At 39.4% G+C, this 137,824-nt stretch overlaps 3 protein-coding genes and 1 pseudogene across 4 annotated transcripts; 1 reads left to right on the top strand and 3 right to left on the bottom strand.

The window, feature by feature from the left end:
* Window positions 1-32,450: 32,450 nt before the first annotated feature.
* On the bottom strand, window positions 32,451-32,550 carry LOC131970890 (U2 spliceosomal RNA; annotated as a pseudogene).
* A 15,082-nt stretch (window positions 32,551-47,632) lies between these two features.
* Window positions 47,633-65,266, bottom strand: zbtb44 (zinc finger and BTB domain containing 44). Of its 2 annotated transcripts, none has more exons than XM_059330948.1 (6): window positions 64,994-65,266; window positions 61,817-62,918; window positions 60,554-60,638; window positions 59,876-60,027; window positions 56,840-57,140; window positions 47,633-52,673 (listed from the first exon to the last, which is right to left on the bottom strand). In XM_059330948.1, the coding sequence occupies exons 2-6, from the start codon at window positions 62,880-62,882 to the stop codon at window positions 52,274-52,276; spliced, it is 2,004 nt and encodes a 667-aa protein (XP_059186931.1). In that variant the 5' UTR covers window positions 62,883-62,918; window positions 64,994-65,266; the 3' UTR covers window positions 47,633-52,273. The 2 variants fall into 2 exon arrangements, with proteins under 2 accessions (XP_059186931.1, XP_059186932.1); XM_059330949.1 differs by having other exon boundaries at window positions 52,512-52,673; window positions 57,057-57,140.
* A 1,171-nt stretch (window positions 65,267-66,437) lies between these two features.
* Window positions 66,438-84,550, bottom strand: LOC131970777 (A disintegrin and metalloproteinase with thrombospondin motifs 8-like). The gene is made up of 9 exons (XM_059332222.1): window positions 83,624-84,550; window positions 81,471-81,710; window positions 77,073-77,205; window positions 76,760-76,927; window positions 75,615-75,907; window positions 72,535-72,721; window positions 71,631-71,803; window positions 70,708-70,883; window positions 66,438-69,033 (listed from the first exon to the last, which is right to left on the bottom strand). Exons 1-9 carry the CDS (start codon window positions 84,356-84,358, stop codon window positions 68,301-68,303), a joined length of 2,838 nt encoding a protein of 945 aa, XP_059188205.1. The 5' UTR covers window positions 84,359-84,550; the 3' UTR covers window positions 66,438-68,300.
* A 1,684-nt stretch (window positions 84,551-86,234) lies between these two features.
* On the top strand, window positions 86,235-103,055 carry LOC131970103 (A disintegrin and metalloproteinase with thrombospondin motifs 15-like). The gene is made up of 8 exons (XM_059331378.1): window positions 86,235-87,225; window positions 90,605-90,737; window positions 92,455-92,622; window positions 96,484-96,767; window positions 96,866-97,043; window positions 97,951-98,126; window positions 98,958-99,133; window positions 100,685-103,055. The coding sequence occupies exons 1-8, from the start codon at window positions 86,257-86,259 to the stop codon at window positions 101,460-101,462; spliced, it is 2,862 nt and encodes a 953-aa protein (XP_059187361.1). The 5' UTR covers window positions 86,235-86,256; the 3' UTR covers window positions 101,463-103,055.
* The last annotated feature ends 34,769 nt before the right edge of the window (window positions 103,056-137,824 follow it).

Consider the following 137,824-nt stretch of genomic DNA (forward strand, 5'->3'; position numbering starts at 1 on the left):
GAGCTCTTCATAGGGGACTCATTGAAATACTTGCAAATCTTTGTCAATTGTAGTAGCTGGGAGAAATCCATGTGGAGGCATGAGGACCCCTTTTCAGATGTCTGCTGAAGTTACCTAATATGGTTCTTTGCCCGATAAAGGGTTAACCTTGTGTTTAGGAGAGCATAGCTGGAGGCATGCTTTGCTAGTTTGTGTCTGTCTTTATTTGTGTTCATTCACTTCATCATAACAAAGCTCCTCTCTCACTTTTAAATAGTTTCCTGACAGTGTTTTGCCTTTAAATGAAGAGTTTCTCACACTGTGATGCTGACATGATAAAGTTTGAACCTTGACACACAGTTATATAAAGAGGGTGACAGAAGCAAGATAAACTAGCTAAACATTAAAGTGACACAATTTATGCCTACTTGGATTTGCATGCAGTTTAATGTGGTCCCTTTAAACAGAGATCCTGGAGGCTGCAGGGGGTCATATATTCGGTGTGTATCTGTCCGAAGATACCTGACCTCTCATGGTTGCAGTGTTTTATGTTGTAGTTGACCCCAAAGCCAAGTGATCAACAAGTGTTTCAGTTACAGAGTAAAATTTATTTCTGGCAATCAGTGAGGCAAAAAACAAGCTTTACCGGGTGAATCATCAAATTTTATTTCCAATTACGATTTTGTCCTTCAACGATAACGAAAGCTAAATGACTCATGTTTTGTCTTGTGTCATAAATCCATCGCACCTGCCAAAACTCATCCTTTGTTCACCAGAGAAAATGGGAGGTAATGATTGCTGATAAGGAGTTAGCTTTGTTTATTTTCTCAACACCACCTGCATGCAGGTTGGTAGTCCCCAGTGTACTCCAGATTGCTGGTCTCCACTTTTTGAGCGTCCCAGTCTAAGACAAACGAGACGATGGATCTAATTTTAAAACCACAACTGCTGGCATACCACTAAATTACCTCATCTTCGCCTCATTTATTTGCATAATTAAATCAACGTTAATGTTGTTTTTTGGAGATGTGAGAGCAGATTTGAGTCTGAGTAAAATGCCTCTGCTTCTATGAAAAAATATTTGTTAAATAAGCTGCTCTGCCTGGCCATAAGCACACGGCACACCTCTAATTTTGAGTTTGAATGCACGGATCAAATATAGAGTGCGAGTGGTGGGATATTGCTGATTTGTTCTTGAAAAACATACACAGGACATTACAGAGTGTTTGAGGCTCGAATAATTTAATACTAAACTGTTAAGCCAGTTTTTGTGGTAAGAGACATGTTGATAGGTAATTAATAATGACCAAACAGTATTAAAGCCAGCTTATGTAAGTCTTTAGAAACGCATTCAAGCACATAGAAAGTATTTTGTTCTGTTGATAAAAGAGTCAGAATTCCATTGACTGAGTAAAAAACAGGTTGGGCATATAATCCAAAACTTCGGCAGCTATAAGAGACATGGAGCACTTTGAATGTTTACATAGTGTCTCCGTAGGTCAGTTGAGGTTTACCTGTACAGGAAGTGCTACAGGCATTCAGTGTGAGGGGGTTTTGTCTTGTGCCTACTGACTTGGAATACTGAGGTGATATCACTCCCTGTAGGCTAATGACATGCTTCCCTCATCGTTATCAGACTTTAGTATCGACGAAATTATGCAGAGCTCCAGTTTCCTTATTTCCTTATTTCCATGGATAAGTGAGTCACAATGTTTCCCATGCAATGTTTACTCTGTTGAATGCAAGAGAAAATACACGTCAGTTGTGTGTACAAAGAGTCGAAATAAGATCCACTCCAAAGCTGAATTGGTCCTGCCTGGGACTACACCACATCCTCTCACCAACTTTAATGAAAATTGTGCCAGTAGTTTGATCCACATTCTGCTGACAAACCAAGTGAGGAAAATTATTTTTAAGCATTAATTTATGATTAAGCAATGCTAGGAAATGATCCTCCAGGATGTGTTTGTTTTTTTGGATGGATGTTGTTGTCCTAGTTTTTTTGCAAAAAATGCATTTTTATTTCAGCCAACAAAACCTTCAGTATGACAGTTGGACTTAATTAGGCTTTTGTGCAAAAGACTTTTGCAAAATTGGATATCACTTTTTGACAGTACTTTTGTCAGTAAACAGTGATGATGACATGCTGGGCTAAATAACTTGCCAATATGTAGGCCTGAACACGTCTAGCTGCAATCAAACACATCTGTTACTAGCAGCTCTGTGAGGTTCTATTAGGCACAGAGGTGCTCCGAACTAAATGATAAAATTTGCATGCCTACAATGTCCTGGCTGACACTTTAACCCTTTATCAGGCAAAGAACTATATTTGGTAACTTCAGGTAATATTTAGAGAAAAAAGTAACAAATTTACTAGATTAAAGTGGCAAATCTGTGCGAAAAAAGTCGCAGATTTACGAGAAAAAAGTGGGAAAAAAGCAACTTTTTTCTCCCAGATTCACCACTTTAATTGGTTTTGTTTGAGTTGGAAGCTCAGAAAACTCAACTTCCATGCTTATTAGTTAGCTAATTAGATGTCATTGAGACAGGGAAGAGTTTGAATGCTGTGCTTACAAACTGCAATGGACAAATCCTGACCATAGGCTGTGTTAAAAACAAGTGGACATAGCCACAGGGTTGTCACCTGTTGGTTTGTGGACTACTCTTTTAAAGCTTTGGTGGTGTTTTGGCCTTCATCATCTTGGGTTTTTGAATCCAGAACTGATTTATTATATACTGACATATTTGGATTGGGTAGATCTGACTGAGAATCAGGTCCCACCTGTAAGGGGGCTCATGGCTACGTAGCTTCACATGCCATGGATGCTATGCTGTCTCCATGGTACCGGTAGGTAGTCATGCCCTAAAGCATACCTTGCTTCATTGTTTATTTTACTCTAAATGGAATCACAAAATGAACATCCTGCTGTATAAAAGAAAACTTTAAAATAGCGATTTAGACCATAAACTCATTCATAAAATATGAACAGAGCTAATATATCAAGTGAAAAGTCGGTCTTTTTCTCATGGACATCTATACAATCAGACATATTTTGGCAACCAGTAGAGTCGCCCCCTGCTGGTCACTAGAAAGAATGCAGGTTTAGGGCACTTCTGCTCTGATTACATCCACTTTTTTTTAATACAGTCTGTGTGCTAACTATGTCATTTGTTTTACATGAGTATTTCTGCCAGACACTTGTCTGAAAATGCCTGTGAATGTCCAAAACATCACATTTGTTCAAATTGTTTTTGCTTAGTTGCTAACAGTGGCCTCCATTTACAGATATAGATGCTGTTTGTCCATGCTTAAAGCCAGGTCTACAGAGTTTGCCTCTGCAAAGCACACACACAATGCATGCTGATACATGTAGGCAGAGAGAGGCAAGAGGACAGATTTTTTTTATCAATGGCAATGCATGATACTGAAGTAATTATATTTGTTTGACAACAAAATAGTAATTTAAATATTAATCAAGCAGAAATTATGCAATTGTAAAAAATGTCTCTTTCTTTGACATTTTACATTTTTTATAATTATAATTATTTCAGAAAAAAAGAAAATAATTGTTGCAGCCCTATACATAGCACACACAACTTAACCTGAACTTTAATATTTTGTGAAATATTTTTATGAAAACAGGTTGTCTAAGCCTCTTTCCATACACAATACATACAAAATATTTTAGGAAAAGGAAATGCATGATGAATGTATGTTTCCTAAAAGAACAATTTAGCTGTCATGTGAGCTCAATGTAGTATACGTATGCATTGTGCAGCTGTATTCTTTTGTGAGAAATAAACACATATAGATTTCCAGATTAAATAACACATTAAATATTCCATTCGACAACAAACTTCAGTTACATTTTACAACACAAAATAGAGGGGATTTTCACTGGAATAAAACAGCTGGGTGTCAGCTTCTGAGTAAGGCCTGGTGTGCAGTGAATTTCGAGAACTAACTTCCTCGTCAAAAGCGGTATTGTGCTTCTGCTACATGTGCTGACTGCTGTGTGGAGTTTTTATCAGTTAATGACTCAGAGATAAGAGGGATGCGCAGCTCTCCTCTGCAACGGACATCTGGGAAAGAAGAGATATGAAAACACCCCACTGTGCTCTACTGTGTCTCATTACTGTGTAAAATGAGGATAATATCTAGTTCTTAATTTTTATCCGAAATATATTTGACCTTATCTCTGGTTTTACTTGACCTATCATCATCAAATAAAAACTGGCATGAAGTGTCAAGACAGTACTTTAGAGGGAAGCTGACGGCAGGAAACACGCTGCTTCGTTTTTACATCATGACGTCATGAAGAAGTAATGTGATTTGATCACGCTGGTGTCATCGGCAACTCCAGAGAGTTAACATACTGTAACACAACAGTGATTCATTCTTAAAACCTAATCCAACTGATGATGTAAAGAAGTTTTAATATTCCTGGGATATTCTGGTGAACAGTCAGTGAATCATGTCCTGTTTGAAGTTTCCACCTCAGGCACAATGATGGACTGTGTTGTTGGCAGTTAATGGAAAATCTGAGTTGAAAGGCCTATAATTATGTGCTGCAAATAGGCTCACTACCCTAGTAGGTTTTAGTTAGGCAGCAGTGTGATATTTACATGCTCTAAGTGGGTTTAAACCCTCTTGCCTTGTGTAATTCCATTTCATTTTGGGACTGATTTAATAGTAGGAAAAGCAGCTATGATAATGTGTGTGAATAAATGGTGGGAAAAGTGTGACGTGGAAAAAACTCAATAGATAGTATTTTGATTGTGCTTTAGCTTTTGTGTATCAACAGTTGAGTTGAGTTTTTTCCTAAAGTATTTTAGTTTTCTACATGTCAGTATGTGATTTGAGAACATTAATTTCTTATTTTGTAAATGTATATGTTTTGATGTTTGTGATGAATTCCTAAAACTAAATGAAAAATAAAAAAAAGAACTAGAAGAGTGCAGATCTCCGCCAGTCACAGAGAATCTCCTGCAGAGCGTAGCTTGGACTGAGCTGAACTCCATTTTTGCAGACATTGGCATCATGTTGGAGTTATTTCGCCGTATGTGTGTGTGTTACATCTGTTACTATTTATTTTGGGTACAAACTGTTGTAGTAGCACCTCACAGGCAGCCATCCAGATGCTGTGTCTTGCCACTTGTTTTTAGCTTCAATAACATAAAACAGTCAATAAAACAGGTTTTTTCATGAATTATGAATCATTGCGACCAGCATTAAGTCATAAATGTGCACAACGTTGATTGGTCAAGTAGTATGAGAGACTAGCTGCAGCCAGACAAACAGAGAGAATGACAGACAGACATGCATGCATCCCAGCGTGTTAAGGAGTAGACACAGGTGTGGTTTAACTACAATCACTGCACACAGGTGATCACTTTTGAACTAATCATGTCTTCTCGAACCACCAGTGATGATTCAGGTGTGTCCTATTAAAACCCTCTGGAGAAGTGTCAGTGAATTACTTCTCTATGTCACAATGTAAAAAAAAAAAAAAACAACATGAAGCCCTGCTGTCAGCTTCAATCTAAAATTCTTCATTGAGCATGATTGTGTTTTGCAAGTTAACAAAACATCATTTGTTGTTGTTTGTTTTATTTTGGGTTCCAAATCCAGTAAGTCAAAATAAAACAATAATTATCAGGTCATATAGGTGAGGTTGTGCTGAAAACAATGATACCAACATGACATGGTAAAAAAAATAGTGTGCAGAATGAAAAGTGTTTAAAAACGGACAAAATAGCTATAAACTGCAAATGTGTATTTATTTATTATTTTTACTTATATTTGTAATAAATTAAGATCTTTGACATTAAAGGGTTGTTTTTTTAAATATTATTTATAGGCACTATAAATAGAACTTTGTCAAATATATGTCAAATATTATTGAATTTTAAGAAATGGAAATTTGAAGATGACCACTTTAAGTGTAAAGATGAGAAAACTCACTGTCTAATGACAAATGTATGCTTGTAAGCTGACCTCCAGCGGAATCTTTGAGTCACAACAGCCGACACACTCTGCAGTTCAGCCACTAGAGGGCAGCAGGAGACAACTCATCACAGGAAAGCGTCTGGCAGCCACACAGCAGTGACAGTCAGGTGAACGGAAGGACTGAAAATAGGAGTAAACACAGGGTGGAAAGATAAAATCAATAACAGAATAGTCAAACACATGGAATGGCAGAAATCCGTCGATATATACAGTGAACATGCATGTCAGATCAGACAGTCAATAGGAAGAGCCTGACATGCAGACAGACAGGAGGAGCACAAATACAGTTTCTCTCATCTCTCTGTCATCTGGGCTTGTTCGAACAGCTTTTGCTTATCATGCTACACCGCTGAGTCATGATTTATCACAGGCTGGCTCTGATCACACATCTCCTCTGCTGCTGTTAGTCTCCACTGTCAACAAAGAACAGACTGTGCTCAGGTCAGGCTGATATATCAGGCCAAGCTTTTTATTGGAGACTGGATATGAGCCAGTCACTGTCTACGGATACAACGGCTGCTTCTACTGCTACTGTCACTATTGTGAGAATCCTACTGCTTTTGCTGCTAATAATACTCTCAATAATGTGGTTTACACATGAGGAATCTTGGTGGGTTTAAGCCAATATATCAATAATTCACTGAACACAACAGTAGTGGAGAGAGACAAAGTACATGTACTCAATTAATGTACTAAAGCATATTTTTGACGTATTTGTACCGTCATTTAAAAATGCAATAACTGATTTATTTTAACCACTTGAGAGCAGTAGAAAGTTGTAAACACAAAAATGTTGCCAGTCATTAGAGAGCAACATTAGCATTAATTTGGAGTTTTATTTGTGGCCACTTGATGACCGTTACTGCAATATTCTCTATTTTAGCTCTGTTTTTGGTCTCCACACATTACTGAGGGAAGTATCAGACTCTTCAGCTTTATGCTCCACCATGTTCACCGGCTCTCAGCTAACTGTAACCGTCTGCTGTTTGGTGCTGAGCAGGTAAAGTGCAGTGTGTTTAAACAGCTTTTTCTCGGATAAAAAAAAGGTGCCTACTTTGACTGAAAACAACATTATGAGGTAGAGAAAAAACGGTGGCAGGGGATGTGGGCTGCAAAAAGAGACCTGTGTTTGTGGTTCATTGGAGACATGTTTTATTTTGTGTCACCAACACAATTGTGCCCAGTAGTTCTGTACATAAGTAGCTATTTTAATCCAAATCCTATTCTTTTTTATTAAGCTGTTTTGTTGCCTAGACTTATCAGAATGTTACCACTGTGTTAAAACACTGACTGTTATTTGAAATCATATAAACTCATTCATGAGAATACATTGTTGCGGGGATTATCTGTTCACCACCCTTCCCAGTAGCTCTGAATGGACTTTGTCATTCTTTACACTCAGTTTCCTCACTTCTTCCTTGCCGTTTGTAGTAATTAATAATAATTAATATTAATAATACAGCCACCAGAGGGCCGCACCAAAAACACAAATAGGACAGTATGAAGGTGAAAGGAGCTAAAACGCTCAGTTGGGTTGAGAGCAACTGCAGACTAATTCTCAAGGGGCATTATGACAAAAAAAATCTTCTATCCCAATAAAGATTATTTCATAACAATATATATCACAATATAGCATTTTATTGTGTTAATCCAATAAATAAATAGTCTCTAATACCACATAGACACACTGTGGGTGGGTTATTGTCAAGTGACCAACAGAGACTGCTCATGCCAATTTGTATGCTTGTATCACCAAATAAACCATTATGTCACTTAACTGCTACACTTAGGTGTCGGCCATCTTGAAAAATGGCTGCCATCTTAAAATTTCAAATGTCTCGGACAATTTTCTTGTTAAGTGACCCATGGAGAGTGTTCATGCCAATTTTCACGCTTGTATCATAAACTGAACGATTCCACCAAAAATGAGCACTTAGCCGCTCCACTAATGGTGAAGCTTATTTTTGTTTACTTAAAACCATATACAATAGTATGAAGTATAGCAAAGCAGCATCTCTAGGTGTCTAGGTTTGTACAGGCAGCAAAATACAAAAACTTTTTTTTTATAATTGCAAACCGTACGTGAATGTATGACTGTACACTCTGTACCGCCAAGCACCCAATGATGTGAACACTGCTGTAACACAGTTCAGTTACTGATTTTTCAAACATCAAAAAAAAAAATGATATAAAAATGTATACCATAGAAATGTTTATAATGTTTTGATGATATATGTTGTTATATCGACCAGCCCTAATACATTTTTTAATATATAAATATTGATGTTAGCTGTTTTAAGTAGTAATTGTGGAATTGCTCCTTACGTTAATGATCTAACAACTTCATCCTTCACTGAAACAAATATATTAACATAATTTTCTATCCAAAAATATCCATCTTTACAAATCCATATCATTTCACTCCTAGACTGTCTACATTCTTTTGTCCCTTGTTAGAAAGAGATGCTCCAAGAGTGTCCTTCCTTTTCCACTGCTGCCTGTTACATAAGATGATGTTGAGGCACAGCAGTGCTGCCTTCTGCCTCCAAAGTCTGACTTTTTTTGAAAAATATTATTTTCCTATTATGCAATCTACCAGTTTGAAAATGTTTAAGTTCAAACTAAAACCACTTTGGAAGGCGGCAGCTGAGCCAAAATCTGACCAAATGAGTTAACATGTCAGTGTCGGTTTGAAATATCTGTCAATAGATAGTCACATTTTATAATCAAAGCCAGCAAAACCACTTATTTTGGGGGTTTCAGCCTCTTAAAAAACCCCAAATTGTTATTTTCTCTGTCACCATCAGGAATAACATGTTTCTTATCACAGGACATGGTCTTGGACCGCCCAGTGGAATTTTCCAGAGGACAGAGTATTCAGTCTTGGATGGAGGAGGAAGCAGTATTGGGAGGATTCTTCATGGGATCCTGTGCGTAGCATGCACATATAGGGATTATTCTCATAAAGCTAAATTCCAGCTTGTAAAGTTTTGGTATGTCTCTGAGCCCTGGCCACTTGCTCTTTCTTGGAAATTATAGTGCTTCGTCACACTCAAGAGAAATGCTTTAAATTCTTCTGAGAGTCTGGGAGATGTGTTTTGCTGAGTGGGGTAATATAAATGTTTATTCAGGCCTTGACTGCACAGATATTCACATCACATGAATCTGTCCCTCGCAGAAACACTTGATATAGGTGCATGTTAGTAATTATACGCAAAATCATTTGGAGAGCAACAACTAGTCCAGTATTTAAACTCATCACTCGCAAAAAAGAAAAAGTAAAAGCATGTAGACATATTGAGCTACTGACCTCCAGAGACATGACATCAGCTGATTACCTGAAGTCACACTTCACAGTCACAGTTTTAACATTACACTAAAAATGTAGTCATGCAACAAAAGCCATGACTAGAAGCAACCAAAGACAGCCGGTGTACTCTTACATAAAAGTAGTGATATATCACAGTACCCAGTTCTTGGACAAGCACATGGAAACATATTAAGTTGAAGGGAATCTAATCCTTTGCTTCAGCACTTTATAAACAATTTCTCTTTCTGAATGTGCAGGAATGAGAGTGAGAAGGACACGTTATTCAAGCAGAGATCTCAGTGGATGAAGCAAGAGATGGAAATATGAGGTAAACCAGACTCAACCTCAACCCATTGTAATACTGACAACACTAATAATGCTGCACAGTGCCATTAGATGAAGACTTGAGTGATGTGAAGATATTTTACTTTAGTTTGCAAAGTTTTAAAGCAAATTACCCCTTTATCAGGTGAAGAACTATATTTGGTAACTTCAGCAGATATATAAAATGAGTAATAAATGAATAATAAATAAAATAATATTTTGAGAAAAAAGTGGCAAATTTACTAGATTAAAGTGGCAAATCTACAAGAAAAAAAATTGCAGATTTAAGAGATCTAAAGTGGAAAATCTGCACAAAAAAAGTTGCAGATTTACAAGAAAAAAAGTGGAAAAAAGCAACTTTTTTCTCGCAGATTCACCACTTTAATCTCATAAACTTTTTCCTCAAAATATTACCCCCCTCCCCCTAGTCCGTATGTTTGTTTTTTTTACACATTCTGTCAGTATGTAATATCGTCCAATATTCTCTACTGTTGAAATTTGGAATTTGCAAGTATTTCAATAAGTGCCCCATTAAGGGTTAATCATAACAGTAAAGCAGGTATCTGAGGCAGTGAGCACAGGTCCATCGAGGCCAAATCTTCTGTGCAGGTGCATCGGCCAGACAAGAAAAATAAATCAGTCAATAAAAAAATTGTCCACGCTTTAGTACGTCAAGAGCAAGAGTCTAGAGCACAAAATAATCAAACTGCATGACATTCAATCTAATATGTTCCACTTTTGCAGCTGTCTTCAGTGTTGATTTAGTTTTACTTTAAAGGTAAAATCCTCTTGTGTTCTTATAGACATGGTTACAGTGGCAGTTTACATCTCTATAAGCCTTGATTCCACTCAGGATACCGGGTCCGAACTCCTGGGTTCAAAACAAGAGAGGATAGCACTGGAGTTGCGCCTATACCAGTGGCGGAATGTAACGCAGTACATTTACTCAAGTACTGTACTTAAATATAATTTTGAGGTACTTGTACTTTACTGGAGTTTTAACAAACAAACAAACAAACAAACAAAATAGCTGGCAGTAGTTATCCCCAGGTAGCAGAAAGTGCTGACACTGGAACAACCAGAAAACTGGGGAAAAAAAATACTGCCCGACAAAAGAAAGAAAGCCCCGTTGAAAAAGAAGGCTAAGCAGCCAACATTGGGATGACAAAAACTTGTTCCTCCTACTGGCCTCCTACTGAACTTGGTGGAACAGTGTGGCATGGGCCAAGGAAGAACCCATTACATTTTGGAGCAGATCTGAATCGCAGGGTGGATACACAAATGGAAACTATCGTTACCATTGCAAGGAAGGACATTTGGCCTTTCGGTAGGTCTGAACAGTCAAAGTGCTGTTCTAGTGTTGATTTAACAAGAGAAAAATATACCTACTGGTTAATGTGATGAATGCATGTCAGGTTAACCTTCCTTCTGATGAAGCACAGATCACAATTGCATATGTCAGCTTTAAAGTGGCCATCTAAACTTGATTTACTAAAATGTAAATCAAACGACAACAAAATGACTAATGTCTGAGTCCTTCACCCTAACCCCAAAAACCATACATCCTGACCTTCTTCCTACATGGACTTTGTCACTCTTTATATGGCGTAACCTGACAGGCCCTAAGGACACTTTCCATAACAACATGAGGACATACTGTGTCTGTTGGCTTGTTTTTGGAGTTCTTCTGCCCCCTAGTGACCAAAATTTAAAAAACAAAAAATGCAATTTGCAGATCCAAAAGCTACTCTTTAAGCCAATCTACTCCTGGTTGTATTTACACCTACTATCATGAAAAAGGACTTCTCATATTCTTTTTATTTTTCCGACACCCTCAGTACATTTCTCACTTGTGTGTTGTGAGGCGTTGCTCATCTCATGAAAATTCCTCTGGCCAGGCAAGATCCTTATATTCTTATACATCCAATTTGGCCTAATTAGGGGATTAAGAGCAGAGGCAAATGTTTACATTCACCCTGTGACTCCTCCAGTCTGGATCACTCTGTACTGTACCAGCTGGGCTCAGCTCACAGACAGAAGCCGCCCTCAGTTCACAGACAGGCCAATTTGCTGCCGGCCCCAGAGGTCTGCACGTGGTTAGGCTAGACGTCAGCAGACGCTGCAGGTTCAGCAGAAAGACACAAGCAGAATTAATATAAGAGCTGTAGGAATGTGTTTAGGGCGAGAGGTTGTGCGTATTGTGTTGGGTGTGTGTGCTCGTGTGCGTCAGAAAGAGGACAAGGATGGGAGGGAAGCAGAGAGGGAGAAGGTGCAGCAAGCTTTGCTCTCACACACCATAAATATTGCCTTTCACTTGATGTGTGAATATGTGCCTCTTTCACCTACTTTCTGTCACAAAGCAGCTTTGACAGCTTCAGTCTCCTTGAATGGAATTACACACCCTTGGCGAATGCCTTTGAAGTTTGGATTCACACACACACACACACACACACACACACACACACACACACACACACACACAGTGATGTAAGGTCTGACAGTAGCATGAACAGTGGGTGCATTAATCCGTCAGGCCACCCAGTGTCCAGTGTTTTAGTAGACCCTGAAAACAAAGCCAACCCTGATCTGTTCGCCAGAGTAAAATTTCCGCTCAGACACTGGAAACAAAAGCAAAGCAACACTGAAGAAGCCGTACAGTACTAATGAGCTGATCACAAGGCTTTTGTCAAACTGGAGTATTCAGTAGCAAAATGTTTATTTCTGACTATAAAGCCCTGAAAAAAGTTTGACTGTGTTTTTGGCTTAAAACTACAACTACAAAACTACGATTAATTGTCTCATTGTTAAAAAACAAAATGTGCTATTGCAGGATAATTATTTTATTATTTATGCATATCACAGTCTATCACGTTTATATCATATGTAGTCTATGGTTTATATGTATGCTTTAGATTGTCCTCCACCGCCCTCTAGTGGCCGTAATAATAATGAATGACGGCAATGTGGCGTTAAATTCATGCTTGGGGTGGATGGGTCAAACAAACCTCAGATTTTTACCCAGGAGAACAGGGTTTGTGTCCCATGTGAAAACAAAAGTCAACTATGTGATTTAAACATGACATGATTGTGATATGCGTAAATAATAAAAATGATTATCCTGCAATAGCACATTTTGTTCTTTAACTCTTCCAGGGGTTATCTGTAGTAATAGTATTAGTCCAAAATGATGAGAAATTGTAGTTTTCCCAGTCAAACGTCCTTCATCACGTTTTTACATAACTATGTCACTTCACTTCAGGTAATCACGTCACCCTCGTAACTACTTCTCTTCTGGCATTTACCTACATTTATTTACTGTTTAAACAGTTTTTTTTATAATGCCTTACAGGATGTTTTTGCCCTAAACCTAGATCAGTGTTTTTTATAGCCTATATTCAACAAAACTGCAGCCTTTCTTTCTCAACCGCTAAAACCTTACATAGATGTATAATCACAGACAGACCGGGAGCAGATCAATCAGTGCAGATATGGTAATGAGTTCAAAGCACATAAACAGCAGGATATTTGTGTGACCTAAAAAGCTCTCTATAGAGATTACGCTTCACTAATTGCGACAAAAATAGACTTGAAGCATAAAAAACATGAGGGGTCACCGTGAGATGGACGTTCATATGGCTTAGGTGCTGCACAAAGGCGCCTATGTATTGTCTAAATGGTATAATACAGTGAAAACCCTGCAGAATAACTGACGGCAAATTGATGGAAACTTTTTCAGCAAGTCATTTTTCATATTAAATATAGAATATATATTAAAATCAGAAAATCTGAAGATTTTCTGATTTTCCTTTGAATAATGTTTCATGTATTTTTAATAATGGGTTGAATTCCCCAAGGCCCAAAGTGAACATGTCACTCTGGGCTTTGGGTAATTGTGAGATCATTTCTTACTATTTTCATATTTTTTACAATCCAAAAATCGTCCAATAAATGGAAAAAAAAACGAATTAATTAATCATGACAATAATCACATTTGCAGTCCAATTAAAAAAAAGAGTGCCAACTTAATCAACTACCACAGTAAAATCCCACTTCTACATAATGCACAAGTAAAAATAGTCTAACCAATTATAGGACATTTATATTTATATATCCACAAGTACTTTTAGTATTTTAAATATTTTTTTCTGATTTTACTTTTACTCAAGAGACATTTTCAATGCCCGACTTTTACTTGTAACAGAGTAATTTACCTGTTTGGTATTAGTACTTTTTCTTTAGTGAATGATCTGAAGAAGCTTCTTACGCTGTCCCCTAGTGGCCAAATAATATTGCAGCTCTCAAGGAATAAATACTTTCACTGCTGCATATTTCTCTGGGCTTGCTTAAATAAAGCATAATGAATTACTTTTGAAAAATGACGGATGTTACATTAGGAACAATTTATGTTTAACACTGTATTGCTTTCAACTTTCACTCAGAGCCTCATGTTTACTTTTATTCACTATTTCCCAAATGTCCGAAGTAATATGGGAAGATGTTTTGATTTCACTCTTTGTGTGTCGTACCGAAGTGCTGGAACACCTGAGGCAATATTAGAGCTAATGGTCTGTCGTCAGCAGCTGTGCGTCTGTCGATGAGGTTTTGTTCATTTGATGCTGTGCAGAGCAGCTGGCCAGGAGAGAAATCAAATACGGAAAGCAGTGACATATGAAGTGAGGCCTGCAAGATTGAAAAAGAATATGTCCAAACTAAAGTGATGTACAACGTGTGGTCCATTTGTGAAAACTTTTGCCATGGGCACTCTGAGGCCTGATGTTGGAGGAGCTGATTTCCAGATGTGTCTTCAGGCCCTGACTTATGTAAGGTAAGGAGTGTGCACAGTAGGGGCAGGCGTTGGCTGTCTGCTCTCTTGATTGAAGAAGTTCAAATGTTGATTCAGTCTCAGTACACTAAGTATTTCTCTTTTCACTGTAGCAGGCATCATTAACCCTCTCCTTATTCATTCCTCTTGTACACACTTTTCAATACGCTGCACATCGTCTGTTTGCTTTCCAAACTGACCTCATGAATGAAAACATATAGGCCCATAATGACTGTATTTCATAACTTTCTGGCTGACAGAAGCAGGCCTGACAACTTCAATTCATTTGTCGTGCAAGAGCACAGAGAGGTGGGCCTGTCAATCCACTTTTCGCTTCGCATGAGCTGACACGAAGGATTAAAAGAAAACAGAACCCAAAGTTTGCTTGAATCACTCCTGTGTGTACAGTGTCATCCCTCAGGGCCCACATATAGATGTGTTTGGTTTATTCACCTGTGTGGACCTGCAAGTGCTCCTCAACAGGTGCTTCTGTGGTCCAGGGTTGGGCTAGTACAGTGTGTACTGAAGATGTTTACTTAAGTACCAGGAGTCTGTGTGTGTGTGTGTGTGTGTGTGTGTGTGTGTGTGTGTGTGTGTGTGTGTGTGTGTGTGTGTGTGTGTGTGCTTAGCAGGTGGGGCTGCTTGGCTGCTCAGCACTCAGAGATGACATCATCGGTGCCCTGATTGAACGACATGCTGCTCAGAATGAAAGATCTGCGACTTTGCTGACATTCTGCTTGAGTAGCAGCTAATTCAATTATCTTAAAAACACTGAAAATTTATTTTTTTCCTATGGTAAGAAAAGAGGAACAAGGTTAGGTTTAAAAAAAGCATTTTGAGAAATACATTCCTAAAATAGACACCAACACCAAACTCCTAACTTAAAGAGGGTCAACTGCCTCATAGGTTGTCTTGTAACCTTACATTTGCTTTGTCTGTGGACAAAATTTCGCGCGATATCTACTTTTCATAGGGAATGTTATAAATAAATCATGACAGCAGCCTCCTATCTTTGTTGTTTGGTTCTGGGCACGTGCTAGACAGTGGGTTTATGGGCATTTACTCTAAAAACAGCTGCTTGCAAGATTTATGAGAGCCATGAGAGTTGAACCCAATCTGAACCTGTTAGCTATCGGTTTGATGATGATTGAGCCTCCGGGGGCTACTGTGAATATTTTGTGGATTCTGTTGTGGCCAGCACATATCCAGATGACAGGCCAAGAGTTCCTCTTCAGTTCGCCAGTCATTATTTACAATCCGATTAGTAACTTCATGAATACTTTTTGTCGATATTTTAAGTCCAGGTAAAATTTGTGCTAATTTCTACAAACAGATATTAGCATATAAATGACACATTTTTTAAAAAAAGCTAACAAAAACCAAAATGATGATAGCCTATGTGTTTGGGATTGCATTTTCTGCCTACGTTGTCTGCCTTTTCAGCCCTCCACATTTTGAGCGATTTTCTGCAGAGTGTGAAGAGGTCGGGATGAGAGTCAGCACCCTTAAGTCCAAGGTTACAGTTCTCTGATGGAAAATGGTGCATGAGGAGAGATTTGCTATCTGAAGCAAAGGAGTTCAAGTATCTCAGGATTTTGTTCATGAGTAAGGGCTCAGCTGGCCTGAGAGCACCTTGCGGCCCTCTAGGAGAAGCTAGAAAATGTTGGCAGGGAAAAGTGGTCCGTACTCAGACTACAAATGGAAACCAGAAGGCTTATAATACCAAATATTGCCTACAGATTCTGAATTCATATGCAGATATTTGTTTAAAAAGATTAGTTTGAACCAAAACCGAAATGTTATGGGCCAGCTGATAGTCTGAGGAGTGAATCCTTCTCTCATGCTTGAGCCACATAATGAAATATTGTATCCTTTGTATGTTTGTTTGGATCACTCAAGGACGTGAGAGTATTACCACTGGAATGAACTACCCATTCACCGTGTGACTGTGTCATTGTAACATTATTCAAAGACTTGTGATCTATTGAAAAGGCATCTTTTCAGTGGAAGACCTTGAGCAACTGAGCATTGCATTTACTTTAGTTAAGAACCTATTTTACTAAACTATCATGCTGCTAAATAACTTTGCTTATTACTCTGTATGTACAGTGTGTGTGTGTTCAGAGTCTTTCTATATATTTTGTACAGTATTTTATTGCAAATTATGTCATACTGCACTACGTGTGTGTGTGTGTGTGTGTGTGTGTGTGTGTGTGTGTGTGTTATTTACTGTCTTTATGTAGCACTGTGGTCCCTGTGTAACGCAATTTTGTTCCCCTGTGTATATCAGTCATGCATATGCAGAAATGACAGTAAAATCAATGATACTGAGCTGCAATGTGTCTTTTTTTTAAAGTCCTGGTTACATAGGATAATCCACAGAAATCATTGTTAACAGTAAGACCTTTTATGCTTATTATTTATAATATTCTTACTGTTAATATTTAAGATTAGCGTGTTGTTTTGGATTATAGAGCAGGTCTATGTGTTAATATATAAATTAACATATCAAAACACACATTCAGAAACCTTTAAATGAGTCAGGACTTCTGTAAAGTTGTGACTATACCGTGTGTAGGTAGAAAATTACATTCCCAGGCTGCAATGAAGGTGTAGAGTCACAGAAAGCTCAAATACAGAAGTGGAAACACTGACCAATCAGAGCAGACTTTCCTTTTTCTAGGAAAGGGTTTTAAAGAGACAAACAGCATTTTAGACAGAAGGTGAATCCAGGTTTATTCAGATACACAGTGTGGGGGAAATGTTTTTTTTTAACATTTAAGCATGTAAACATGTTGTAGTAGAGACCTTAAATACAAGTATGAACCTGAAAATGACCATACTATGCCCCCTTTAAGCCAACATGATGATGTGAAATCATAATAATCTAATACAATAATAATACTAATTATTCCAATAATCTCAAACATTACAAAAATCACAATATAGTTTTACTTTTTAAAAGGCCAAGAAAGACGCAAAATAAACCATAGTGTGCATGTTCATAGTAATAAAGGAACCTATCAGCCAGTCCAACACACAACACACAAATTGTTCTCAATGAAAACTGTTAACTCAGCCCAGCTTGTTCCCTGGAGTCTCGAGGAATTCTGGGAAAGACGACTAGACGGAAAATTGAAGTAAAAGGAAATGACGCCTCTTCAGGGGGTGGAGTGCAGACAAAAGAAGTGATGGCACTTCACATCACTGAAATACTGATTTCAAACAATGCGAATGCACATATTGGTAGTTTTCCAAACTGAGACGTAAATATACGCTTCTCAGTTACAGCAACAACAATAAACGTCATGTATAACAGTGCTCACCTCTACATAACACTGCTATAAAACACACTGACGTATAAAGCGACTGTATAGGCCGTGAAATAAATTAACTAATCATTTAATGCCCCAGTAAAACACTATTAAAGAGACATTTAAATGTTGTTCTCCAACTCGAACATACCTTAGATGAGCTTTTAAGTAATTCAGCCATTCAATACAGCCTATCTGCTCGTCATTTTGTTATAAACTGGCTGTTTTGAATCCAAGGCCACTCCTGACGTCAGCACTTTTGGAGAGGAATCTGCATGCATTCCTGAGATGAGGAGGGATCCAGACGCGGCCTCACCCCCCTCTGCACTTATCAGCCAGGACAACAAGCAGAGCTCTCTGCAGACAGCCTGATTGATAGATCAATTTGAGCAAACTTACAAGTCTTTTTCTCTCAACTCCAGACTGCCAAATAATAACACAGTGGTGCATTCTCTGCAGCTATGTGAGTTTATTGTTCAACAGCCAAGTGAGACTGACCCAAACCTGCCATTAGAAGAAAAAAAAAACTGCAATATTTATGAGGTACATCTGCTAACCCACCAGCTCAGGTACAAACATGCTAAAATGTCAGACCAGTGTGGACAGTGAATTATTCGCTATATGGAAAACTTTCAAAATGTCTCATATTAGGTAAAACATTTACACTGAGCATATTTCAAAGACAGCTGTCTTGGCGAGGATATGCCTTTCTTCCACAGAACTCATCTTTTCATTCTTTTCTAGCAGTTTTTGTTCTTGATATATTGTGGCTGCAGCTAAACCATTTTTACTGTCTTCTGTTTCTTCCACCTTTCTCCCACAAATCATGGGGAGGTTCTGCATTTACAGCAAGGAAAACCACAGCGTTGTTTGCTTAGAAACACAAAATAGCTTACATTAAAATACCTCCCCAGCTCTAAGCAACTGCATCCCTCTTGAACATGTTCCATACTGCTTTTAGGAACATAAACTTTAATTGTGCTCATTACAGGACCTGTAAATCTGCTAGTAAATACTTTTAGACATACCTCCACTATCTGTGAGCTGGGAAACACATGTCTGAAAAGTTGGGCTGCATTAGAAAGGAAAGGCTGTCTGATAATCTGGGTAAATTGTTTTTATAAATTTAAGACATATTATTAATTTTATTATTAATTTTACTATTAATTTTTTACTATAACTACAGTTATGGAACTTATTGACAAAATTTCCACAAACACTGATAATAAAGAATATACAGTTGGATTATTTATTGATCTAAAGAAGGCTTTTGATACCCTCGATCACACATTATTACTGAACAAGCTTGAAAGATATGGTATTAGAGGGGTAGCAAAAACATGGATTAAAAACTACTTGGACAATCGATATCAATATGTCCAGATTGATAACGAAAGGTCTGAGTTGAGGAGAGTCACCTGCGGGGTCCCTCAAGGCTCCGTACTGGGCCCTAAGCTCTTTATACTGTATATAAATGATATCTGTAATGTTTCTTGTAAATTTAAATGTGTTTTATTTGCGGACGACACTAATTTATTTTGTTCCGGCAAACACTTAGAACATCTTCTGAATACAGTGGAAACTGAACTTAAAAAAGATGGTTTGATGTGAACAAGTTATCTCTGAACATAAGCTATTATTTTTGGAAATCGTTCAATTAATCAAAGAGTGCAAATCACCATTGATAATGTGGACGTGGAAAGAGTTTATGATAATAAGTTCCTTGGAGTGGTTATTGACCATAAACTATGCTGGAAGCCACATATCAACCTCTTAAAGAATAAAATATCAAAAACTATGGCAATTCTATATAAATGTAAAAATATCTTAACAACAAACTCATTAAAAATTTTGTATCAATCCCTAATAAAACCATATATAACCTATTGTATAGAAGTGTGGGGACACACATTTAAGTCAATCACCAAACCAATTTTTCTACTTCAAAAAAAAGCAATGAGACTTATAAACAAAGTCAATTATAAGCATCCAACCAATCAATTATTTATTAATTTAAATGAACTCAAATTCAATGAACTGGTGGATTTCAAAACAGCACAGTTTATGTTCAAAATTAACAACAACATGCTGCCTGACTGTATTCAGAAAATGTTCAATCTAAGACAAAGCCATTACAATTTCAGAGGGGAGTGTATATTTAAAAAGTTAAAAACCAGAACCAACACCAAATCACGATGCACCACGGTAACAGCTGTTAATTTATGGAACAAATTGGAGAAAGACTTGAAAACTTGCAATACCATTAACTTATTCAAAAAATTACTTAAAAATAGGATGAATAATTTATATAAGTTAGAGTAATGAGTAATAAGCTTCTTTCTTTTCTCTCTTTTGTGACTGCTTATTTCTTTTGTTGATAAATAACAGATTGTACATTTCTAAATTTTAAATTTACTTGAGTTGTAACAGGGTAGGCGTAATAAGCTATGCTTCAGCCTACGCCTTTTCGGTCCAAATGTCTATTATCAATTTTCTCTTTCTGTTTACATGTTGTTTACTTTGATCAATGTTTTGTTTTTGTTTTTTCTGGTTTGTTTTGATGACATGTATTGACCGAAATAAACAGATACGATACGAAACGAAACGAAACGAAACTATTAATTTAAGATATATTTATAACATATTAAAATGGGGTGGTCTGTAGCGTAGTGGGTTACACAGGCGCCCCATGTGCAGAGGCTACAGTCCTCGCTGCGGCGGAGCCGGGTTCGAATCCGGCCTGAGCTCCCTTTGCCGCATGTCCTCCCCTCTGTCACCCCCTTTCTATCTGTCTCACTATCAATAAAGTCTTGAAAAATGGCCAAAAAAATATCTTTAACATATTAAAATGACCTCTTCTTGTGCCCTACAGTGTTTAAACGCTGTAATCAGATTTGTTTGCATCTGAGATGGTGAATGGGAGAAGCAGTGACTGTGTACATGTACAATAATATTGCACTATTATTCAGAATTAAACAATATTCTGAATTTCATACTGGTCATGGAAACAGCATAGTCTGTTTAGATATTCTGAATTAGGCAATTTTGTTTTAAGCTTAAAAAAGACAGTTAAAACATAAATAAATGGATGTAACTAGCTAAAGTGAGGTAGCATGTTGTAGACCGTGACTATGGACGGGCTAACGGACCTGAACATTGTTCTCCTAGATCACAGTCTGTGTTTGTTTGATGCATCCACCTTGTTATTATATTTTATCCTTGCATCTGCTTCTACACTCCATAATGACCACGTCCACTAGAGGGACGTAAATAAATAAAAAAGGCCAACGTGGGTGGTAATAAGTTATTGGGTGGGGTTGTATTTTGAGGGGAGGAGAGTCTCCACTTTCAAGTAAGGACATATGCCAGTATTGTTCAGGTATCAGGAACATTCCTATGAAGTGGAAACATTGCATTTGGAATAAGCAGCTCAAATGGGGTTTTCACTGCAGTTTGCCTGTTATTGGATGGCTGGTTGCTGTTTTGTTACATTAAACTCTCATTTTTCAGCTACAAAACTACATCTGTAAGTTTATTTAGTTTGTAAAGTTTATGGTTAAGCTTACATAGTGTAAAAAGTAAAATAATTGCATGTAAATGCCCAAAGTGAAATAGTTAAGATAGTTACGTTGCTTACGTAAAAACGTCACGCACTTAAGTTAAGTGATGTGGCTTCAGAAAACAGTTTTTTCTTGGTTTCACTAGACACAAATGCTGGTGTTCTGTTTTATTGTACTAATCCATGTTTAAAGAGATTTAAGAGGAGTTGTCATGGTCCTAAACAAAGTGTTACCACCCATTCATGTCATTGGCAAAAAATACTGAAAAAAATATTGTATTAATGCATGTACAACTGTCTGGCATGTGAAGGTGTGCAGAAGTAGTTGACAGACAAAGAAAGTAAAATATAAGAAATTAAACAACAACAACAAAAAAATAGACCATAATGAGCTAATTAACCACTTGATTATTAAAGCTGATTAAATAAATCAGAATGGGCTTTATTGGCCAAGTATGTTGCAACATACAAGGAATTTGACTCTGGCTTTACAAAAAAATTTACTTAATCAGGATAAGTAACTAAAAAATAAAAAGAATCATCACTTTTCCATCAGGTTTTGTTACACAGCAGCTTCTTATACATTCTTAGCAGGATATCATGATGAAAACTATCCCTCCATGTTCCCTGAAGCTCATATGCAGGTTCTGGCCTCCACAAATTGGCCACATGTGCTGGCTGACACCAGGACTACTGGAAAATGTCACAGGTGTCATAGGCGTTTTACTGTCACTGCTGTCAGGTCGGCTTTTCCATGACTTCCCAGAAATGCAATGGAAAGACTTTGCCATGAAAGAATGGAAAAAACTGCTCCAGACCCTTTTCTGATGGTTGGTTGGTGGGTTGGAAATCACCGCATCGCTTAAAGAAATCCCTCATGTGCTCCAGATATTGGTCCTATTTGTCTGATATAAATTTCAACCTTGTCTCGAAATGAAACACAGCCGTTGCAGACAATGGCTGCGCACTAATGAGGGAAAAAGTGAAAGCATGCTTTTAATATCTCCAGCACGTGCCTAATGTCACGATCTGTCATCTTAAGAGCCTCCTTTCAACACATATGTGAGCAGATTAAATCACTCACAGCTTGTGCAAGTAAACACGTCACAGAATGTGAATGAAATGATGATACTACAGAGTGAAAAAACAGGCCCTCCTTTCGTCATATGCTTTGGATAAACTATCCAGGGAGTACCTTCGAGATCTTGGGGAGGATTATTTGGGAAGATGAGACCATTGTTTGATGTCAGACTCATGTGTCAAGCAGAGATAGTGTCCTTAGCAACGGCAGAAAACAGTGGATCACAAATAGGATTTTGAGAGCAGCGCAGCCAAGAACCTCATCCCAGTATTGTTACAAGAATAACACATTCTTGGAAATTACTTTGAATAGCTCAGTTGTGAGTCATTAATTTCTTCCCTGCTCCCCCCGAGCACTGGAAACCTCTGCTGATCAGAGAAAAATGCTAACAGGTTCCACTCGAGTGAAATAGCCTATTATGTTTTTTTATTATCTTTCTTTGGAAGCTTGTTGTGATGCAATTTACAGTCACTTTAATAAAAGTCAATGACATTCTCTTCTGTTGTTCTCCAGAAAGGGAAATATCCCTAAAATACAGACAGAAGAGACAGATCACCTTCCCGGCACAAACATGACACATACTCTGACCAGCCACTGTATAAGGTACACCAGTGCAATACGATTGTAGTTTTTCAGGTTTTATTGACTGTCACAAAGGTAATAATTCTACTTTATGTTCATTATTGATCTCACAGTGGGTGGTGGTGGTGGTGTACTGGAGTGCAGTTTATTGACAGGTGTCCCTAATATTCTGGTATTACCATGTATGTAAATTGGGAGAACCAGAATATTAGAAGCACCTCTACTGTTCAAAACTACTGCAACCTACAACCTCTATAATGAAGATATAGTTAAATTAATGACTCTCTAGACATTATGGATGGAGATGGTGTAGTGGATCACATTACATTGTACAAGTGTACCTAATAATGTGGCCAGTCGCTGTATGCATTATAGTGATAATCTACTGTATAAAATATAATAATACAAAATATAGTCAATCTATTACAACTTGTATCTTGCGTTTATAGGCTTTGCCATCCTTTTTGTCAGTTAGTACTGCACTCGCCAATATAATTGTTGACATGTGGGAATATGGTGAGATCATTAAAGCTGGGCACCAGTGGCTGAGGTGATAGAGTAGGTTGGCCTCATATTTCTTGCAGTGTTGGTTTTTTACTCCCAAACTCCTCCTGTGTATGTGAGCGACGTGCAGATTCGTGCAGGGTGAAAAATTGAATTGCCTTTGGTAAATAGTGTTTGCCAAATTATTATAATGTATGAAAAGAGGGAAGACACCTCCATACGTGTTGGTCATCCAATTTGGAAGTTGCAAAATGATCTTCTGTCATGCTTCATGTAAAAAAAATGTTTTGAAATCGCATCCAGCTATGTATAGAAACTCTTTTAGTGACAACAGTTGAAAAAATATCTAAAGAATTGCATTATTTGTTGTGATTAATTGTATTTAATCTTGATTTTTTTTTTTTTGGTCATAAGACCTTGTACAATGGATATTTGTCTGTAAAGGGGAGACCACAGAACCCACAGAGGTCAGAGCTTTTCTCATCAAATTTACCTTAACTTTGGAGCACTACTCGACCCCTTCTTGGCTGGTACCAATGGGCTCCTTAGTGTCATATCTTGATCAACATGTAAATGTGGTTCGCTTTTGATTCTTCCAGCTGAGTTGGAAATGGTTATCCATGCTTTCATCTTCTCCCGTCTTGACTATTGCAATTTCCTTTTCACCTGCATTAGGGAGACTTCCCTACATCGCCCAACAAGTAGCACAAAATACTATCAACCTCCTTTCAAGACAAGGAAGAGATTTTAAAGCATGTGCTGTTTGGAGCCATTCATTCACCCTGACCTTTTCCGTACAAGGGTTTGGGTCTTTGCTGTTGACAGACAGAGTCATAACTCAGATGGCTACTTGAGGTTCTTAGCAGGTAAATGAAAAAAACAGGCCTTTTAGGCAATTGAGCAAATGAGAGAACAGTCTGAACTTGAGGTTCTTGCCTTTCTTGCTTCATTGTACTGCAGATTGTAGCATCCAACTTGTAATAAATTTGAATCATCCTTTAAGAGCCAACAGATGTCTTTTAGAGTCCTAATCTAAAGTCCTAACTAAAAGCCAAATTGCGGTTTCCACATCCACTCAAGTCCAGGTGGATCTTTGTGACCCCCTGACAACATTTGTGACTGCACCAAAAATGTAAACTGAATGCTTTTTCTGTGGATTGTATGTGTAATCTATTCCCCAGTTGTTGTTTTTTTGGCTTTTTCATATTGTTCAGCCAAATACAACAAACAAAGGAGCTCTTCTTACTGTCAGAATAACACCATTGTGTTTTCTAGAGCACATGTGTAGACATTAAATCTTGTCATTATAAATATATACACTCACCAGCTGCTCGTTAACACAAATATTTAATCAGCCAATCACATGCCAGCAACTCCAAGCATTTAGGCATGTAGACATGGTGAAAACGAGCAGCTGAAGTTCACCGCGAGCATCAGAATGGGGAAGAAAGGTGATTTAGGTGACTATAGGGTTTACAGAGAATGGTCCCAAAAAGAGAAAATATCCAGAGAGCCTTGATGCTTGTTGATGCCAGAGGTCAGAGGAGAATGGAGACTGGTTCAACAGGAACTCAAATAACCACTGGTTACAACCAAGGTCTGCAGGAGACCATCTCTGAACGCACAACACGTCCATGAGTCTAAATGGACGTTTGTGCCAAGTTTTAAGAAATTACAGAAGCTCCTGGTACATTACATTCACAGGAACAGGACTGAGGTGAGGTCGCATTGACCTTGACATTTAACTTCTGATTATCTAAATTAGTTTACACTTGAGTCTAAGTGGACATTTGTGCCAAATTTGAAGACATTCCCACCACCTGAGATACACTGACCAGTGCCTCCAGACACAGCTGCTGCTGGCGCAGTTGGCATTATGATTGGTTTTTATTTTGATTATACACAAAAGTATGTCTAAATAGAAAATAACAGTTTTTCCCTCAACTGCAAAAAGCTTTAAAAAAGCTTGTTAAGCTGAAAATCACTGTTACTGGTATTGATCAGTAACCCTCCACAGACACAGCAGGTTCTTCACGTTACACAGCAGGAATATCTGACTCATTGCCACTTAAAGAGCATCCCGCAGGGCAAACTCTAATGCATATTCAGGTGTGTTTGGGTTGCATTGTTTGTGTGGCAGTGAGGCTGCTGAAACAGGCCCTATATTCACACCAAGAAGCCTGATCACTGTGATGAGGCAGGAATTTAATGGTGTTTCCACATGAGCAGATGGCTTGAAAGGGCATGAATTGAAACAGTGAAACTTTTATACTTCTCTATAGCCTACAGCCTTTCCTCTTTAGCTTATGTAACTTTATGTTATTTGCTACCTACTCACACCCTTGGAAACGTACGTCTCCTCACCGGTTTAAACAGGATCCAGGATCAGATGAAAACTTATCATTTCCTTTATATTTAACTTTTATTTTAAGGTCCTTGATTTAATTTTGAACCTGGAGACATGGCACCTGGCAAACTAAGAGAAATTATCAATGCCGTCTAGTTACTGAATTAGTGGTTCGAATGCCTGGCATATCCAAAACTTATGATTTTTAGGAGGAAGTTGCCAGAAAGAGAAAATAAAATTTGTTGGCTTTTTCTTTTGCAGAGCAAGGACGTGACTAAATACATGAACACATTTCTGGTCACATGTGGAGACACATGCCAGCTATCATGTGATTCATACTCTCCAAAATAAAGTGTTGCTTTACCTGTTTTAACTTACCATGAATGTTTTTAGCTGTTAAACTCAAATAAGAGTATTGCTTGTGTATGCCTGTCGAAATTCATCTGCTTGTTCTTTATCCAGTAAATCTATTAATACAACATGTATTCTCAACAGGGTTTTGTCAATGCAGTGCTTTTAAATCTACTTCTTTACTGGGGATGTTTTTGATAAACCACTAATATTCTGATTTCTTATTCACACATGACACATGACACTCTTTCTCTCATAAAGTTGGCTATGAATGACTTGTTGTATGTTATCTGTAACTGCTTTCTCAAGAACTTTAGTAGTGGATCATTTACAGGAAGAGAAAAGCCCCGTCCCTCCTCTTCCTCTCTTCTTCCATCAGAAGAAATTAAGATTACAAGTAGTTTTTAGTAGTTTTTGGAACAAGATGATGGGTCACGGGGCAATTACAAGGATAAGAATTATAAATAAAAATAATTTGTGTTATTGTTTCTGTGGCTTGGGTGGTAGAGCAGTTGTCAATCCCCAGACATGGCAGTCTACATGTCGAGGCCTCGTTGGGCAGGGTTCTGAACCCCAAGTTGTTCCCGGTGGCTGAGAGTGAATGCAGTCAAATGCAGTCCTTTTCTTATGAAATAGTGGATATTTTCACATTTCCTGGGCCTCTTAACCTCTAATCAATCTAATAAAAAATAAGGAAAATAAAAAATCACTGTTTGGCATTACTGCTCATGACTTATGTCCCCACGCAATAGTTTTAAGGGGTCACAAGCCCATAAAGTTGAACCACTTTGAAAAGAAACTAATATTTCACATCAGAACTTCATCATCACTGGTGCACATGCAATTGTGTATCTGGAATGACAACACACTCAGTTTTTGTGGGCTCATTGTATCATAAAATATGTGATTCATCAAGCCCCCGTTCCTATGACATCACATGCAGGCTCATGGGAATACATAACCATTCATTTTAGTATGTGCCCACCAGATTTAGCTCAACAGCTAACAAAACTTTTGGACTCAAATAAAAACGTCATGATTTGCAAAGGTCTTCTTCCGAAATAATACATTTTTAATCTCAAATGTATTTAAGTTGGAATGAAACATTATTTGAATGCATTTTTAGCTCTCCAACCTATTCTGTCTGACTGCATAATAAAGACTTTATAGGTTGGGCTCATGAACAGCTCAGTCTAATCAGCACTGTTATGTTGGACAGCGCTGTCCAGCATGGAGCGCCTAAAAGGAGGTGATAAAGGTGCAACGGGTGAAGCCCTACACAAGGCTCTGCAATGACAGTAGCCAATACATTCAGAGGTAGACTGAAGAAAAGGCTCGACAATGTAACAAACATATTCAAGGATGGTTTCATTTTGGTTATGCAAAAGTTACTTTTCTCAGCAAGTAATGCTCTAATGAAACAAGTTACTTTTAAAAATAATGATACCCAACACTGGTCCCAGTCAGGACTAAATTTAGCTTTCGGCTCCTGCTTAGTGTACAGACCTGATTTTAGCCTCTGGAGTCCGCAAAAGCGCAGATGCATTACTTCCATGCCAGTTTTTTGTTTGATAATGATAGGCCAAGTAAAACCAGAGATAAGGTCAAATATATTTAGTATAAAAATATAGAACTAAATGTTCTCCTCATTTTACCTCTTATATGTTATATTTGTAAACAACATTTAAAATTCTTCATTGAGCAAGATTGTGTTTTGAAAGTTTTAAAAAAGCATTATTTAAATCAGATTTTATGTTTTTTTTTTTTTTTTGGTTTTAGGTTCAAAATGTTGATCCAGTGAGTCAAAGTGAAAAAAATAATTATCATGTCAGGTGAGGTTGTGCTAAAAAAAAATGATGCCAACATGGCATGAAGTGGCTGAAATAAGTCCCCACAGTAGCAGAATGAAAAGTATTCAAAAACTGAAAAAAATGCCCAAAACGCCAAAGGTTAAAATAGATGGTAGTCAATGATAAGAGTAAAGGTTTATGGTCCATGCTGTTTTAAAAAAGTGCACATCTTATTTAAGGAACCAGAATAAATGGAGAATCATGATCGAGACTCTTCTAAATACCTCTACTAAGCAAGTGGAAAACAGGCAGCCTTACACTGCTATGCATTACACAAACTATAAAGAGCATTAATGGAAATGTAACCATTCACAGTGAGCAGTGACATCATGCAGTACAGGTCATATATATACTGCTGTTGTGGATTTAGCTCCCTGAGGGCAGGCAAAAAAGACTTAAAATCGATCTCTAGTTAGAGCAACTATTGTCTGTGTGTCACGAAAGGCCATCTGCACTCAACAAGTGCTATTCTACAGTATTCTGTTTCTCAGGGCAAAAAACACACGCTGCCCCCCTTCACCCCCACTTCCAGAGATCCACCTTAAGCGTACCATTCAGTTCTGGAGCATTAGCACTAATGGAATACACTGCTGGGATACAGAGTGCTGGGCCATAAAATGACTCTTTATAAATGTCAACTCTGTTCTTTAATGGAAGTGATACTCCAGAGCAGGTCGGGGTGGTTTTAGTTAAACACAGTAGTAACAGGTACCATACTGGGGCTGCCCTTTCAGTATGCAGTGCAAATGACTGCGCTCAAAGCTGGAGCTCTTTGTTTAATAAACAAGCTCTCGTAGCCTGACTTAAGACTGTCACACAAAATATATCAGGGTAAAGAATAGAAAACCAAAACATAGGAATGACATTTTGAGGTTTACATAGTAACATAAACAACAACTGAATTGCATACACATGTTTTATGTTATGCACTGAGTTGGTTTATTGGGACGTTTCATTAGTTGTAGCACCTGTGCTTTTCCAGGTAGCCCTCTGGAGTCTATGAAAGCACCAGTGCATTACTTTTTTATCACGTCACAACGTAAAAACTTCAGCAGCATGTTTCCCTGCTGTCAGGTTCCCTCTAAAGTATTGGTTTGAAACTCCACACCAGATTTTGTTTGATGATGACAAAACTCCAAAGGGTTGAAGCGTATGCGTCAGCCAATAAGTAAAAATCACAGAACATAAATGCCAGAGAAAAGTTTCTGGCATTTAGAAACAGTTTTCCCACTAAGAAACTCTTACAAGTTTATTAGCCATGTTAGCTGTGGGGCTAACATGGCAGCTGTGGATCAACGTTTCTGGTCTAACTCAAGACATATCTGTAACCAGGATATCGAACTGTTAGCCACAAGTCTCTTTCCATGGTTTACATGTGCTCTGACTGCCATCTTTGTTTACATCCCATTATCACTTTGTGAGTGATGAAATCTCCTCTTTAGTACTGGGATTTCAAGTTTTGTAAATACAAAATTCGTATTTTTTGGAATTGGAGTTCATGTTGGTCAGTCCACCACTTCGGTGGAAGAAAGGTAAACAGCTATTATATGGATTGTACCATGAGATTCTTTACACCTAGTGCCAGCAGCTAGTTTTCATTTGTGATGGTCAAAAAAATATCTGAGCAACCATCGGTGGATTGCTATGGAATTTGTGACATTTATGTCACAAATATAGATATTAGTGTCTACTTTAAATGCTTGTTGAACTGATGAAGCTTTCTGGATGAGTGATCACATGCCTCAAACTTTACAGCTAATTCTTTTCAGCTTGATATCTGGGTGAATGAGATTAATTTACATACTGTTACAAACAATGCTTTCGTTCGCTACTGTTCCTTTTGTGATATACTTTAATTAGATGAGAGTCTGGATATGATGAGAATTCTTGCTTGAACAAATATCGAGTGTGAGACACTGTCGAGTAGAGACACATACAAATACACACAGAAACCCTAGTCAAGCTTCTGCCAAAGTTTACTCATGCCTGCAGATTCATTTCGCCCATCCTTATGAGGAGAAGATCTGGCATATGCCTGGCGACACTTTGCAAATGAACACCCAAAGTCGTCAAAACAGAGCGTCACTTCCAGTTCAGGGCTACTGAGCTGACTCTGTGCAGGCTTCTGGAACAATAACTGACAGATAGTGACGTTATGCTGCAGTATGCAGCCGGTCCAAGTCTTACAGTGCTCTAACGTTGATGCTTTTCACTCCTCTATGTAGAGTGTGAGGTGAATAAGCAGGCAGGCAGACAATGGGCCCGTAACCTGGGGATGAAAGACCATATAAGGCAGCAGTCTAAAGGAATGCACTGCAGTGAAATCCTGCCGTTTAGCCAGGAGAGCCCCGACAAGTCACCCAAACATTCACACATGCCATACACACTTTTCCTATTAAGTTCCACTACTCAGATACATAGGTTTAATTTTAAAGACCAGGTCCAGCAAACCACACTGTACAGTGTGGCAGCAAAACTTTACGCCAACCGAAAGAGTTCTCGAGAGCCAAATACCTCCTTAATAAATCAAGCTTACGTAAGCACCTAGGAGTGCTATTAGACAGCCTCATAAAGCATGTCTTACTCTACGATGCAAGAACATCACTGTAATGTTCCAAAGATATCTGACATTTAAAATGCCTAAATTGCCAAACAGCTGCAGAACAAAGACAAGATGCAGCAGCAGTGAAGCACCATGTATCATCTGGAGCCTCCAGCACCACCGCCATGCTGTCACTGCACTTTAGGAGTCACCAGGCTTGGCGTTTATTATATCATTAATGTCTGTTTCTTGGCAAAGTTTGGCATTACACTAGACAATATTTCAATCAGCCTAAATGACAAAATGGAGCCAAAATGGAAAAGAACACTGTATCCAACTACAAGACGTCATAGATTTTCCTCATTTGTCCAAATTAAATGTGGGAAGTAGAGAGAACGGTGGAGTATTATTTCAACAAACAGGAAGTGACGGGGGGGGGGAAAAAATGGAGGTGGACTCTGGATGCCTGCATTTTGCTTAAAATGCAGGCTTTTTGCTTAAAAAAGATATTCTAATTCTTCTCAGAAGAAGAAGTCTGACCACTGCTCAGCAACTAACTTGGTCAATGATATTATTACCCTTGGTGGAACAAGTATTTAGTGTTATGAACTACGTGAGGTCTGGACCCAAATGCATGACTCAGAAGGCAGGTATCGGTGCAACCACAGTCTTTAGGGGTTTTTCTATTACAGTCGAATACTTGGAATAAGGCGGGTCTCACTCTCCGAAAAGCCCCTAATTTGAACATGAGCCGTCCTGAGCGGTTGGTTGACCATGCGTCTCCCGCGTTTAATCTATTGTGTATGTGATGTCACGGTCAAAACTGTCGCTAAGCGATTACGCAACAATCGGAAACCATACGTCACTTCCGGAGTGCCTGAGACTTTCCCAGCGGCCACTCTTTCCCCTAATAGAAAAACTGCTTTTTATTGATGTTAGCAAGAGTAATGTGCAGGGGGGAGAGGTGGAGAATGGATCTTGCAGTTTAACTCACACGACCGGAGGAGCACATGGTAGCAAGCTACAGGCAGGAACACAGGCAGGCGTGAGACACGATGATACTAAGCAATGAGAACACAGAAATAATTAGCACACAAGCTAATAAACACCAAGTGATTACCGTCGAAGGACTGTCCCAATGTCGAGGATGCTCCGGAGGACAGAGTCCTTCTTCTGACCAAATTCCGAGGTTGCATGTGTGTATCCTCCGTGCGCTCCAACTACCCATAAAGCATTGCGCACACCGGTCTACCAGGAGATTTAAAAATGGCGAGCGTAGAAACAGCGACGCCGGCGGCGCAATATGCATTTAAATAAGTATTTACAGTTTACACTGAATGTTGTCACATAACTTACAAAACGTGTGTTCAAAGTCAAGCAAAAACATATACATAAACAAATGCCAGAATATTTAGCTAAAGATAATAAACGTCATCTTGATACATTGCCGGTTAAGTTAATTAATACCGTCTCAGTCGCTTGTTATTGTTAATTAATTTATATGCGTCAGATGATGATGCACTATGTGCAACTATGCCATTCAGAAAGTTATACATTTCTTTATTGTGTTTACAGGGACCGAAAGTCCGCTATTATCCGTTATTGTAATTTATAAATAACTGTTATTGTACTGTACTGTAAAATAAAAAATCACAGAACATATTTCCATGATGAATTATGCGCCGCTGGTTTTATGAAACTAAGTAGCGGCCAAATTCAGCCAGGATCAGTTAAATATTCAGGTTTAATCCACTTTATGGCTTTTACTTGATATATCGTGGCGATTCAACCTTAAAGCATCTCCTTCCATTTCCACTAATAGCCTATGTGTCAGAGTGCTGATGCCAAAGACACATTCATGTCGTGAACTGATTTTGAAATTGCGGCGCTGAATTTATTTATTTAATTATTTTATATTAAACTGAAAAGAACAGATACTACACTTGATCTTAGCCAAAGGGCCGAGAGCGGCGCTGAACTTAAGCAGGACGTCCAATTACGCAATGACGCACAGCTGCACACTCCGAAGGCTGTCCCATTTGTGCATTACACCAGTGAAAGGAAGGACTCTTGCCTTGCCTTCGGAGGACCCGACTCTGAAGGAAGGATCCTACCAAGGAAGGATCCTTGACATTGGGATACAGCTACAGAGAACACAGACAGGGGAGGAGACACAGGAGGATCAGACAAACAGGGAAAGACAACAACAAACAAAAGGGGAGGGAGGATCTGCCAGGCACAGATCCTGACATTCAGATCCCTTACTATGTATTTGGAATTGTGCCATTTTGGAAAGGCACAATATTTATGATAAATTTCAATCAGGTTTTCGAAAACAACACTCCATTGAAACGGCTCTCCTGAGAATTTCAAATTATATTTTAATGTCCTCTGATGCAGGTAACTGCTCAGTGTTGGTTCTACTTGACCTCAGCTCTGTGTTTGACACAGTAGATCACCATATCCTCCTTAAGAGATTGCAGAACTGTGTGGGCATATCAGGCATAGCGTTGGACTGGTTTACATCTTATTTCACTGACAAAAGCTTCAACGTCTGTTTTGGGGACTTTGTGTCAGATTATTCTCCTCTGTCATATGGGTTACGCAGGGCTCAGTACTGGGGCCCCTGCTATTCTCCTTATACCTACTGCCCCTGGGTCAGGTCATAAAAAGACATAATATTGCATACCATTTATACGCGGATGACATCCAGCTCCACTTCTCTTTTAAACCTAGCAATGCTTTTAAGTTGTCTAGGCTTCTCGACTCTGTAAGGGCTAATAGGAACTGGTTGGCAGAACATTTCCTACAGCTGAATGACAATAAAACTGAGGTTTTGGTTGTTGCTCCAGACACAGTCACCCCCACAATTGTTGAGTCCCCTTTCTTCTGCTGTCTGCTCTAACCTCCGTAACTTAGGGGTGTTTTTTGATCAGTGTACATTGTTTGACAAACATATAAAAGAGTTGACCAGATCTTGCTTTTTCCATCTTAGAAACATCAGTAAACTGAGATCTGTAGTTTTAAAAGCTGAACTTGAGATGCTCATACATACATTTATCTCATCTCGTATTGATTTCTGTAACTCACTTTTCTCCTCACTAAGTATGTCCACTCTTGACCGCCTTCAGTCAATTCAGAATGCCACTGTAAGATTACTCAGCGGTTCAAAGAAACACTCCCATCACCCCTGTCCTGAAGTCTCTTCACTGGCTCCCTGTTGCATACTGGATTCAGTTTAAAATTCTTACTCTCACATATAGAGCATTGCATGGTCAGGCTCCACAATATAATGTTGAACTACTTCACCCATATCTGTCAGCTCGGTCTCTTAGGTCAAACACACTACATCTTCTGTCTGTTCCACGTACCTGTCTGAAAACACGTGGTGACCGATCATTTGAATATGTGGCACCCAAACTTTGGAACTCTCTGCCTCTCCCCCTACGGTCTGCTATTTATGTGGACTCTTTTAAAAATCACCAACTTACTTACTTACTTACTTACTTACTTACTTACATACAACACTGTTAAGTCCTGCATTCAAAACACTGAAGTAAAAGAACAAAAGTATCAGCATTTTCCAAATATATTAACTATTGGATTATTATTATTATTATAGATGCATTCATGTAAGCAGAATTGTACTCTTATGTGAGCAAAACATAAGATACAATATTAAGAGTAAAAAGTACAATATTTGCCTTTAAAATGTGAAAAATATGTGGAAAGTAAATTTACTTAACTACAGCTATGAAAATGCAAGTTATGATAAGTCATAATTAACCCTCATGACCATTTAAACAATGATTAAAGCTGTTCAAATTAATATTTTGATGTTATCATGGATGAAAAAACATCAAGCCAACCATTCAGTTTTCAGTGATGCTTACAACTATAGTATCTGTAGTTATGTCCCAAACACCAAATACCATGAAACTGACTCATAACTTGTTTACCCAACACACATCAAACAGACATTTTTATGCTGGTAACAGCTCTAAATCAATGTTTAAAGCTTGTTAACTTGTTTGGATGACTGGGGAGAGACGCCATGGCCAACATCTGGCGTCAGCTGTAAAAGGGTCAATGGAGTGTTTCAGGCTTTTTTTTTTCTTCAGCAAATTGTTTTGGTATTCTTCCCCAAAACTTTGTTGTTTTGTATTTTCACTCGCAGCAGGCAGCTATTTCCAGTGAAAACGCTATAAACCAACTGTACAGTGCCTGCCAAGTGCCAAATAGCAGAAGGACGAAGTTAGCATCTAGCTAGTGAATATAATGGAGCATTTACTAATTTTCCTGGTGGAAACCAACAGTTAAAAAGAAAGTAAATATTGGACTTTCATTCACCAGAAACACAACTCATTCCCTATTTCAGCTTCATAAGGAGATAATGTGTCAATGTCGAGGTAACAGTTAATTCTGCTGCCCCCAAGTGGCCAAAACATAAATTATTCAATACTAAAATCTTTCATGCAGCTTTCAAGAGCTACTGGTAATGCTGCTGGGCAGATTAAATGTATTAGCGCTTAAAAGTTTGAGTTTGGGGTCACCCAGAAAATTTCTTTTGTTTTCCATGAAAACAAACTTCATCGTTTTATTCATGACATGAGTTATAAAATTATTCATAAATATAGTACAGACATTGACAAGGGGAGAAATAATCATTTCAACCTGTACAAATCTCCAACTTTACCTCTAGATACTCAACTAGCCTGAGGAAGGATCATTTTATATTCTCAAATCAGCACAAAACAGTTTTCAGCTGTGCTGACATAAAGCTCTGGTGTTTAATGATCAATGAGCCTTTGAACACTATAAATGAGGATTAACACAATGTGCCATTGGAACACATGAGTGATGGTTGCTGATAACTTATAATAGATATTTCATAAGAAAATCGGCCATTTCCAGCTTTAATAGTCTTTTACCACATTAACAATGTCCGGACTGTATGTTTGATCAATTTTTAGTTATTTTAATATTTAAAAAGTGTGCTTTTCTTACATCAGAGTACATCAGTGCATATTGACAGTTGGCATCTCTGTACAGTTCACTGATGAGCAAAAACTAAATAAAGGGAAAGGCAAAATGAAATGAGAAGAAAAGATGAAAGAAGACAAAGGGAATGGAAAAACAATGGTCAGTATGAAAGAAGAACAGGCTGTTGTATAATCACTGCAATCATCCAATGACACAAATCTTCTGCTGGGACTTAACACTGCAGGCTTAATGCTACAGACTAACTGCTCCTGTCTGCAAAGACTTATGTAAAACCCTGAGACACATGGAACTATTTTCCTGAACAAACAGTGGTCAGACTCTGAGAGCCACAAAAAGACTTGCAGCCTGGTCGTATGGGTCAATTGCAGCAAAGGGTCCATGCAGAGCAGCTTCAAATTGATTCTTTTTAAAACAATAAATCTGTGTCACATAAGTTCAAGCAGAAATATGCGGTGTCCCCGCAGGGCAGCAGACACTGAATCACACAGCAGGACGTCTGCTTTGACGGCTCTCGCTTCTGTATGTGAGACAGTTCTCCTTTCATAGAAATCATATGAGTCCCGGGGCAGGAAGCCACCTTCCCAGGACTTAAATAGAAGTCAAGGTTACAACCATGCTGTACAAGACATGCATGGTTTTAGTTAAGTAACTGACTGGAAAGCTTGCTGATGTTGTCGAACAATGTATAAAAGGATACACAAGTGGCCGGATAAAGTTTGGAAACAGAATCTTAACTGGATTTTTCGAGTCAAACATTGTTATATAAATAAATATGTTGTACTACTAACTATCACTCAACAGTAATTGAAAGCATTTATACATTGACTGTTGCAAATGCAAGCCATCTTGTCTTTCCTTGCATAAAGAAAGTGTTTTGTCATACAGTATGCTTCTGTTTGGAATAAACAGACGGGGGAGCGGGGTAGTTTGCGTGAGCAGTAATGACAGCTCGCAGAGACAGACTGCAACAAGAATTCATCCAAAAAGCAAAACCCTTACGCCAGACACGAACGCTGGTGTTTGACACGTACACCATAGCACGTATGCCATAGCACGTATGCCATAGCACGTACGCCATAGCTTAGCACACATATATACCGTATGTATATATATTTTATTCATTTTACTATACATTTTATTTTACAATTTTCTATGCAGTATATTTATGATGCTGCTGAAGACTTTACTCAAGTAAAGTACTCACTACTGTATTTTGAGGTATGTGTACTTATTTCATATTTACTATGTACTTTATAATTCTACTCCGCCACATTTTGAGGCAGATTTTGTACTTTTTACTCCACTAAATTTAGCTGACAGCTTTAGTTACTTTCAGGTTGAGATTTAACATAAATAATAATCATGATTAATTTAAAGTGATTAGACTTTTTATTGCAATTAACCTCATAACAGTAAATTTTGCTTTTAGTGGAGTAATTTCACAGTATGGTATTAGTACTTTTACTTAAGTAAATGATCTGATTCTTATACCACCACTGACACTGTCTGACCTGCAGTATTATGTGCATTGTTTAAGTGTATGATTCAACTTTGTCACATAATCTGGTGTTGAAAATTGAAATCAATTGTAACATATTTTGCAATACTTTATAATCACAATACACATTGAATTGTCAGCCAAGTATCATGATAGAATCAGGTGAAAAGCCTTTTGCCCGAGCCGTGTTACTTTCTGTCATGACTGTCTCGTTTCTTCCTGTAACAGCAATGACCGTAAATCCTGAGGTGAAAAAAGACATCACAGAGCTGACATTCTGCTTGATTAATGGGAGATGCCATACAAAAACACCAGAGTAATGACCTAATTGCAGACACATTGGTTCAAAAAACTGTGAAATTATTTGAGATGGCAAAGAGCAGAGTCTGTATGATCCTGATCAGAGACATCGCACAGACGAAGAGCAGTAAGTGGTGTTCTGCAGGGAAAGCATGGTCTTAGTTTGAATTAGGCACATGATCCTCTGAGAATATATTGTTTGACCTTTCTGTCAATGTCATTCTGACTTTTGAGGAGCAGTAATTTATTTAAGACAAAGCAATTAACTTTGATGCAAGGTCCTGTGTAATGAAAATTATATAACACGAGCTTTGGCTTGGCTGGTGTAATGTTAATGTGGGCTCGGGGACAATTTGAACAATCAGATAGCTCTCCTGACAGTGATCACATCCAGAGCTCTTCAGTGTTTATAAGATCACACAGCCTCTGATGTCAGGGGACAAGCTCAGGGCCGTGCAGGTATATATAACAGATTACCTGACCAGCAGGCCACAGTTTGTAGGACTGAGGAACTGCATGTCACAAACTGTGATGAACAACATGAGGGCGCCAAAGGGGACTGTTCCCTCTCCCTTCCTGTTTACTCTGAACATCAGCAAGATGAAGGATCTGATTGTGGACTCACTCCAATAAAGACCTCAGAATGTACCAGGACAGCGTGGGCCGGTAACACAGGGGCCCATTAAGTGAAGGGCCAGAGCCAGCCCTATGTTTTTTGCAGTTGTGTGCTGGTGACAGAGCACGAGATGCTATCAAGATTGGAACCTGGTCTCACAGGAATCCGTGAAATAGCCACGGATTTGCTTAACTCAAAATCCGTGGAATAGCCACGGAATCACTCAAATTTCCGTGAAACTGACACGTATTTCGCCACAATGCAAGTTAATGACAGTCATATCCTGTGGCTATTCCATGGATATTTTTTCCTATTGGTTTGTTCCAAGTCACGTGACTTTCAAGGTCCCGGTGGTCAGAACAAAAAACATGGCGGACAGTTCTCATTTTTAGTGAAAAAATCAATATTTTGACTTAGTTTCTGCATAAAAATGGATTTTGATCACCAGTGGCGGATTTAGCAATTTGGGGGCCCAAGGCGAATTTAGCTAGGGGGCCCTTCAAATCCTTACTTTTAACAAAAAGAGTTTTATGTTATTTAATTCTGTTGACTTTTTTTGCTGTATATATATATTTACAGCATATATACACACACACACTGTAAAAAATGTTTGTAGAAATTACAGTAAAACACTGTAAAATTGCATCTGAAATAGGTCGTAAACATTGTGCATCACCCTAGTAGATACATTTAGTTACTGTAAATCAAAGAATAGTATAAAACTTTAAATTCTACAGCCATAAACTGTAGAAAAGAAAGTAAAGTTGTAAAGTTAATGGAGAAATACCATGATGAACGTGGTTAAAATCCTGCTGCTAGGTGAGAACCATGGTGACACTCACCTGACGCTGTTTACGCACTGTTGGAATGTAACTAACAGTGGTGGAATAAGTATTCAGATCTCTTACTTCAGTAAAAGTACTGATACAACACTGTGAAATTACTCCACTACAAGTAAAAGTCCAGCATTCAAAACTTACTGAGGTAAAAGTAAGAAAGTATCAACATCAAAATGTACTTAAAGTATCAAAAGTAAAAGTACTCATCATGCAGAATGGCTCCACTCAGATTGTTTTTTACATTTTACATATATTATTTGATTATTATTATTATTGATAGATTTAAAGCAGCGTTTCACTGTTGTCAAGATAGGGATCATTTCAACTATACATATGTATACATATAGGCTATATACACTGTAAAAACAAAAATCTGTTTAAATTACGGTAAAATACCAGCTGTGGTTGCCAGAACTTCACCGTAAAAATACAGTGAGCGTATGTAAATGTAAATATCAGCAAAAACTGTAATTTTATACTGAATAATCCCATTACTTTTAGGATAATTGTGTCATCATGGTATTTCTCCATTAACTTTACAACTTTACTTTCTTTTCTACAGTTTATGGCTGTAGAATTTAAAGTTTTATACTATTCTTTGATTTACAGTAACTAAATGTATCTACTAGGGTGATGTACAATGTTTACGACCTATTTCAGATGCAATTTTACAGTGTTTTACTGTAATTTCTACAAACATTTTTTACAGTTAGTTACTAGTTTGCAGTTTACGTTGACAGTCACTGAAAACGTTGGGCCACAACGCCGGATCATCTCCGATGATGACAACACTTTCGTGGTGGTCAACAGAATCAGGACTGCTCCTCACCACCTCCTCATTGTTGACATCTCTTCTGTCAGAGCTCGAGCATGACGCGGTTACTATGGTTACCTCCTCCCCTTCTGAATTAGCCGCTGCCTCCTGCTGCTCCTCGACAACCGGCGGTGTTGTCGAAACATTAAAAAATGTTGTCAACTTCGGGAGTGTGTCATTTTTTGATTTCGCCTCCTCCCGCTTCCCTCTTTTGGTGGCACCACTTGGGTAGTTTCGCTTCATTTTCCAACTGTTGATATCAATTTCACCGCTCATGTAACGTCTTCCAAACTTCCCTCCACTTCCGTCACATAACTTTGGAACTCTCGCGATCATGGCCTGGATGGAATAGTCCATTATAACACGAAATGGGAGGGGGTGTAGACGGATACTTTATTTCTTTGTATTTTAGTTTGTTGTCTTTGTTTCCGATTTAAACATACAAATTTACATTTACATTTAAAAACGCAATGGCTGGGGATCACTGAGGGCCCCGATTCCCAGCTGAATGGAGAGTGGGCAGCTGGTCTGGGGGCCCCTGCAGTTCGGGGAAGTTGGTGGGGCCCCAGGCAGTTGCCTACCTTGCCTCTATTGTAAAACCGCGTCTGTTGATCACATTTCTAGTGAGAAATATATGTTTTATTTTCTAAATATTCACTGAGTGAATGTACATAATCACTTTGTATGTTGGAATAGCCATGGGATATGACATTGTACTGGATGACTGGACATGTCATTAACTTGCATTGTAGCGGAATCCGTGTCAGTTTCACGGAAATTTGAGTGACTCCGTGGCTATATTCCACGGATTTTGAGTTAAGCAAATCCGCGGCTATTTCACGGATTCCTGTGAGACCATGTTGCAAGATTGTTAGAGAAGTGGATGCTGTCCAAGTTGGTCCTGAACAATGTCTCCCAGCCTCTTCGGAGGGCAAATGAGATAATTCCTGTAAGTGGCCATAAGTATACCTTCATAATTATTCACTTTAAAGTACCAATGAAATGAAAAATACATTTTCCCAGTTTTAATCCTGTGTCCGTGTGGTAATTCATCTTTTATCTCTCAGTATAGGCCAAATATATGTCAAAGTCTGTATCAGAGTATTTATTTATATTCAGATCCCAGGTCTTTTCTCTTCCTGTAAAACGGTTTAAAATGTCTAATGGTGTTAACAAAAATGTATCCAATCAAATAAGACTCTGGGCAACAAGCTAGCCACACTGATAAGACTGCTTACCTTATCCAAGCAGCAATCTATAAGCCTGAAAAGTGAAGCCAATGCAGAAGTACACAGTCACCCATAAAGTTGGAATCATTTTGTTTTCAGACACAATCCTCAGTTAACTGTGATTTCATTTTCATTGTGATGTTTGATTGTTTGGAAGATTGATTGATTAATAAAGTTCTTCATTCTTTCTAATAGCCAGCAGGGGGGCGACTCCACTGGTTGCATATAGAAGTCTTTGAGAAAGGACCTTACTTCTCACTTGATTTATTACCTCTATAAACATTATCCATGGTGGTTTCAATCACTAGTTTCAAGTCTTGATGTTTATTTGGTCCCATTTAGAGTAAATAAGAGGATAAATCACGGCATAATTTAGGACGTGGCTACCCTAAGATTGATAGGTCACTGCCACAGCGCACTGTGTGTGTGTTTTTATATAACTATTTCACTTTTAAAGTTTTGTTTTTTGAAAAACAACAACATGGCAACATCCAAAAACCAATATGGCGACAAAAAGTCTGACTGGAGGCTTCAAAAACAGAGTTCACTAACTGAGTCTATTATTTGATATTATATAGTTATATAGATAGTATATTATTTGTGGTTGTAAACATGGTCACTTTCATTACTAAACAAAACAATCATATCCTAAACAATGTGACTCACGTCTGTATCAGACCGACTTTAATAGTAAATGCAAAGGGTTTGATGTACTGTACACTTAATATTCAGTTTCACAGTACAGAAGCTGAAGACGATCTAACTTTAGTTTTACGGGGACTGGTGTGAAGTGTGTGGTTATCACACTCATCAGTCATAAATGCAAGGTTGAGCAGGAGGGCATGGTATGATCTGTTGGTTAATTGCTTCAGGCCCTCTCACATGTTTACCTTCTCATCCGTCCTCCATCCACACACAGCGGGACATCACGTGATTCCAAGGAATTTACAATGGAATGAAGGGTGGATGTTTCTTGTCTGGCTAGTTTGAGGCTTTTCCAACATTAGAGAGCAGATTCAATAGTATGCTGTAGTGGAAAGAATCAAACAGCAAATAAAAGTCTAAGCAGCTCATTAGTAAGAATGGAAATTGACATAAAACTGGGGGTGGAGGAATTGTTTTTTTATTGCTTCTATTAGCAGGTATTCGATACAGTAGAGCTACTGGTGGACAGACATGAGCTGGGCTGTGGAAAAGGGAGAAATCGGCGTGTTCAATACTTTTCAGACGCCTGTCATCGCTGTCCCTGAATCTTGGAAAATAACGGAACAAATGTATTCACTCTTTGCATAACTGCAAGACGTCAGCCACAAGAATGGCCAGCAACATTACCCAGGTCCTGGGGTCACTTCTTGAAATACAGAGCTTCAATGTCTAACTATTATTTTCTGTGGATACAAAAGCCTAATGAATCTGGCAAGGATGTGATTTGTGGAATATTCCATTGAATCCAACCCCTCCATTGATTGGGAATGTATGACATGTGTATTAGTCATGCTGTGTGTTTTATTTTTCCTGGCAGCAAGGCTCACCGCAGCATTATCACTCTCCTCACAAACTGCTGTCTCCAGTTTGTCTAAAATCCCCCTCCGGCCACGCATGTCCAACAGATAAGCCCAAAATGTAAACAAGTCATAAATGCATCCGCAAACACATTTTTGGCTCTGCAGTAAAAGTTTACAAGGAACAAAGTAAGAGGCCAGCGTTACGCAATGGGTTGTAATGGAGGCGATGCATGCATGGGGAAGGTAGGGTGAATGATGGGTTCCATCATCCAGTAATTTATATTCATCCACCTGTCTTTTTGAACCTGAAGCTTTGTTTTAGCCTTTATAATTAATGATCAGCTTTGCAGCTGTTGAAAACACTCTGGAGTGTTTCTATCAACAATACAGACACAGAAAAGACAACAAGGGCTCCAGGAATATTCTAATTTATATTCCCGTATTTCTCTCTTTTTTTTTCTTTTTTTTAGTCTATTCTTTTAATTTGAAGCAATTGGCTTCATCTTTGAAAACACAAGTTGGGGTAGAGAATTGTCTCTGATGGGTCTATGGTCTACCAGAGGCCAAAATCAACAAAAATCTGGCTCTGTAAAATGGAATAGATCAGCTTCAGCTTACCCATCATCAACCCAAAAAACACACTGTCATCCACCAATTTCTGTCTTCTTCTAAGAAGATTTCCAGTAATATATATTTTAAAAAAAGAAGAAAAAAAGAAAAAGATGATTACGAAACAGATTTATATCAGATCCTGACATACTCTTTCAACTAAAGATTCCTTCATAATTCTTCTTGAGATAAATGTTGTTTTAAAAAGCAATATTTTGTTATAATATTAGTACTGATGGACAGGTCTGTAAGTTACTGCAGGAGACTGTTGAAGCAACGTCGATAAATTTTCAGATTTGTTCCTTTTCCACTGAAGGAGGAATGTCGAAACTTAATCTGTGATCAATTCAAGACCAATTAATACTAATAAAGAATTTTGCTCAAACCATCCAAAGGCAATGAGAAGTTCCTCTCAACCTTCAGACAGAGGACAAGCTGGATCCATGCACGTGTTATAGTACTGGATATGCAACTGCTGCTCAGCCTTGTTGATTTTCTTATTGGAAAGATTGGACAGGTGTATGCAGGTGTAAAAATAGATTTATCACATGTGGGGAAACCTTGACCTCCTACATGGCAGTCAGACATGCAATGATGTTGGCAATTATATGATACATTGAATCTCTACATATTTGAAAATATGTTGAATATGAACATTTCTGAACCGCTGCAACCTGTTTTCATTGTGACTCAATATGAGATGATCGCTCTAAAACAATCCAAAAAAAATTAAGTTAAGGTAAGGCATCAAGACCACTTGGTTAAGGTTAGGCAAGTAGGATAGGGTTAGGGTAAACACACAAGAAAGACACTACAATGGGACAAAAGTCGCAACAACACCGGTCTCCAGTTTTAAAGTCTTGGATTTGTTGATCCCATTCACCTCCCTTACTGCCAACCCAACAGCTGCCTTAGTGGCTTTTTACGCCATATTGCTTTGTCAACAGACAAAAAAAAACTGCCTTTACCCTGATGCCTCTGCGGACATCAGGGTAAGGTTCACGGAGAAAGATAAACAAGAAAAGAAGAAGGCTGAATGACAAGACAGCTGAGCTGATATTCTTGCTGTTGGACCAGTAAGTAATATTAGCTGGCATGCTATGTCTTGTGCACTTGCTTGATGTTTGACTGTGTTTGTGATCCAGTAATGTAATCCTAATAAATTCTTGTGTACAGATGCTCATATTTACAACAGTGGTGTAGAGGTGAATTGCATTTTGGAACTGTAGGGAAACTCAATCACAGTTTTAAGTAACAATATCCAGACATAATTATGTAAAATTTATTTTCCACGTTTTACCACTGGTGTATAAATATTTATCACATCAATGCTGCCAGTTCTTGACAGCATTTTCTGTTCTAAATATAAATCTAAATGCTATGCATATGTCTTAGTGAGGATAATCCTCAGCCACACAGTGCCTTCTATGTTTATGGAGACAATAACTGTGGTTTGTTTTTGTTATAATGAAAGAAAAACACAGCAGTTAGCTCTGGCAGCAGTGGTCATCAAATCAGACAAAGACAGAACTCCGATTTCATCAACAACAATTCAGATGAAGAAGAAACAGATGAATGGCTCAAAGGCTGTTCACTGTGACAGCACATGATTAGCGGTAAAAATATTTGTAGCTGTCAATGCTTTTATTTTCCTAGAGAGTCAGCGGTGTTTTCCAACATAATGGCATTTTTAGGTGGAGTTGACCGCTGAGGTTGTTGTGCTTTATTGTGCAAAGGTATTTTACAGGTATTGTCATGTTATAACGATTGATAGGAGCCATGGTTCTGCACACCAGTGTTTCAGAGATGCACAGGAGACTGCTCAAAGTGTCCACTGGTGGACAGCACATGAATGTGGAAAATTACAAACTCCAGCTCCAGAAATAAAGGCTGATCTGGTAGCAGGACTCCTTGTAGGGCTATTGGGGACAACATTATGAACAATTTGAATGTGGAAGTTTGTAACAGTTTATTTAATGAAAGAATCTAAGCTCAAATGTCCAAAGTTGTTTGAATACAAACATTGAACACAACAGATTGTAAAGGTCTCTCTCTCTGGTTCATAAATTGGAAGCCCAGAGAAAACACACACCGTAGAAAAAGTCTGGTCTCAATACAGGCCTATTATTAGGTTACAGGTAAAGTTATGCAGCGCTGGACTCAGACTGACATAGCTCTAGCAGGATCCCAGTCAGAATAAGCCCCAATCTAAGTCATAATTCACATTTTCATTCATCTAAAGGCCAGTTACCTATGACATGGACAGGCCAACAGCTGTTCAAGTCTCTTCGAAGGTTATGATACACGGTGTGTGTGTGTGTGTGTGTGTGTGCGTGTGTGTGTGTGTGTGTGTGTGCGTGTGTGTGTGTGTGTGTGTGTGTGTGTGTGTGTGCGCGCGTGTGTGTGTGTGTGTGTGTGTGTATCTAGCATAAATGGGATCACATATAGTGAGAACACACTTCCCTGTCTCATGCCTGTCTGTGAAAGAAGGACAGAGCTACAGTGAAGAAAAACTCATTGGCAATCTGTCTTCTAATAATTTTCAAATATAATATAATAATATGAAAAGCATGACATACAAATGGAGAATAGAAAACATTTTTTACAATTGTTGATATTGTGCAAAAGGAGTTATTAGGTCCATTTACTAAGGCTAGCCTTTTAAATGCACATCATACAGTTTGTAACACAACAAAGGATAGCAACAAATATATTAAAGCCCCTGCAAATATGGCAATTAAGGATATTCTAGAACGATTCAGCTACAGTAAAAGTTATAATCATATAATCATATCTCCAGCTTTGTTCATTCATAAAACTGGTGTCATACATTATCATGTATCAGTTGACCTGGGCCTTTACCACAAGTCTTCACTCAACTTAGCATGAGAGCAGTCCAGACGGCTCACCACGTGTTGGGGGCTTAAAAAGGAAGACAACCATCTTTGAGCCAAAACATTAGTGTGGGTCTTCCAAGATGACAAACACTCCCAAGATGAGAAAAATGATGAGGACCAATCAAGATGTGACCTCTTTCTACACTCTGTACTCCAAGTGACTTCATGTTGGGCTGCTGCCTGCATGACGTGCAGAACTTTAAAACATTCAACGCTCATAAGCATAACAATGGTGTTTTGACCACTTTAACTCTACTGGAGCCAATACACATCTCCAGAACATGTGTGAGAGCTCCGTTGATTCCAGCTCCAGCAAAAATGTGATGACATTTAAGGATTCTAGGGATTGTAATAGATGCTGACCTTACAATCACTTTAATTTGAAAAAGACTTAGTTTGGAAGATTCCCACACTTATCTTTTTGTACACTTAACTACACTGGTGGACTATGGAGGGGCAACAAGCCCTCTAAGGTGCCCCTTCAGTGGAGAAAACATGTTAAAGTGCCCTGTATTAGGCCTTCCAGTGGAGAAAATGTGATAAATTGCCCTGTAATATGCCCTTAAGTGGAGAAAACATGATAAAGTTCCCTGTATTAGGCCTTTCAGTGGAGAAGACATGATAAATTGCCCTGAATTGTTTCTCTCAGGCCAACACGGAGGTGCTGATGCATGCTTTTATCTCTTGTCGTTTAGACTATTGTAATGCCCTGCTCTCTGGTCTTCACAACTTACAATTATTACAAAACTCAGCCGCACGCGTGCTGACGAGGACCAGAGGACGAGAGCACATTACACCGGTTTTAATTTCACTGCATTAGCTCCCCGTGTGTTTCAGGATTGATTTTAAGGTTCTTTTATTAGTTTTTAAATGGCCCTTTAGTGGGGAAAACATGATAAAGTGCCCTGTAATGGGCTCTTCAGTGGAGAAAACATGATCAAGTACCCTGTAGAGGGCCCTTCAGTGGAGAAAACATGATAATGTGCCTTGTCGAAGGCCCTTCAGTGGAGAAAAGTGCATTTTAGGGTACCTTTCCAGTGAATAAAATGAGATGCAATGCACTAATAAATGCCCTTAACGGGAGAAAGCTTTTTTGTGACTAAACTTGAGGAAACATGATGCAATGGCATACAGGCTGCCCTATATGCTATATGCAAGCTTTTTGCACAGTGATGTCCCACCACATGTGGCTGATTCCCTTTATTTTTTCGCCCCTGTCCCTTAGACAGCCTGAGTCACTACTGTTAATCAATATGTCGGACTGAGAATTTAGCTCATGGCCCCAGAATTCTCCTCTCGGGGCCCTGTAAGCTCCAGGCTTACTGTGCCAGCTGGTTTTTGTATGTTTATTGAAAATTTGAGCAATTAATGCAAAGAAAGAGCCAACATGATAAGGGCCTGTCTTGAGGATGGTCTCCATGTCAAAATGGAGTTTTAAGAAGTTCAATTCAATTACTGGATACTTGGGATTACTTGGATAAAACTGCCAAAAGGCAAATCTGGCTCTCAGTAGCAGCACCACAGAAAAAGTGTAAACAGAAAGTCCTTTTAGTGAGGGTAAAAGGTGCCCAGCAGCTTGTTTCAAATAAAGTACTTACTTACTTAGACTGATGGACAGTTGAAAAACTTAGCCTTTTTTGTGATGTATTCCTAAAGTCGTGCATCACCAAAAAACAATGTGTGATCAAATTAACTTTAAAGTAAACTAAGATTACATTAGTGCCAAGAAAAACAACTTCAGACCAGTTGTAGACTCTTTCTGACATAGGTTTTTTTTATTTACATTTTATACTTTTACAAAAACAACTCTTTTTAATAACAGGACTGCAAAGCCAGAACACTAGCAAAGATTCAGAACAACCATAAACTCTAAAATACAGAGTGGTCTTGTCAGTTTTTAACAGCCAACTGTGGAATATGATCCAGTTAAAACACTCAACACCACAAACGTCAGTTCTCCCTATACAATGTGCAGGTTGCATTACTATCTGGGATGTTTTTGTACAGTTTCTCCAAACTACACTTTAAATACAGTATCAAAGACACAAAATACAACATCTGTCTCAAAGCAGGTTGTAATCAAGTAGCCTACGGTATAAAGAATATGCAACATAGTATGAGTGTATATACTGTATATTTATATATATACACACATTGCAGACAGTCACAAAGTGAAGACTACCAAGGCCCCCCATACTCCCAAACTAAGCTGTTCTATTCACATTTAACAAGAATACCCAAAGATGCCATGAAACAGCAACCATAATACAAAAGTCACCAAAAATATATATGCCATTATGAAGAGCTACCATGTTTTTTTTTCTTATATTTTCCTACTTAAATAAACCATAAGGACTGGAAAACGTATACAACATCAAGTGTACATTGAGAAGGCATGTCCTGTATATAATCAAGATATTTTAAAACATTGCACATAAAAGGGAGAACGTACAGAAAAGAAGAGGGCATGCTGAACAACAGATCAAAGCTACGCTGGATGAAGAGTCAACGACAAATAAGGCCTTGACAGAACACATCGGCAACTGAAGACATGCTCTCCACTTCACAGAACGATATGAACATGCAACTTTCAAACAAACAGAAAGGAGCTGAATAGAACCAGTCGTTTGATGTCAAAGCTTTGTTCCTTGTTTCACAGATCAAATGGGGTCCTTGCCTATTTGATTCACCTTCAGTCACATTTGAGTAAAACAAAATTATACATTCTTTTTTTATATATATTTATATATATATATATATATAATTCACCATTCCAAAGACAAAATGAAATCTTTTAAAACAACACCTGTCCATTTATTGCACACTATTGGTTCACAAAAATATTTTGGGCACTTTTGCGTTTCAACAAACAGCAGCATTTCATTATATAAAAGTTGTTTGAGAACAGACATCGAACACAACAGATGAAAAGCATGACATACAAATGGAGGATAGAAAACATTTCTTTTTAAATTGTGATATTGTGCAACTAGAGTTATTAGGTCCATTTACTAAGGCTAGCCTCTTAAATGCACAACATCATACAGTGTTTTAAGGGGCAAAACAGCAGGACCCCTTTGCTAAATAGCATGGACCACTTAGAATGATTATCTCTCTTTTATTATGTGCAATTACTGATTGCCATGGCAAATCCCCAATGAGATAGAGAACATTTGGTCCTGTAGGAAAAAGCATGATTTGTACCCAGGTAAAAAGGGCAAATGGCACAACTTTGAAAAAGTGACTGATAGGATGGCGCAGGGTGACGCAAGCTCTTATTAAGACAGCTCTCAGTGAATTTCAATGATCAGGACGGGGTCATATTGATTCCCTCATCACAGCAATATTCATCCTTACATTTACAATCAACCCTGTATATGAGGTTTACATCCTGCTGTGATAATTCTTAATGTCAGCCGTTTGTACCATTGCCCCGATTCCAAAACGTTGGGACGCTATGTAAATAAAGTAGCATGGGATAATTTACCAATTCCTATTGACATACATTCAATTGAAAACTGTACAAAGACAATATAGTAAATGGACTCTCCCATCAGCTTGATGGAGTATTTGATGCCAGCATATTTGATGCCAGCAACACATTTAAAAAAAAAGTTGGGACAGTTAAACGCTCAAAAAACACCTGTTGGGACATTCCACAAACAGGTTAATCTGTTACAGGTGGTAGCATCATGATTGGGTATGAAAGAGCATCCTCAAAAGGCTCAGTTGTTCACAAGCAAGAATGGGCCGAGGTTCACCACCAAGTTTAGGGTTGGATGTACAGTATGTAACCTTTGATCCCTAAGACAGCACTGAATTAAACTGACATGACTGAATTAAACTGACATGACTGCATAAAGGACAGTTAAGACTGTTCCATTCCATATATCAACAACATTTAGAAATGTCGCCAACTTCTCTGGGCCAAAGCTCATCTGACATGGACTGACAAAAGTTGACGTAAATGTGCTGTGGTCCAACGCATACACGTCAAATTATTTTGGAAATTAGGGATATTGTGTCCTCTGTGCTAAAACGTGTAACTTGTGCATCTGTGGAGGCACCATCCATTCTGAAAAGTCACAGAACTGTGACACCAATTGTGTTCAGTTCATAAATGCTTACTGAGTAAGTAGTAAACATGCACCTGTCCCATGTTGGGACAAGGGCATTTTTGTTGCTGGCTTAAAATTCATTAAAAGGTTACCAGTTTGAACATTAAATATATTGTCTTTGTACAGTTTTCAATTGAGTACATGTTAAAAAACAATCAGCAAACGATCACACACCGTTTTCAGATAGTGTTCCAACTTTTTTCGGAATCTGTGCTGTACGTTCAGGGGGCGACAGAAAATAAGCAATAAAAAAAACACACCCAGTTACAGTCAGTAGCATTCAACTCATGGAGTATTACCATGTGTGTCATTATCTTCTAAAAATACAGGCACAACAATGTCAATGAAGACAATTAAAACCATGTTGGCACAACACAGGGAACAGGAGTTGGAAGTTTGACCCAAAATCAACATTAAAAGAGTTAATGATGTTAGTAAAATCAACTGCCAAACTGTGCTATCAGTTTAAGGTGAAGGATAAGCTCTTGCCTAACACAATATATTAATCATTTAAAATGATTCAACTCACAGTATTTTCATTCACTCATCAGCATGCTCCTATTGCTTTTAAAGCAATATTATCACATACAACCCAACCTCCTGGTGATCCGTTCTGACGATACACTAGCCATCACAGATAGCAATCTTTGTGTGTTTGCATCACTTCCTGCTTTCCTGGCTGCAGCCGTAATCTTTTTGTTTTTAATTTAGGCAGGGAATTCCTCACAATGTAGTTTTTCCCCCTTTTGCGACAACTTAGGTAAAGAAAAGAAACAGAACGCTGGTGGTTAATCTACACTTCGAATATTCTTGGTATATCACACAAAGTCACACACGGATAAAACTTTAAAAAAGACAATCATGTTGTACCTAAGTGAAAAATCACTCAACAGTCATGCAATATCCTTGAATATCAGCAGTGTACCTGTTGGTAAATTGACCAAAAACTAAAAACCGTGTGAGATATATAAGTTTTTAAAAAACACAAACTGACTTTAAAACATAAAAACAAAAATGCCATTTGAAAAGCAGGCCTAAGTTCAACTGGGATGAAGCTGCTACATTTCCAGATCTGGGGAGCTCATTTGGGAAACAACAATGCTGTGAGAATACCTTGTAACTCCAAATTTGAAATGCGTGTCTTACATACATTTAAATCTTTTTTTGTCATTTATTTGGCTGGATTATGAAACAAAAGATGCATCAGTGCTGATCCAAGTTTTAGTCAACTACTAGCATGTAGTTCTTTTTTTGGAGATGCATGGTTTGATTTAACAAGTGTTCATTAAAAATAAAAAAATAACTTGTAATAGATCAGAAAAATTATACAAATGTCTTAAGGGAATACTCTGTCAATATAATTTCAAGTTTTCAACATTTAAAAATGAAATGTACTGTGTTCATATAGATAAAAAGAAATGCACATACACACACCTGACATATCATACTTCACAACACCCAACATACACAGCATTCAAATAGTAAAACTACAGTACAAGCTATTGCAATATAGATAATATTGACATTTAACAGTTTGCCTATAGCGACGGCACTGAAGGAATAACACAGTCTCTGCCCATACAAACTAGCATTATCACTACAAATAAAATACAATGTTATTTTTTTCATTTAGCTCAGTTTGCAAAGACTTGATTTGTCACTGTTGGCAAAGTCAAGACCTCTTCTTCTCTACACGTTGCTTTGTTAAAATCGGAACTCTCAGGCACTTTCCAAAAGTAGGGCAAGGCTTAGATTTAACAGACCTCAAATTGGCTAAGACAGAAATGACTTTAGCTAGTGCTGCATTCACGTCATATGGGAAAAACACCCTTTCTTAAAAATGACTCTTAGAAAATACTGTTCTTTCACTGAAAATACTACTTTGAAACTCAGGTTTGGTGGCGGCCTGAACTCAGATTTTAGGACCTATCGAAATCTCATGTCACCAACAATGAAATTGCTCTAGTCAGGTTTGGGGGGGAAATCATATCATAAACAAAGAAAAATGATAATTTACTTTGTTGGGTTAGGATTGGAGTGCAACATCAACCTCAAATAAGTGCATCTGTGTTGCAAGTTGGAAAAACTTCATCAAGGCAACTGAAGTCTTCAGAAAACTTCAATCATGGCGTCTTGACGGCTTCACGTGATGACGTTTCAACATCTGCACAGGTCCAAGTTATCCCTTTTAGCTGCCGAGGCTTTTAACAGATATTCCCATATGACATGACTGCAAAATAAGACATGGTGGGCAAGTAGAAGGCTTGAATCACTCTATGGTAATAGAAGCCAGCTCCTTGGCCTGGGCATGCTGCTGCGGGTCTTCTTCAAACACCTCTGGGGAACTGCCTCCTACACTGTTGTCCGTCTTGGTCTCCTCTGTCATGGCGGCCGTCTCGTCGGCGTCCATCTTGAGGGAGGCTGGGGCTTCCAGGGGGTCGAGGGGCTCGGGTGAAAGGAAGCCGGAGGAGTTCTCGCAATTCTGGGTGGAGGAGGAGACCTGGGAGATGACGGGCATCTGGACTGAGGAGGAGGACGAGGCTGCAGTGGTGGTGGAGGTGCTGCCCGGGTACACAGGGTGATGTTCGGACTCCTCTAGCTCATACTGGACTCCCAGCGCCTCCTCCTCCTCTTGTACCTGGCTCAGGTAGTCGGGCACGAGGAAATCACTGCAGAGACGAAGACAATGAGAGGAATTCAATGTCCTTTCATTTGCTACCTTCCCACATTTTCCTATTTAAACTGTACATGTTGTAGCTGCCTGCCCTTCATCCGGAGAATGTACTAATGTATGAAGTCATGAACAAGCAAAGAAGCTACTGAAAATCTTTAAGTTTAGGACTATGAATCAGTCAAAACAAGAAGTTTTAAAGGCGTAAACTTGGTCTTAAAGAATTATTGTTGAGCATTTCTCAAGATTTTACAGACAAAATCGAGAATAGATTACTCGATGATGAAAATAATCATTAGTTGCTGCTCTAGTTGCACTAACAGTCATTTGAGGGTTTTTTTTCATGAATGAGTATTGTTTTCCCTTTTCCCCCCATGTAGTCTCATCTACTCTTTTAGCAGTAAGTGATTTCCGATATTGCCACAACAACCACAAGAAAAAAATTGTAATGTGCTGCAATGTATTTTGGTCTATGAATGGCCACCATCACATCTGCATCTCTATATCTGGAATTGAGATGTGCTAGACAGTCCTTTTTCTCAAACATCATCAACAAAGACAAACAATGCAAAAAATTATTTTCCACTGTTGACAGGCTGACAAGCCCTGCACCAACTGCCTACAAACTTCTTTCCACTGCTAAATGCAACAAGTTTATTTTGTCTTTAGGAATAAAATCCAAAGCATCAGACAAACCAGTAATGCTTTCAAGTCATGCATGAAAATGTTGCCCCCCTTACTGTCAATTCTAGTGTTTCTTGATCTCATTGCTGTGTTCTACACAGCTGATCATGCAATACTGCTTGACAGACTCAAAGAAAACTGGGTTGGCTTGTCTGGCACAGTCCTAGATTGGTTCAAGTCCCATCTACCAGACAGGGAATGCTTTGTTTCCATTGGCAGCTACACATCTCAGCGTTCTAGCATGACATGTGGAGTTCTTTAAGGCTCCATCCTTGGACCTCTACTTTTTAACCTTTACATGTTCCTTTTAGGCAGAATCATATGAAACAATAGCATAATTGATCATAGTAATGAGGATGCTACACGGCTTGATGTGACATTTCACCATCTGACTTTGCTCCAATGATGCATCAGTGCTTTGGCCAAATAAACGTTTGAACTGCTGACCCCAGGGAAACGTTACAGGTCCATCAGAATAGGCACCACAAGATTCATGAACAGTTTCTATCCCATAGCTATCACCATACTCAACTCAGACCTGAAAACAAACCAACTGGTCCGACAGCACTAATCAGGGACATCCACACCTAATGCAATGCTCTGCACTTTATATATTTACACTACGGTTTTAATGCACACAATGGCACTGAGTTGATGGTAAAGTGAATGAATGTCATGACATGAATATACTAAGTGCTGAGATGATGAGAATGTATCTTTTCTATTAACTATTTATTGAGATGAGATGATGAGAATGTATCTTGTTATTTACTATTTATTATGCTCTTTTTTTTAATGAGTCCAGTACGTGAGTGCATTGAATTTCGTTGTATTTCTGTGCAATGACAAATCAATCTAATATAATGAGCCAGACTTTTCTACTTTTAAAAGATGCTCAAGAAGAAGGGCTCAAAGTATTATCTTGACACTCCTATCAAATGAATAATAAAGTAATCCTATTATGACCTTACAATGTAGCCAGGCTTCATGGATACATGTCTAAACCGGATCTAGAAAAACATATTCATGCCGTCATCTCAAGAATGTTGGACAACTGCAGTGTTTTTTTCTCAGGTCTCTCCAAGGAAGACAGAAGGGCTACAGACTAAGAAAGCTGATATAGCACATCACACCAATTCTGAAGCCTCTGCACTGGCTATCAGTCAGTTAAAGAACTGACTTTAAAGTTAGTGCTGGTTGTGTATAAATTATTTAATGGCTTTGGCCCGAAATACATTCCTGACCTACTCCTTCACTATGAACGCTCCAGGAGAGATCAGCTAATATTTTGCAGAGTCAGAACAACATGGTGAAGCTGCTTTAAGTTATTATTCTGTCTACTGTTAAGAGTTAAAGAAGATAAAAGAAGTGGACACAGCCAGCATGACGTGATTTTGAATGTCACCATCTTGGTTTATTGGAGCCATAAGTGGTCATATTTAGATGAGTGGGTGGACCTGACTGAGAACCTGAGTACACCATGCACCCCCACCCATACCGGCAACCTGACTGCACCTGGCTACTTGCCATGCCATGCAAATCGCTGCTAACAAAGTGAGCTTCCATAATTTAGGGTAAACCAAAACAGGCCGATGGCTATTTAAATGTGCATGTATGCTCTTTCCAACACACACATTCTTGACAATTAATGCATACCTATGGGTACTGATTAATTTGTCAAACAACAGAATTACCTAAGGAAAGTGATATTTCAATCTGCTCTGTCTGCACTCTCTCATCAACCACAGCTTTGTTTTACACAAGCACAACGCCTAATGATACTCATCTACCCTAAACAATTACATTTATTTCCTATGACAGATGCCCCTTAATAATGTGCAAGTGCACCGTGTTACCATGGTTGTAAACAAGATTTTTCAGAGTAGAGTACGACAAATATCAAGTACAGTGGGTATTAGAGCTCTGTATCGAGAAAAAATAGTTAAGGGCAAGTCCTTCGAAGCACAGAGGACAGCTGAATCTGGCAAACTCTTCAGCAAATCAGCAACTTAGAAAGAGAATACAGCGTAGTTAACATATCTTTTTATGTGAAGACTGAGGATGGGAGTTAAGAGTCTGACTGGATTGCCAGAGAATTTTCCACACTGTTATGATCTCAAGCGTAGACCTTCTACAATAAAACTTTTGAGAAGTCAATGGCCCGTTTGAGTCCTTCCGACCTGTGAGGGCTTGAGTTGATTAAGAAGTGGAAAAGTCTGGAAAATAAAAACACTCTTCCACTTTATAAAAGACACTGTGTTACTGACATTCATGAGGCTTTGCGGGCTGAGCTGCTAATAAAAACAAACAACACACTATTTGTTGAAGAAAAATCCATTAATATAGACAACAAAAAGATTTTAATTTGTGTTCTGCAGCTATAGTAAGGTCCAATGTTTGAGCACTGATTTTAAAAGGTGCAAGTGTTTCTCCCAGGACCAAAGAGTAGGACTATTACATGAGTGATTTAAACAACACTGAAATTATCTGAGGCGCTTTAGGACACAGTTCAGTTGGGCTCTAAAATTGACAGTTGTTCAATGTATTCAGAAAACTCACTTTACATCTACTTGATAACCCCCTTCATCCTCACATCTCATGGATTTTTTTCCGTAAAGAGAGCCAAACAGACTGGAGGTATATACCATTGGTTTTCATAATAAAGGTATATTTTGTCATTTTGGGAAATGTACTTTCTTTACCAGAGTTAGATTAGGTAGATTAATTATGAAGCTACAGGCAGCCGACAGTTAGCTTAGCTTAGCATTAAGACTGTAAACGGGGAAACAGCTAGCCTGACTCTGTCCAAAGGAAACAAAATCCACCTGTCAGCACCTTCAGGATTTGTACAGACTTTTAAGAGTAACATTTAAGCACTTTCAATGAACCTAAACCAAAAATGTCTAGACTTTTAAAACCTTTACTATCACATATAGATTCTTACGATGAATGCAATTTAATGATATGATCGCTAAACAGCAGCCAGCCACCAGAGGGCGATCGCCATGTTTAGGCTTCACTTATAGAAACGTTTCAGGCCCTCCATATCTATATACATTCTATGGTATAATGTTGCTTTGGACAAAGTCAGGCTAGCCATTTCCCGGTTTCCAGGCTTAATGCTAAGCTAAGCTTAGTGGCTGCTTGCTACATATATTTATAGAATAGATATGAGAGTGGTATCAATCTTCTCATCCAACTCTTGCCAAAAGAATAAGCATATCTTGCAAAATGTCAAACTATTCCTTTAAATAGCTTAAATTAAAACTCCTTAAATAAATACAGTCAAATACTTCAGGTACACTTGATCTGAGCATTCAAATAAATTACAATCATCTCCAAAACAATTCCACACAACCAAAGTCATAAAAGGAAAAAGGATCAAATGAACCTAAGGTATTAGAATCTAAACTGCAGTAATTTTCTGATCCAGGTGAGATCTGAGTAAATGATGGGGGTCAGCGCCCCCAGACTCCTCACCTGCTCTGGAAGTAGTTTGCTAGTTCGGATGCCTCATGGTTCAGACTCCTCAGGTGTACAATTAAATTGCCAGAGTTGGTGAACATGGCCCCGCACGTTTTGCACTCGTAAATCCGCGGCTTGCGGATTATGTGTCGGGAGACCCTCATGTGGTGCTTATATTCACCGAAGGACGTGAATGTGGCGCTACAAATCTGGCACCGGAAACATCGTTTACCTTCGTGCTTCAGCCGATGCATCTTTAGGGAGTAGGCCCGTGTGAACTTTTTCCCACAGCGGTCACACTGGAAAGGCTTAATGCCTGGGGGGTGGGGGAGAAAAAACAAAGTTCAGCTGATCTGTTCATTAGCATCACTCATGTTAGTATCTGTGTGCGGACAAGGTGAGATAATGAGGGGGGTTAATGACTCTACATTTTACCACAAAGTCAGCCTTAACTTATTTCCAAATCACTGTTTCCCAGAACGCCGAGAACAAAAAGCCTCATTCATTCATCACTAAGCTGTATACAAGTTGTAGGAAAGTACAGCAACACACTTTCATTTATCCTTTTATTTAGATTTCCATGACTACTGATAATTGCAACGCTTCTCAACGTAGACTTAGACCAAGGAGTAAAACATGTAGAATGTCCTCTTGCTAAATAGATCTGGTAAAATTTGAGTTTTTAGCTCTTTGTATATCAATCTTTAAATCTTAGCTCCAACAATGTGTTTCTTCCACAAACTACCTAGCAACATAGATTCAAACGAGTCCCCTTTCTCTCCTCTCATGAATGATATGTACGACTTTAACATGCTCCATCGGTAGTAATATCTCAACCATTTAAATGAAAGATCCATTTAAAAACACATATTCCCAAACACACACACTTTGCTCACATTTGTTGTGCTGTAGTTAAATAATCTATCTACCAATTCATCTTGCCTTTCTCTCTGTCCTTTCTTGTCTGATTACGGAGTTTAGCAGCCAAGTCTATGAAAAATTCCACAATGCATAGCAGAACGATCAAACCCCCACATTTACTGGGAACCATAGCATTTTGATCCAATTACTCCTACACCATCCTGAAAAGTTTGCTCAGAGTTACGTAGACTTCTTGGTTTTTGCTTTGGTTTAATGTGCACTTCAAACTGCCAAGACTTGAATTTGTCTTTTACTAAATCACAAGAAATAAGTTACTTTTTCCACAGAAAGACTCCAGTCGAGTCTTAAGACATCCCAAAGAAAGAAAAGGGGGATGTGCCTCCTGATGTATACGCACATTTAACTCATTTAATTTTCATGTGTTCAATCAGACGTCCAAGTGTCTCAGGATCATTTTTTCCTGTAATGGTCAATTGACACTACTTGGTAGAGAAGTAGAGGTTTTGATTTTGTACCCTTCTAGGAGAATTGCTCGGCTACCAAACCTGTTACGCAATCTCATTAACGTCTGATGTAACTAAACATTTTAAATGCAAGAGTAAAGCCAACAGTGTTGTAATATAAGCAAAGAGTGCCAGAATGGTAATTTGTACACTTTCTGCATGACCTAAAAATAAGATGGAACATCTAATATATCTTATAAAGAGAATGCTTTTCAAACTTTCCTCTAAATGTCCTAAAATGTATGATACACAGCTTGTAACTGTTTTTTTACCTCCTTGGAGTTTGTTTCATTTTCCTTTATTGGCTCACAGTGGATATCATTTTTTTTTACACCAATTAACATGAAAAGAAACTTGAACGTGTATATTCTACAAGCCTCATTTAGCAGATGCTTTTATCCAAAGCGGCATACAATTGGGAGCAACTTAATTTAGATACAAACGCTTATGAAGAACCTTAAAAAGGAGAACCCCACAGATCAAAGTGTATTAGCTGCTACTAGCATAATCCACCTGAATCTCCAATTTGAATAATGGCATCAAGTTGCATTGTGGGTAATGTCAGCACCGGGTTGTGACAATAAAAAAATAGTGAAAAATAATCTCTGGAATCAATTTAGACTTTTTGCTATTTGAACTGCCAGTTCAAATAGCAATAAAATAGCAAAACCTAGCAAAAAACTACTGAGTCAGTGTCACAGGTAGCTAGTTGTTTTTCAGAACTTATATTAACTAATAGCTGTCCTACACTGGCCAAATGGATAAAACTTATTTTGATATTTGGTTCTGTTTCTGTTGATCAGTGTCAAAAAAAGTAATTACAACAACTGTGAAAAGTACGTGTATTAATCATAGACAGTATAAAAGAAGTGGATGTATACACCAGGAAGCCCCCCACTCGTTTTTCGACTACTGTTTTGAAACCTCAAGTTGAGCATTTTGGCTATAGACGTCTTGGAGCCAGAAGTGACCATATATGGATGAGGGTTTAAAACTAAGTTATTAACTAGCACTGGCTTGCTTGGTTAGCAGTGCGCAAAAATGAACAGCCAACTTCTTAAAGTGTTTTCAGTACAACCGAATGCTAAGCAAGAATTATTTAGTCAACCAAAACGTTACTATTAACTTTCATGACTTATGAACCACTATGAAAGGATCAAAGCTCTAAGACAAAAACACAAACGAACTGGTCAACACCATGGTAGCAACTTGTCTATCACAAGGTACCCACACTGGAAAGCATATCTTGCTTTATTGTCTATTTAACTCTGTATGGGAATATTATGTACAAAATGAACGCCATATTGTATTGGAGAAGACTTAAAACTAGTGCCTCAAACTCATAAGGAAAAGTTTTACTGATATAACTGAAGTGGCAACTAGGGTCATTTTTTTGGAACCAGTGAAATCGCCACCTGCTGGCCATTACAAAGAATGCCCATTTAAGACACTTCTGAATTGGCTTCAGTTTTCAAGCAAAGTTGTTGCTGCTTGATTGTAATACAATAAAATGTGAAAATGTCCTGGGAAGGGGTGAGTGGTAGTTAATTAATACTTGTTTAGGCTCTGCTTGTTACCGATAGTGTTCCCAACTTAAACTAAAAAACATTATGCTACATTCCAAAGTTTCCCAATCTAAAGTTTTCATTGTCCTGATTTGACGTACCGGAGTGTATGAGCATATGCTGCTTCAGATTTTGAATGCGTGTGAATCTGACGCCGCAGGTTGGACATTGGAAGGGCCTGTCAGGGCCATTTGTGCCGGGCCTGGCTGAGGGGCTGATATAGAGGTGGTACGGATATTGAATGCCTTCTAACCTGAAACACAAAGAGGGGAAACATCAAAGTGATATTCATACACAGACAACTTCATTTTTCAATGCAAGTGAGAGCACATATAAGCTTAAAAACACCTACTCTGAGGTCAATAATGTAACTCTGCTAGTCTCATTGTATGCATAAAATAGAGTTTAGAAACGGTCCCCTATGTGCTATGTTAAGCGACTGGTATGAAAAAAAAAATGTTGCAGGATGTTTTAAAACATCTGTTTAACTGAGTTGTTAGAGATGATGGTGAGGTGTCAAATTGTTTGACGTTAATTTCCAGTAAGATGCCACGTTCACTTCTACATAAAATTCATCACTCGTTTGTGGCCTGAAGCTTTTACAATTTGAAGTCAGTGTTCTTTATTTTATAGTGCATCATGTATTTGACATTTCAACATGACATTTAAATTTATGGTCTACACAGGTGTGGCTCAGACATCCAGTGATGAGGACTCTGTCTATATGTTCTTTACTACTTATGACTTGCCTTGCTGCAAGTTGTAACAAATCATGATACCTTTCGTCATCTTCAGCATGTCCTCCTGTGTTAGAGGTGCTCTGCATTGACGGCAAGCCCTCAGACACTCCCTCATCCATTGACCCTGGAGAGAAGCGGAAGAAATGTTACTCATATGCCACCTGAAAATCTGACTACAGAATGAAGTCTAGCGCATGTTGGATGGAGTAAGACTGAAGGTCTTTGACGGCTAATCCCATATTTAAGAATTGATGATGCTAGATTCCAATTCAGTGTGCTATTTAACAGTTTAGGAAAATATTGCGAATGTTTCCATTTTATTTTCATTTATGGCAGGGCAGAAAGGCTTTTCAAACAGCAGTTGGGCCACTGGACAATAAAACTTTCCACTGAGACCAACACAAATGAAACCCTTGTCGGTGGGTAGGCAGCTGTTAGGGCTGTGTGAGGCAGGTTTGACTGCATGTTTTACAAAGTGATACAGTGTTAACTGGGTCATGATGCAGCCTCTTTTATAGCAATGATAGATACTGAAACACTCCCTTGCTGATAGGAAATGTAACTGTACCTTTACGGTCTTTCATGATGATACAGCTTGCAATAACAGTGGCAGATATACCATCTAAATTTTCAGTTATTTATCTCACAATGAGTCCTTAACTTTACAAAGGCTTAACCAAAAGCAGGTTTCTCATTTTTTAGTTGACAGCTGCTAACGCCAAAACTCCACAAGCTTGGTGAAAATGCCTCTGACTGATTTTCCGACCAGGTTTTAGTCTTAAGATTATGAAATATATGCTTGATGGCTGCATACATGGTTGCGTGCTAAATGACTGAGGTTAAAGCTCAACTTGCATGTAGATTGGTTTTTGGAAGGGGTAAAAAAACACACAAATCCAAAGTACTGCTCTTACAACCCCAATTCTAAAAAGTTGGAACGTTGCCTAAAACAAAAACTATATAAAAATAAATAGAAAACAGAATGCAATAATTTGTGACATAAATTCAATTGAAAACTGTATAAAGACAGTATATTTTATGTACAAACTGATTCGACTTTTTGACTTTTGTTTTTGTGAATATACACTGAATTCTGAATTTGATGCATTCTATTTCATTTTCCATTATATGCATCACTACAACTTTTTGGGAATTTAAAAAGCTGTAGTACAGCTGCATGCACACTGCTTCAACATGTGGGAAAATCAAACCGTCAGACCGGCTGTGTCTTGCTAATGCTGCTATGGTTTATCATTCACTTCTAAATGCTGTGGATCTCTGAGGTAAGGAAAATAGCCTCACCTATAGAGGAGGACTGTGGACTGATGAGAAGCTCCTCCTGGACCTGTTCACTGCCTGGTACTGTCTGCTGGTCACTCAGCGAGCTCTGAGAGGCACTGACTGGCTGCGAGGACGCCTCCTGGACCTCCTCATCACTGAGACGCTCCACCTTCACCCTCACATCTTCCTCTTCTGCCGGCACTGGCGACGCCACCACCTTGGAGCTCTCACATGTTAGGAAGTCACTGAGCCGCCGGGCGACTACCACCTCTGAAGTCCCTGGGGTGCCCTGCTCTAAACAACGAGGGCTCTCCGGGAGCTTTGATTTGTCTGAGTGGAACCTCCGGTCGATACCGAACGGGAACGTCCATGGGAAGGCCAGGGAGGACTCCACAGGCTGGGCTGTGCTGTCTGAGAATGATGGGGATGGGTTGGGGATCTGAGGGGACGTGGTGACCATCTGTGTAGTGCATTTGAGGGGACTCTCTGGCGATGCCATTGTTACAAAACTTTTGCGCTTCCTTCGCGATTCTCGGCATATAGGAACATTTCTCTCCATCACGCTGCAATCAGATGAAACAGGTGACACGCTGCCGTCCAATGGCGTCAGGGCACAGTTTGATGAGGCGCTCTCTGGTGCTGATTCGTGCGGTTTATCTGCCGCAATGTTGTTATTGTTGCTGTTGTTACCAGGGCCCCACAGAATACTAGACTTCATGAACTCTGAACATGTGCTAGCAACAGCAAACATCTGCATGTAACTTGCAGCTGCCAGAACGTCAATGATATTCTCCGTGCTAATGGATAGGGTAGATGTGTATGCATATTCCAACAGAGGAGCGAAGCCACTAACGGTCACATGATGAAGGTCCAACACAAACTTATCCTCCTCCTCTGGCCGGCCCACCAGTTTAGAGCGGAAGAATTCACTGCAGCAAGCCAGGACCACTTTGTGGGCCAGAAAGAGCTTGTCCTGAACCCGAATAGTGACATCACATAAGTGTCCCTCGTTGCGTAAAGCGTTGAGCTTCTCCAGCATCTCCTGGCTGTGGGAGGTCGAACTGTGTGTGAAGGTTTTGACCCCCATGTTGGAGCAAGTTTATGACTGTGCAGGAAATATGTCCTGAGGAGAGATGGGAGAAAAAAAAACACACTTTAGTTTGGAAAAGCAATAACTTATGAAGTGTATCTCAGAAGTCAAAGATTAATTTCTTAAAGGAAAACAAATAGATTAATGGTGATTAAAAAAACTAACCCTAACTAAACAAAATCCAGCCTAGTAGTTAAGAAATCGGGTGTGAAATTACAGATGTTACAGTGGATGTTACTCTCCCTGAACCAATCCATTAGAAATTAATAAGCACAAAAACAAAAAATGTCCAATAACACTCTGCAAAACACCAGTCCCATGTCAAAGACAGGATCAAAGAGGCAAGTGCAATGTGGAAGGCAGTGGGTGTAGGTAGAGAAAAATACTAAGGTCCTCTCCGAGGGGAAGGCAAGGTAAGGGGGGTGAGTGCAGGGTAGGGAGCATGGAGGACAAAACGCCAAGTTATGTAACAACAATCAAAGCAGATGCGCAGCGATGCGAGCCAGACCCATGTGGAGGCCAGTGCACTACAGGATGCTCAGCAGCTGTCTGTGAGACATGTGGATTCTCTGAGGCATGAGATTTTCCATCAAACAAAAGCACAAGTGAAGGGGCTCTCACAGGGAGAGCGCACTTCCCTTTACACACACACAGACCACAGGAAAATACTCTTGGGCTATGTTGGCCCAGTAAAGGCAAAGTGAATTATAGACCTGGGCTGCGGAGGTGCAACAGGAGAGTGTCTAGCCTGTACCAGCAAACAGGGTGAAGAGAAAAGTGCTTAAATTCCACCATAGGGTTTTTGAAAGGCTAAAATGTCTCATCTAGGAGAATAATTTAGCTACATGATCAGCACTAACTTTGTTGAGACAAAAAGTAATGTAGAGTACATGCACTTGAGAAAGCAATGATGCATACAAATAAAACACTACCTGATTGTTAAAAAATATTTATACATACAAATAAAATTATTCCTTTAAGAGAGGATCTGTAAAAATATTCTATGCTTTAATCTTTTGCGTTTTGTTTTGCTTGGTGAGACAAAAAAGCTATTTGAAGATAACACTAGGTCACTTGTTATTAGTTATAAATACCATATATACACATACAGATCAACTGATTTATCAATGATTACGTTACTACTACTACTACTACTACAACAGTTACAAACTATTCCAAATCACCACAAACATATTCATGATGGCGATAGGGCAAAGGAGGCGTAACCTTAAATCTGCTACTTTTCCTGTTTACATCACGTAAGCAAGTGAACAAAAGCGTGGGGCTGAAAGAAATTGCCAGGCGCTGATGGTCAGAGTGCACACAAAAGCAAGGCAGTTTGGACGCAAGGCATGGTGGCCAAGTGTCTCGTGAAAAAGATGCTGAATAAACATGTTTCCAACAACAATCACAGTTTGGCAAACACTAGCTGCCACAGTCAAGTCAGCCAGGAGATGAAAAGTATATCCGATTCTAACTGTCAGAATAAAAGAAAAGTTCCCACAGGGCCCTAATAGTGTTACATCTCTTTCTATTCGTGTACATTTAACAAGCCATATTTATAATTCCCAATACACCCAAAGAGAAAATAATTACTATAAATGAGAAATTGTTTTAACGCAAGCACAAAAAGTAATTTAGTCACTGTTTATCACCAGCATGATAATGTAGCACTGCCCATATGTCACCCCATTGTTTTTTTACTATTCTGTCTATATCTACATCTTATATATTTTGTATTTATTGTCCATACTACAAAACAGAAGCAATGTAAGTACTTTATTAAAATAATGTATGTATGTAATGTCTATTTTAATATTTCCCCACTGCGGGATAAATTAAGTCTCATCTTGATGAGTTTACTCCATTTATTTTGAAGGCGAGCTAGCATCATATCCGGTTTGACCGTAGATAACCCTGGCAACGTCGACGCAGCCGTTGCACATTAGCTAACTAACGTTAGCTACGAAGCTAGCGCTAGCCAACACAACACAGTAGTATTAGTTGGTTCCTCCGCCCTTATCGACACTTAGACAACACGGTAGCCGTATTAAAGTATACACAGCGGGGTTACAGTTATCCGACCAACTGTACGAAGCGACAATTACCTTCTGGGCTAAGGCCCGTGATACCGTCTGGGCCTCGGGATGCAAACAGCTCAGCTGACAAAAAGCAGCGATGGTCGGAGACAGCGGTGCGCCCTGCCGCTTCACTCCGATCACTCACATTCCCTGTGCTTCTCAGGCAGTTGTCAGCCTGCCAGCCGCCAAAACTCACAGTAGAATTAACGCTCACATGAATTCACATCACAACAGGTTGAAGTTAAAAGTTTTCGAGGTGCTGTTTTCATTCCTTTGTGCTCCCCGCTGTCCTTTCTGCGCTGTATTTGTATCCCCACAATGCAACGCGCATCTCTCACGGTACTGTACAGTAAGAGACAGGAAGTCTCACATTTAGCAACATGACCAACAACTCACACACTGCTCACAAATTCTCACTGTTTATATTTATTTACAAGGCCTTCTGTAGACTTGTTAATCAGTTGCTTATAGATGTATTTTTACATTATATTTCAATGTATTCTGAATTTGGAAAATACAATTTACACTTTTAATTATTTGGTACTGTAGAATATCCAATGTGTTCATATTGCCACAAAGCCTTTATTCATTTTTTTTAAATTACTGTATATACCATTTTCCATCTACCATTTGCTGTATAAATACAGTAATATTTCTTGTCTTATATTTATTTTCTTCACATTTCTCTCTCTCTCTTTTTTTTAAATTAAATGCGGGCATCAGAAGTGTTATCTTGATAAAACTTAATAGACTGTGACAACACCAGGGACAGAAATGGAAATAGATATGTGTCCGTTTTATTCCTAATTTATGCCTTTTTTTTTTCAAATGTCAGACATCGAATGTCTTATCTTGATTAAACTTGATAGTTTGAGATAACACCAGGGACAGAATTGGAAATAGATTTAAATCCCTGATATGTTATATTTTATAAATATATTAGAAGGCCAGTAATCCAAAGCAAACCAAATTCTCTATTTGACACTATGGGCCAATTGGTACTTTTAACCCATCATGGATTTCACATCTACTACTAAGCTCAGTCAGCTGTGAATTGAATAAGATTAACATTAAGTAATTCACTCTTGTCGCCTGTTAAATGGCGGTTCTTTCCTAACCACTGCTGCTGAGTAGTTTACATATGGCTGTCTTTATTTCAGAGGTCTGAGCAGAGACGTTATTCCAATGTGGGAGGATTTTACTGAACATCTTAAGGGGTTTCGGTTTGTAAAACCAGCAATGAAATCTACCCCGCCCTGCTTTTAAAAGCTGCCGTCCCACCTACAAGAATTTCAATTAGTCTGACTTTCACTGGTGGGTTTTAGTGGCCCAAATGGATAAAAAGAGTGCTCTGGAAAACATGGAAAACTGAACATTTGTTTGGAATTTATTCGTCATTTTGAAGTATTGTGCATGTGATATCTACCAGGCTGGACAAAAGGATTGAGGAAAGGAAAATGCTTGCACAAAGTTGACATAAATGTGTTTATTTGACCATTTTTATAGACAAAAATCTCAAAGACAGCAGCATCTGCCATGTTAATTACATGTCCAAAGTAAAAATTTTACAAAAATAAATAGCTTAAAAAGGAAGCTGTAATAATAAAATAGTATGGTCCTTCACTGAAGGGATATAGGCCTAATGCTCCATCTCTTTTGTTTTATAACATAATGTAAATTAACAACAGGAATGAAGAAATCAAATATACATACAAGAGTCTAAAAAACAACTGTGAGTGTTTGCATATGATGCCGTAACAAAAAAAAGTCTGGAAATGAATAAAATTAATGTTATTTTTCATATACACGATAGATAGTATGCTTATCGCTTCACTTAGTAATGACATCTCCAAAGAAACATTTGTGGCATTTCAAATTGTTGGTACCACTGTTCACCACAACTGCATTATAATGCACCTGCGAAAAGGCTAAAATAAAATTACAAGGTGGAGGGAAATTCTCTGTCATGCCTTTCTCTGGTCATGAACGACCACTCAGTATCTAGGCTAATTCATGTTACACACCGTGTAAACTCAATCTATTCGTTTTTTTATAAATTATATCCTTCTAGTTCGTCATTTAAACAGTCTGCTCTGATGTAGGCTGTAACTAGCACTTTTTAAAGTCCAAAATATTGACAGAATTAGTGTTTCAGTTCAACAATGCAAATTTTCAGGATAAAAACACACATTTTGTTTGTTTGTTTGTATAGAAGAGAGAAACAATCAAAGAAGAGCACATTTTCCAAAGGCTTAAAATTCCAATGCATAAATCGTGCGTACACACCTCAACAACAGGTCAATGGCTCGATCAAAGCTTTATAGGGGTTTGAGTTCTGTGAAGGACAATTGGAGGTATATATACACTGTGCTGGTGTTTGACAGCAGGTTTCATGCCATTGTTCTAGCCCCGCGTTAAATTATAGCTAACTTAGAAAGACACACTGCAGATTACACCAGACTTCATTCAGAAAGTTAGTTACAGTTTAAAGCGTTACGAGAAAACTTCTCTTTCTGGAGAAAACACACACAGCACCTTCATCTAGCATCTATACATAGCATCACATGTACATCCTGAGGTAGATTTCCATTGTTTCAAATCTCAATAGTGGTTGTCAAATGTCAACAAAAGATGACAAAACAATATTCAGGCAAATGCCCCTGATGTGACTTGATGCGACCAGTTGGTAACATGGATGGATTATGTGACTAGAACCCTGGGCGCAGACATTTAATAGGATGTAAAAGAAATGTTGTTTGCAGTAGTTTTGTCTTTTTGTGGTCAGTTTGAGGTTGTTTTGTGTCTTGCAGTTTGCTCATTGTATCTTTACGATTGGCTTGTGTCTCATTGTGGTCACTTTGTCTCTTTGTGGTTGTTTTCTGCCTCTTTGTAGTCATTTGTTTGTCTTTGTGTCAATGTGTGGTTGTTTTGTGTCTCTTGTGGTCATTTTGTGTCTCCCTGTCATTGTTTTTTTGTCTCTTATTGTTTGGATTTTGTCTCATTGTGGCTTAGTGTCTCTTCATTGTTGTGTTGTTTCTCTTGGTGTTCACTTTGTGTCTCTTTGTGGTTATTTTGTGTGTCTTGGTATTAACTTTTATGTCTATTTGTGGTTGTAAGGAGTCTCTTTGTTATTGTGGTCTTGTGGTCGTTTTGTGGTTTATTTGCATCTTTTGTGGTCATTATGTGTCTCTTTGTGGTTGTGCTGTGTCTCTGCCCCCTGACCCCTTGGGCCCCTGGGCCTGTGCTCAGTGCCCAGTGTGCTCATTCAGTAATCCATCCATGGTCAGTAAGTGCAGTTAGACCAAAAAGGGAAAGTTCATGATACTAATGTTCTTCATAAGCACTCTTGATTGACGCATTCTCCAGAGACTGGCTCTGGCATTTTGTTCAGATCGCACTTTTCTGGCTCAACAGTCTTCCCAGTGTAGTCTATGCAGAAGACACTGCGGCGGCGCTCCCCCTGGCCACAAGTTCGTGAGCAGACGGACCAGGGTCCCATCTGCCATATGGGACATGGCAGATCCCCGCAGGGCCTGATGTCTGTGGGCTTCAGGTCTTTGTCACACTGGCTGGAAAGGAAGCCAGCGTTGTCTCTGCATTCAACGTTCCTCCTGGACCATCCGGAGCCACAGCTCTTGGAGCACTCAGACCACTCACCCAGCACCCAGTCAGGCACACCAAATGGATGGATCACATGCAAAGACTTCCTCTCCTTGGATTTGTTGAAGGTCACATCTCTAGGGATGAAAAAGGTATATTTGACCTTAGGAGGGTTGTCATCTCCCGCAGTGGCGAGGAGTTGGATGGTGATGGCCTCCTTCAGCTGCCTGAAGCTCTGGATCCTCTCCAGCGTGGTGGAGGAGCCGCTGTACTTTAACACAGCACCCAGAACAGGAATGTCCTGCTCCACCGTGGATACAGAGAAGTTGCCGTTGAGGATGTAAGTGCCACTCTCTCTCTTTATAGCCAGATAGTTCCCATCATGTTTGATTCCTCTGTGGCTCCGCTGTTTGATGTCAATGTTAGTAGCACCAATGGGAATTGTGACAATGTCACTGTATCCATAGCTGGAAGGGAAAGCAAAGAACTGGATTTAGATATTTTACACACTTTTTGTGACTTTAAAGACATAGTGGAACAACTACTACTTTATCCAGTAGTTTGCCATTTTGATTAAAACCCTTTCAAACACAGCTAGGCAACCTCTTCCCCATTTTAAGTCTTTGTGCTATTAAAGCTATCTGCTGCTGGTTGTAAGTATATATTTAAGGAAGAAGACCCTGATGAAGGATTGAAGCTCTCAGAAACAAAAAAATATTTTGTTTTTTATCCCTGATTCTTCTTATAATTCTGTTGTTTTCATCTTAGTTCAATGGATCGATAAAGAACTGTTTGTTTGCAGTGAAGGTTTTTTTCCTGGATACAAGATAAAATCGTTAACAAAATACCACCACACAGAAAGTACATGTGTTGTTGTTGTCATTATATTGTAAATTTTAATGTTGGAATTGACCCTTCACTAAGTCCCGTCCCGCGAATCAAGACTGGCTAATCATAGTGTAGCATCAGCCAGGTCTGACCAGCGTCCGACAACTTTACGGCTCTGCTCCATAGACTCTAATGCAATTGTGTCAGATTTTCTCTTTATTTTCAGGCTGGTTTTAACGCATTTAGCAAAAAGATCTGTCTCTGTACGTTGTTAGACAATAACAATCTGAGGCAAAACAAGCACTTTTAGTGGACATACTTTGACGGTCAAAGTTGCCTCAAACTTTAGCATTCATTGCAGCTCAAGGTTGCAGCGATCTTCTGGATCAATACCATTCATTTACACACCAAAGTATGTAAACAGGTTTAGAAATATTGGAGTTCCCCTTTTACATTGTCTTCTGTCTTGTTTGCCAGATGATGTTGTGGTTCACTTTTAAATTGTGAAAAAAGTTACAATTAAGTGACAGTATGAGCTCTGAGCTAGCTCTGACGGGGCTTAGCAAAGGGTCAGCTGAGGTGCGAAAAGGTTTCATTGTCAGTGATAACAAACATTGAGGGTAAATTACAATATTACATCCTCATGTGCACGAACAGTTTTTGCAGAGAAGTCAAAATGATGAAGGCATCATAAATTGCACTTAGTGAAGGAACCTTATTGGTCATGAAATTCTAACTTGTATATAAACAAAATTGCAGCCTTTTGCCTGATTTTCTGTGCTTTTAGTCTGTTCAAAATAACTGCTCTTGTGGAACGCTTTCGTAACTGAATGATTACAGCGCATGCCACGTGTCCGTACTGTCCCCGGCTCAACCCCAGTCATGGGAGCTCTGTTGCATGTCATGCCCCTTTCTCTCCCCACCATTTATATTCTGCTTTGACATGGTCATCAGTCCAATAAAGACATTTATTGTTTTAAATAAAACCGCTCTCAAACCTTTGCCATCAAGATAGGCAAAAAGTTTCCATGCAACAATCTTTCATCCGATTAGAGAATGTTATTAAGAGGCTTAAATATGCCCCTGGACTAGATTTACAGTGGAATTAATTTGTGCTTGCAGATGGGGATGATAGCTAGCTGCTTATGCAATCCTCTCATTCATTTCCCCACAGCATAACTGTCAAAAACCCTCTCTATCCCTTCTTCACTCTGCAACTACAGTGCAAGAAATACATAAATGCACAATGAATCAGAGCTAATACAGTTGTTATTATCATTTTTACTTGTTAGGGATGTTTTAGGAGCACTTACGTCACTCTGTTGTAGGAGCCTGTTATCTTTCTACAGGTGAGTCCACTTCCTCCACACACTCCACACTTATCCACTCTCTTGTTGGAGCCAATCACCTGGTCGCAGCCGGCCTTCACACACTGGCCTTGAACACACACTGATGTGGTGTCAGGGCCACAGGTCGTCCCGTCTATCACCTGCAGGAACACAACAAATTTGTGCTGTTGATTATTTTATCACAACAGTCAGATTCACCTGCATCTTGTAGGTTTTTTGATTGCTCAGTTCTCATCTAGGGTGTACCTTATGTCCTAGATTTAGATTCAGAGACAATTACTTTTGACAGAGACCGATACTGAAAGTCTACTTATAAGCATTTACTGGAGACTGAGACACAGCTGAGAGGTTCACAAAAATGACAGCAGTAGATTTTGAGTTAAAGTGAGTAACAACTGTTTTCACTTGATGCCTCTTCACATATGCTGCATATTTGGCATTCAGTGGTGGGAATACCTCCAGAGTTCTCCTCAACCATGACTCAGCACTTTTAGACAGCTGACTCGATTTCCATAAAAAATGTCTCTATTTCTAACTGATACATTGCTCTCAAGCTGTTTTTTGGGACCTCTGTCTCTACATACTACTATTCAGCTTTATCACCAGTTCTACTCACATATGACACAGCACTTTCCCTACTACTTCAAAATTTTCTTACCCCTATAAGCCACAATTGCAGTGTAGCTTCAGCTATCCAATTAACTTATAAAATATTCCACAATTTGCATACACTATTGGTAATATTCAATTCCCCAGGTGCCATGCAAGATTATAAACTCTGATACTGATGTATGTCACTTTGATTTGATAGCATCAGATCAATATCTGGACATGTTAGCTGAAAGTTGACCATGGTTGTGTATGAGCTGTCAGTGCATATACTCTACCTTGGATTCAAACACCTTGAATTCACTGCTGCCCCTGGCCCTGCAGAACAGCTTACATCTGTCTCTGGGAGAAACACCAGCATACTTTGGGATCCACTGTTTCATGTTCCCATTGAAATCCAGGTAGTTAAGGCTGTTGTACTTCTCACACTGCTCCTCTCTGAAACTCTTTCCTAAGGCCAAAGATGGAGTAAAGCTTAGTGAAAAGTACACTGAAGTCTCTAATCATCCCGAAGTAAAATCACTAAATGAAGCTGCACTACCAAAATACAGTTATATAAAAACTAATATGTTGAATATGCATATTTCTATATTAGTAGAAATTTGAATAACATGTTTTGATGCAATGCACTATATATCAAGACAGCTAAAATGATTAGTCAGTTGTTATATTTGTTAATTTCTGCATGAATTGCATTTTTCGGTGATGGATGGCGAGCACTTCCGTTCTATAAACTGCTGAGAAACCCTCTTATTTTCAACATAGCCGTAGATCTTCTGAATGCTCTAAGTCTCTAGTTTGTGGTTGTAAAGTTTGACTATCCTAGAGGTATGTATCAGGATCAGGAACCATAAGGACTTTTATTTAAAGACAATCATGGACAAAATAGGACTCACAGTCTCAGCTTTCTAGTTAGGGAAAAATTGTACTGCATGAAAAAAACTGAATGGGACTAGCAGAAAGTGGAGACCCCCAAGAGACCCCTTTGAATGTGGCCATGTCTTTCCCTTTGACATTTTATATGATACAAATATATTTACTTGGCTATATATATATATATGATATAGGATATTTTGGTAAGATTCTACACAGTCTTCCTGGTGACATTAGTTAAATGGTCAAGTAATTTCCAACTTCCGACTTCAAAACAGTCTTTTAAACTTTAATCGTGCTGATTCTCACCGTCGTTGTTGTCACAAAGCTGCACGTTGCAGGACTGGTACTGAACCCTCTGTCCCTCACAGTACTTTCCTCCATTCTGAGGCACAGGGTCAGTGCACTCCCTGTAGGAGAACTCCACCCCGCCTCCACATGTTCTGGAGCACTGCTGCCACGGCCCCCACAAGTTCCAGCCGCCGTCCACAACCACCTGTGGTAAAACACAGCAAGAAAAGAGCATTGAGAGTAGTTGGTTAGAGCTCAGTGCCAAAGGCAATCTCAGCTGTGTAGCCTAAACCACAGTCTGGGCTTCTGGGTTTGAGGCCGCACAGTGTGCTGGCGTGCCGCGACTCCAGGCTAAATCTGTGTTGAAGTTCGGCACGCGCCTGCTGTCTGCCTCTACCCACATTCCTGCCACATGTGTCACTCACCACTAGTAGAACCTGCCATGCTGCAGCTTTGCCAGGCACAATTCAAAGTGTGTGTGTGTGTGTGTGTGCATATGTGTGTGTGTCTGCTAGCATGAGTGTCCTTTCCAGAAGTTTTATGAGTTTGGACGAGCTAACATCCCAACTGCCAGCACGTCTGGGTTTATAAACAGATGTGTGATCATAACACAAGGAGAAGATATCAAGGCAAGCGGGCTAAAATGAAACACTGAGATGTATAAATGTTCTTTAAGGAAATATAAACAGGCATCATGAAGCAACTGAATTTAAACTCAACAAATTCCAACAATGCTGTAATCCATACTTTTACAGTAGCCTTTATTTTCATTCATGCATTCCAACTTAAAACTGCTCACAGCTGTGAGACTGGAAAAGTGCCACTGGGACACTGTATTAACTCCATAGAGTTTTCTATTGACGACTTCTCTTCACAGGCTAACCTGGAAGTTTTTGTATTTGGTTGACCTGAACCAAACATCTTATGGCAGCTGTTATGGAGTTCCCATTGTATCTCTTGAACTGGGTTTGCCCACCTTTTTCCCCCACTTAAAGGACTTCTTGTCCACATTAGCTTAAAAATTGAACTTGAAGTTTATTCTTGACCTTAAAAACAGAGGTATTACAAAACAACCTCACTTCCAGGTTCATGCAGGTGCTGCTGTAGAACTTTTGATCAAATCATACCTGCACGGCTATTCCAAAAAGTTGCACTCAAAATGTTTCCAAGCAGGCAAATCAGCACTTTACAGGCACAATTTATAGTTGAAAAGCTTCATTTAGGATTTTTGTTACTGAGTAAATCGTTAAACTCTCTGGCATATTTTTTGCATATATAAAAAGAAAAAAAGAAAAATCTGCTAAGGGAGATCTTCTCAACTTTGCTGACGTACAAGTTTGATGACAACACAATTGATGACTATTTTTATGATTAAATGAGTAATGCACTTTTAAGGAAGTGACTCATAGAAACTTACGAGAAGTTCTTTGACAAAAAAGCATTGTCAGCATAAAAAATGCAATGAAAGTAAATTTAAAACACGTTAACTGACTTTCATATTACATCCTTTCAAAGTTCATGAGTCAGTAGGACACTAAAGTGTGAAATGCCTAAGTGAAGCTTTAATATTGTCTTGTGTTTAAATCTTAAAGCTGCATTCAACAAGCTTAATATCATATTATGGCCTTATAACATTGAGATATAGGTCCAAATGTACTCTCCTTCAAATTCTGTTTTTGTCTCTTTAACTGCTACATGTTTCAGTTGGTCGCTAACTTGAACTGGAAGGGTATTGTACAATGGGTTTATCAAAAAAAATGTTCCCTAAAAATGGCTGCTGAATGTGAGGTTGGTGAGGGTTGTGGAAGTGAAACAAAACAATAACCTGAAAGAAGCAAGAAAATGCTCAGTATTTCTGTGATGAACTGTTAAATCTGATGACAATTCTTTCTAGTTTGTTTCACCACAAGATGTAACTTCCACACACAGTCATTCAACCCACTGTTTATATAAAACTACTGATTAATGCAGTAGTAAAGCAGGACTACAGTGCTATGTTCAGAATGCAGGCAGTGGCCCAAATCTGATGTTTTTAGTGTGATCAGCATAAATGGAAGACTGCAGAGATTTTCAGTTCCTATTTGGACCACTTTCATATTTGGTCATAATTTGAGAGGTCTCATTGTTTGCATGGCAACCTGTTATATTTTGGAATTCATGCAAAATTTAGATGGACAGTTCTATAAATGCACAATTCTCTTTTGGTGGGAGTGACGCTAAATGTAAACATGGAAGACAGCTGCAATTGAGGTTGGCCACAAATTAAAATTATATTATGATCGATCAAATGATAAAATTGGAATCAGAATGTAGCACAGGCTTGCAGTGTGCATTTAACTTTTAATTAATACTATCAATCCACAACCGACAATTGTAGGATAATGCTAAATGCTACAACAAAGCATAACAGTACATTATGGAAAAATTAATTTTATCATTTTCATCAAACTTATTGAACAGATGTTGCATGGACCAAAGGAAGAACCCGTTCAGTTTAGGAATCACCTGAATCACGGGGAGGATTACATTAATTGTTCTTCTCTTTTATTAACGTTGCCAGATAGGCCATTAATACAGTAGTGTTGAAATAATCAGAAAAATGTTTTGCACATCATATTTTGTGGCTCTCCATTTCCTTTGCTCTTCATTGGACCATAAATGCTACAAACAGCTAACAACGTGTTGTTTTGTGTGTTATTGCCCAGCTTAAAGCGTCCTTGTTTTTTTCCACATTTCGACTTTAAGCTTGTGAACAAAACAAAAAAAAAGTCCAAAGAAAGACTTCCAAGCTCTGCAAATGGAATCATTCGAGGAGCACATGAATGCATTATTGTCCAGTGGTCGGCTCTGTTTGTCTCTCAGCAATATTATGGAAAACTACTGGAACAATTTTCCATGTTCCCCCTCTTCTGCTATTGTTTGCAGCTGGGACTCACGACCCCACAGACACATAGCAGCTACACTTAGATGGGGAGATTTGTTGTTTGAATGCACATATCCTAAGAGACTGGACTATTGGCCTTGGTGGAGATCTAGAGTGCACTTCTAGCTGTTAACGAATTCAACTTTTATCTGTAAGAATAAAGAAGTAGTCTTACCAGCGGCTGCATCACCTCCTGAGTGGACATGCACGATCCATGGAGGCAGGTCCCGTTGAGGCTACAGGGAGTGCCGTCGGCCCAGGGCAAGCTGCCGTTCTTGGTGGCGCACTGCTGTGTCCCGTCCTCCTGACACCACAGCTGGCTACAAACATCACTGTCTGAGGAGTTGGGGCATTGGACAAACTCTTCTCCAAAGATCTGCTGGCACTGCTGGTCCAGGCTGTACTTGATGCCCGGCAGCTCTCTGGGTAACGGCATGGTACTCTCTGGGACATCCAGCAGGCAGTCCCCTGCGGTTACAATACAAAGCAACACTGTATGAGACTGATTATATTGCGGTTTACGGAGATTATGGACTTTGTGGCATTGTGACAATTGTAAATGTGTTGCTCTTTTTGTGTGGTATGACAACAGTGGGAAAATATTCAGGGCAAGCTTTGTCCTAACTATAAAAATGAATAATTTAAATGTAAGTAATGGAGTGCACTTTTACAGGCAGCCTGGCTTTCCCAATCTGGACATTTGACAGCTATTGCAATTCAGAATGTATTCATTGTCCGCTAATGATTCTTTATAACATTCAATAAGCTTTTTGTCTGCAGTTGTCAATGACGTCCACAGTTCGGTATGAACGTTCTCAGCCACATGAGTTTTTTTTCTAACTGATAAAGAACATATTTTGCTGACACCAGCTGTTGCTTTTGGCTGCGGAGGTGAAGAACAGGAAGAAGTCCATTGTATGACTCAGTGGAAAAGAAGGTTCACTGATAGGTCTAGTAAGGATACAAACAATACAAGATGCACAACATGAGATGGGGAGAGGGGGGCGAGACAAAGACAGAGGGACAGAAAGAAAGAGCGTGAGGAGAACAGGATGTGGAAAGAGAAGAAATCTAGAGCAAAATAAACTATCCCTGCAACCTATAATTTTAGCCGGACGACATGTTTAAGCAGGAAAGCCATAGTTAGAGCGTGAGAGGAATAACAGTATGTTTTATTCATCTCTGAATCATCAGCCCTAATAACAGAGCCACAGTGTTGTGGCAGACTTCCATGTTGGCAGAATGTCTCCACAGGGCTGCTTGATTTGCTCAGTGTGTAATTTCTAACATGCTGGGGTGACAACCTGAAACATATCCTACCATGTCCATTATCAAAGAACTCTGTGATATAGAGAGCGCTGCAGGGAGACCAAGGCGCAGTCTTGTTGAGGCTAACAAACAGAGGCGCCATCAGGTAATGTCCTCCCAGATCTCCAAACAGCCTCTCGCAGGTCTTTGAGTCATCATGAGGCATACTCAGCACATGACCTGCAGGGAAAGGATGCAATGATAACAATGTGAAACAAGGGTTTGCAGAGAAGTGCTTAAAAATACTTAAAGCTACACATAATTCAACTTGTCTACCCACCCACACCCACACCAGTACACCCTATGACAATAAATGTGAGCTAACCGAGCTCGTGTGCAGCTGTGAACGCAGCTTGAAGGCCGTTATCCTCGATAACCGAGCAGCTTCTCTTGGGATCGCACATCGTCCCGACATCGGCCACACCCAACGTGTCGCAGCTTTTCTGTCCACAGATGTCCTGTAACACAGAGGAAAACGGAAAACACTGAAACTGGAGCCCTGCAGTTATTATGATGATGTAAGATTTTAAAGGCTGATAATAATAAAAAACCCACTGTGATTGTTTTATTATTAAATGCATATTATGCAGAATCTTTCTAAAATGTATAGATCTGGACAAAAGAAATCCCTCTCAATCATTACTTATGGCAGATAATCTTTTTGACATAATTCAATTAAAAACTGTACAAAGACATATATTTATATTTATTTTTATATTTATGTTCACACAAAACTTTTTGTTTGTTAGTATAAAACTCGTTTGTTAGCAAGTATTCTGTTTTTTTACAAAGCATCCCAACTTGTTTGGAATCGGATTTGTAGACTTGTGAGGCAGTGTCTGTATCTGTAAAGACTGCCTGTATTTAACTCACTGCTGATTATGCAGGTTGTCCGCATGAACAATTCATATGTTTAAAACACCAACATATGGTACAACAGCAGTCCTCATATGTGCACAACTTGATGTGGTCACAGTTCAGCAATGTGTTGCAAATAGCGTTCATCACATATCACATTTGTAGGATATTATACCAATCTGTTTCTGTTGTTCAGCCCAACTTTGGGATTTTGCATGCTATGGTGAAGAATTCCCTGATTGAATGTTTAAATGAACACAACCTTAAGTGAGAGAATTCAGTGCCCACCATTATAGTCAAATAAAAGTGAAATTGTCCATAAAACCATGATGCTGGACAGTAGTTTTTTTTAAATGGGTGGTATTCAATCATGATTATAATGAAAATTTAAATTTGAAACAGTAATACTAACTGTAGGCATTTTTTTTGTGGTTTATTAAAACCAGAAACCATCTCATCCCTAACAGGCAACACATCACAGTCACCAGTGGCATACTATATGTCAGTAAGAATCAGTATGTACTGCTGCAGAGTAGTATCTGCCAGTGGAACAGACCATTTATAAGTGCCATAAGCCAGCAGAACCACAGGGGAATACCCAAAAACCAAGAGCCACTTTTTGATTGCAACTGGTGCCAAACAGCTTCAGTGTCATGGAACACTCAAACTCTCCACTGAAACCAAGAAAATGCATTCCTGATTTGGATCCAAATCAACTACTTCATTCAAATCAGTTCAGGTTAAGGTCTTGTCAGTGTAGTATTGAGCAATACTGGCTTGATACACTGTTCTAAACCTCGATAAAGACTGGAACGTAGTGACCATTTGGTTAGAAATGGCTGTCAGAGTGAACCATCAAAGAGTTAAAGACATTATTCTGTCAAAGTAATATTTAGTGTATGGGCAGATCTCAAAGACTGTTATATTAATTACGTAGGATGGCAAACCTTCACTGTCTATTTGTGTCCAGTTGTTTTTCTGCCACTTTTTAAGAAACAAATCAAAAACATGTTGCTCAGTGTTTCCGTCATAAAACAAAGCAAATAAATATCCTCAGCATGAGCTGTGATCTGGGAAAATTAAGTGTGGTATATCAGAAGTCTTTCCCTGCTTGAGAAGACGCCTGACTGTGTAGGACGGAGACGGACGTGTCCATGAGCCTTGCCTCAGCCCCCAAAAAACCACAAGGCAGAACTCTCAGTGATTTAAAACACATCTGGACCTGGAGCTGCTTTTTGAACGCAGCTCAGCATGATTTTTGTCCACCTTGTTCCACAATAGCATCAGTCACTCATGTGTGCAGACAGGCGGACACAAAGTAAGATATATGGGTCAAAGAAATAGTTACAGTATAGCGTTTGCAGATAGTGCAAACAGACAAACACACATACAGTACATGACCACAGAAATGCATGAGAATTTTTTTCCACTACATGCAACAGAGTGTACGTTTTCACAACAGACAGTAGTGGCAGCAGCCTTCTGACGATGGCATACATGGTACACATTTTAGACCCAACCCAGCCATGCACTCAAGCTGACCATTTAAAGTGTCCTGATCATGTCAGGGGCTGATTTGTGGCGGCACTAAAGTTAGCTCATCCACGAGGAGCCTTCCGTCCTCTACATTTCAAAGCATATCTCCGCTGAAATGGAAAAACAAACACAAACTGGCTTCGTGTGAATGATGGTTTCCACGATCGGAAGCCGCTTCAACAAATCCAGCACAAGACTGCAGAAGCCCATATGTTCTATTCATCATTTCACTGATCCAGGGTCAGATTTACGTGCTAACGTCACTGCAGCAGATAAATGCCAAGTCTGTCATCAAATCAAGCTGCAACCAGGACACTCAGCCTTAGAACTTTAATAATAGAGAAGTTACTCGCCTAATGTATTGTCTGCTAACACCTTGTCAGCATGCACATTCCAGATGGAAGAAGGCAGCCAAACACAGCAGAATGAGCCAATCACAACTCAAACCCTAAGGACTTATGAACTTATTTCCTGTCAAAGCATTCATAAAGAACAGTTTGTTTGCTCTCTGTTGACACTCCCCCTCCTTGGAAAAGATTACAACTCTTCCATCTCGACGATCCCTTTTTTAGCATCCTTAATTTCCCCAAAGGGCTAGAAAGGCTTTCCTTTACCTCACCGACTTCTTTTTTCCCCTCTTATCTCACCCACATGCATAACTGTCTCAAAGCAATGCTCCTTTTTCAGTTGGTATCCCACTATAAACACAATAGGCCCTGAAATGCACCTGTGTTACTGTAAGACACTTTGGTTTCAAGTAATTGTTATGTGGTTGAGTCTGCTGCTCAGAAACCACATTATGTACCGCAGCTGGCCTGGGACTGGATTCCACTATGGCTTAATTCGTGACTCATCCTTACTGGGCTGTTGCCTTCTGAATGGAGAAAAAAATATACCAGACTATCATGGCTAAGTACACTATCCATTCTAATAATACACTGTAAAGCACTCACAACATTCTTGGGAGTTGTTTCATACACCATACGCTCCTAACTCTGCTCTAAAAAAAACCTCCACTATCATATTCTGTTGTGATCAGTGTGTGTTCTCATACAACTTTAAGTTGCAAAGCTGCATTGATCACAGAAGGTGTATACTGTGGCCCGACAGTAATTATGGCTAGCTGTTTTTGCTCACCTGAAGAATTTAAAGAAACATCATGTCACTTAATAACACCTTCAAAATAATTTTGATGCGCAACTGATTAGTAGTAGGGTGACTGGTGCTTCTTTCATTCTCAGTCTGTGCCCTGACTACCTTTTTCTACACTACGTAACTTTGGAAAGTGGCTACAATTTGCCGCAAGAAGTGTCTCTGTAGCACTTACATACCTCCAGCTATGTCATTGATTTTGGTGAACCTGGATAATTTTTTGGCAAAAATGTTTTTCTTAGTTTTCCCTCTGATGTTTGCCAGCTGCTCTGCCTCAACTTGCTGTGATTTATGAGTCCTCTAATGGACCGAAGGCTTTACTTGTGGCTGAGAAGAGAAGTGAATCACTAACTTCTGCTAACTTTCGTTGCTGTCCGTTAGATCAGTGTGCCGTGCTGCCAGGACTGAGGAAGTGTTTACACCACTGGCACAGGAGCTTTGGACCGCAGGGAGGAAGGGGTATTTCGGTCTGGGACAAGGGAGAGGGATGCTGACAGGGCAAGTGGGCAACAGAGCCCAGTTCAGCATCCTCCTCATGAAGGAAAATAGGAAAAAGAGAGAGTGACCGAGCAAGAGGCTGCCAGATAAGAGCAAATGTCAGAGAAAATATCTGAGGGGTTTTTTTTTGTTTGTTTTTTTGCTGCTTTGCTTTCCTGCTGCAGCTGGAAGTTAAGTTCAGGAGAGTGGTGAGACTGAAACAAAACACTAACACTGCAGGCCAGAAAATTAAAAAAAAAAAGGAAATAAGCTCAAGACGGTAAACACCTTATACATGGTGCTGAGGAGAACTGCTGATATCTATTAGTGATATATTTTTATATATATAACATTACTAACAATATAAGCCATTGATGATATAAAGATATTAGGAATGTAAATCGATTAAAACAAGTAATTAGAAGTGCAATTGCATGATTGTCAGAAATTAATTGAAAATTAATCACACTGCAGTTGCAGAAGAAAGCTCTGGAAAGCTGGTAAGTGGACAATGAGCTAAGTTTTACATCAAACTACTGCCAACAAGGTGCAGAATTAATTGTCATGCTCAAATTCAGGAAAAATTATATAAAATGTTCAAAACATTTTATGAAGATGTTGGTGTGTTTTTTGCAGAGACCACAAAAACCATGCTGCAGCTGTGTAAAGAATCTAAAGGAGTTGTGTAGTTGGCCCTCACCTCTCTGGTGAATAGTACGGCAGTGTCATAGTGCTCTGGATGCCTCTGGCTCGGTGGGTTGAAGATCTGCTGCCAGGAACAGAAGTTCCTCAGAGCCACACCTCCGTTGCTGGAGACCTGTGGGCCGACCTCTTCATCCTCCACCACCAACATCTTGACCACCACCATGTTTACTGAATTCTTTATGCTGGGGTGCTTGTAAAGCTGGGCCGCCATGGACATCAGGGCCAGAATGTAGTTCTGAGGAGAGGGAGAGACAGGACTTCCATGAGCATGAATGTCTTTGGATAAAGATAGCATGGTTGAAACCAAAAAGGGTGGAGGTCACACAGTGCAGGTATCATTTTTTTGCATGACATCACATGCCATGTCTGCACAGACTAGACCCCAACCAATATTAGATTTTTTTTTTTGAGAGTCACAAAATCTGATGACACATCAAAATTTCAAAACCCCCAAAAAACCATCTTTGTGTATGTGATTTTGTAAGATGTCTCTTAAACATAATGGAACTTGACAGCTCTTGGAAAACTCAACACCAATGTCTCTTAAGCTACAGACCTTGTTCTGAGCTGTTTCATGTCTGAACTATATACTAGAAAGAAAATAGTTGCTTCGTGAAACTGCTTACAAGAAGTTCTGTGGATAATCTTGAGTAACCAGGTATTTGATTTCTGGAAAGAGACATTGCTGTTGAGATTTTCAAATTAATGTTTTTGGCAATTTGAAAAACACAACCGAAGTGCCATATAGAGAAAGCAGACATCTCTACAGCTGATACCTCCAACACTCTGAAACTCACACCAAAACAATCTAGATTGATAAAAAGCACTACAGGTAAAGGGGAAAATGTGGATTTTTTATTCTGATGTGAACTTTTAACAAAAACAAAGATAACATAGTTTGATATACACCGATTTTACCGGACTATATGTGAAACCATCTGTAATTCTCCTGCTAATTATATACAGTATTTGTGCAGTTTGCCATTATTGTGTATGAGCTTTAAAATTGCCAAAAAATGTTGGACACCCACATGTGTTTGCATCTTAAACTTCCAGCCAGTTTCAGGACAACATAAGCATGATTTTACACCACACTATCAGTAAAAAAAAATCCCATTTTGCTATATCAACTGTAAACAGCTATTTTTTGTTCATGATTTATGACTGTGTCTTTGGATGTAGGGATGGGCAGGGTTTTCCACAGTGCTGTCACAGCATTGAGTTTTAGTGGAGAGGTGTGAGTAACTGTGCCATGATGTGTATCACAAAGTCTTCTATCAGCACTCACTTTTCCGAGGGTGGGATGATATTCCCACATTTAAAAAAAAAGTTTTTCCACATGTGCTACATGAGCCACATGTTGATTTTTGCCTGGGGCCTTCAAATCACATAAACTGCCCCCACTCAGAGAAAGTCTTTTTGTCCACTAGATCCTGGTGCCTAGTAGCCTTTACTTACTCACTGAACTTACTTGGTGTGGGATGAGGCAGAGAGTTTGGCAGCTGAGGAGCTTGTTAAGTACAAACAGACTTAAATTTGGCTGCTTCAGATTGTGGCAGGATCACGAATTGCCCTACTTTTGTTTAAATAAATCTTTAGTTAAGCTCCAGACTGAAACAGCACTGACATTTGGTATGAAGCGTGATTTCAGAATCACCATCTGTAAAATGTTGTTGAATTTAAATATTGGATGTTTGACATACAGCAGAAAATGGTCCGTTAAATGAATGTTTAATGAAGACAGAATAGAAGAGTAGTACAATATTGTAAGCCTTGTGAATCTTCCCTGGGTGATGCTGAGGCTCTGCTGCCAAATCGTGACCAAGTCCTAAGGAATGCAGTTCAGCATTGCTTGCATTTCTGTTGCCTGACCTCTTTCTCAGCCTGTGGAAAACAGGGAGCCCACCGATTTCCCAAGCCCCCACATCGCCAAAACATGCTTTATGAAGAAGCACAGAAAAACAAATTCCTGCCACTATAGTTCTAGGCTATGAAACCTTGGTAGCAGGATGGTGGAATCAAGGAAAAAAAGATGACATATTCAGGAGTCTGTTTATGGGACACTATAATCTACGAAATTCAACTAAAGGTTTGTTTAGATTCCTATCAACAATGCATGCAGGAAAGAATGAGTTCATCATGTCTGACCTTTATTTCATCTCCATAGAAGTGGGCCATGGTTGAGTCTGCTACCACCAGGGTCTCTATGAACCGTGGCGCGGAAACAAAGCGTCTACGGCGAGGTTCCCTCCGTGCGTCACTGTCGCCGTGCGTAAAACTTTCCCCGTTGTGCTTCTCCTCTCGGCTCTCCGCCGCCGCGTGATCAAACAGGAGGGGAACACCGGGGCTTTCAGTGAATGTCCTCCTCTTGATGACATGCAGCTGCTCGGCAGAGTCTGGCCCCAGGCCGCCGCGAAGTTTGGGCTCAATTAAATACTCTTTCCCCTCAGTTATGAAGGAGCCAAAGATGCCAGAGCACAAGCTGACAGCCACAACCGAGCTTTGATCGTGATCTACATTCCCCGAGTAAAAGCAGCTCCTGAGCTCTCCTTCACTCTCCTCTGTCTGGTTTATATATTTCTGGAGATCCGCGACAGGCTGGCCACCTGAAGCGCTGCGTAAAGTACCAACATGACTGGCTTTGATGCGCTGGATGGTGAAGGAAGGCGCGATAAAGCTGGTGTCTGGAATAAGATTTAGAGTCAAGTCCTTGCCAAATGCACTGAGGATAAATCTCGGCTGTTCCTCGCTCCTTTTCCAAAAGCGACCGCTGACTCTTCCATTTATCCGAACAGGTACAATATCCTCTGATTCAAATGGTGTAGAAAGTGCCGCGTTCATTACGCACAGAAGTAAAAAGATCAAACACACAGTAGAACACATCTTCTGCAATGGGAATTGCACTCAAGAGTGGCAAGATTTTATTTTTTATATATGTCCTTTATCTCTTGTAAGTGGCGCGTCTTCTCCAGTCCAATAGGTATCTCCTCAAATCAGAGATCTTTTCTAATTAAAAGTGTTTTTTTTCCAGTGCTGTAAAGCCAGTCTTGGTCAAAGTATGTCTGGTATTTAATTTCAGTCTGTCTGAGTTGTCGTTTCTAATTCCCTAACCAAGCTATGTCTCGTTGTACCACTCACCACCACCGCTGCAGTCTGGACATGTCGGGGGTATTTATACTTTCTGCTCTTCCCTGGACACGAGGGGGTTTATTTTTGATATCCTCCGTTGCTGGAAATTCTCCTCCCACTCGCACTTCATGAGATACTCGCGGATAAAACGGATCCAATGAGAATAGGCCGACACTCCCCCCTTCTGAAATAGCTTGACAGCCCTGCTCCTATTATTAACCCAGCGTGCTATATGGCAGCGGCAGGACATCTATACTACGCATAGCTGGAAGTCCGCTACTCGAGTTATTTCGGAGCAGTGTGTGAGCGGCAAGCCCCCCCGCCCCCTCCCCCCCGACGGGCTTTATGCCCGCACAAAAGACCACCGCTGTACGGAGAAAGGCACTGTGTGTGCTTGGAGCTGACCGCCACCTTGAACACTGAGAAATGTTTAATCACATTAGTAAAGCTATAAGAAGATTATTTTCATTTAATTATGTGTTTATGCAGAGAAAATTTAACTGACTATTAAGATTAAGCAAACAAGTTTGCCCAAATAACGATTTAGGCTAATGAAGGCATGGTTCGATGAAAATGAGCAATTACGCAAATAAATGTGTTTTTAAAAAAAAATCAAAATTCTAAAACAAATAACCCAGTTTGTCAAATTTTAAGATTATATTTAGTCCTGCAGATCTTAAGCTTTTCTTTATTCATTATTATGTATTTCTGGCGCCATAAATGCTGCAGGAAGAAACATTTTATTCACGGTCCTGTAGCCTATTACAAGACTTAACACATGTTTTGCCAGGCACCATGTAAATCACTTTATTAAGACATTGTGCCAGGAGAATGCCAGCTCTTTAAACAATTAAATTATCCTGGAGGTGCAGTTTATCACTGTCATCGTCAGGTGGCGCCAAAGTACTACACACTTGTTGAGGTGTTTGGACGAACTGAAGCTCCAGTGGTGCAAACAGGTGTCGCTCTTTGCCTGTATTTTACTTTGCATGTCTTTAAACTTTTTCTTGTGTATCATGGTATACAGGAAAATTAATGTTTTTATATGGTTACTTCTCTGATTAGATTTATTATTTTGTTTATTCATTCAACCCATTTGAAAACACTTTATGGGAAAAAGAAGAAGATATGGGCACAAATCGTAAATTGTTGGAGATTTTTTGGAGGCATTGTGGAGAAATATTTTGCAAAATATGGTTTATAGTTTACGGTTTTTTCTGCAGGTGCATTAGTTTGACATAAATGTCACATTAAGTGAAAACGCCTGTTTGTGTTTGTTCAATGTCTGACCTCTTCGCAGTGGGAGGGGGATGATGCTCCAGCTCCTGTCACACATGCTGTACAGCAACAATAATATTTGGAGAGTAACAAGTGGCTGCGGTCTGCAGCACAAACCGAGACGCATGACCAATGAGCTCTCTCTCTTGCGCACGTACCCAGATGTCAGTGATCATCAGCGCGACTTTAAAGCTCAGCAGCTCAGATAAGTTGGTGGCCAGAGTGGAAACGGTGCAGGATGGGAGAAGAAGCTGGAAAGCAGTACGGATGCTTAGTTTTCTGAGGACGCAAGCGGCGCTCCGTGCCATTGCGCACAACTTCTTTACTGCATGCAAGCCGAATTACTGAGTGGATTTCCCTGAGCAGCAGCAAATATGGCTATACTCATTAATTATCTGATTATTTGTACTAAGTTCCTGCTTTATTTGAAACTAGCATATTGTATGGAAGTAGACTTCTGCATACCTGTTCGTGTGGATCATCAAAAGCATGAAAAGCATCTGCACAGGCGCGCAGAGCAGATAAATGAAAGACAGATGGTTTTTAGACTAAGTGCATTCAAACAGGAATTGTACCTCCACCTCACGCCGGATTCTAGTTTCCTTGCATCGGGCATCTTACCGCCTGAGACAGGCTCCTCAGCATCCAATGCCTCTGCTGCCGCTGACTTACGGGAATGCTTCTTTTCTGGTAATGTCAATGCAGACCCGGACTCCTTCGCCGCGGTCAGCCTGTGTAAAGGTCTCCATGGAGGGTTCTCCTACAACGGCATGGAGTATTTCATCAACCAGAGCAGGACTGAAGACGCAGCACCCGAGTTTGGATATGGAAACTCTTTCGACAGGATGCATGTCATCCGCCGGAGACGCGCTGCGCACTCAGGCAGCAACTTCACCAGCAGGTGTGCAGTTACACCTGACGCCAATTTCAACATTTCCCTGGAGAAATACAAGCATATGGGCCAACTGGAGATTGATGGCTTAACTGAAACTGTGTTGAAAACCTTGGGGAGGTCTAAGAGGTTTGCCTCCATCCCCAGGTTTGTGGAGGTGCTGGTGGTGGCAGATGAATCTATGGCTAAATTTCACGGGGATGACCTGAAGCATTACCTTCTGACCCTGATGTCAGTAGCAGCCAGGCTTTACAAGCACCCCAGCATTCTAAACTCCATAAACATAGTGGTGGTGGGCTTCATGGTGATAAATGAAGCTGACAAGGGACCGAAGGTTTCCAGTAACGCAGCCCTGACTCTGCGCAACTTCTGCTCCTGGCAGAAGAAGTTGAATAAACACAACGACAAGCACGCAGAGTACTGGGACACTGCCATACTGTTCACCAAACAGGTAAGCAGGGGAGGATGAGCTGCACCAGATCCATGTGTTGCATCACATTGGTGGTTCAAAGAAAAGAACAGAAATGATGCACAAAACACAACTTGTGCATAGGTGGATTATGAGGCAATGGGACTCCAGGCACAGGCATTTAAAAGCCCCCTATCTCTTTTATAAAAGAAAAAGACACCCAAACTGTAACTCTCATCCCCCTTTTTCTCCAACATGGAAGCATTCTTCTATCCTAGAAATGTTTATATCATGTTGACATCATCGTTTCACCTAGCCATAGTTGTAATATTGTGATGCATCACTCAACTGTTTTGCAGAGAAAGACATCCAGACAGTAAGAGACACAGAACGACTACTCTTTCAGTCATATTTTGCATGTGAACCAATATATTTTGAACATTTTCAAGCTTTTCCACCAAAAGATGATCATAAATAGTGGATCCATGCTTCTTTTTTTAAAAAAAAAAGAAATATCTGCGGTATAAACCGATTCCAAAAAAGTAGGAGTGTCACAGTGACACTGTGAAAATAGTGTAACAAAAACAGAATTCAATGATTTGCAAATCATTTGCAATCTACATTGCAATACAGTACAAAGAAAGACAAGATATCTAATGCTCAAACTGGGAAGCAAAAGGCTGCAATGAACCAATGCAATCTGCCAGATGTTGTGCACTGTGCAATGCCCTCCGTTTGTTGATGCACCTTTGATAACAATGGTTCCACTCACAATTGGTGGAAACTGGCTAGATAGCACCAATGTTCCAAGTATCTGGTGCATAAACCAGAGCTACATTGGTGAAAAAGGGGTATCTGGGACACAAAAACTACTAAGTTATCCATTTGATTGCTATAAAAACATAAAATATGAACTGTCACTTCATGCAGGCCCATGCCATGTCTGCCAGTTCAGTTATCCATCCATCAGCTTGTGTGTTGGTGCAGCCTGTTAACTGCACAGCCCTGCTGGTCCACTTCATTTACTTCAGTGAGTCACTGGAAAAGAGCAACTGAGCCAGTTGTTTCCATGAACAAACTCACTTCTGTCTGCTTATGTTGAATAAGAACTGGGTCACTATCTGCTCATAAAGGCACCTTCATAATGGCCAGAAGATTTTATAACAATCCAGTTAGATTCCTTCTTCATTTATTCGAGCTAAAGTAAACGGACGCCTTCTACAGCGTTCAGTTTGGTCACAGCTGTCAGATAATCCCATGTGGCCACCAGAGCTGTGATCATTGACTAGTAAATCTTTCTCCATAGTCACTAACTTCCCTCTGATGCCTGGATGTTGGTGCCTGCTTTCCATTAGGTCCAGTTTGGCTCAGGCTCTCCATCTCATACACGTCCTCTCTCCTTCACTGCATAGCAACATGCAAAAACACTTCAAGGTCAAAATGACTTCAAAATCGCCCCGGCTAAAAAATCCCTTATTTACACTGAGGGCAATTATATGTAGGAAAGTCCAGGTCTGGTGTTGCTGTCCTTGTAGGGCACAATGAGTGCAGCTGCTGAGATGGAAAAAGTCTTGTAATAGGTTATGGAGAGCGAGTGGTGTGGAATACACATGGCTGGCAGAGGGTTCTTCTGGCAGCGCCGGGCCTCACTCTAACACCGGGTTAGCAAGTTCATTGTCCACTAGCTTATGTGTTTGTATTTACTCTGAATGCTGTAAAAGCTCAGGGAAGTCATTTTGATGTAACATAATAACTTCATTCCTGCACAGGAATATTGGAACAGGATTTTAGAACAAAAGCATCTCCAGTAAGCCTAGAGGCAACTACCATCCTGATAACCAGCCATTTTCAATAATAATGAACTTATCAAGAGGGGCAATGCTCATAACTTTTTCTTATATTGTTAAATAAAGACTAAGGCTGTGTTTGAAATCGCAACTAACATACTATATACTAAGTTGGCGTAAAAAATAAATAAATAAATGCTCTTCTTCTTTAATGTATAGCACTCCTGTAGCGATTACAATTGCATCTTAAAAGTTATGTACTTGATTCCTCTGGTCTAAGGCTAGTACCTTCAGGTTGAATGCACTTATTGTAAGTCACTTTGGACAAAATTGTCAGCTAAATGACAAGTGATGTAATGTAATGTAAAATGTGTGTAGTGCGCTCACACTGCATAGGGTGTGACATTGGTGTCCAGGAGAAATACTGGAGTAATCTACGTAAGCAAGAATATGCAGCATGAGTTTATTGGTCCTACTCAACCACTCCAGAATGCATTACTGCTTTTCAGAACGTACAATGATCGAGATTTGGAGCCAGGCTAAAAACTGTTAATATATTACTTTATTATGTTTAATTATGGCTGGGCAATACGGCAAAAATCTTGTATCTCAATACAGACCATTTAATGTCATGATAACATTATATACAAAGTTATAGCATGTTTACTGGTAATAAATAAATTATTTCATTCAATAAATAAATGGTAAATTTTAAGTTTTTGTATATTCCCAATGTGCTTCTATAGTTTGCTTCAGCTTTATTCCCATGTGCAAGGATCAGAATGTAAAGAGTCGTCCGAATGAAGTAAAATCTGCCATAACGCAGTTAAATCGTGTTTTTTGTGCATTGTGATAGAAACGAAACATCCATCAGTCAATCACAGCTGTCAACCCTGACGTCACAACCCAGTTTGATAGCACCAAATAATAAATAACTTATCAGAAAAATGAACACTTGAACAAACATCAGTATGACAGAAAAATTAGTGTTTGTACAAAATTTCACAGACAAACATTTCACAAAAAAAGCAAAATATCAACCTCATGCTGGCGCTAAAGGAAACCATTAGCATTCATCCTCTGGGGACAATAACAGAATATAATAAATAAGTATAAAATCTGTCCAATGACTGTCAAATTGGTAGATTGACATAGCCATCCCAAAAAATATAAATGTTGCAAAAACTGGCGGAAATTCTCATTTGGGAAAAGTTGGTTGAAGCCAGATATTGCCAAAAAAGCAAAAATGGAGGCACAACGTAGAGAAGAAAGTGGTAAACATGAAGAAACGACTTGATGGTTTTATTTACCCTGATCCTAGTGCTGCAGGTGGGACTCATCTTGTCCTCCCAAACTCTCGTCTTTCTTCTTTGACTAAACACAAAGAGGAAATCTGTGGTGAGCTATCTCCCCTGACCCTCTGCTTCAATATATTTTAAGAACAGAGCAACAATAAACAAACCCATATGCTTTGTATTAGTGCTCTTCATGGTCTGTTCATTCTGTAGCTCAAGGCACGGCCACACTAAACATGTTCTGAACATGGCTCAAGTCCAATCAGATTTTTCCAGATTTCCATAAGAATTAAATGAAAGGTGTGTCAAAAATGTACCCTTTTTTATCTGTGTCACCAGGATCTTTGTGGGGCCACAACCTGCGATACACTGGGCATGGCTGACGTTGGGACCATGTGTGACCCGAAGAGGAGCTGCTCAGTTATTGAAGATGATGGTTTGCCCTCCGCTTTTACAACTGCCCATGAACTCGGTAAGAAAGTTGTTTGTATTTGGAAACTGAATGCTCACATGATGCATTTCAGATTTATGCTAATCCACATTTGGCCTCAGAGTGAGGTCTGCTCAGGGCACAAGCTGCATATAACCTCAACTTAAAATGTCAAAGTAATTCTGCAGTGGGGTTAGGCAGATCTATATGTGCATAATCAGTGTGGAAACTGGCAACTTTCATGATGATCTATATATCTGTGGTTCTCAGTCCTGGTCCCAGAGCACTACTGGGTTTCAATCCTACAAGCTATTTAATTGCATTCACCTGATATTCTGTTTGCAAATCAGTCCCTCATTGGATTGGCACAATCAGAACCAGCAGGCCTCTCTCTGGGCCGAGGCTGAGTGTGCATGTTCAACGTTACAGATGCACAACATAACTTTGCACGCTGGCAACTGCAAATGGAAAGTGAGAGATAACAGTTAGAAAAAATGGAAGTTCAGTCGCCATCAGCTATTTCACATGATATCATTATACTAACAAATGTTCACTTATCCTGAAGCTGGTCTGTGATGCGCCTGAGAAAAGGAGAATGTATGAATGAAGCAAAGGAAATACCACTGGTGTGTCCAGTTTTCTTTGGACAGAGTTCTCACTTACTGCACAACAATTCATATTAACCATAGACTGTGGGGATTGGGACGTAAATGGCAGTAGAATAGTTACATTTGTACACCGCTTTTTTAGTCAAAGCAATTAATCAAAGCACTTTAACACGACAGGTCAGCTTTCATCCATTCAAACACATATTCATACACTGGAGTCAATTGATGTAAACATAAATAATTTAAAATGATTACACGTTTAATAAATTAAAGCACATAACAGTATATTACGTAGTATAAATTAGCCCTTATATCGGAATTCTGAAGGGAAAAGTTTGATTAATCACTTCCTGTGGGTAAAGTGTTCGGTGAAGTTTGGACAAATATGGTGAATCTATAGCAACACACATTATCTCTGTGATTTAGGCTGATATTACTAGTTTTATCCTAAATAATCAGCTTATTACAACTTTAAATGACCTGCCTGTCAAAGGTGGAAACTGCTTATCCTGCTTTAATGGGTTTAATGGGTGGTATTAAACTATATATACTTTTGTTTGACCCAGTCCTAAAACTGTTGAGTTCAGACAAGTCCTATTAATAATTCAAGTGACATTTTTTTAATCAATAATCAGTGGTAAAAGAAGCCAGACTTATGCCTGAAACCAGATACACAAGTTACTGCTGAGGCCCCGAGAGAGGCATTGGTTTACACTGTCCTCATATGTTAAGTAATTACACAATTTCCTCTTAAAATGGTCCTGTTTCATGATTGCATATGCTAAAACGCTCTTTTTTTTGGAAAGCACTACATGTGCATATTTAGGGAATGAAATGATTTCCTTGGGAACTAAACTCCCCTGTCAGGCCTGCTTTAGAACATGGACGTATGCCACGCTGTATATTCCCATGCATAACTGCATTCCTGTCTGCAATGACATCAGCTTCAGATCAGTCCAAGTCGAGCTTGCTTTGCCTTATACACACATGTGTGTTGTGATGTCTGGTAAAATTTTTGTCGTTGTGTTTCAACACCGCAGAAACATATCTGCCGGGCTTGTTGTGCTATAAATCATGGGAAAAAGGAGCTATTTGACTCTAACAAAGCCTTGACCTTTTGTCTCTCTTCCCACTCTACCCTCATGCCTCAGGCCACGTCTTCAACATGCCCCACGACAATGTGAAGGCATGTGAGGAGGTATTTGGGAAACTAAAGGACAACCACATGATGTCTCCCACACTGATTCAGATCGACAGGAGCAGGCCCTGGTCTGTGTGCAGTGCTGCCATCATTACTGAGTTCCTGGACAGAGGTCATGGTTAGTAAACACTTCCCGTATATGTCTCTGGACTCAGATGGTTCGCTAATTCTGTTCAGGCTTCATGCTCTCAGCTGGTTGTAATCTAATTGTACCCACAAGAAACAGACCTTGGTTGTAATTTGTCATGGTTACATTTGTAATTTCAATATCAGTTTCCACTTGGAAGTGGTCACACATTCACAAATACTTTTTTATTTCTTACTCCTATATAAGCCAAGAGAAATATACCTTTTCCTCATTTCTTTTCTCCTTGTCTGTTTGGATGAAATAGAGGCAGGTGTCTATTCATGTTTTTTTCACAATTTATGCCTCATCCTTAGTCAAAGTAGTTACAGTATTTACAATCAATAACACAATAAAATCGAATAGCAAGAGAGAGAAAAAAATACAACAGCTTAATATTAACAAATCTAACATAAGTTGTAGTAGATGTTTTTTTTTAGCCCAACCCAGATGTTAGCATCTCCATGGGGTCTATTGAGCACTCTCCTATGGGATTTTTGCTCTGTGGTAAACACACGTTTCTAATGCTCAGAGGCGGTTCTACACAGGGGCCTACAGGGGCCACTGCCCCTGTGAAGAAGCCCTTGGCCCCTGCTGTGGCCCCTGTGTCAAATTAATAATGAAATGATCAATTTAAAACGATGAATGACGGAACAATTCTTACCTATTTTTTCTTCAAACAATATCGCATTGTACACAAAAGGAACCCAAAATGTGTACATTGTGTAGTTAAATAAAAGCAATAAAAGCTTGTGTATATTACATTAAAAAAAAGTATTTGTGCACAAAGATGAGAAATATCATTGTCGTACGAAAATAACTGTTCTTGTTGGTAAGTCTCATTGTTTCGATCAATGTATTTGTATCTTCCGAATACACTTAAATTAGATTTTTAAATAAGCTAAAATAAAGGTTTTGAATGCTTAAATATCATCTTTGCAGTTTTTAAACATGCCCCTCTGATTAAACACTGGCCCCTCCTTGGCCCCCACAGTAAAATTGGTCTAGAACCACCACTGCTAATGCTGATGCGTATTTTTCAGCAAGATAATCTTCAAAGATGAACACCACTTTTATGATGTTTAAAACAGCCAACAGAAGTAAAAAGCTAACGTTATGCTATAGGGAACTACACCACGGTCACATGACTGCACTAAACTATATATTTATAAGAAGGATGTGTTAAATCACCATGTGTACAGTAATGTCAAAGCAATAACTTGTAGTGATAAACCTAAAGAGAATTCCCCCCAGACTATGCAGTCCCCCTCTCCTCTGAGAAGCATTTTAGATTCTTTAAACTCTGTTTTGGTGTTCTGGTCCAATCCATCTATGTTTGGGTTCAGTCTCAGCACTTTCACCAACTTCGTCTCTAGCCACAGCACCCACTGTAACTACCTGCGTAGCACGGAACAGGAGGCAGATAAAGTTAGTGATTAGCTGGCGGACGTAGCGGAACATTTAGCAGATTTCCCCCTCGGGAGATGATGAGTACCAAAACAGAAGGTGAACTGGACTTACATTCAACAGGTGGTCAGAAACTTAAGGCAATAGAATTTTTAGACACATCAAGGCCTCAATCTGTCAACCATGTGTTGCCCAAAGTGGCCAGAAAATAAAAAATTAATTAAGACACCTTGTGATTGATGGACACCTGGACAGCAGTTGTCATGACAGACCTGTTGGAAAAAAAAGAACATTTTCTCCATAATATTTAATATTCTATCCCAGAACACATGAAAGAGAATGCTAAATGAATGAAGTGCAGGTCCATAATATTATCTTAATTAAACCTTTTCCCCAAGTGACTTAGGTTTCTGCATGATGGTGTTGCTACATGTATCGTTATCCACACTCCCACTTTGGAGAGGCAGAGTACCGGCACGAAAGCTAAGCAATGTACTGCTGTGAAAGTCGCATTAGTTTGGATCCAGGTGTAACAGTTCAATACTGGACAGGGACTCAGGAGGAAGTAGCTGAGGCTAGAACTGGTGTAAAAATAAATGATTTAGTTGGAAATCCTGGAGGTCACAAATGGGAAAAGCAATCCAAAAACAAAACAGTAAACCACAGAAACAGACTAAAAACAGGCAGGCAAACATGAGGTAAGGGCAGTGTGCTCACAGGGGGGACAAAGGGTGAGAGGAAACACAGAGTTTAACAAGGGGAAGCCTAATTGCAATAAGACTCAGGTGGGGAAAAACAACAGGAAGTAAAACTGGACACAACATACAAGAACCAAAACTACAAAATAAAACAGGAAGTGAACACAAAAGGCAAGCAAACCATTACACTTAGACCCAAAGTTACACAATAACATAAGCAGATCAACGCAGCAACTTCGGAATTTTTTCTGGGTTCTGCAAGGTAAAATTACTGTTGTATTGTCAAATGAGTCTGGTGGCTTTAAAGAGAGCGAGAGAGAAAATGTACTGCCTGGAAGAGGGCTGCAGCAAAATGTTTATAAGCCACCTAAAAACCACCTATATCTGTTATATTTTTAACCCTTAACTTTACCACCAGACAGCCATTTCCAACAGGGAAATTAAGCCTTTTTTTTCCTTCTCGTCAAAGCCACAGAACTCCATTGACGAAAACTGCAATTTTACCTTGTAGAACATCAAAGTTGCTTGTCTCATGTTACTGAAGTCTTGTTCGGTTATGTTTGTGTTACTGTGTGACTTTCGGATCCGGACAAACGTGAGGTCCACAGCAGTACTTTCGTTGTTTAATAACATTGTTTCCTCTATTCAAACAATGGCTTCCTTGTCCGTGTGCTCCATGTTCAGTTTAATATTATTAAAATTTCCATAATATTGGCATAAGAAAATAGATGGTCATCCCTTCAATTGTCAATATATATATACGATTAGATCTCCAATGAGCAAAAATGATCAGATGATATCAGAATTATGGATCCTTGGCTAGAAATTTTGTTTTGACAACAAAGTCAAAGTGACATAGCAGGCAGCTGAGTCCTTAAAGCTTTGCGCAAAGCTTTAGGGAAGCACTTGAGAATGACAAACTGAGTCGTAAATGACAGAAAGGGAGAATTTCGTGCAATGCAGAAGTGTGTCAGACTTTTTGGCACTTGAAACTGGAGTGTGATGAACATTACCAACTGAAGAAACTAAGGGTATCCAAAGTACTTTTCATTGAGATGTAATTTCATATGATGATGATGATGACATACGGTATCCACATTCAATATAACATTCATAAGTGTATTACTATATCACTGGGTCTTTTGTTCTGTCTAGCTGCTATAAGCCAAGTGTAAGTGTAAACTCCTGTAAGTGACTGTGAGTGGATTCTGTGGAATAGACAGAATTAGCACACCGATGTATTACCTCATATTGACCAGGCCACTTACTGTTAACAAGCAAATGAGAATTTACTAAGTTTAACAATCCAAACACTACTGTGAGTCATTTGCTTAATGTAAACATTATCTGGTGCCTGCACTGTCTCATTTGGACAGCTTGCAGTGTCCTTTGTTACATTCATTTATGAGCATTCTTTCAATGCTATAATAGGACATTTTGTAGTCATAGGGCTTTGTACATTGACCTAAAAGAGCAGCCATGCAAACCAAAAATGCAAAAAATCAGGGACATTTGACAGATAGATCAATTTCAATTCAGTTGAGTAATTATGACTTTCTTAACAAGCAGTGCTTTTCAGAACTTGGTTGTTTTTAACAAGAGCTGAGTAAATGATCAGTTCAGCTCCAGCCCAGCATGTCGAACCCCATCGGAAAGAATGCAGTGCTTAAAAAAATGTTTTTAAAGTGAATGTTTCTGAGTTAATGCAGACACATTGATTGTTTGCAATTCTCGTGGTTTATTTCTGTAGGAGACTGCCTGCTGGACCAGCCTCAGAAGCAGCTGTCTCTGTCAGACAACCTGCCTGGTTCCAGCTACAGCCTGCACCGCCAGTGTGAGCTTGCCTTTGGCCCCGGCTCTAAGCCCTGCCCATACATGCAGCCCTGCTCCAAGCTGTGGTGCACCGGGAAGGCCCGCGGCCAGCTGGTCTGCCAAACTCGACACTTCCCCTGGGCCGACGGCACCAGCTGTGGCAACGGCAAGGTCTGCTACCGAGGAGCCTGCACCGATAAGAACAACACCGTGCACATCAAGGTGAATCAAGAGAATCTGGAAAGAGAGTCCTGGACTGCCTTCTCCTTTTTTTAAATTAGAGATTGATGTACCATTGTGCATGTTTCTTTTTGTCCTAGGTGGATGGCCGGTGGGGGAAGTGGGGAGCATTTGGAGGTTGTTCCCGAAGCTGTGGTGGAGGAGTTCAGCTGGCCAAGAGGGAGTGTAACAACCCTGTTCCTGAGAACGGAGGCAAATACTGCTACGGTCTTCGCATCAAATATCGCTCCTGTAACCTCAACTCTTGTCCTGAAACAGGTACACTAGTCTCTGTTTGAGTATGTTCACACACGAAAAATAATCTTAAGGGCTGTAATAGGTCCTGCAAACAGTGATTGTCCAATTATACCTTAGTATCTGTAGCTAGGCATGGCAGGCCTGTCAAGGTTTAGCTTTTCCCAAATGTTGGAGCAGTTGAAGTAACTAAAACATTGAGCAAAGTTGTAAGGAACGTATTAAACAGTTTATCTGACCTAATGTAAGCTGTAACGTTAGCAGGTCTTGCTAACCCACCTACAGTACAAGAGTTAAATGTAGTTTTAAGATATCAGGGATGTCCCGATCTAAGTCATTCAGTATTCTATGCATCCTCATGAGTGGTCCAGTACAATTTGTAAGATATCTTACACATTTCTGACATTCTCTTGATAACATTTTTTGCTGTACATTAATATTACAATTGCTGTTTTAAACATGTTAATGCTGTAAAATGGTTAAGGTTAGGCACTAAAACCCCTCCTGGTTGAAAGACTCGAGGGAATTTCTCGCTCCTTTTAAAAGTGTCTTCAGGTGTTTGGAAACCACATGATATCAGATATCAGTTACGTATTGGCCGCTGTTCCCTGCTCTTTACTGGTTTTGGGAATGTTAACACTCCTCAGCCAAAGTTGCCCAAGAGTGCTACATTAACCAAACACATTGGTTGGGTCACATTTCTGTCTCTATTTAAGTGAAACACACTGTTCCAAACTTAAGCCAGCAAGTGTGTGATAAAGAGCCCTTATATGTATGAGTAAAGTAAGTAAAATGTACATGTGCTGTACTGTAATGAAAAGCCTTTTAAGGCGAAATAGCGTTTGGCAAACAGGCAAAACTACAATCACATTCTAAAATGTCAACATTATTAGGTAGTTGTCAATCTAATCTGAAGGTTTTTTTATACCAGGTAAGAGTTTCCGTGAGGAGCAGTGTGAGGCATTCAACGGCTTAAACCTGAACACCAACAGACTGGGATCCTCTGTGGTTTGGGTTCCTAAATATTCAGGCATCTCTCCCAAAGACAAATGCAAGCTTATCTGCCGCGCCAACGGGACTGGGTACTTCTACGTCCTCGCCCCAAAGGTATGTAGCTGATTTGGTTTGTTCACTTTGCCATTCCTCAAAGCAAACACACTTCTAATGGACTGAAAAAAAATGAGAAAGTTCAAATTGCTTTATTAGACAACCCTTTGGGCACACTGCTAATAAAGTGGAGAAATGACTTCTAGCCTAATGACATATTGACTGCTTTCTCTGAAGGCTGATTAGAGCCTGATAGTAGTAGTGACTGCTGGCACATAGAAGAATGGTGTCAGCTTTCATTGTGATGCTACAGATAAATACCAAAGTCCCGCCACACTTAGATCTGTCTGAAAAGCTAAGATGACTTTGGGGAATTCTGCCAATATTCTGAGCTAAATTGGCATAAACCATTATACTTTTTAATGCAATCTGAACTTGCTGCCCAGATAAGGGCCTTATTTGCAATGCAAGAAGCAACGGGTCGGGAGCGAGAGGTGATGTGTTGGTGGCAGGAGAGAGTGGCTGCTGCTGCAGGATGGATAGAGTGGTGAGAAAGGGAAACATGCAGGGACCGTATCACTTCACAGCTGTGGCTTGTCAGCAACTATTTATGCAACCAGAAAGGAAACAAGCTTGTAGCAACGATACAAGCCAACATCTCGTTTACACTAAAGGACACTGTACTCTCCCTCTGGTGCTACTTTTGACTTTCTATTTATGTAGCTCTTTGGATCATTGTGCTTGTTTAGTCAGAAGGAGGAAGTATGTAAATATGGTACAAACCATATATGTGGCAAAAATGTCTCCCTCGCTCCTTCTTCTCCTCTGCTGTTTCTGCTTACATATTATCCACCTTAAGATCAGCATGCTGTAATGTCTCAAACCCTGCAGGTGGTGGATGGGACGCCCTGCTCTCCTGACACCTCAGCTGTATGTGTTCAAGGAAAATGCATCAAGGCAGGCTGTGACGGCAAGCTGGACTCTAACAGAAAGTTTGACAAGTGCGGCGTCTGCGGTGGCGACAACCAGGGCTGCAAGAAGGTCTCGGGAATGTTCACCAAACCTATGTAAGCAGCGTGTCAGCACATACTATACCACTCTTAAGTTTGACAGGTCAAGGTCAACATAGATGTCAACTTTTGACCGTGGTGAGCAGTGGAGATGTTTTTGCTCTATGTGAGTTGCTGAAAAAGGAGGGAAAAACTGATTTTTTTTCATGTTGTCCTCACTCTCAACTATCTCTACTGGCATTAAAAACTTGCCGGAGAAAACACAAGCAGCCCATGCTGACCAATCATAGCTGTGGTGGTATCTCTGCAGCTGCTGCACCCAAAGCACATAGCCACCGTTGGTACAGCTTAGCTTTTCAATGCGGAAGCTTTGGTAATAGCCACGAGGTAGGCATTGATGGAAGGAATTCTTTGGCAGACTGTATCTGGCTCTGGAAATTACAAACTAAAGCCCCTTTTCCATACACATGTGCTGGCTTGGCTCGACTCAGTGTGTCACACTGGCATGGCTGGGATTTTACATCTCCATTACAACAGAGCTACCCACTGAAAGGTGTTTCTGTAACAGATGACGCACTTGTCTTGAGTCAATCATAGCTTCTGTGCTGTTCAAAGAGGCCTTTTACTTCCTCCAAACTGAACACAATGTATTTTTGTATTTGAAGGTACAATTTAAGCTATGGCAATTTTAGTATAAAACATTCTAAAAAACAAAAGACGGAACAGTTCTGACGTTATTTCAAAGACGTCGGTATATTGTGTTGCAGAGAAATATACTGAAATTAGCATGCTATCCGACTAGCCTTGGCCTGTCCTATCTTGTAATGCCGCTTGTGTCTTGAGAGGCGGTAGCGAGTCACTGTAGCATCCAGTCTGCCCTCAGAGAGACGCAGCCTACACCTTTAGCTGTACAGCACTTAGGAGCGGTAGTTTACCTCCAAATATAAAACTAAATATAAAACCTGATTTCACACAAACTGATGCTCTGTGTTCAAGAGACTGTTCATTCCAATTTTGTGCTTAGCGAGGTTATGCATGCCCTGGCCCTCTCTACTTTATGCACAGAAATTCAACGGGGGTCGTGTCCCATGTGAAAACAAAAATGACTATTCATGTAGGTTTTTTTACATAACTTCCATGTCTTAATTTCTGCTATATTTATTTACTGTTCAAACTGTCTTTTATAACACCTTACCAGGAAGTGTTTGGCCTTAAACCTAGGTCAGTGGTTTTGTAGCCTAAATTCACAGCCTTTTTTAAAACCACGAACCATACATGCATGCATAATGAGTGCTATTTTTAGAACGCTCCCTTATTTCAAGATTTTTTTACATTAAGGCTATTAATTTGCTCTATTACTCAGAGACAACAAATTACCCTGACCCTGGTCTCATGTGTGTGTTTATTAAAAAATAGGTCAAAGGACTTGACAAGATGGTGCCAATGTAGTATGTTACATGCTGTAATCTTCTCTCTCTCTGGAATCCTGTACATTCATGTTTAAAAATACATGAAGCACCTTTAAGTTTGAAAGTTACATTTACATTCAGAGTAACCACTGACCATTCAGCATCATTAATGCTCTCCATGTCCACACTTTCTTTTTAGTCATGGCTACAACTTTGTGGTGATGCTGCCTGTTGGAGCTTCCAACATTGACGTCCGTCAGCGCGGCTACCGAGGAATAGTCAGTGATGAAAACTACTTAGCGGTGAAGAATCGGCACGGCAAGTACCTGCTGAACGGCAACTACGTGGTGTCAGCCGTGGAGCGCGACTTGCTGGTGAAGGGCAGCCTCCTGCGCTACAGCGGCACCTCTACATCTGTGGAGATTCTTCAGGCCATCAGGCCCCTGCAGGAGCCTCTGACTGTGGAGGTGCTCTCCGTAGGGAAGATGACTCCGCCCAGGGTGCGCTACTCCTTCTACATCGCCAAGGAGAGCAAGGAGGAGAAGACTCTGCGGAAAGAGGAGAGGAGCCACACAGCACATAATAGTGTCTTGGCGGACAGTAATAGGGTAGAAGCGAAGAAGAAGATGATGGGTAAGAGGCCCGTCAGTCACTGGGTGACAGGAAGTTGGGATTCCTGCACGGTGACTTGTGGGAATGGTCTGCAGAAGAGGCTGGTGCAGTGCCAGAGCATGGAGGGGCGTCCTGCAGTGGACTGTGACAGTACTGACAGGCCTGTAGCAGTGAGAGCATGTGGGGATCCATGTCCCCTGTGGGATGTAGGGGCCTGGTCTCACTGCTCCAAGTCCTGTGGAAGGGGCTTTAAAAGGCGGCCAGTGCGCTGCATGACGGAGACTGGCTTGAACCTACCAAGAGACCACTGCTCTGGAAGGAGGAAGCCTCAGGAACTGGACCTCTGCAATCTGAAGCCATGTTAAAGCAGATCAGACACAGCTCAAGGACTTATTTCTGTCAGTCAAAGTGAAAATTTGACATGAACTTTAGGCCCCAATCAGCATAATGATGATCCCATCGCTGTGTTGGGTGGAAATACTCTCAAATACAGCCTGACTGTGTTTGAAGGAGGGTCTGTAACACACTAAAAAAGCCAATGGAGACATGGAGGGCCTCCCTCTATTGTTTGAAAAGACGGACATCTGTTTAGATAAGAGACAAGAAGGAGAGCTGTCTTTTTGTAAACTGTCAAACCATCTTCCTCAGGTTTGACTTGTGGTTTGTCTACCTCTACCAGGAAAGATGACACAATGCCTGAGCATATTCAGAGAGCAACAGGGAGAAAGATGCAGAGACGTCATTTCATGGTATAGTTATGTGCATGGGATGAAATTTAAAAAGCAGAGAGAAATTAAAGTCCAGGACAAGCAGATAAAGCATGGTGAGGTATAAACTCAGCACTCACACTGTGCAGTTACCAGAGGCTGATATCTCACCTGTGAATTGACATTTTTCTCATTTCACTGACGAAAAACTCTAAATGTGAAACACAGTACTGTATCATCCATGCAACACCCAAGACATTATTTTTCTCGATCCAGTGCTATTAGCTGTTGTCTGATGTGGAATAATTAAAGCAACAGCAAATAAAATGGTCACTCAGTGTTAAATCATAGTTTTACAAGCTTAAAAATAAAAAACTCAACATCATATCCTACACACTTGATACAATATTCATGAATTAGAAAAATATCAAAGAATTCCTACATTTTACTTGTGACCAAAAATAACTATTTTTATAAGAGGAAAATTAGTTTAGAGCTTAGATGTTAGCATATTCTATCCAGTGAATGTAAATGTATGTATGGTGCGATCATAATGTGTCCGTAGTGTGTAAACCAAACCGACCAATGCTCAACTGTTTGTTCTATGTTGCCAAAGAATTATAACCCTCAAAAAGCCTTAGTACAGTGAGAGACACCTCTCTGATTGAACCTGTGTTCTCTGCTACATATCTGTTACCTGTGTTCTCCTTGGAGAAAAAAAAGCAAAAACCAAAAGGGAGAAATTTATATTTTCTTGGTTTCATGATGTTGCCTGATTTTACATAAATTCAACACAATCCCACAAGATCAAATCAATCTTGCAATCAGTAACATTAGTGTACTATAACAGGCAAGACTCTGAACAATCAGTCTTCTTCTTATCTAACTTGCAAACATGGACAAACGTCTTGTCCCGCATCATTCACCGAAGAAAAGTGCATCAGTTTGCAGGCTAATTAGCTCCTCAGCAGCAGCACATTAAACAGCATGTAAACATACCTGTGAATGTCTCCTTCGTAATGGTAAATGGTAAATGGCGCTTTTCTAGACGCTTAGCAGTATCCTTGAGCAAGATACTGAACCCCAAATTGCTCCTGATGCTGTGTTCACCGGTGTGTGAATGAATACCCAATGGTGGCAAGTAGCACCGTTTAGGGTAGCCTCTGCCACCTGTATGAATGTGTATGTGAATGGGTGAATGAGGGCAGTCTGTAGTGTAAAGCGATTTGAGTGGTCGCAAAGCGACTAGAAAAGCGCTATATAAGTGCAGGTCCATTTACCATTTACCATTCAATAATTATGCTGCTTTCGGGTCATGAAATTTTGGTTACCCTCCTCAAATTTCCAACAATAAAATGGTTTGAGTGTTTTGTGCTCAAAAGATTATTTTTATTATTTTTTTTATTCTATTAAGGTGTGTCCCTTAAAAATTTTTACCTACTAGTCAAACAGCAAGAAGACCAGCTCTGCCTTTTATTTTGGAAAACTCAAGCCAGTCCAAGTCTTACTTTTGTCTGGTGCCCCAAGCATGAAAACACCATTCTCCCACTGGTCCAAAGCCTTGTGCTAGCGGTGTAAACACCAACACTCCCCCAGTGCAGTGCAGTGCAGTGCAGGCAAGGCCCACTGAGCTAAATGACCACAGCTAAAGTTAGCAACAGTTAATGGTTAACATGACTTTAAGAACAAGTTCAGCTTTCTGTCAATCAGGAAACTCCTAAATCACCAAGAGTTGAGGCAGAGCAGCCAGAGGACATCAGAGGGAAAACCAGAAAACATTTTCTCCATCAAATATGATCCAGTTTCATGAAAGCAAGAGGCACCATTCTCCCTATTACAATTCAGTGCAGAATCAAAGTGTTTTTGAAGAGTCTTGTTGCTTTAATGTTTGCTGTGTTGCATTGGCTGAAATGCATGTTGTCTAGCACATTTTCTCAACCTTCACAGGCTTCTGGCCTAATGCTGCAAAACTTCTTCATCACCTCTGTCCCTTAAAAGCAGACATATTGCATCATGTCAGCCTTTTATATTGCCAACACATCCATGATGAAATTAAGCGACAGTCCTCCCTAAAACAAATCAAACACCTCTTGATATACTTTGCATTATACCATTTTGCTGTTTTGAAGGGATTGTTGTCATTCATTCATTTCAAACACTGGTAGACATATACATGGTAAAATAGAAAATAGATCAAAAGTCTTAACAATACCTGGTAAAAGTCCTTTAAAAAAAGCCCTCTGTCAGGACTCCTTATTTCACATGTTTACAATCTTCAATAATGAAATAGATAGAATTTCACTGAAAGAAGTGAGTTTCAGCATCTCTGAGATTAAAACTTTGATGTTTCCAATTCAATCATTCTCCACAAAACAACAACAATGCACCTAACAACAGAAGAATAATAGCTAACTATTTGTATTCGAAGGTGGTCTGTTAAACTGATGGACACAACACAGATTTGACTTAGTTTCCAGTCTGATTTGGTTCAGAGGACCAACTACACCATCTAAAAGATGGCATTGTACAGCTGTTTTTATTTTCTTTCACTTCATGTACAGTAATGTTATTTTTTATCAGTTGTCTTTTGTATTGTATACTATGTATACATTCATCTAGCTGTATAAAATAAAGTATATATGTGTAAGAATATAAGCATATGCTGAATCATGATTGACGATCTGTGTGAAGCTTCAGGGTTCAAGTATTGTTCACATATTGTACGAAAAGAGAACAGGGAAATATTACTTCCCCTCTGTAAGTCTATCCCACATAGTTGGATGACAGGCTGGATGGATATCTGTTGTCTCTTGAACATCTCTCTTTGCAGCAGCAGTATCTGTTTCTGCTGTGCCACGCAGTCTTCCATCACATGAGATGAGACAGTCTTGATACCTCAGCTCTTCTCCAACTGAAGCATGACCGCTGATGAAAACATGTTCATTCATCCACTTTGGTATTCTGCTGATTCAAGCTCCGTTGTCCCGGCTGTACTGTAATAACACACCCAGCTTGGCCAGCGCCTGCCCAGTAAGCTTGATGCTTACGTCTCATAGACTTGGACACCGTGACCCCAAAGATTTGACCCATGTAGCATCCCAGGCTGAATCACGGTCAACTCTTTTACTGATGGCTCTCAAAATGTATTCAAAAACCGCAACCATAAAAATAAAAATAAAACATTCCTTGGCAATGTTATTAATCCCCTGTAAAAGCTACGAGAAGGAAAAACACTGCCAAATATTAGCATTAGCACTTTAGCAAATTAACACTTTTACATTAGATAAGACTACAAAAATAGTCACTTATATAACTGACAGAAGAAAAGAAACTCCAACAAACCTTATGCCCTAGCCTGACTAGCGACAGACTATATCGCCAATCAATTGCGAGACGACCACAACGACCGGGGTCTCGCTAAACCCCATTGGCTTAGCCACTAACAGGGCTAGTTGGTAGATTAGACTTTTGCCAAATCCTGTTGCCAGCAAGGCTAAAACATCCTTGTTGGTGGTGATAAAGGAGTGTAAAGCCAAACGTTGTTCTTCTTTTAAAATAAACTTTGGCTCTAAACTATCTAGAACACTGTCTACAGCTAGATCGAAAGAGAGCTTCGCGTCTGCTGCAGCCATGTTGGATCCGTAAGCAAGCTTCAAGTTTCCGTCTGTTTGAATAGTACGAGTCATCGTCTCGCCGTCCCTCCCTGATGATCCCTGTCCTGTGATTGGATACCAAAAGCAGGGCTAAGAATCGTCCATGGGCACCATGCCACGCCTTGCAGTTCGAAACGAAATCGAGTGTGCAAGGCAGCATGGGTATACCCAGGTTACATATGCCCCTGTCAGCCAGGCACTATACACGCTTTTCACAATACTTTATATAACTTAAGAAGCACTCCTTGTCATTATCCTTATTACAAGCCTGGTGTGAAGATATTAAATAAAAGATCTTTTAAGCATTTCAATCCAGACAAATATAAGAAAGGTATTAAGAAGTCTGTTCGGTGTTCTCAACGCAAGATCCAGAGGAAGCACTTTTAGCTTTCAATAGAATACTTTTGGCTGTGGTGAACCATCATGCACTAGAAATGTTACCACCCCATGGTTGGATGAAGAACTAAAAGGATATATGAAGGAAAGGGATCATGCAAAATTGTCAGCAATTTCATCAGGTCTTAAATCTGACTGGCAAGTTTATTGTAAACTAAGAAACTTTGTAACCAAAACTAACAAGAAGAAAAAGAAATTATATTATGAAAATAGAATTAATGAAATTAAACATGATAGCAAACACTTGAACCTTGAACAATTTATTAAGAGGAAACACTAAGCCTACACCATATTACCTTGGTACTGAGGGAGGTTTTCTCACAAAGCCAGTAGACATAGCAAATCATTTGAACAGCTACTTCATGACAAATATATGAATATATATGAAATAGATGAATTGGAAAGTAGTGTCAGCTCACAGTCCAATAATATAGACTTATCTCTTCAGTTAATAGCAGAGATTATGGAAGGCAAAAAGTGTAGTTTTGAATTCAATCAAGTTAGTGTTGTTAAAATTGAACTGATGTTAATGACATGCAAGGATAAACCTCCAGGAGTTGATGATTTTGACAGTAAACTCCTAAAAAACTTTTACTGCACTAATTGCACCTATGGTCGCACAAGAAAAACAAGTGTCCACAATCATGGAAGATATCTAAAGTAGTGCCTATACCTAAAAAGAATAGACTACCGTTTTCTGAAACCAACAGTCGACCCATTAGCCTATTGCAGATTTTAAGTAAAATAATGGAGAAAATTGTACATGAACAGATTCAGCCTTACTTTGCCCGAAATAATTTAATGACCAATTTTCAGCATTCATATAGAAGTAAACATTCAACTGCTACGGCTTTAACACAATGTGTGGTTGATGACTAGTTTCGGGAAATTAAGGTCCTGCTGGATTTCTCTGCAGCATTTGACATCCTCCTAATCATGAATTAATATTAGAAAAACTGAAATACTATGGTTTCATTCAGTCTGCTTTGTTATGGATCAACAGCTATTTAAGTAATAGAAAGCAAATGGTGTAATTCAATGGAAGCTATTCTGACATCATAAATGTGAAGTATGGAGTGCCTCAGGGCAGTTGCCTGGTGCCACTCCTTTATTCTATATTTACCAATGACCTTCCACTTGTATTAAGCAAAGCTCATATCTCAATGTATGCTGATGACTCCACTATATATTTAGCAGCAGCAACAGTTGATGATTTAAATGTGAATTTAGCCAGTGAGATGACCAAGGTAGTGGACTGGATCAATAACAATAAACTTATCTTGAATGTGTCTAAAACAAATTGTATAATAATTGGTACAAATCATTTTTTAAGTTCAAAACCAAAGCTTAATCTCACAATAAATAAAATGGTGATAACGCAACTAGAAGAAATAAAACTTCTAGGAGTCATCATTGACAATAACTTATCATGGGATGGACAAATAAAAAAGGTTGTGACTAAAATGGGAAACGGCATATCAATAATCAAAAGATATGCGAAATATTTAACGCACCAACTTGTTAGACAAGTGACACAGGTTTTGGTTTTGTCTGATTTAGACTACAGCTCGATAGTCTGGTCTATGGTTGGTTTGGATGGTTTTTTATTAAGAATGTCATAATAACAAAATCACCTCTTATTATTTATAGAAATGTATCTTTCAGTTCAGAGGCACATAATTAATCAAAAAGGCATGCAGTTGGAGGTTGTTTCACTTTACCAACATCCAAGACTATGATTCAACGTACAGTTATATATAGAGCAATGGAACAGTGGAACTCACTCCCTTATCATATTACTCAATTAAATCTATATAGCTTTAAGAAAACAACAACTTAGAAGTCATTATCTAAATATGCAGCTGTCCTTTTTGTGTTGTTTTTTTTGTGATGTCAACCATGTTTTATGTGATATGTAATTACGTATTGTCTCAGTGTTCTTTTTGTTTCATGTTATGTATTCATATAATGTATGTCATGTCTGTTATCATTCTGTGTATTCCTACATTGTATTTGTCACACTGAAATATGATAGACAACAGGAAGAATAGCTGCTGCTTTGCAAAAGCTAATGGGGATCTAAATAAAAACAAACAAACAAACATTATCCATTCCAAAACCCAACATAGTAAAACACCTAGAAAATAAACAAACATGGCAAACAACAACCTTCATAATACAAACATACCACAAAGAACCTTGCTGAAGGTCATTTACAACCCATAAGAGGGTTTACATGTCCATATTATTATTATTTTTGATAGAAGCGTGGATGGTTGATGCAGTATACGTAATCCCATAGATTCTAGTTAACATATGGTAAAATTAGTCATCTTCTTTGAATTAAAAGACCATTTAAAAAGGGTAGCTGTTTATAATAATATATATACTTATAATGTATTATAACGTACTTATAGCACTGGATAATTAAAAAACAAACATAAACATAACAGGTCAAGTATGATCATACTTTAATTCCTGGTCACTCATATTGCATATTTTGCAGGGATTATAGTGTATTATAATTCTCATTGACTATGTTAACATGCACACAATAATTTGATAACTGGAAATAATAATTTAATGGTAATAATCTGATTTCACGGGTTTACATGCACTTTAGTAATGCAATAACTGAACTCTGGTTTACATGATTCAGTCAAATTAGTTGGATTTCTTTTCAAGTGCATGGAGTAAAACCTCTTTTTTACCCCAAAACATTCTGTGAAATCATCCTGTCAACAGCATCATGGTGTCTCAGCCAGACCGGACTGTTCTTATGTGGGAGTTGTCAGTTTTGCAGAACATGCAGAATACTCTCCTTCTTCACGTTGTGCAAATGAGTAGAAAATGACAAGATGCATTTATACAGCAAGCGGTCTTCCTACTCTTATACCTCAAACTCGCAGATATGTGTAAGGAGCAGGGACTGGTGGCTGAGAGTGCTGCTCAAGGACGTCTCAGATCACGAATGGAGAGAGAATTTCAGAAAGTTGCAAATATAATTTGTGTAACTGTGTGATAAGATGAAGGATGTCACGAGCCCGGCCCCGATGAGATAACAAAGGTTAATGGTATACATGCTCCAAAGAAAACAAAATGCAAAAAGTCAGATGTGTTTATTAGACTTCTCATAATACAAAAACGGCTTTTATCCGATAAAAGAATACCAGTTTATGCTGTTTACATGAGCACTTTAATAATCTGGTATCTTCTGAAATTAAAACGTAAACATGGTTTTGATACATTTTATCATTCATTGTAATCCCTGTTACACTGCCTTCTTTAAAAGCCACAATGGGATAATTCTCCAACACAAACTTGAGGAGAGAAACTACTCTCTGTAACTGACAGGTTGTACATTTGTATAACTGAAGTTGTGGTGTCAGTATGTCTGCTTCTCCACCCACAGAAACTGACCTTTTTTTTTAAATTTAAGCACTCTAAAACCACAGTGACTCATCAGTGATTGATCTTTTTCTTTTGGTGTCCTCTTGGTCTCTGCCTCTACAAAGCAGTGCAGACAGACCGGGTTGGTAAATATGAGCATGGCTGTGTGCAATTTATGAAGTCACATCTTATAACTCCTGGTTGCCCAATAAAAGAACAGACCTTGTGATGGGTGAAATGATTTGTCGGAGCATCTCTGGAGGATGTTGCTGAGATGAAGTTACATTATGGCATGCTGGGTGGACTGGTTGACCCAGCAGGGAGGGGGGTTGATGGCGATCAAGACCTAAGCTGGAAAGGACTCGCATGGGTGTGTAGTCTCTTTTTTTACCTAAATGACAAAATGCATTTCTTCCCAGGATTGTCCCAAAAAACCTACATGAGTGTTCCAAAAACAACACACTCAGGTTTTATTTTGTTTAGGCAACTAAATCTACAAAATAAAGGTTTGCTGCTGCTTTGCTGTGGCGTCTTTTAAGCGTTGTTGCTTTTTTAGTGTATCATGGGTATTTGTCCAGATTGGGACACCTAATTTAAAACCAGGACATCTGATCACTGTCGTCTAACAGCCTTTTATATATTCCACTTCAGTGCATCAAAAACACAAAAATGTTTTGTTTTTTAAAGCTATAAAACAATGTCAAATAGCGCTGGCCTGTATAATCAGCCTATCCAAGTCCATGACATAGCTTGAGCCAAATATTCAAACAAAAGATGGCAGTTTCAAATGTTTGCACGATTTCAATAAATGGGAAACAGCACATTTTTTAAGCAGTTCTGCTTGTAATTTAGCTTGACATATTGGTATTTATGTAAACTCAGCAATCTCAACCAGATTTTAAAGAAAGTTCTAAGAGTTTTGACAAAGCTTGGCAAACCACCGTGTTTATAATGAAGGGCGTGTCAGGTTGAAGAACTAGACTTTACCGTGTGATCTGGGCTACTAAGGCATAAGGAATGACTTCTTGTATGACACTACATCATTAAAAAATGTTTGATTTTAATTTATCTGGAAATTAGATCAACTCGCAGCCATGACTATTCTGTTCCAGGCCTACATAGCTTCTCCACCCATTTCATCTCCTCATACCATTTTTTAAAAAGTATAGAAGCATAGACCTGCAGTGTCTCCCTGTGTCCTCACTGTTTGAGTCTTTGTCCCCTTTAATGGACCTGGACTGTCGCATCCTGAATGGATCAGAGCTCTATTGAATGTGAGCTTTGGTCCAGTGTATTTAGAAAATCGCCCTCTTGGAGTTCATCTTAAAGAGTTTTACCTCACAGTGGGCCGCTGCTGCAGAGAGGTGTGAAGAGAGCTCTTGTCCGGAAATCACATTATCTGCTTTACACAACAACACAGCAGTTGACACGGCCTCTGCCAAGAGCTGAGTGGATTTTGATTTACTTTTCCCCCCTCTTCTCCAACCAGAGGCCTGTCCATCTATTCAGACCCGGCTCACGTGGCTAATGAGCATGAAGGGTTAATGTTTCCCAGTCCATGGGAACCGCTGAGGCTTTAAGTTGGCCTTTCTTTACATTGACTGAACCGCAAAGTCAAAATGACCAGCGTTGCAGAATTAAATGCATGTGGAGGTCTGTAAACAACTGGCTGTGGAGTTCATTTGCTAAGCCAAGGGGTCTGAAAATACATCAAGACCACCACTTGTTTAACAGAGTCTCTTTGTGGGGAAATACACTGAATTCAAGCAATATTTGAAATTAACTACCATTCTACTTAGTACCCAAATTCCATGCAACTACATTTTCTTGTGCACAATAACAAAACTGCTATAATGTAATGCACCATGTTGCTTTTAAAGTAATTGAAGAGATATTGCACCAAATGTTAGTCTCTATATGATATGGTTAGGGGTTAAATTAGTTCTCAGATTTGTCTTTGTGCACCGAGGCAACAACAACAGTCACTTAAAGTCATGTGAACAGGAAGCAGGGGGGCTCAGGGGCCGCTGCCTCCTCAACTTTCCACTCTACAGAGTGAACATGAATAGATGAAGTAAACAACTTGCCAAGTGCAAGATTTAATGCTCGCATTCATAAATAAAGTTACAGTGTACAAAGGGTGATGAGCTCCATGGTGTCAACATACCAATTGCTAAAGAGCAGCAGTTTTCCTCATGTATTTAGAGCCAAACATTCACATTTAGGTTAAAGTATCTACGATTTAGTATAAAAATGTTATTTTCCCAAGTCACATATACAGGGTGTCCATAAAGTCTCTTTTCAATTTAAAAAAAATATTACTAAGGGAATTGATTCGATATCTTCATCACATCTGTTGTATGTAGTCAGTGGTTATCAAAGTTTTTAATCACATTGCATTTGTGTATTTCAGGTACCCTGTTGATGAAATAGGTAGTGGTAAATGAACCCCTATAAAAATGGCTACTCCTCTAGAGAAGACACAATGTTCACCAGATATACTGTAACTCCTCTGGACTTCTTTCTATGGGGTTATGTTAAAGACATTGTTTATCGAACAAAGATATGGGACATCACTAACCTAAAGCAAAAGATCACTGATGCCATTGCGACCATTGATGAGGCTGTGCTACAGCAAACATGGCAATAAATCAAGTACCGTCCTGATGTGCTTCATGCAACTAATGGTGCCCATGTAGAGGAGTATTAAATGAGGCAGAAAACTTCGATATTCCTCATTTTGTAATAATTTCCACATATTTATCTGGATATCGCTGGACTACTGGCACAGAAGCAAAGCAATGTATTGCTGTGGACACTGCTTAGTTCTGAGCCTGAAAAGTCACAAAATAACACAAAAAAATTTACGGATCGAGGGCAGCGGTAGACCAATAACTCCTTTGAGGTAAAATAATCTCAAAGTAAGTAAAAAATAAGTTTTTGTCTGGAGTTTGGTGGCTTTGTAGAGAACGATATGTATTGCTGTGGACAGCGGCTGCAGCAAACCTTACCACCTAAGAAAGGATCACCAGAAAAATGTATATCAATTTAAGTGTACGCTACATTAAGAACATTTTCACACCTTTACCTTGCTGTCAGCCCTTCCTTGAGTTGGAACTGAAGCCATTAGCCCTATATTGCTGGAAAGATCTGTGCTGGCTTTTTGCCTTAGCGTGTTCATAGTGATCCCGCGAAGGCATCATATTCGTGCCCTTTCATAGTGCAGTCCGACATTGTGGAACGAGGTGGAGGATAGTGGGAGGAGACGATAGTGGGAGGAGTGACGTTCAACAGAGCAGCAGCAGTGCTGCACAGTAGCACGGTGCTAATAGGTTACACAGTTAGCTCTTTAGCAGTACAGTATGTATGTGCTGCAGCAGGATGTGTTCAGTTAGCGAACTCCGTTTGTTTACAACCAGCACCGGACACTCTGTGTACAGTTAGCATGACTGCACACTGACTCTTCAAAGCCACCAGACTCAATTGACAGAAACAGCAATTTTGCTTTGCAGAACACGGGACTGGCTGCTCTAATGTTATTGTCATTACTCACGTTAGTTAGTTTGTGTTATTTAATCTGTATTAGGGCTTAAAGTTCTGCATAATTGGGTGCAGCTTTTGGCCTTTCAGAAACCTATGGAGACTATGACGTATATTATACAGTGACAATATAATATATAAAAAGTTTTAAATATACATTTCGCTCCATCTTGTTCCTTAAAAGTATATAGTAACTTAAAATTGAAATGTGCAAATTTTGATCTTCAAAGGGTTCTTTAGATTCATATATCTCGACCACAACATTTTCACGAACACCATTTTAGGCCAAACAGTGTGCTGTAGTCTTTCAGAGGATCCCTGATGTGACAAATGATTCTGTGCTTTTTCAAAAGACCTATAGCTACAGTTAGCAACTTCCCTTGCCTTTAAGTTATTCCATTACAGGCCATAGGAGACAGGTTTTTCCATTCCGGGAAAAGGAATTGTTTAACATTTGGTGCTTTTAGAGGGTCGTCCTTTCATGATAATGTGTGGTTCTGACAAATGGAAGTATGTTGAGTGGTGCTAGGTTACAGAGACCTTCCTTTACTGTACCTGCTAAGACTCAGATTCACTCCCAGCATGTCCTATTGATGCTATGTACGTTTAGCTGCAGAATGAACAACACATTATGGATATAAAAGGTAACAGAGAGAGTGAAAGCCTGCAGTGAAAACAGGTACAGTTAATGATGCCCAAAAACTGAAAGAAGCATTTAAAAAGACACTGAATAATACATAGTGTTCTAATCGAAAATCTATCTATTGGCTTAGGTGCAATCTGATTGCATCCATTTTGGTTTTCTCAGGCTACATGCACATCAGTGTGAGCCTCACATCAAAAAAGAGCTCTGTGAGACTGCACTTCTGGGCTTAGAACTCTGAATGCTAACATCAGAATGCTAATATTTAATACAATGAAAATGCTAACATGTATATTTTCACACCTGCAATTATTAGTCAAGCTAAATTGGACTGTGGTTCGTTTCCCCCTGTTTAGATTTCTTTGGGCAGGTGTGAACCAAGAAATCACACTACAACAATCACACCAAGACCCTTGAGAGAAAGTGGTCTTCAGTTCCATACGAACTCTGGACTAGGGTTGCCAACCGTCCCTTGAAAAACGGAATCGTCATTTAGAAACAAAAGCACCCGTCCCATATTGAGGTGAAAAGGCGAGGCACTTTGTCCCGTATTATTGTGACAGTCAAAAAATAGTCAGTAAATGCCAATGAAAATTTAATAACAGGGCGCTTTATATGTAAACTTACGGTAAACTTGTTCCCAGGCCCGTCCTGCTCTGTGACCAATGAACTGACAGCATATTCACACATGAGTATGACGATACAGAATACGCTCATCCCATTGGTCGAGGAGAAGATAGCAGAAGACAACAAAGCAGCATGCGTAGGTGACAGTGACACAGACGCTACACCTTCGAGCAGCAATGTGTCTAGTACCCCTCTGAGAAAAAAACAGAAAAGGATGCAAAAATACTGAAGAATGGGTAAAAGGAAGCACCTGGGTGGAAAAAGTGCGTGATAACATCTATAAAGCACACTGCACGTTGTGCCCACGCTCTTTTTCTGTAGCCCATGGTGGACTGACTGATCTGAAACAACATGCTTCCAGTACTGCGGTCACGCCATCTGCACTTTAAATTTTAGTGCGCAATTACATTGCACTTTACGGCCCGTTTGTCAGCTGCATGACTCCAAAATAGCCATTCAATTGTATTCATGCTGCTCCAATAAAATAAATACATCAATTTGTTATCAGCAAACTCCAGTGCATTCTTGAAGACCAGATCCCCATGTGTTCATGACATGAATTTAATGCCTTTTACTGAACCAATTTGGAATTATGGAATGCTATAATCTTCCAAAATGGCCATTCAATTGCATACATGCTGCATTTTAAAAGCCATCAAAAGGAGTGAATCAAATTGTTATCAGCAAACTCCACTACATCTTTGAAAAACAGGGCCTAGTTGTTATTTTGTGTTAAAGTGAATTGCTGGATAATCATTTGTTTTCCATGTATTCATGTCACACAAAAATATGCATCTAATTCAATTCAGGTTCGAGTCAAAATGTTAAAAAATCATTTTACTTACAAAAAAGGGGCAAAAAAAATTTCACTACGCCAGGATGGGTGAAGGCAATCGGGTCGGCCGGCCCTGCCAATGAAGTGTCCCTTATCTATGTTTCGGGGAGTTGGCAACCCTACTCTGGACCGATCTGGATCTGACCCAACTATTAAGTGCACTCGCAAGTTAGAGCTAAACAGCTTGTGAGCTAAAGTGTGCTTTGCATTCTGGGATGCAGCAGAGCATGCATACTGTAGCACCTAGCCAGAGAGTTAACTGCATCTTCACAGATGTAAATATAAAAGGGGTCTGAGGTCTCACAGCTAATGTGACTAGCATTAGCTCTCAGTCATCTTGCAGCAGAAGGGCCATATGTTTGAGAGAGATTAAATGACTTCGAAGTTCCACCTGAAGGGATACTTGAGGATTTATCTCCTTGTTTATTAGAACCTTATATGACAGGGCAGGGCCTGCAGCTGGGGCTTCAAAGTCAACACAAACAGCTTTAGCTCATTTCACTGGTGCCTGTGTCGTCATATCTTAATCTTGGCTGAGGTCAGACAGGAGTCCTTCCTCTGGAGGAGGAGAGGCTGTGGTTTCAATCTATAAATCTAAAGGATCAGGGCTGTGAATGTGGAGTTAACAGTGAAGACTTCATCCGCAATAATTTATTGGTGGTGTCGTGTCCCCGTACCAATCTTGTTTTAAAGTGAAGGATTGATGGTCTTTAACTGGAGATAAGATACTGTAATATACACTCAGACCACAGCCACAGATGGGATTTCAGCAGTGTGTGGTTTTGATTTTGTCTTATTACAGTGATACTTTCAAATTCTCTCTGCTTTGCATATTATCGTATGTGACAGGGCCAGTTCACTCAAATCACAAAAAGACTGATAGTTTTGATTTATTTGCTCAGAATTCAAGATATGTGCCTCTAAAACATCTGCAACATTTCAATAGAGGTTGTTTCGTGTAAAAATCATTTAAAAAATAACTTTTGTATTGTGATGTCATCTTCTCTACTCCCTGTAATGTGCAGACCAATCTAATGGACTTTGGATAATTGGGAGAAATACCTGCACGGATGTTCGGGGTACAGTTTGAGACAAATCTTCACAAAGTCTCTGAATCTGTGAAAAACAGGCTGGTTGATTATGAACATGGTATATACGAAGTATTTCACCCCAGTCAGAATGAAAAGAATGGGCTTGTTAGTGTCGGTATTGTTGGCAAGACAGGGGAACTTTGTATCGTATGGTCCGGTCATGTCCAGTACTTACAGCACTAGGGGATAAATTGAGCCCTTCTCTCGGGGTCATCCTGAACCACACAGTCACCAGAGACTCTGCTGTGCCTCTCGTTAACACTATCTAATCAGCCAATCACATGGCAGCAACTCAATGCATTTAGACATGTAGACATGGTGAAGACAAGGTGATTTTAGTGACTTTAAACTTGACATGGTTGTTGGTGCCAGACTGGCTGTTCTGAGGATTTCCAAGGGCCACACAGCCACTTTATTAGGTACACCTTGTAGCTAATAAAGTGGCCAATGAGTGTATAATACTTGAAATTTAAACCTAGTCCATAACCTAAACTCAACTCTAACCTTAAACACTGAAAAACTGGGGACAGGACTTCTGTCCCCAATAGGACAAGAAGTCTCTGATTAACTGGTCTTTTGTACCCAAAGTCAGGAACACACACACACACACACACACACACACACATTTAACTGAAGCATACAAAAACACCACTCTGATCTACCTTCATGATAACCAAAAGAGACATTAGTCCCTCTGTATCCTTTTCCTCTCACTTCTTCCTCCTCTTTGCTCCCCACAAAGAGAAAAAAACTTAATGAGAACTAAATTGGGGTAGTTTCCAGTGCCTACATAGCTTTAAGTTGCCATGGAGACTTTGCAAAATAAGGGCCGGGCTTAGTTAACTGCTCTCCTAATGTTTCAGCAATCATTTTGGCTGTAATGAAAGCAGCATGCTAAAAAAAAAAACAGCTCTTTACAGTTTGCTCTTCCTACTTTTGTGGTTTTCACGGCTGCAACAAAGTTTACAATGTGTTTTAATTCTTAATATAAATATACAACAACATGATACATTTTACAAGAATTTTCAGCAAAATAACAAACAAACAATTTTCTTCTTGTAGCTGGACAAAGTTTTTGAATTAGAGATGCTACATTGACTCCTGGTTGGTGAGCAAAGGTCAAGTTGTTGTGAGAGCAGCACCTTTGGGATCCATTCTGCCGTCCCGCAGAAGACGCCAACAATGAGTGATTGAATTGCCCCACAGAGACTGCACATTTTAAACGCTTGCTTGCTCTCGCACAACAAAAACGCCTTTTGTTATCTGAAGGAGATGGAACCGACGGATGGCAGGAATCCGGTGAAGATGCCAACAGGCTTTGATCCCACGGAGCGGCCTCTGCTCCGCTTTGGCCAACAGCCATGACATGTTCAAACTGTGAACTGACATTGGCAGAAAGTTAGGGAGAGGAAAGGAAGAAAGAGTGAGAGCTACTCCTCAGCTGTAATAACGCTGACTGTTGTTATCCTGTAAAGGCATGGAGTGAAACAGCATGGTTTTCATCACAACACGCTGTGTTTGCTTAGCAAGTTTACACTAGAGCGCTTTGCCTCGACCCACGCTGATGAGCCTCTCTGAAGGGAGGCAACGTTTCAGAGGATGGTCTCACATTGAGTCGGTCAGGCAGAGGAGAAGCAATCTGGAGGACATCTTACACAAACATGCACACGCAGACACGGAAAAATACTGACCAAAATAAAGCAATGAAATATCTTCACTTCCCTTCTGCTAAGCACACTTTAATAATGTCTGACCGTACACTAAGTACTGCCCCATGTACCTGCAGGCCTGCCAACTTTCCAATTAAGTTTGTAGGGAGAAAGTAATATAATTAATTCAGTTTATACTTGGTTTTCATAGTCAGGGTCATCCTGAACAGGATTACATTGAATATTACAGCAAATCTCTTAAGGAAAAGATTTCATAAGAGTTTAAACATGACGACATGAGGTGATATCCCTTTAAATAAAAATAAAAACGCTGCAGAGTAAAATCATTAAAATCTGACATGGTTGTAGCCAGGGTCATTCTGAGGATTGACTGCAAATCTTCAGTCTAAACATGAGAAAAGTAAGAATGTTTTAAGGAAAAGTGCGCTAACTCTCCCTGAATTTTCTCAAAATCTGATCAGTAAATGCCTTGGAATTTGATACAACACAACACAATTGAAATTGTATCTACACCTCTAAAGTAAAAAGTAAAAACACTTCATTTTAATCTAGTCATTCCCTGTTTTCTTCCATGTGCAGTGAGACTACATCAAATGTGGTCATATGAACAACTTACGCTTTGCAGAAAACCTAATGTGAAAACATTCAACAAGACTTTTAATTATTATGTAGTATAATGTTTTTTTTATTATTATATATTATTTTAATGTGAGGTGTCTTTTTTGCTCAGTAAGGTTACGTCATTTCCCATGTTACTTCTTATGTGTTTATGTGACAATACACAGTTTGGAGACCCGAAAAAACGTATTTAGGATTCCTCCTGGTGAAAGGTCTTGTAGTGGGATCGCCTGCCTCGTCATGGATGAATTTAAAGAATCCTGATCCCAAGACATCAGTAGGCTACAGTGATCTGATGACCTTAAAAGTTGTATCAGTGTTGGGCGCAACGGATTTGCAAAGGTATTACGATTCAGTAATATAATATGTTTAGTGGCACCGTGTTGTGACAAGAAATTGGTAAAACAAGAGTTGGTGAATACCAGAGGGGAGCATCAACAGTGTCGTGCAACTGGGTTAAGCAGCCTCTACAGAGATTATGGTAACTTAGAGGTGAAGAGACCAAAGACGACAAGCTAAGAAGAGAAAAGGCGAGAGGGACCAAGACAAGAGACTCGTACTGACTTTTAATTAGGAAAGCCTTGTGGGGGGAGAAAAGCTGTAGAAATATGCCGAGCTGCTCTTATATTAGCTGGATTTTTGTGTCCAGTGTTACTGCACTTACATGATGTTTGGCTGTGTTAGCAACGTTGTCTGCTAGTTTTTGGTCAAAAGTAATGTAACTATTCATGACAATATGTCGTGCACCAACATCCTCCTCCTCACTACAGCTGTCAGACTGAATGTGACGAGCTCATACATACAAAGTATGAAGACAAACATCTTCCAGTTGGTGCTCATGGTGAAAAACAATGTCGTAGTACAGACAGTACAGATAGATATTAAAAAGCGGGGGTCGATGCTCGTCTATCATACAACGATGGTAAGAGTGCTGATATGTCAAGATGTCGAGCGATCAAAGTGCTGTTTCAGCACTTTTTTGTCAGACTCACTGAAAAAAAATGTCTCTCCAGCAATGTAAAGCGTCTGTACATTGATTACTCACTATGAGTCATTTGGGTGGAAGTAACACAAAAGTAGTGTAATACATTACACAGACAGTAATATTATAAAGCACCTTATTATTCATGAGTGATTAACTAGTAAACTAGTAACTAGTGAAATAACCTGACCTACACTGGCTATGACTGGACATGGAAGAGGTTTAGCAAATGGTCAGTTGACTCTGCTGAGCTCTCTAACCGACCTGTTCCATCGCAATCAATCAAGAGTCTGAACCTTAGTTATCTCAAATTCAAACAATCATTGACAGCTAAACCCTGGTCATTAATTTAGGCATTGTTATGTTTGGTATCAATCACATTTATAGTGACTTCCTTTTCATTTTGCTCGCCAAAAGCTGTATTTCTTTGTATGAATCACTGGTTTTGATCTCTCAACAAAGCACCTCTATCTAAATCACAGGGCTGAGTTGTATTACATAATGCAAGGTTATTTTACAGAAAAACATGCACACATAGTATAGCCATGCTCATACTATAAAACTGGTGTGTGTGTGTGTGCATTTTAACAACACAGTGGAGCGAGGAAAACATGCGGTCAAGCCTGCATACGCACAAGCAGTAAAAGCTCTTTTTATGATGGGTGTTCTCATGCTATATCCACAGAGTCTGTTTTAAATGTGACAGCAATGGATCAAAGACCACCACACTAAAACATATGAAACACTAGACTCTGATGCCTGTGACATGATCTTTTTGGTTTGACAAGGTATCAGGTGTCATATTGAGGAGAGAGAGGGAGAAACACCGAGTGATGTAACCACCACAGCAGAAGACTTTCACACAGACCATTAATCACTGACGTCTTCAAAGCAGTCTCATGCCAAACACCGGACCACTTAGTTCAGCTGAGAACTGAGCGGGATCCAAAGTAAAACCATATACAGTAACTTTGTCCATAGCAGATTCAGCTTGTTGTTATGTTTCTGTTTGTATGATATCCGCTGCCCTCATCTGAACATGAGATGTGAATGTTGCAGTTACATTCAGCCTTTTTATTCCCTCCACCAAGGAGTTCATGTTTTTCGATTTGGTTTCTTTGTTTATCAGCAGGATGATGGAGAAACCTACTGGCCTAACTTTCATGAAATGGGCCAGCAGTAGCATTGGTCAAGGAAGAACATTTTGAACCATAGCGGAACCATAACAGGGCGGATACACAAATTATTTTTCATTTTCGTTAACATTGAAAGATAGGGAATTGACTTGGCGGAGGTCTGCACTCTCTAAGTTAATCATTTTTGGGGCTTTCTGTTGGAGGGACAGCATTATATGAAAGCTTTTTCCATAGTATAAGAAAGAGAAGACGTGTCATCAGCATTAACTTTTCCGTGTAAAATAATTTGTGCATTATTTTGGCTCTTTTTTAGTCATGAATTCTGGCATTTCCACTCAGGTTTTTCAATGCACCAACATAAAATGTGCATAAAAACAATCACCTACCAAGACATTTTGGGGCATCAGCTTTTTTTGTTTTTGCTGTGAAGTGAAGTTTTATTTTATATATGGGATGTGAGCAAATCACCTCACAGTGCATTGTGGGATAGCAGGCGATGGGGGACTGGCCAGGCATGCCAAGGGAGCGGTCAAGACCAAGAACCAGTATTTCCTTGCAGATATGAATACAGCACTGAAAAATGGCGAAGAAGACATTGGGTAAAATTTAAGGTTCTTGTGCAGTGCCCTTTGCCCAAACACATGGATGGTTCTTAGCATGAAGTTTTTTGCTCATTTGCAGCTTAGCTATTTGCTAGCATATCAGTGTTGACCTGCCCACAGCTACACATGAGAAGTAACAAAGGATGTAGCACAATTTGTCTACTTCTAACCCAACAATAGCTGTGTTGCCATTGAAGTCTAAATTAATTTTGAAGTGAAATTTTGAAATATTGCATTAAAGAAAATGCGGATTAGGGACGTTTCCATCAGCTGGTTTAGAGCAAATAAACAAAGTTGCATAAATGTACTTTCATCAGAAGATGGCAGTGTAATGTATTGCTGTAGGCTAATCTGTCAGTAATAAGTAGATGAAGAGATTAAGCAAGTGAGAAAAGAAATATCAAGGTTGGTTAATTGAACAACTTTGGCCCATGAGAAAAATGATGTCTTCAGGAATTTGATTTAATTGAGCAACTTATATTTGTTCTTACATGTAAGCTCGTCTTGACCAGCAGAGCGGAATCAGCTCATGAGTAAATTAAAATAAAATTTTTTTAGCTCATTAACTATTTTAAAAAAAGACAAAAACCACCTCAAGCGAGCGTAAAAATGTTAATGCGCATATCGGAAAGTGTTTTGTTCATTTCCATCAAGCTTTCCTCATGCAAATCTTCAAAATGCACTTCATAATTCATTGATGAAAACATTGGGTATGAGTAAGTGTAAAGAAGGAGCTACAGCAAATTGACTCTATACTTGTGCCATGCCATTGTTGGCCCAGGTCGTCTTTTTCTAACCCTAACCAAGTGTTACCAACGATTCCTGAACTACAGAGTTGTTAATTATTCAGAAGCAAGTCAGCGGTCACTGCACTCCAATGTGTATTTGACCTATATATACTTTTCTTCAGACCAATGGAAAGGTAGGAATGAGCAGTAACCTCAGAACTCTCTACACACACACACACACACACACACACACACATATATATATATATATATATATATATATATATATATATATATATATATATATACTGATATATCTTTTTTGAGTTTGACATTTTGAGTAAAATGTGCTTTAGGAACATGAAGACCTTGTAATGTGTGAACTGTGCATGGCCCCAGGCACTGGAACCAATAACTGGGTCTTCCTTTTATGTTGCGTTTCCTTGTTTAAAGGTTCTTAGCTCTTGGGAATCCGCACAGTATTTTCTTCTACGCCACATGTGAACTCTGCCAAACTACATCAAGAGTGTGAGGGTGTGTGCATGAGTTCACTTGAGAAAGAACGGGAGAGAGTGAAAAAAGCATCTGGATCCACTCCAGTATTATCAACAAATTGCTGATTAAAGCTAAATGATCAAACAGTGACTCTTGTGTCGTATACGAACATGTTATTTGGTTGGATTCTTCATAGAGACGTGGTAGATGAAGCAGAGAAAAGCTGAGGCATGCTGAGGCAAAGCTCAACAGCAAATATGTCTTATGGAAATTTGACATATTGCAGCAACAGTCAGCAGTAATTTGCTCAAAGAGTCAGGGATTTGTGGTCAGGGATTATGGCAAGCCACAAAGACAACCACTGAAGCATCAGTGAACACAGAAGCAAACGGTTCTGGCTCTAAAGAAAGAGCAAACAGTTGGGGTCCAAATTATGGAGCCCAATCCTGAGACCACAATAAAACTCAGATTTCAGAGGATGGCATCGCTGCAGCAGCAGAAGCACTTGGAATTATTCACTTACATGATTGAGTTAACAAAGTGCTGATTGGGCTTCAGACCTGTTAGAAAGAAGAGTCAGACATCTGTTTATTAGTTTCAATGATGTGATACTGGATGTGCAAACCTGAAGGCTTGCAGTGGTTACAGCAAAGCTCTCTTGATTTTTTCCCCATAATATATGGTTGATGGGTGGCCAGAACGTACTATTGCACCCTTTGAAGATGATGACCTCCACCCTTTCCTTTTAACTTTTCTTTCTTTTAAGTGGAAACCTTAAAAAGTGAATGCGCAAATGCATTAAACCTGCATTACTTCAGATTTTATAGAAGTCTATGAGAAAATGACCCTACTTGTCTCGTTTTTATTACCTCATTTTCCTAATGAGTTCATGTTCGCTCATGTTTCTTTTAATCACAAGTTTCAATTCTTCCCCAATAGTGCATAATGTTTATTTTGAAAAATTATGGCCCCATTTCTGGCAAAATAGACGATAAAGCAGGACATTTTGGGCAGGGCTACCTTGTGATCGACAAGTAACTGCCAAGGTGTTGTCCAATTTGGGTGTTATCTGTGTTTTTGAAAGGTTCACCCTTTCACAGTGTTTTTTTCACTTCTTCAAAGTTAATTGTAACATTTTGATCACCTAAAATGTCTTTTTGAGTGTTTGGTTGTACCAAAAGGCCAAACTCAAGACTTCAAAAGAGTACTAGATTTTGAAAAATATGTTTTTATATTACTTTCTAAACACAATCATGCTCAGTGAATAATTTTAAATGGTTACAAATATAAAATATAAGAGGTAAGATGAGGATAACATCTAGGATATATTTTTTATACTAAATGTATTTGACCTTATCTCTGGTTTTACTTGGCCTATCATCATCAAACAAAAACTGGCATGGAGTTTAATGTCAGTACTTTAAAGGGAAGCTGACGGCAGGAAACATGCTGCTTCATTTTGACGTCATGAAGAAGTGGTTTAATGCAAGATCAATTCAAAAGGGTTCCACCATGTTCCACTCGTTTTATGCAAATTAAGCCAAAACCTTAATGTAGACTCTTTTTTTATTCTTTGCTTTTCTTTGCAGTAAAATGTATCTACATAATGTTTCACACTAGTTGGAGACCGGGCAGCACTGAAGGATGATGTCATAGCTGTCAACATGAAACTCCCTCCAGCCCGACACACAAACCTCAGCTGTCTGCTCTCTGAACCTTCTTTGCACTAATTGACAATGAGAGGAGGTCACTCTAGCTTTTCGCTTTTTCTCTGATTCCGACAGGTTGTCAATAAGTTTGGCATCCAATATTAATGTTTAACTGTAACCGCAACATCCCCACACAGAGACCTGGCACACAATTACCCAATGCTTGTGGTATTAAACATGGAGGTAATCAGAGGGTTGTGCAGGAATGGTGCACGTGAATGCATGTCTTTCTTTGTGTGTGTGTGTGTGTGTGTGTGTGTGTGTGTGTGTGTGGTAAATCTCAGGTTACCCCTCATCATTCCACCACATTCTGCAATACATCACTGTCACGGCTAATGTAGCCCTGTTCCAAATAGTTTGGACTGACAGGACCCACTTGAACATGATAGCGTGGTCCTGTGTACAGCGCCTCACTGATATTCATGCTAAGAGTGCCTTGTTGAAATAAATGGAGGATGTGAGTCATGTCGTTTTTTAAAGATAACACTATCCATATAAACAGACCTACACTATTATGTGTGCAACTTTAGCCAAGATAGACTAATATGCTTTAGATGAGCAGCTGCTGCACATCGTCATAACTAAAACAAACTTGCATGCAAAAAGTTGGTATTGGATGAGGCTTTTTCAGTTGGCTCACTCTGTCATCACTTTCACAGTGAACATGATTCTCTCCAAGGATCCAACTCAGGACTTGTTTTCCTGACAATGGATCTTGTGATATTTTACTAACAGCAATCCCTGTTGCAGCTCATCTCTGGAGGCCTCTGTCTTGTATACAATCATGAACCTACAATTCAAAAAAGATCATTTCGGATAAGAATCAACCCATGTCCTAAATTAGCACTGCATCTGACAGCCAAAGTCCTGAATGTGTTATGGAAATACATTTCTCTTTTGTGATGGTTGTGCAATCCAAGAACATTATTCACTAACAAAGCTGTAATTGAAGCCTGGCAGTGATTTCATAGCTTCTCTGGGGGGCCTCATCATTGGGTTATGGAAGTCAACAATCACCCTTGACTCTTAAGCTGTCCTGCATAATCCTGATGAATCACTATTGAAACACATTTAGGAATGTTCACAGTTGAAGAAACCCATCCGAATCTTTGCCTCAAGCAACCCTGTCTCCAATAAAGTTAATTTATATGGAAGTCATTTGCAAACGCCAATATGATTTGCAGGAAAAGCCATGCTGTCTTAATTACATTTTTGGCAAAATAATGAGGAACTTTATCAATGAATGTATTTGCCAAGTTGTTAAATGTTCATACAGAAAGTATGAGCAATGTATTGCATTTATTCCCATCAGTGTCCTGTCATTTAAATGAAGTGTCATTACCTAAAGAACAAAGTGAAGCTTGGCATTGATTTCATGGCTAAAACGCAAACTCTGATCCACACTATGTTGTGGAAAGGGCCCCCTCATACAAATTCAGGTCATTTCTTTGCTGAAGGGAATGCATAGATTACCTTTTCCAAGAAAGTTAATGAATTACAGGTGATGTTTGGCTTTCAAATTCACTTCTAACCTCCTGTCCTGTGCTTTCAGCCAAACATTTCTGGGAAACATGTTTCGCTACATATTGTGTGTGCACATTAATGCGAAGATGTAACTTTTGAAGGATGTTCTCCCTGATGGAAAGCCACTGATGCAATGCCAAAGATGAAAACTTTGAATATGGAAAGTCATTTTCCATGAAATAATGTTGTCAACTAGCATTTGATTGATTAGGAGTTTTTCAAAACAGATGTCAAGATTTTTTCACTGAAAATTCCACTGGCTGGCATTTTACACTATCTTTAAATATGGCCCTATAGTAATTCATGTTTTAACCTTTTTATTGTGATGGGGACTGATCAATTAACCCTTTGGAGTTCGGGGCTATTTTGTCAGTTTTTGAATACTTTTTATACTGCAACTTAAAAAAAATGTTTACCATGCCATGTTGGCATCATTCTTTTTGCACAACCTCACCCATATGAACTGATAATTATTTTTTCACTTTGACTTACTGGAACCCCATTTTCAACCCAAAAGAAACAAAAAAACATCTAAAATCTGATGTGTTTTTTACTTTCATGAAACAAAATGTTGGTTACAAATATAACATAAGAGGTAAAATGAGGAAAACATCTAGTTCTATATTTTGATACTAATTATATTTGACCTTATCTCTGGTATTACTTGGACTATCATCATCAAACAAAAACTGTTTCAAGCCAGAACTTTAGAGGGAAGCTGACGGCAAGAAACACGCTGCTGAAGTTTTTACATTGTGACGTCATGAAGAAGTAATTCGCAGGCTCCGTGGGCTACATGAAAATGCCTTTTTTTTCCTTTTTCGATCATCCATCCATCCATTTTAATCTGCTTCTCCGGGGCCAGGTTGCGGTGGATAAGCAAAGTATTTCAGGCTTCCCCAGCCGCAACATCCAGCTCCTCCTAGGGGAACCCTGAGATGTTCCCAGGCCACGCGAGTGATATAATCCCTCCAGCGTGTTCTGGGTCTCCTGTCTCCTATCAGGCATATCCCTATTGTGCACCTATTCTTCCTGTAAAACAATATGATTTGTGTCATATATTGCAAGTCCTAATCAATAATATCATGACATCCGCCCATGAATCAGTCCACCACCACTGCTCTCATGTGGCGATTATTGCTGATAATGCCTTTCCGACACGCAGCACCACCTCAGGTTCCACTGTTAGCTCTGTCCCTACTTTTGCCTAGCTATGTGCATGTAACCCTTGGTTGTAACCCCTCACATGCAGTGAGGTACCTATGCTTGTACTTGAGGTTTTGTATACAGGAATTTCAGTTACAGGTTTACTTCAGATTCTAGATTTAATGTTCATACAGATTGGTAGGAATTTGGCAAGCAGGACCCCGATAGAACGAGAGAAGACTTCCAACCCACACAAATACACATAAGCCTGGAATTGTGCACAGGAAAACAATTTTATAAAGTTTTGTTCAGTATGCAATCAACCTTCACTGGTAAGGACAATGAAAACAAAACTTAATCCCCAATGGCAAATTTCAAGTAAATCAAAGTAGGAATCTCAATGAACTTAAATGTATCAAGATCTGGACCCAAAAAAAGTAAATAACCTTCAATGGTCTTATTGAAAAAGTTGTATTGTCAGTTTAATTGTCTTCAAGGATCAAAGATGAAAAAAAGAAAAATAACCTGAGTACTCCGTACGAAAGAAAGTATAAAAAAATAAATTCTGTTATTGTGTTGTGCAGAACAGTTGGCCAAACAGAAAAACCAAAGTTTATATAAGACAAAGAAAAAAGCCAAGCAGTCTGAGTACCCAATGTCCATTAAAAAATGCATTAAATAATGAGTGACAAAGTTACATTTTACAATTGCTACAACAATGTATGAACTGATAACCTCCAATATAAAATTTCACAGAATGCATTTACTAGCCCTTTACTTTTCCCATACATATGAGAATACTGTTAACTCATAAACACAGGCACTTAGCCCGCCGCATACAGTTTATATACAGTCTATGGCTGCAACACATGCTCTTCAGGTACAATGAGCAGCTAGCATATTACACACGTTAGCCTAGAATCAAGGCTGCAATTTAGCACATTAATTAGCAACGAAAAAGATAAATAACCTACGTTCACTAATTTCTCGTGACAAAACCAACACATCTTCACACACTTTTAAATGCATATAAACAATGAATGATTTTTGTTAATAACACAGTGATGCTACGTAGCTAATCGCATGGCTAACTCACCAGGATGATCAATTTGTGAATCTGAGAACTCACCACGGAGAAGTCTGCCGAATAATTCTCTCTCTTTGTCACTGCCAACTTATGCTCTCAGAACATCTTCTGGGTCTTGTCTTAACTAACTCACTTCTGTCTCAAATTGATTTTCTTTCCGTCTTCTACACCGCTCAAAAGCAACTAGATGTTTCTCCTTGTCCGTCTCAGTCTGATCTGCCTGAGCGATGCGATGTTGTGCGCTTTTGGGCGTCAGTACATTCTAGCGTCTACTGATGTGAGGCCTGTAGGGAGCGTTCAAAAACTAAAATGCAAGAATTAACCTGGGTTACATGCAGGCAATCGTCATGATCTAAATTCCGTGTTCTGCCACTTAAAAGCGAATGATAACAGTCTAAGAAAGTAGAACTTTAAAGTCTCTCAGAGTCTCTAATCTTATGTTTGCAGTTCGTTCCAGTAATGGGAAGAAGTACTTTAACAAGGCACTGATATCTGAGGAACGTTATATCAGATTTGGGGTATTAATGTCAGGATGATAAATTCGCTTTCCACATCATTAACACCTAACACTCTCCACTCTTTCTATTCATCTGTCTGTGTCCTCTGCTATTTCACCACAGTGGGTTTTGGATTCTACCACTTCATCTGCCTCTCATGTCTCTGGAACAAACCGTGAGAATCTAACTTTCTCTGGTATGAAAAGGGAGAGGACACTGTCTGGAAACAGCTTTCACACCCAAATACAGTCAGTTAGTCATCCATCATTGTCCACTGTTCTGACACAAGTGCAAATAACTGTGCCATGAATGTCAGATTTATGGAATACAGTGTTAAAAAGCATAATAGAACATGTCTGAAATTGTGCTCCTTTTGCCAAAGTTTCAAAACAATAAACTCAAAATGAGAATAGTATGAAGTGTTTCATAGGGCTTTCATCCAAAGTACCGCACAGACCTCTGAGTGCATTTCTCTTCGAAATAGGTGCAGCCTGCACAAATGAAACACCCTTTGTCATGTGAAAATAGGTAATTCAGCTCTTGAACTATCTGAGAATCAAAAATAGAGGCAATATAAGAAGAATAGAGGAGCTAGGAACATGCACTTGGTGTTCAGTTACACATTTATGCCAGGTGAACAGTTGAGCTGACACAGGTTTGATTTCAGTGAAAAGATTGAGAGGATTAAAACAACCCGCCTCACCACCGGGGACAAAAGCCAGACCTGACCCATTATTTGTTCTGTGTGAAGTAAAGCCACAGAAATGCCTGTGCGAATGCCATGCTAAACATCTGGTGCACTCCGCTTTTATGATATCATCCAGCAGTCATCCATAGAGGTGTAACTCAATAAAGGGAACACAGCTCCATTAAGACAATGCTGGAACTAAATGTACCATTGCTCACCGGCCAAGACCATTTTTGATATGCTGCTTCTGTTGCTTCTATATTTATTTATTTATTGTCGATATCACAAGAAAATATTGCTCATATGTTACATTACAGACTCAGGTAGACGAGGTGGATGGCACAAACCAGGGCTTTGACCCAGGAGACCGGCGTTCGTGTCTTATTGGAAACTTCTTTGCTCACATTTTATGGTCAGGACATAAATGTGTCCAGTAGTTCACTGATTTTAGGCCTAACCCTGTTATTTTTTCCTGACATTGTTTTGCTGCCTCACCATTATAATTCCATGTCACAACATTACAAATGTGTTTACAATAGCAACTATCACATGTGTAAACCCCTCTGGAGTCCACGAAAGCGCAGATGCAAAAACTTCAGCAGTGTGTTTTCTGCCGTCAGCTTCCCTCTAAAGTTCTGGCTTCAAACTCCATGTCAGTTTTTGTTTGATGATGATAGGCCAAGCAAAACCAGAGATATGGTCAAATATATTTAGTATAAAAATATAGAACTAGATGTTTTCCTCATTTTACCCCAGATGATTTATTTGTAACCAACATTTCAAATTCTTCATTCAGCATGATTACGTTTTGAAAGTTAAAAATTTCATGGCAATCCATTCAATAGTTGACTATTGAATAGATTGCCTGCTGGTGGCGCTAGAGGTAAAGTCAGGGGATCAAAGTAAGGGTTAGGGCCACCTACCTAGCTGTACCAACAACATCAAAATAACAACAGGGAAAACAATTGCTGTGTTTCTATTAAAGTCTAAGCGAATTTTCAAGCAAAATTTTGAAATGTCGCATTAAAGAAAGTGCAAATTAGTGACATTTCCATCAACTGGTTAAGAGCGAATAAACAAAGCTGCATAAATGTACTTTGGTAAGAAGATGGCAGTGATATTTATTGCTGTAGGCTAATCTGTCAATAAACAGGAGAAGAAGAAGAGATTGTGCAAGAGAGAAAAAACAGCAATAAAAAGAGGTTGCTAATCAGACAACTTTGGCCACTCATGTAAGAAAACAGAGAGAAGTCTTCAGGAATTGAAATGGCAACTTCTAATTGTTCTTTCATGTCAGCTTGTCTTGACACCTGATCAGTCATGTGTGTTAAATCTCCTGTTTAGCGCTGTTTAAAAAAAAGACAAAATTTATCTCAAGCAAGCATGAAAACTTTTATGTGCATTTTTTGAATTTTGTGTTTCCATCAAGCTTTTTTCATGCAAATATTCCAAATGCGCAGATTAATTTGTTGACAGACACACAACTAATAACAACGTATCTCTGTTGCCATATTGCATGTTGGGAGGTATCCGTGTAAAGCGACACCCTGCCATATCGGCAGGTACATAAAATAACAAAACTGATTAGTTCCCCTCCTATGACTTCAGATGATCAGCTGTGTTAAGAGCACCTACTTATTTTCTAACAATCAATACTGTAATGGCTAATCACTGACTGGTTAGAGGCAATCAATTACAGTTTATAGACTCGCCATTCCACAAAAGAGACACAAACATAGACCCACATCACTAATCATTATTGACCTGAGATCATTCAAGTGGAAAGATGGCCGATCCATTTGCATTTCCGAACTGGAATCCCACTTCAGCAGCACTAGTGGCTGCGTTAGACATCCATCAGACTGCCTTCATTGACAGCTTCAAGCCTATAATCCATCAGCTTCATTGACTGTAATGTGGAAATACCTCCATGAAGGCCACTTGGGAGTAGTTTATCAGACTTCTCTTGGGCTGTGTGACATGAGCAATGATTCAAGTCCTGTTTCTTTAATACCATTACAGCAAAGGCTGACTAAAAGCAGCATGTGATTACATAAGTGCTTTTAATGTAGAATGTTGAATCATTATTTTTCCTTGAGGGATGGAAACTGAAGTTTGAGAAGAGAGAAGACGTGAAGTTGTGGCTGCAAAATCGTATTATATTTTAACCTGGTATGTACGATTCTCTTACATTTGGCGATTGTGTGGGTCTGTGTTGTGGATTGTGTTGTGCTAAGGGCTCAGTTATACTAAATGTTTGATTAGAGAGTTTTAATTTCATCCATACTGAGCAATACCATGGTAAATCATGGGGGCAGTGCAGTCAATAGTTCAGGCAAGACTAAACCATACAACATGTATTTTAATTGGCGGAACTTTTTTGGAGATATAGCAGGGAAAAAAAATCTCCATCCACGTCACAATGTATTTAATGGCCTCGCAGAGCTCAACCCTGCCTCTGCGTTTGCCTCAGGAGGTACAGTACATCACTACGACCTCCTCCACAGTCGCCATTTTTGTTGTTTTGACTCCGAGTTGTGTTGCCCTCTAGTGGATATAATCTCAAACATCCATACCAACATAAAGGATGCATGGCATCATATAGGCAGTGATGGGAACATAAATTTGAAATGGTTGCATCTAGTTTTTTATGCAAAGGGAGCATAGATTTGTGAGACTGGTCCCCCCTTGCGGATGTAGTTGTAGTGATTGACGGCAACGCAGAGTTTAAATGGCAGATAACACACTCGGAGCGGGAGAGAGTGAAGGTGGATGGGTCGAATAAACGCCGGACTTTCACACAAAGAAACCTTTTTTTCCATTTTTTATGTATGTCTTTTATAACGCCCAACAAGTATGTTTTTTGCCCTAAACCTAGGTCAGTGGTTTTGTAGCATAACTTCAACAAAACTGCAGCCTTTTTTAACAACCCTGAACCATACATGTATGTTTAATGACGTGTGGTAATTTCAGAGCGCTCCGCTCTGTACCTCATATGGGTCGTTATGGGTGGTGTTGTGAAACAACCTATTCTGTCGTTCAGGTTGAATATCTTGATATAAGGGAGCATAACTTTGGCTTAACTTTGTACCCCACAAGGACTTTTGCAAGTGCAAAGTTTGCATGTAAATATGCCAGGTCGAAATATACCGGAATATTCCTTTAAAGATTTTTGAGTAAAACACAAAAGAACTTGTTAGGAAAAGCAGAACAGTCTTAAACAGAACATCATGATTTCTGTGAGTAATGCATACTCCCACCATGCTGTTGAGAGTTATGGGTGGTACAATGCAGTAAGTTTGGCCTTTGTCGATTTGTTGCCATGCACATCCAAATATTAGCCAAACAGAAAAACCAAAGTTTATATAAGACAAAGAAAAAAGCAAATTTAATCTTGCTCTAACAGCTGCCTTGTTGCCGTAGTTGAAAGATAGAAACCAGGGGTGTGAGGATGCTATGAGGAGCTGAGATTAAGAAGCGTGGGCGTGACAGGAGTGTGTGACTGCCTCACAGTTTCCAGCTCCATTTATCATTCTCAGATTCCATATGTAGAATGTGTGAGCTGCGGGGAGGAGCGAAGGAGGCCTGGCCCCGACAGCTTCTGATGGATCACCTGCATACTTCACAAGATTTCTAATTAAATCTACCCCAACAGAAAAAGTACAGGTGTCCTGCTCTCTTCTACCTTTTCTTACCCTTACACGCTGTAGTCTGGACTGGTGACAGGTCTGGAAAGCTTAACCGTCTGGAGACTGTTCTGACAACAACTTCAGTGTAGGATCGTGAGGCCAGATGGAGAAATATGCAGCTATTATGAAACTATCTTCTGGCAAACTTCAGCCTCTGGAAAAACCCGCAATCCTGTTCCTGCTATGAACACAAGTACTTGAATGCACTGCATCATGTCACTCTGAAATATCCTAAATTCACTTTAAGCCCCCTTTGGTTAGGATCAGTTTCTTTATAGAAGGTATTCTACGGTAAATGTGAGTATTGCTTGGGCTATTCATAATTCTGAAAGCCTGTCTCAAGCAATCTTTTCCCCTTTTAGCCCCATTTTCCTGTATTTTATCTTGACCTTTGTTAATTAAGCAGATGTATTGTGTCAGCATTGACTTGTGCATGCAAGGATGATGGAACATGTGCCTTACCAGCAAAATTGTATGTAAGGCCAGTGGTGGTTATGGATGATTCTAAACACATTCACATTCAACACATTCAATTTTAGGGGTTCCTAAATTTCCAGTGAAAAGGTGGTAAGCACTTCTATTCTGGACACTGCTGAAGAGAAGAGCTCAGGAAAAGGCATACAAATACATCCACTAAATGCCTGAGGTCTCTAGTTTGTGGTTGTAACGTTTCATGAGATTGTAATTATTCTAGCAGTCACAACAGATCATCGGATTTAGGTAAAGTTTTTAAAAAATGGTCACACTACAATTAAACAGCTGTTACGAGGACTATTCTAGTCTCACAAGCATTTAATTTGAGCAGAATGAGGCACAGAGTGACCCATTCTCAATAGCCAAGTTAAGTCAAGTTAATTTTATTTACCTAATCCAATATGACAAATTTGCCTCATTTGACTTTACAACACCTTCTATTCTTCGTCCCTGACCCTGCATAGTGGGGACAGCTGAGGATCACCGGGTCTCCCTGCCATCCATAAAATCCAATGATAGAAACGTACCAAAGGCCTCAAGCTTCATAAAGGACTCTTCCCACCCATCTCACACGTCTGGCACAATAAACTACATAATGACAACCAAACCACAAGTAACAGCTTCACCCCCATGAATGTCAGACGGCACCTCAGTTAATATAAATATATGAACGGAGTCTCCTTATATCATTTTTATTGCTACTTTGCACATATAGGATGCATAAATATAATCTTTTTACACAGCTACATGCATTTTATTTGAACATACTAAGATGTATCTATCTTTTATATATTTTTGTCTTGATGGTGAATGACATATACTTGAGCTTGGTTGACAGACCTTTATCAGCTCCAACTAATTTAAGTTATTTTTCCCCCTATAGGGCCAGTACAGAAGAACTCTGACCTACTGTACAACCAGGCGAGTGGAAAAATCATACATTAAACCTTGTTATCCTTTGAATAAGTAATCTAATGCAAACAGCTGTAAATGTATGTGACACAAGAACTTTGAAAAACAAACCAAGGAACATTATTTTTAAGCTTTAATGCCAGTAGTTGAGCCTCTCTTCTCTGTAATTACGACACAGAGGTGTGAACTGATGATAAGATCTCTTAGTCACAAACATTAAATCACATGTGTCAGGGGAAACACACCTGCATGTTTTAAACACCGCTGCAATCCTCTGGCATGTGTGCTGCGTTGTGTTGATACCGTATGTAACTATGGTATCCACACACCCATTTATTTACTGGGGCTGATCATGATAAAATCTTCAAGAACTGATTTGGATGTTTGTCTCTTTGGCACTGTTCACTGCTGATGCTTAAGGTATGATGCAGGTTATTGATTGCATATGCTTTCATTGATCTGATTACCTCTTCCTTACATCTCTGAACTGAAATGCTGAGTGCTAACCAAACAAAATTGTTGCTGGTTGGCAGCAGCTCTGTTGTCTGGCATGATCACTGACCTATGTGTCACTGCGTAACGTCATGATCCTGTTAATATGACAGCCTGCTTAATGTAACTCATACTCAGGGTGGGAAAGAGTGAAGCAAAAGAATTGGACATTAAACTGCAGAGGAAACCACTAAACTGAGGAGCACAACAGTGAGGCTAAATGCTAGCTTGTGTTCTAGTAAAGCTGAGGACAAAATTGCAAGATTTTTTGCCAGATTTTCCCATGATTTTCAGTTGGGAAAAGTCTGCACCAGTCTGCACTAGTTGGGGACAGTCAGCATGGTTAGTCAGCACAGTACACTATCCGCACTTACTAAGTACGCAGATTTCAGCAGGTGAGTGTTGTTCCAAATCTAATCTTCCGTGGTGCACTTACCGAAAAAATTACGCTCGCGACAGCCGCCACGGCTCGTCACCCGCGAAAAACTTCCCGTTTTGAACGGCAAAAAAATTACCCATTTAATCTTTACTTCTACAATCCGGCAATATGGCTCCATTAACGCAGCAAATGTAGAGAATGCGCCGGCTTCGTCAGCAACGTTACCTACCGCTCCGCTGTTGTTTCGGCCGCCATTACAAACATTTTTTTAGAGTTGAGCGGCTGTGCCTAGCTCCGCCTCTTCCGCTACGTAGACAAGATGGCAGCCGTTGAGTGCGTATAGTGTACATCATTCCACACTCAACGTTTTGACCGTTATGAGGGCAACATCCGGGTCCTTTAGGTACACTTCTTTTCGCCGCGATCAGAATCGAAATACCCTGTGTACTCAAACTAAGTATAGTAAGTACGGGAAGTATGGGTATTGGAACACAGCAACAGTCAGTCAAACATGTTTGAATTTTTTGACGTCCATGTTTGTTTACTTCTTCCTCCTCTTTTTCTTCTTAAAGTTTTATTCGCAGTTGGCAAACAACAAATTGATGCATTACTGCCACCAACTGATATGCTTGTTTACCCTTTAAACTGTCGCCCTCGTGAGGGTTTAATGCGTTCAGTTGCCTTAGTCGGTTTGACAGATCATATAGCCTGTGATCCCTCATCAGGTGCAGTTGTTGAGTGTGTGATCCCCAGTCTTTCAGTCGTCACACAAAAATCTGCTGAAACCGTCATGTAGCTACATCAATGGTGTAAATGCCACACAAATAAAACTAGACAATTTCAAAATTATCATCATTAGTATCTGTAATTATGTTCACAGAATATAGGCTATTATTTTGTAATTTATATCATTAACATTTACTTATTAAACAATAAATGTGATAGCCAACAAATGTGGATATTTACTTCTTGCCAAAAGAAAAAAATATATATATTTTTTTTTTTTTCAAAAAAATATCTGTGGCACCAGTTTTAGAAAATAGGCTAACCATCTTATGTAGGAATAAATCTTTCTGGGTGCCATAAATAGAAAATAACAAGTTGGACTTTTCATTTGATTTCTAACAATGAGAACAATTCAGAAAAACGCCACGTGTTTCCTCCAACTAAAATGTTTCAACCACTTTGGTTTGTTTGTTTGTGGACAGTTTTGGAACAGTTTACTCTCTTTGGCTTCAATTTGTCCCACTATTATACAGCACAATAAGCATGTATAATGGGAAACTAAGTAAGAACGTGTGGTTGTCTGACTGTTCTCCATCTGCTCCTTACCTTTTACTGGAAAAAAGCTCATACTGACGCATGTTGTCATGGCTCATCCTCCTTCCTTATTTTACTGCTCTATCGTCATCAACCGCTGTTGCTCCTCACCCCACCCAGTCCTTTCTCTTTCTCCATCCACACTGCTCTCTCATCATCCCTCTCCACCCTAAAACCCAGTTTCTGGTTTATAGTAGTTGAGTCACCTCATAAGACATGAGGCAATTGAGCTGTGAGTAGGTGAGAGCCCAGCTGGTGCTGCTCTTGTGGTTGTCAGAAACAAAATAACATGACGAGATTAGTGCAAATCAAACAATGGCATAATTTCATCACTGAAAATGTTTCCAGAGCGAAAGTTTTCTTTTCCCCAATATGTTGGGTTTCCCCCCAATTCTCCGGTCTTTCCTTTAATTAATTACGGACAGCCAGGGAGTGCCTGACCCAGAGACTGGCAAATTAAACCAAGTTTAGAAATGGACATGCTGGCAGAGGTGAAGAGACCGAGGAGGATGTTGATGGGGAAAGCTAAGAGAAATGGAGACAGTGACTGAGTAAGATGCTGCCAGATATGGGTAAGTCTCTGACTGGCTTTGACAAAGAAGTGGAAGAGGTGGCAAAGTTGAAATGATCACAACAGAGGTAGAGAGAGAAGTTCAGACCCTGCCACAGTTGATTGTTAAATGGTTGAATTGGCTGTGTTTTAAAAGGTATAAAAATGCATTAAAGTTATCCAGGTGGATAGATTAACAGCATGTATGGTGCTCTATTTTTACAATGACACAGTTGATTAAATTTTAACACTATGTCTCATTTGGTAAAAACATGGCTGGGCTAGTTTTTTTCATGTTGCTCCAGCTCAAACCACTGTCAGAAATACCACCCACTTTTTTTGCAGCTGAATTTTTATTAGAAGTGATGTCACCAGACCGTGGCTCTATTTTGATCCTTGTGGTATACCATGTTTAAACTCAACAATGTAGGAAGTTCACTCGCTTACAAACATAAATTTCTTACTGCAAATAGGATGAAAACCAATCCAGTGCAGCTCCAGTAATACCAGTCTGCAGGGCCTGTTCTAGGCAGGCATATATGAGGGGGCAGTCAGAATTGTGAAGGGGGCATCATGTGTACACATCATGCTCCAGCACTTTTGTTTTTGTGCTTATAGTAACGATGCTTTCTTCATTGAAAGGGATCTATGTGTCCAACCCCAACCTGGAGAAGTGGGTTGCACTTTGTCAGGCCTCTACCTTCAGACCTGTCCAGGTGTCCCACCTGAAGACTAAGCTCCTGCTGGTTTAGCTCTTAAGGTCACTGAGGCATGTAAACCACCTGAACACAATAAGGTGGCAATCCCTCAGGGGGGGAAACTGAAAAATAAAAATAAAATGAATGAATAAAATAAAACATCCTTCATCCAGATTTCAACCAACAATCGTGTATCGTGTGTCCCTTTTCGGCGGATTTTTCCGCTACTGCAGATAATTTTGTCAAATTGTAATGTATATTAATGTTGTGAGTATATTAAAATGTGCTTTCTCAACTTCTGAAATTTTGATTTGAGGGGCAAGACATTTATTTAAGGGGGCTCGACCCCCTCTTGCCCCAGCGTAGAGCCGGCCTCGCCAGTCTGTCCTTTAATAATGATGATTTGGTTGATGGTAAAGTATTGAATGCTGTGCTGAGGTCAAGCGTTA

This window comes from Centropristis striata, chromosome 4 (genome assembly GCF_030273125.1).
Source record: "Centropristis striata isolate RG_2023a ecotype Rhode Island chromosome 4, C.striata_1.0, whole genome shotgun sequence".
Lineage (NCBI taxonomy): Eukaryota > Metazoa > Chordata > Actinopteri > Perciformes > Serranidae > Centropristis > Centropristis striata.

Excerpts from the sequence above, each read along its gene's own strand:
- zbtb44 (XM_059330948.1), bottom strand. The coding sequence starts at position 62,882 with ATGGGGGTCAAAACCTTCACACACAGTTCGACCTCCCACAGCCAGGAG. Across the intron at positions 60,639-61,816 it reads TCCACAGTCCTCCTCTATAG|GGTCAATGGATGAGGGAGTG; the intron begins GTGAGGCTATTT and ends GCTTCTCTCCAG. Across the intron at positions 60,028-60,553 it reads CATGCTGAAGATGACGAAAG|GTTAGAAGGCATTCAATATC; the intron begins GTATCATGATTT and ends TTTGTGTTTCAG.
- LOC131970103 (XM_059331378.1), top strand. The coding sequence starts at position 86,257 with ATGGCTATACTCATTAATTATCTGATTATTTGTACTAAGTTCCTGCTT. Across the intron at positions 90,738-92,454 it reads TACAACTGCCCATGAACTCG|GCCACGTCTTCAACATGCCC; the intron begins GTAAGAAAGTTG and ends CTCATGCCTCAG. Across the intron at positions 98,127-98,957 it reads TCTACGTCCTCGCCCCAAAG|GTGGTGGATGGGACGCCCTG; the intron begins GTATGTAGCTGA and ends CAAACCCTGCAG.
- LOC131970777 (XM_059332222.1), bottom strand. The coding sequence starts at position 84,358 with ATGTGTTCTACTGTGTGTTTGATCTTTTTACTTCTGTGCGTAATGAAC. Across the intron at positions 76,928-77,072 it reads CACAGCTGCACACGAGCTCG|GTCATGTGCTGAGTATGCCT; the intron begins GTTAGCTCACAT and ends CTTTCCCTGCAG. Across the intron at positions 70,884-71,630 it reads TCAAGGTGTTTGAATCCAAG|GTGATAGACGGGACGACCTG; the intron begins GTAGAGTATATG and ends GTGTTCCTGCAG.